This window comes from Amblyomma americanum, chromosome 4, assembly GCF_052857255.1.
Source record: "Amblyomma americanum isolate KBUSLIRL-KWMA chromosome 4, ASM5285725v1, whole genome shotgun sequence".
NCBI lineage: Eukaryota > Metazoa > Arthropoda > Arachnida > Ixodida > Ixodidae > Amblyomma > Amblyomma americanum.
The window spans coordinates 183,618,791-183,762,969 of record NC_135500.1 but is presented as its reverse complement, the minus strand read 5'-3'; positions in this window follow the sequence as shown (position 1 = coordinate 183,762,969).

The window sequence follows — 144,179 nt, the reverse complement described above, 5'->3', positions numbered from 1 at the left end:
GCAAGACTTGCAATGGTCGTCCAGGTGCCCGCCGCTTTTGTTACGGACCCTACGGCGGTGTTCAAACAATCTCTCGTTGAGACACCTGCCGGTTTGCCCAATATACACGCGTCCACACTTCAAGAGAATCTCGTAAATGACACAGGTTGCACAATGTGTGAGTGGTTCTACATGTCTAATAGGGCAAACCTTTTTCTTTTGCTTTGTCAGCAGTGTACACACTCGTGACAATTTGCACGGGGCTGAGAAGACAAGGTTTACGTTGTTTCTTTTTGCAACCTTCTTTAAATTGTGAGACAACTTGTGAAGATACGGGATGACGGCCAAAGGAGGTCGTTTGGCCTGTTCTAGTTTGCCTGCGTCTTTGCCTGGCACTTTCAATTTCTGGAGAAGAGTCTCTGAAACGCTACTCACTAGTGTTGGTGAGTAGCCAGCACTGTACAGACGTTGGACTTGGTTGTTAACACTGCTCTGCATCGTATGGGGACAGCTTTTTGTGAGCGCTGCCTGGATGGCAGAAGAAACAATGCCTCGCTTGATCAATTTCGAGTGAGCGCTGTCATGCGGAAGAAGACCTTTCTTAGAGCGAGGGTTGTACGTCCAACAGAGGTGGGTTTGTTCAAAACTAAAAAGTACGTCCAAAAACTGAACATCCTTGCCTCTCGGCGGTTCACAGGTAAAGTTCAGACCCCCAAAATGAGACTTGAAAAGGGCGACAATTTCAAGAATGACACGCTCCAACGAACCAGGTGGGCAACTTCTGAGGACGATCATAAAATCATCCACATACCGGAAGACCGAATGCACCACTTCACCCGGGAGAACCTGGCTAATGCGCTTATCGGCTGCCGCCAGGTAGATATCACACAGGACTGGCGCGATTGATGACCCGATGCATACGCCATTCTTTTGCACGAAGTACTGACCGCTGTACTGAACAACAGTAGATTCAAGGTAGAACTGAAGAAGGCGAAGGAAATTGTCGCTGCTCACACCCGAGCTGTTCTGGAAACGCACTTCACCCGACTGTTGGATCACGTCGCGCACCGCTGCGTATAGACCACCGTGCGGAACGGAATAAAACAAGTCTTCAACGTCAACTGTAAAGCCAGTCGTAGCGTCTGAACTGCCTTTGAATCGCTGTAACACCTCTGACGAGTTCCTTACCAGAAAAGGGTCATCTAAAGGTAGGCCATTCAAGTGGCGTTGTAGGCAGGCACCAACTTCAGCCTGCCACGTACCTTTTTCCGAGATGATGGTCCTCAGAGGGCAGTCAGGCTTATGGGTTTTGCCTGTGAAGAAGACTTCCAAGAAGCAGTCTCGGGCCTTTTCTGCCGATGATCTTATTCTGTCGAGCTGGAAACTTGTCAGTAGCTTCAAAGCCAAAGTTTTCTGTCTGCTGGGGCGGAATTGAACCTTCTTGAAATTCTTTTCGAGCGCTACCTCAACCTTCTCCTTGTACAAGTGGTCAGGGAGGATGACAAATCCGCCTTCTTTGTCGCTTTGCAGAGCCATAAGGTTACCCTCCTTGAGGCGTTTAGCAATGGACACGATGGGAGGCTTAGCATGCGTGAGCGAGGCCCCACAGCGACGTAGAACATCGACGCCATCCCCAATGACTCGTGCCTTGTCTTGCTCTGGTACTCGTTGTGCTAACTGCCGCACCATAGCCAGGAGCTGGTACTTGTTTGAAGGTGGTTGAAAGCTGAATTTGGGACCCTTCTGTAGGACCTTCAAGTCCTGAGACGAGATGCAAGCACCTCCGAGAACGGTGACGTTGGTCGTAGACGACTTCACTTCCTTCTTCCTTACTGGAAGGCGCAGACGGTACTGGTTCCATAGGAATTCAGCCGATTGTGCAGCGAGCCGATTGTGCACGCGCACGGTTGTCAGAGCACGGGCGCGGACAGAAAATGAAAGTTTCATCATTGAGGCAAGGATGATAGCCAAAGCTGGAGACAAGTGCGTCAGCACGCCTTCAATTTTACTTACAGACAAGGAGTCCAGTTTTCTAGGCCCACTATAAACACGTCTTTTTTATTCACGTCTGCTTTTAATTCTTGTTCTAGAGAACTTTCAACTTTTTTGACTCAGTTTGACTGTGAACGGTTGACTCAGCTTTTGCGTTGCGTTTTGCATTGTTTTGTTATGCGTTTGGCCCCGACCCTGCTTTTAGCTTCGACTTTTACTTATTGTTCGGTGACTATTTTGTTATTGTCGTCTTCGTTTTGCCTCGTGCTGCATTGGCGGCAAAGGTCGCTGACTGTTCATTTTCCATGCGTGCACCTTACGGTTCGTCGTGGTCCTCTCGGTTTTATCGGTTCTTGGCTGACTTTGCGTTACCCAGATATGTATCACTTTGATATTGTGTACTTCGTTTTGTTTTTTTTTGTATTAGATAGTTGAACGCGTTTGCTATTTTCTTGGTCACGTGGGTGTTGGACTGCGTTATAGAAGCTGCTCATCCTTCTGAATAAATGTGTTGGTAGTCAGCGCTCTGTCCTGTCCACTTCTGTTCGTCCTTGTTTTTTTCGCGCTGCATTCTTTTACCATGTTCTCTAATACATAACCCATCTGAAATGTTTGGAAACTTAAGACGCATTGATTACGTTTGAAGCAATTATTTAACGTGACGTACAGCCGATAGTTTCCGGCGAAGCCCTCATCATTTTCAGCGTCGCGCATGGAACTGTTCACCGCGACACGGATACTACTTTGTTCTGGAATCTGGCATGTTGTGAAGCCCGTGTACGCTGCTTGGAAGATGAAATGCTACCTCGATGGCATAAAATGTGGTGATTGCCGTTGACAGGGAGTTTTTTGAAGGTGAGTGCGCACGAGCCGAGCACGGGTCGCAACAAAACAAGAACGAGATAGCTCACTGAACCAGGAGTTTTAAACATAGGCATAATTAGGCTTAGAGAAGAGTCCTGAGGAATTCTAGTGCGAGTGTGGGCGGTCATCAGAAAGCGGGTGAATCAGGTTAATCAGCGTGCGGGATAACTAATTTCTAATAGTTGACTTCTTAACTATTACAGTTAGGTATAGTGTTACAATTAGGGATTTGTTGCTTGCGAACAGTAATAGCCATACCACTTTTTAGGGTTTCGAAGACGTGATCACCATCACCGCTGTGGCTGAACCAACTGGCCCCCCTTTAGGCTACTGCTTGACGCGCTTGCCACGTGTGTCCTGCCCGCGCCGCGGCGCTCACCGCTGCTCACTCGGTTAAGGTCACATCACACGTGAGCCACGGATTGAAGTGCACAGGTGGGCATTGCAGCGCGTGGAGCACGAAGTAGCAATATTGGGGACGCGCCATAAACGCTAAAAATTTTTTCACTAAGGCTTAGTAGGTAATCAACTTTCGAACTAATACAAATTATATGGCTGTTCTGTGCAGAAATCTCGAATTCCTATAATGCATCTAAATTTAATAGTTATAAAGGTAACTATGAGACACCCGTTAACTAGCGTACTAACAAAATTCGCCTGGCTACTGATGTTCGTCAACATTTGTACTAATATAGCACAGACGCATACATGTATCTCGAAAAGCCTTCTTTTTTAATTTTCCGGTTCACCTTTGATGAAACAGCCTGTATAACAAAAAAAGAACGAACTACGGATGGATCGGAGTACATTCCTAAAGGAGCCTGGTCTTTGACTTGGATTTTAGACACCCATGAGTTTGTGATCTTAAATCACAGCTGCAGAGAGACGGTCTAATGAAATTGGTCGAGTGAACATACCCCGAGCTAGAAATACTCAGAATAGAGCACTTAAACTGTTTATAGAGTTTTGGAATCAGAAGAAATCCTGCTGCCTGTAATCTAATTAGTGTTTAACATCGATTGATCAGGTTTTAAGTATGAATTGGTGGAAGACATATTTCAAGGCAGCTATGAGCGAGAGAAGTCCCGCTTGTAGCATACAGGTTCCACCTCCCAACATCAGGCTGTAGAGTCAAAAGAAGAGCTGCAATTTGCAAAAAATGCTCAAGTTATCAATACTCAATATTTCATTATTAAGTGATGTGGGATGTTCCGCAATATTCAGTTACCGGTCTTAGACAGGAAAATGTGCGAGCGAACAGGGTGCAATTTTGTTCATTCTCTTCTGAGCTCTCCCAAATGCTGTAAATAAGGCCTAATTTATGCAAGATTTATATGCCAAACATTTTGTTTCTAGTTCATGACTTCAAATAGGTTTTTTTCCCATAACACACTGAATACGAATCTTTTGTGATATGAGCATATCTTTGTCTTCCAAATTTGTCGTCAATTCTGATCTTTGTAGTTTGTCACGTGCCAATCATTCGTGAGCGGTGGCTTCCTTCTACGTTCCCCGGTCCCTCATTCTTTTGATGTTTAAACTCCTTTTGATGTCATGTTTATTGTTAATTTATTTTTGGCGTCGTAGTTCTTTTTTTTATAGGCTGGTTTCATTTCACGACGAGAAATGATAAGTCAATTGCTTTAAGCCATATAAGCAAAAAAAATTTTAAATTTCGGGCTCCTACTACCCCGAAAAAAATTAACTCTAATTTGCTAACTAACAGACGTTCAGACGCAAAAAGAAATGATTTTAACTCCTATCTTTAGTTCTTGTACAAAAGTAGCATAACTTTAAGACACAAATAAATAAGAAGCGAGAAACGGAAAGTGATAATGCATTTGATATTCTTCCTTGTTACACATACAGGCGACTGAGCACGAGCTTCGGGAAAAAGATACTGAAAAAAAGCTCTAACAAGTCCAGTTTCAGAATATTAAAAAAACAAGAGGCACTGTTTATATTTCATAACGTACGGCGCCTGCGAAATGCGATTTCGTTGTCTTCTGTCTGGAGCCATCGCAGGCAATTGTGCTCGGAGCAGTCGCCAACCGCGCTCTTTTTCTCCGCGTAGAAAGAAGCTGTGCAGAAAAGAGGTCTCCAAAAATTACTTCTGTTTTGTAAGGTCTGCGGTCCGTGTGCTGTCATCGCTCATGTTTTTTACGTGCAGTCATAGCTCGAGACAGAAAAGGCGCTCCCTAATGAATGCGCTCAAGTATTTTTATTTTATGCAAACGTTCTTTGCTTCTTCAGATTTTTTTCTAGATCTCACATTTTTTTTTAGATTTTCCCAAGGAGCCTTAGCGCCAAATCTCTGCCAACTGTCTGAACTCGGAGAAAATGAGAGTCCGGTTAGTTCGTTTTTCTCTCTCTCTCTCTTTAAAGTGTGCATCAGAAAGGAAGAAATGAGCCACGGGAAAACAAGGGAATATTTGATTTCTTTTTCGAAGATGCAGAATAGAGGGTGAAGCTCGGTTGTCTTGGCTTTGCATTGCTCTGGGCTCCTTTGATGAATTTTTGTTGAGTTATTTTGGGCAAAAAGCACAACAAAGCACAAGTCAGTGAGGCTGGCCTCTTTGTTGTCTTAAGCGTGAGTACGAATGTCAGCATAGCTTTGCTTTTGCTGCTAGATTATGCGTCGCTGAAATAATGCATTTCGCTGTTTCTATCTTTCTTTTCCCTTTCTTTATTTCTTTCCTGCTTTCTTTCCTTCTTTCTTTTCCTTTCTTTCTTTTCCTTTCTTTTTTTCATTCTTTCCCGCCATTATGCGCCCTGTATAGCCTTAATAGTTTCTTATATAATTCCTTAGGACGGGATGGGACGCCTCGCTACCATTTGTTTTGAGCTGTTTGAGGAAGCCCTACCCGCCAAATGAACGCTTTGCCTCGATGGCGTCACGCACGGTCATTACAGCTTCACGAGGAATAATTTATTCCTGTGCCTGGTCTGAGGCATTTTGCGAACGTGCGCTGCTGTGGAAGCAGAAAGTCAGTAGACAGCAGCAGCATGCAGCAAACCATAACTTGATCGGAAAAAAAGCGGAAGCCTCTGTAAGGAAACTGAAATTTAAAAACGCTGGCATCCTAACGGCGTACATTAGCAGATCTAGTGGCACCTATCTCCTATCATTTTTTTTATATTTTGTGTAATCTCTTTTAGCGTTGAAAGGTTTAAATATGTTCTGATTTTCAATGTTGAGTGTTCCTTATAATTCCACAGTTTTAGCGGGGAGCATACATTGTTTGTCTACTAGTCGTTCGACTTGTGACTTTGGTAAGCATTTGAGAGAAACGAAGCCGGAGAAATTTTAATGAACATATCGATATGGTAGAGGTTCTCTTTGCCTCGTGGCAGCTGGGTCCACGCGAATTGGCGCCAGAGCAGTTTAGAACAATCAGGACTAACCTAGAAAACACGTAAATATCTTGTGTCTTGGAATTCCGGTCAATTTTTCTGGATGTGAAACTTTTCTTACGTGTCCTATATACACGTTTTTAACAAGGTATATCGATGAGCAAAGGCCTCTTGTAGGTATCAGAAATTAAACTTTCACTAATTACAGGCCAATAATATTTGTTAATAGTCGCTCGACTGCGACACGATCATACACTATTCTTTTCGCCGATGACTGTGCCCTTACCACCGCACTAAAACAAAAAAAAAATGTTTCCTGCTTCCAAACAACCACAAAGTATCAAAAGATTCGTGCTGGTGATGGTAGATTAAGCGTGGCGTTTCTGTACAATTTTCTGGTTTTACTTTTGCAGATTTTCATTTTAAAAACCGTGATTGATATGTCGGCGCTGTGTAGTGAGCTAGACTGTAGAGCAAAGCGGACATTACGAACCTCGTTTAGTTAATAAAAAGATAAATTAACTAAAATTAATTCATACTCCTTTTATTTTTGATTTTATGGGCAAAGTTATATTTCTAAATTGATGGCTGGCAACATCGAAGGTGAGCTGTCTTTTTAAATTTTCTTAATCGGTAATGTAGTTCTAAATCAAAAAGTCAAAATAAACATTCGAAACCTTGCTGGCACATCTCCATTCATCCAGACATTGCAGTTTCTGTGTACGCAGACAAAGTAGTTTTTTCGCCTCAGCGAGAGACATTCATGTTCTTTACCAGTCTCTCGAGGCATATCTGAATGCCCTCAAAAACTGGTTGGACGACATTAATTTCTCCCTCATTGTCAGCAAATGCGTTGGGCTTGTGTTTCCCCCAGACACCCCTTGTGCATATCGCTTGCCTATCGCTCCGATCTAATTCCGCAGGTGGAGTAATATTTCCAGGCAGTAAGATCGGTAAGATATCTAGGCGTTACTTATTACTCAAATTCGGAATGGCGCCCGCATATCAAGAATAATGTACTTTAAGTTGAATGTTCGCTTGGTCAGTTAAAACGACTATGCAAAAAAAAATCGGCTTGCGTCACGGCACGTTAATCTTTCTCTATAAAGCCAATTTGGCCAATACTTGAATTTGGTTGCGTCTTATTCTCTGATACCGCAAACGATAAGCTTCAGTCCTTGGTCTAACTGAAAAGGCATGCTCTGCGCCTTTTCCTCATTCTCCCAAAATCAGTTTCAAACCCTGTGCTTTAACTGGGAGCCCGTGCCCCCAATCTCAGTTCCCACTTCCAACTTCTCATGGTGCGAACTTTCCTCACGTCCTTTGACCCAGCCACCGTCGTCTATACTTAGAATGGTATTTCCAACCTCCCCAGTTTTGGTGCACTAGCACTAAGACCTTTATTAGGGATTTCGCCAGTATCTGTCTGACAAACGGGATTTAGTGTGCCCATGCAAGGCTCACAAAGTGTCGGGATTTGAATGCGCGGGCTCCTTTACCAGGCCATGCACCCTAGAAAGCCGAGCACCACGCCGGGGAATGGCTTGTAACCGTTACGGCATGACTGGTGGGTAACCGGCGGCAGTGGGAGTCGAACCCACCACCTCCCGAAGCCGAGGCGGGTGCGCTATCACGAGGCCACGCGCCGCAAGGGAAGAGCAACCTGCGTCTCACAAGCCCCAGCGGTGGCGGCACCTGACACAGTAGGTTAATGGCGCATCTCTTAACCGCTGTACCACTTGGCTAGCAGTGGTGTGAGGTCTCCCAGTGGTCTGTGAATGCGAAGCAGAGAATGAACAAGTCCACATGTGTGGGCATTAGCCGATTTGTGCTATAGCATTTTATCTTTAAGGCGGAGCTTAAGTGACCGCTCTAGCCAATTGCGCTAGCTCCAAGGCCCCCAATTAACAATTTTGTCGATCATTGTACGAAGGAAGCTTGAGGTTGAAAACTGAGCCTCCAACCGAAATCAGAGCCAAAATGAGAACCGAAGTGCTTGCGCACCTTATTCGCATTTGGCCTAATCAGGCAGATTTATTAGTCATTTTTTTTGCTTATCGTCTTCGATATCATCACTCCACATGGATATTATTTTCTGTGTTTTTCTGTGCTGGAGACCTATGTACACATTATACAATGTTACGTTTTCCCTTAAAGTCTGTGTTTTCTTTGTAATAAGGCACACGTCGCAGACCAAAAACAACTCCAGGAGACGAAAAAACATAAGGCTTCGCGATGGTTACCTCAGCGCGCACGGACGCTCGACAAGCTCCTTTGCTTGGCCACCCGGCGGTTTTGCAAAGGCGGCGTCTAGGGTGAAGAAGCCATACGCAGTACGTACGCGCCATTTGCAGCCATGGGAACCGTGGGAAGGCTTTTGGCGCGCCGCAGTACAGCGTCACCAAGAACACATACACCGCGTGTAATGGCACCGAAATTTGTGCGAAAGCAAAGAGCGAACTGTTTATGCAGGGTGTTTCACCTTAAGACTTCACACAGCTTTTAAATGTAGGTTTTTGGTCTAGAAGAGCACTTTTTTTTGGCGTAGCATTGTCAGTGGTGTTGTATATCATAATACAACTGAGACGTGCTAACTTGCAGGATGGTTACAAATATTGAATAGTTAACTTTTTAACTAATTACCTTAGGCTACTTAGTTATTAAGAGGTGTGTAGCCCACTGCAAGTAATATCCATATACATTTTTGAAATTTCGAAAACGCCGTTAGCCTCGGCGCTGTGGCCCAGCAAATGTTTGCTATTTCGACGAATTACATGCACTGGAGAGGTTGCTTTGCCTGAAAGCTTTTCGATAGCGCATGTATTTTGGCGCGCTGTAGCCATAATTTTTTGGACCACAGCGCCGAGTGTAACCATGCTCCAGTAATACGAATTCAGAGTAGGTGATTGTTTGTAGAGCACAATGAGTCAGCACCTAGACTACATTGCTTTATTTGGTATGATTTCTGCATACAGAGAAGCCTAATTTTAGGCGAAACACATATGTGCATCTCCTAAATACTGTAATCAACAGATAGTTCTAAGTAATTAAATATAATAGGATATCCTATGTCTGCACTGCTTATGCTCAATATGAAGAAACCGGCTGTCTTGGTTGACTGAAAGAAAGACAGGTTCATTTTATCAGTTCATTGTTTGTTTGTTTTTTTAACACAGAAAGGACAATTGCGAATTGCTCCACACATTGATCGTAACGTTCCTAGGGTAGCCCCAGCCATTGGGTGGAAACGTATTGTGAATGTCACAAATGAAGAGAGAGAGAAGATATCAAAGAGAGAGAGAGAGAGTTGATATAAGCGCTGCCATCTCCTGACAGCAGCATGGGAAAACTATATCTATATGTTCAATTACACTGCTACACAGAGGTCGGTGTACCACTTTTCAATGTGCATTTACATTTACCGGTGCGCAAGAACTGTAAACTCGCCATTATCCCATTACCATTTGTGCTCACGACACCCAAGTTAGATAAATCGGTCAATACAAGCAGAGAGACTGCATTTGCTTTTTTATCGCTTTTATTACAACGTTAGCCATCTTCCTTTGTCCTAAAGCAAGCCTTTTTTCGTGTGTCCCAAAAAGAACTTGAAAAAAATTTAAGCAAATTGATTCAATACAATGTCTTCTTGAAGCTTCCCTTCCAAAAAAAAGAAAAGGAAAGAAGGGAAATGATGCAAGGAGGGGCTACTCCATTCAGGAGACACAAGAAAAACCAGCAGGTGTTCGCTCGAATTAATATGTCACTGCCACAAAGAAACACACACAACGTCTTCGCTTTTCTGGAGGCTATATTGGTGTTGCTGGCAGTTCCTCGGGGTTACGTCGGCATCGATACAGCGTTCAACTCTCGACACAGCAAGATGCTTTGACTAATATGTTTATGGGTGCAACTTGGGCTGAGCGATAAACTGTCACAGGTGCGTTGTTCCCAAAAGATGGTTCCGCTTACGAAGCCACACAACTCCTGCCCGGTCACCCAGAAGCGAATCATTTCATGCTCCCAACTCGGTAGGAAGCGTGGTTACGCGCCGCGGTCGACGCTGGAGAAAGATGCTCGGAGGAGGCCTGCGACGCGACAGCCAGCGAACTTGCTAGGGGGCGCCGCCTCGGTTTGTGTCGTTCAATTACGGCGTGCTACGCCTAATCGCGTTTGGCAACCGCCGAGGCATGCGTGGCAGGTGGCGCCACCGTTCTCACCGGCGACGCAGGCACGTTTCGTCCAGGCTCGCCTCCCAAAGAGAAGGGCCTGCGCCGGACTCAAATCCATCGCGGTCCTTAATCGGGGCTCGCAATCTGCGCCCTCCTAGCGGCGCCATTTGCGTCCTTCTCGGGGGAGAGCTCCCGAAAGAGAGTAAGAGAGGGAACAGAAGGAGCAGCGGAAGTCAACCGCTGTCGAAAGCGCTTAATTGTGTTAATCGACTGGAAGCAATGCCTTCATTTGTAACTTGCGCCATCGGATTCGGCCGTAGCCCGCACTTATCTCCGCCCTCCGCGCCTGTGTAACTCTCATGCGTGTCTGGGGCCTCAGTGAAGGCGTGGTAAGCGACAGCTGACCGTCGCCAATATTTTTCTCCTGAACAGAGCTGGTAAGGAGGACTGGGTAAAATGTGTTGATTGCCATATAAACTAACGAGGCTGAGTTTAAACTTTCATCACTTTACTGAACTGCGAGCAACGTCTAACAGTACTCCGAATCCTGCGCGTCTGGCGCACGCGCAATCACCCTGCGCTCTCTTTCAAGGCTGTTTTGGGGAAAAGTATACTGCTGCGCCGACTTGCGCACTCAGTCCCGTCGAGCGATAGCGGCCGATGTGCTGCGAATATGATGCGCCAGCTAACTCTGACTCGTCATTTGTCACGTCAAGTGGTCACCCTGGTAACACAGGCGCTAGAACGGCGAACATATCTTCACAATTTTACTCAGCCAACTGCATTTCGTCACCTCTTCGTGCCTCCTTGATTACAACTTTCGTAACTGGGCCGGTCTTTTCTCTATCTTTAACGTCGAGGCAATGACACCGACCTCCTTAATAAAGTGGAGTATTGCCCACATTATAAAAGTCTGCCAGTTTGGTGACACTAAGCTGCATCGGACTTTGATTTTGTGGACGCTGAAGGATTAAATCGCAAGGGCTATACGTACTTCTGGATTAATAACGTCAGAAGTAGCGCGTCGTACTGACCGTTTTAATAAGGAAGATAGGCTGCAAACCATCTTGTCTTTACTTGCAGCGTTCTATAGCATGGCGTGATGAGATAAATGGCGGGTGCATTCCTCCCACCTCGCCCCCAGCAGAAAGTTGGTCCATTTGTGTCGGCAGAAACGTTAGTTGGCTGATCTAGGCTCCCAGTTGCCTCTCTCAAAGAGCGATGATTGCAAGGGCATAGAAGTACCTGTAAAATTAAAATTTGCCTCCTGACCTCTCTATTGAATATATTTAATAGTTTGCTAAGTGCCTTAGGTAGCTCGTATGGCCTCTGGAGTAGTACGGCATATTGACAAAACGGTGATAATTTTAATTCATTGTTTTCATAAACATTCTTAGAATTGGACTTACTTCTGTATCTTTATCTTTTATAATGTGTCTCCTATTTCGTGACCATCACCCCCACCCCCCCGCCCCAAACCTTCGTTATGTAAATAAGTCTGTCCCACTAACGTATTTAAGTACATTCTGAAAAAAAAAAGAGTAAACCTATTTGTAAGTACATATATATAAGGCGACAAAACTTATAAACGTCCGTGTTGGCGCCACAATTGACGCATGCACCATTACCGGCTGCATAGAGGCACCCACGGGGTGTTTTCTTGCGATGACAAAGCCTCTTCAAGTTAATATGGAACGCTCCTCATTTGAGCCCATACCACAAGGAAGCAACTCAAAGCAAAATGCCTTGGACACTACCGTTCTCCGGCAATAGTGTTAAAAACGTCGGTAACCTTACTTTACGGTGTCTCTCTTTTTACCCGGATATAGGAACTGTCGAATAAAGTAAATTTCTCTTTGCAAGGAACATGAAGGAGGATTCTTGTTGCTGCTGTATTATGATCAGTAATATTTTCCGCGGCAATTCTACTGTATTGTATGGTTTATCAACTGATGGTAGGGAATAAGACGGAAAGAGACAGTTTCATGAAGACTAAAACTACGCGGCTAAGTCGAAGTAACGTGCTCTAAAGTACACTGCAGGCTTTATTTGTAAGCCCATTTGAAACAATTTTGCCTGACAACACGGCTCGTAGCGCATATGCGAAATGTATATAGAGAGTTTAACGTGTTTCTATGCTGCACAAAAATCTCCTGCCGCAAATCAGGGCTTCCGAAAACCTACCGGTGCTGCATCATGATGTCAAGGCAGATTTTCGCATTGCAGGAAAGAAGTGGAAAGAGGTCGAAAAGTGCCTGCAGGAAAGCCGATTCTTTCGACATGATAGTAGCATGTTTTTCCGGGTGTTCTTCGGCAACAAGAAATTTTGTCCATCTAGTTTATCGCTTGGCTTGCTCTGCTAAACAGAAGAAAAAGATAAAGTGAATAAGCCCATATAATTGAAGATCGAAGGAAAATACCAGCTTTCAAGTGCACATGCTTCATAATTGAAATCTTGCCCAGAACAAGAATAAATTGATGGACAACATAGATTATGTATTTTTTCCCACATATGCCCTCACGTGGGCAAGGAGACGGAATCTACGGAGTAACCTAACTGTCACAAGATTGTTTTCGAGCGAATGGTTAGCACATGGGCATTGCCGCATGTTTTCCCGTCAATGTGTGTGAGACGCTGTCGGGAAACTTAATGGCAAGCGTGTTCCTTGCAGTAGGCTGCCACTGTCCGTACGGAACGTGTAATAGAGAGAGAAAACGGTAGTCTCCCATATTTAGGCGGCACTTAAGCTCCGCATTGAAGGGAATGGCGCGAACGTTAATGGGTATCGTCAGCGGCTCTCTTGCCCACACCAACGCAGACACTGTTTCCATATTATGTGAAAGAACACACGACATACATGTAAAGCCCCGCGTTATCCAAGCTATACGAAGGTGCCTGCGTGTCAGAGTAGTAGTGTTTCTCACTCGCAACCCAGGATCAGGTGTTCGATTCAGGACTCATTACCGCAATTTTGCTTCCAGCGCAAATCATTCTCTTTCTATGCTTCCACGCCGTAACGACGTGTGAGTCATGTTGCGTCATTATCAGCACCAGTTTTCTCACGTTTTAATCACTTTTCATTCCACAGCTCTATATGTGACGTCAGGACCCTCTAGACCAATCCTGGTTTTCCGCACACACTGGGGATGACGGCAACCACGCCGGGTTTCCACTGAATAGGAGGCCCTTAACACGAACCCCGAGGAATGCAGGCCATTTGAAACAGCGTCGGAAATCGAGCCCTCATATCTGTCCCAGCAAACCCACATTTGTAATGACGGGACAGCCAAGAGCTGCCGTCGTTCGACGGCACTGAATTCGGAGCGAAGCTGTGCGACGCGTATGTCGGAGCACTCGGATCTTCACGCTGTCCTGTGGCCACAGGTCCTAAGTAACAAGGGGAGGGTGACAACAAAACGAGGAGGCGGGGAGGGAAGAATGCAACACGGGCGCCCCTGCATCGCTGTCCGGCGCCAGTAATTTGCGAATTTAGATACCGCGGAACACCACTTGATTGATGCATCGATCGACGCTGCAGGGCGGGATAATAATAAGGCGCGGGCGCGTGCCCTGAGTCAGGCCATCGAGGGGAGGATAGGGAGCACGGGGTCAGCGCCAGGTCCTGGAGGCTCTGCAGTGGCGTATGCGCTGTTCGTTCGGGGAGAATGAAAAAATAGCAGTATTCACTATATTAAACCTGCACCGCTGGCGCAATAGCAAGCCCGTGTAACAGGTGGCGCAGAAAGAGGAGAGAGAGGAAAAGCCGGAGGAAGGAGATTTGCAAGCGTGTTCTCATAAGGATCCCAACTCACTGGGAGACGAGGCGCCGGTTGGAGAGATTGGGACGAGCGATCGGCAAATGTACGAGAGGGATGTCGGAATAGCTTGCGGCGGTTGCGGAGGTTGACTGTAGTCTTGCATGCTTAGCGTGAGAAAGCGCCCAGGTGGGAGCCCCTCCGCAGCACGCCCGGCGTTGCGTGCTATGTGCCTCGTGCGCCACGCTCCTAAGTGAAGTCTCCACTCGCACATAAGCGACTCCTACACAGGCTGATAAAAACTAAATTTTACACCGTTCTTACAATTGGGCGCTGAGGAGTACGTGAAATCCACTTGTGGATTTAATCTATGGGGCCCGGAGGGCACACAGTGAGATGATAACTGTCACCACCAGGCACCTAATTAACTAAAATTATTATTAAGCTCTTTAGCCACTGCGGTTAGCGTTAATGTTCACATTAGAAACATAGAAGCGGCTGAAATGCTAGGCTATCCCATTTGGTAGAGTTAGAATAGAGCATGCCTGTTCCGAGATAATCTATCCCAGAATATCAATTGATTTCGCCTAATTATGCGTGCAAAGTGATCGCCGTTGACGCAAAATCCTTCCTAGCATGACACAGCTGTTGCGTCGAGCACTTCTTCCATTTCGATACCCGATACTGGAAGGGAAGCAGTTATGAGCTTTATCAGTCACTTTGCACTGTTATCAGAGGAAACGGCGCGGCACAGCGGGAGGAGTTTCGCGCCGGTCGTCAATACATCGCATACGCAATTACGTTTACCAGGGGGAAAGTTCCGAAGCTAATATCTGCTAACACACACCAGCTTGAAGAATTTCACCATATGGATTGGTGCTGGAATGAGACTGCCTCTAAGTTTTCAGCACAAATACGCCCGCTCACTGCACTCACTTGAACGTTCTTAAATCAGTTAAGATAATTAGGATCCTGGTGGTGGCACTTTTCATCTCAGTTTGTGTCCCCTTGGCCACATAACTTAAGGGCAGGGAATGATTTCAGTTAGCTGTCAGCGGCTGATTTTGAGAAAATAGCCAAACTTAATGTCGATCGTCTTCTATAATGGACAACGAGGTTGTTGGTGCGAGCCGGCGCACGGTGAATTGCTGTTACCCGCTGCTGCTCGCGAGCACCAGACGGAGCGAACGTACACGCGTAATGCTCTCCGGTGCAAGTTCGGCAAATCTTTGAGGATTCGGAGAAAGAACATTTACAAACCTAATGTTTATTGTCAATAAAAGAAAGCTTGCATGCCTAGTAGCAGAGTACTCACCTCGTACGCGAGAAATACCCAGTTAGAAGGCCAGTAGCGGCTGGGACATAACGTTTTTATAATGCGCACGAGCTTCGCCGAACAGATTCTTGGGTTTGGCTGGGCAAAGTGCTGGCGAAGGTTACCGCAAGACGGGGACTTAGATTGCATGACGGCCGAATGATTTACTGACCCTTCGACGCGAAGTTTAATAGAGCATGCGTAAACATACGGCAGTGATGCAAGAAGAAATCAGAGTTGAAACGTTTTTAAAACGATGGAAACGTGGCCTCTCTTTGGTATTTTCAGGCACCCCTTACAACATCTGTCCCGTACTCCAGGTTTTCTCTATGGCTCTAACATAGTTTTCATTTCTGTTTCTTTGGTTTCTGTCTTTTCTTCCCTTTTTATTCGAAGGGGGAGGGGGAGGAACTACGGGGAGCGATTTTACGTTTTCTGTCAATCGTTGAAGTCTGTATAGTTTTCTTTTCTTTTTTTCTCACTTTTGAAGAGAGGCTTAGAGGCTCCCTAGGTGCTTTGCTGCTAGGAAACATTAATGGCTCGATTGCGTGCACTATGTTCGTCGTGCTTAGCAGAAGCCAAGACTGTAATGGACCTTCATGAACTTCATGATCAAGAATATTTGCCCCTGGTAAGAAGTATGCATTCTTATAATCCTTCTCGAAGCTTCGGCCACTCGATTAAAGCAAATAATGAGAAACTCGGAAAAGTATCTTCTTCATTCAACAGGAACGGCAGCGGCATTCACCGAGTATCTCATCTTTTAATCGATTTTAAGGGATTTAGCTAAGCAAATCGAGGCTCCGAAAAGAGTCGTAAATTCAGATGCAATGACCTCAACGGGTGGAGCCGTATCAAAAAGTACCGTATTTCTTAAAGTTTGGGCGTTGCCTCTTACTCATACAAGGCGCTCGCAATTTGCGCTTTAATCTTCAATGACTCTGACTCACCGCGGTTAAAGATTATCCCATTGCTATCGCGAGGAGATGACTCTTCAAAACGCCGCCTCAGACGCTTTATATTTTTTACGTCATCAGGATGCTACGAGAGTTCCAGTGCTGTTAAAGAGAAGCTAGCTATAGAAATATTTTGTAATATTCAAAAGTAAGAAGTAATAGATATTCATTGACCTTAAATACAAGCGAAATGCCTCCTTTTAGATTCCTACTCTAACATGGCCGTGGTTTTAAACAATCCGTTTAAGCAAACTGATCACATTTTTGATGGCGGTTTTTGGAAGTAGGGCGCTAAATATTTGCCGTTCATCGAATTAAGCTTTTCTCAGAGCTCTCTTCCTATCTCATTCGCATCGTGCTTGTCTTTTACTTGTGATATCCCTCCACCTCCATGAAAGATCGGCCAACGGGCCGGGTGACGAATTTTATTTTCAGCACGAAGCGGACAGAAAAGACAACTATTACTGAGGGGGAGCAGAAACAATGAGCCCGCAAGTTTCCTCACTCTTTCATATGCCGCCCTCGCAACGTGACGCCTGATGAGGGAGCGCAGACTGAATACACTACATTGATTCTGGATAAGCGACTTCAGACCAAAGAATGAACTCCAAGCTATTTGGTATGTCTTTCTGTGACGAGTAATATGTCCCACAGAATAACGGACCCTATTAAACAGGTCTATTATACGTGATAAACACACAGCCGCCATATTAGCGTCCGCAGTGATGTACCTGCGGGGAGACTGAGGCATACTCTAGTAAGCTTAGCGGTTGGCAATGTTCGCAAACGTACCTCGTTGTTTCGCTCTCTGTGACTTTATTGCGGCCCGCAAGAGCTCTTTGGAAGATCACGGAAGATTAATCATGCTGACAGTGGTTTCCTGCGCGGTTGCTGTTTAGCTGGAGAGCGCACAACGATGCTCTAGGAGAATGATCATTTGATCTAAGTATTTTAAGGCCTAGGAAAGCGATGCGCAAGGCTCATCGTCCTGGTTTATGGTAAAGATTTAAATAACTTGTTTTTTTAAGACTAGATAAGCACCTTGTACTTGAAACCAGCAAGAATTTGCGCTATTGGAGTACATAATTGACACAGTGAGAGGAGACCCTACAGCTTGTATTAGAACTAAAATCATTAAAAATGCGTTTTTTCCTGAAGTGCATGGCTGTACTCTTACGACTCATGAATTTACTTCTAACGCTGCTTTTGTGCATATAGCTTTCCACTGTAAGCCAGTGAGTGCCGACCAATTCACGAGGTGGGCTCAGCAAAGTACGAATTTTTATTTCACAGCACTGAGGGAAAGTGCCAAACTGCAGCTCTCCGTATGGTCAGCAGGAATATCGTAGTCGTAAAGTACTGACATTCGAAAAGCCAGATACAGAATTGCGTAAGCGTAGATCATCAGTTGTGAACAAGTGCATGAATTGGGAAAAAGTGGCCACAGCAATTCTATAAAAGCCGACTACCATCGACTGAAAAGAACGACCAGGCACCCTGCCATTTGTCCCCTCCTGCTCAATCGTGTAAAAAGAAAGTGTGGTAGGCAACCCGGCATTGCTTTGCGTCCACGGCTCCCGCCCCGTGTCTAATGTGCAGCGCTCCCTCGACTGAGGCATAGCAGCGTGGCAGCTTGAAACGGGACTCCTTCCGATGGCGTTGAGTTTGCCAACGTCGGGCTATCTATCACGAACGTGCCTCCCCGTATCCCCACTTCTGAGGATTGCGTTCGCGCTCGGGAACGAGAACTTTCCCACAGTTCCCCGCCGCCCATTCTGCTCACCAGCCACCCCACCACAGCAACGACACTGGGAGACCCTCTTCTCCGCTTCATTCCTTCGCAGTCTCACCGCCCCTCCCCCAACCCCCACCCCCTTTTCCGTGTTTTTTTTCTTCATTGGTGTTTCTGTTGTTGGTATCCAAGTGTTCCTAGGTATGAATGTCTCCCGTATAGGGGAGTAAGTGAATTTCTATGGCTGGTGCTGTAGTTTTTTTTTCACTGGAGTCATAGCGGGGGTGTTCTCGTGTTCTAGCCTACGGAATGCTATCTTGAACGCCGGACTTGGCGCGCTTCGGAGCTAGGTCTCCCCCGCGACCATGGAATGTGCACACACAAATCCAATAACCGGAGATCCAATTAAGTGACTTACGCCAATAAAGTATGTACTGCACATGCGCTGCTCGCCGTTATTTAGAGAGGTGTACTTTTGAGCCTACGGCCATCGAGGCCACAATGAGCGATGTTATTGGCTCCGGTTGATAACCGAAGCCTTCCTCCGTAACCGCGAAATGCATTACCCAACGCGCAGATTGACGTCGGCTGGAATCATGTGTCGGCTCAAAGGATCATGTGTTTTCTGAGATTTTTCTCTATTTCATGCCACAGTGAGGGTATCGTGGGCGTTTAATGGCTAGGTCTGAGTAAATACGCATTTAAGTGCTGCGAGTGCTTGGCTAACAATATACACGCAATGCATGATAGTCAAACTGTAGACACAAGCATCGTCTTTGCCAAAAGTAACTAAGCTGCGGAGTTTGTTTCTCAACTGTATTGTGGACCACTTATCTCCTCCTGTAAGTTATACATTTGTCTGAGGTAAAAAGAACCCGTGACATCAGCTTTACGGATCCTTTGGTCCTTCAGGGCTGTCGTAAGAGCAGCGCTATATGGCTGAGACTCAAAAAAACATTGTCTGATTGCTATTGGCGAATACGGTAAGTAGCAGAGAAGATTGCGCATCGACTGCTATTAGCTGCGTTGCGCGCTAAAGTTAGCGCATGCTGACCTGGTTGATAATGAAACGATGAGGCCGTTCAGGGTCGGGTACGTCCAAACGCAGTACTTGGATACGTGTGGAACATTGCTGTGCACAGAATGGTTGCACCTGGCACACATTTGAAATTCGTTCAGACGCTGAGTTCCACCACAGAATTCAAGTATTGCTAAAATGCAGCAGCAAAGGCTTAGCGTGGCTGAAAAAAATTAGAATAAACACTCATCAAAGTCGTGAAATTCGAATAAACGAAGTGCGGTCATGTTCGTGCGTTGTAGCGCGCAAATATCAGTGAAGACTTTTGTGGCTGAAAGATTTGTGAACTACGGGTGAATAAGTTGTGCGTCGGCGTGCTAAGCCGTGTTTTATTTTGTGGTGCGTAATTGTCAAGTGGCGTTACTAGTGGTCCGAGGGAAGGCGTGATTTGGTTCTTACGTGGTAATAATACAGTACGAGGCAATACTTGCACTGTTTTGCTTTTTATTTTCGCTACATGCAGTATGTCTGTCACATTCCGTCATGATTAATACGAGGCTGAGTGTTTACGCACTGGCCCTAATCCAGCAACAATAGCCGATTATTTCTGCGGTGAAATGCACAGGGGACAAGGTGGAAGATCGCCAGCGTGCGCTGGGTGACAATGGTAGCAGCATGGATATATGAAGCATTGAAGCGGCGAGATGAGGGCGTGATGCACGTGCCTCCTCTTAATCCCCTCTGCCTCATCCCCAAAGTTAGGCGGAAGCAAAGAAGCTCTTCGCACTAACAATGAAGAGCCGGCAATGAAGGTCTTCACACGGTAGGCTGACGTGGCGCGCAGCGAATTCGACGTAATGACTGATCAACCTGTAAGATTGCTGTCAAAAATGGCGGGAGCAGGTTTGGCCCGCTGATAACCACACAGCCGTCATGCGAATTGTAATTGCCATACATTCGCTTTACGCGCCTCAGATTAATTATCTCCTTTTACTCAGCAATTAACCTACTGAAACCCTGAGTTCTGTGCGCGCTGAGTACCTGCAGCAAAGCGGCCACGACAAACTCATCTCTCACAGTTGTTGCGATTGAAGGAAAATGAAGAGCAAAATACACGGGCGTCTATAATAACTGACTCCTTCACAAAAGCTAACCTAGAAGCTTTAATGTCGCATCAGACATCAATGTCACTGGGCTGCTCGTGCTTTTCCAAATCTTACTGCAAACGCGCGCCAAATTACGCCGCCAAGAGCTGGCACAATCTTGAAAAACGATTTTGTTAAAAGTGACAGTTTTTGAATAAAATTATTGCCCATTGTGTTGCTGTTCATAGCGATAATATTAATAACACAAAGGGCAAGCAGAGCCTGTGAAGCCATCTTGATGCTATTACTTCAGTTCCGATTATTTGGATGATGCGTTTTTTTTTTCAGCGTTTTCTTCGGCTACAAGTCACCGTAGGTCCTGCGTTATGCACACCTTGAGCAAACAAGCAAACAATTTCGTAATAAGCTCTGAAAGCAGATCCCAGTGCGAAACGTGTACCAGTGCAAAAGTACACTGGCTGGTAATCAACGTGTTTTGGAAAATTTTCTAAAAAAATCTTGAAGTGAGAAGCCACGCGGGTAGTCGAAGAGAGCCCCATTGGGATGCAGGTTAGGAGTTTTGGGACGTTGGTTTGGAGATGCAGCTTTTTGGTAGCAAAACACAAAAGCAAAACACGCACCTCGCAAGTCAACGGTTTCTCAAACGATCTCAGGAGCTCTAGAGAACATTTCCCTTTAGTATTTTTTGCTCAAGAACCTCCCAGACAGTTACATGCATGACATTAGCCTTCTGCGTTTTAAATCGCTCTTCGTATTTGCGTCGGAAAAGTATATAACGCCAGCGCACTTGCTGAATACAGTGTCGACCTGTGGAAGGAATATTTTCCTGCAACCACCGTACTGGCGTCCGTGGCTGCTTCTGCTCCTCACTAGCGTGCTCGTTTGACGCCGGATGAAATGAAAAAGTAAGTCCGCGTGTCGCCGGAGCTACCTATTTCATAAAGCAACAGCGCGCGCTGGCAATACGGCACCGTCAGCGGGATTCCTCCGCCAGCCTTGCGAGTGCGGATAGCGACCTATATTCGACACGATGGGAGCGCGCCCCTTTTGACGTGGGCGTTTCGGTAGGCGCGTCACGCGTACTGGCGATTGCAGAAATTAGGCCTAGGCGAGCACTTTCCATCAAGACCGGAGCATTTCTCTTTCGGCCCCGCCTGCCGCTTACGCTAGAAAATATGCGCCGGCGACACCAGGAGCGTGTAGCTAAACGTGTAGAGGTCGCTGATCGCCTTCGCCTGGCGCTGACGCACGCGGGAAAGCAGAACTGCAAAAATAAATGAACTCCCGGCCAGTGCAGGTTTTCCTTTGCGCTTTTCCTCGGCTCCTCTCTTGGGAAGCGGGAACAAACGAGGCGATGGTGGCGCCGACGCGCGGAAAATTTATTTTTGCATGCGCAGTGTTTACTGTGAGTGTGGGCTTACTTCGGGGTTAATACGGCGCCTTATTCGGTGATCGAGCAGCAAATTCGGATCATTAAAGGGATATGCTGTGCGTGTTGACGCGCTTTACAAAAGTCTTTGCGACTCTTTTCTAGCATCGGGTGCCCTCTTTGCTTAGAAAGAGTCACGATAGTTCTTGAGTGCAGGCTGTAACCACTTTCAATACCAACTTCGGTGGTTGGACATACCTATACTAACCTGAATACAAGGGTCGCTTTGAAGAACGTAAAATGAAAGAGTGATAGCGATGACTTTCACAACCCTTCACCTCTTCTGATATCGAGTTCGATTAGCCCTGTTTGTTGCTTCAAGAAATTGCACCACTAGAAATATGGGAACGCGATGGCTTAATTCTTGTTGCGAGCGTTTTCATAACAAGTTACAAAAGTAGTCTTTTCGACAGTGAGCACCTAAAAATGAGTTGATGCCGAAGCATTGTCATGCGGATGCAGAGAAAAAAATAATAGGCGGCTAGCTTTGTATCCATCCATGCATTACTATAAATAAATAAAATATGGCACGCCTTTAGCTTAAGTCGCCGATGTCAACCTCAGCATTCTGCGCCTGGTGAAGGCCAAATGAAAGTTCTTTCCTGTTTTCTATCCAAAACTGCTTTGAAACCTGCACTGTCAGCATCGAACAAGCTTCAGGTCAGTGCCTGCGCAAAAGTTTTGTGCGTCCCGCTAATGCAACGCCCTTCGTTCATTAGAATCATTCTGTCACTCTTACCACTCGTGTTCAAAGATGCACCACGATCACGATCACCAACTGGTTTCAGCGATCTAATTGTAAGAATCGATGTTTGATGAATGTTTTTGTGGAGCAACAGTTGCATACCATTTATTGCGTTAATTTCGCCTCTGTGTAATCACTGTAACCCCTGGGGCTAGGGGCGTGGCAATGGTGGCAGCAAAACTGGCAGATGTTTCCACGACTTCTCCGAAGCCTTCAGTTCAAGCACTGTGACCCGTTGAGCTAGGAACAGCGCAAGTACGTAGACACGAAAGCGCTGTTTCTAATTCTTAAGGCGTCGACACTGTGCGACAGATTGCGACTGTAGCCCGGGTTGTCCTCACCCGATGTCTTTGCTCCTAACATCACTGCTCTTTTTTCTTCTGCCATTTTATGTCCCCCTTTATTTTTCCCATTTTAGGGTAGCCGACCGGAACACCCTTCCCGCTAATCTCCCTGCCTTATTCTTTCTGTCTCTCTCTGGAATTCAAGGCTTTGCGCTCTTCTTAACGAAGGGTGGGGGAACTATTTATCGTTTGACGGGCGTTTTATAAAAAGAGAATGTTGTTCAGAGCTATTCTGCTGCCGCTGCCGGTTCTTCATTAGCTGTAGATTGGTGTTTTTTTCATATTTATATTCGTAGTTTTTTGTAGAGCATTAATATTTATGAAGTAACAGCTCATTACGTTTTTTCAAGTGTCACAATTATGATGTTATGCATAAATATCTTCTTTCAGCTTTATTGCAATACAAAGTAGGCGTTCTTATGTTCTAAATTCTGCGCACAAAACGCGCACTATCAGCAATGACCTAGTATCGCAGTTGCAAGTAAGGGTTGAGGTCAATCCTTGTGTGGAGATGTCGTTACTACCACGTCACCAAGCGGCTTGCGCTTCCGTTTCGCGAGGTTTTAAAGAATGAGTGTTTTACTAAACATTGTCGCACTGCATGAGCCCCGCGTCCGGTTCGACTTCTCCCGCTAGCACCTACCCGTTAAAGCACGTGCCACCTAGTGCAATGCAAATCTAGTCCAAACTGGAGGCTAAGCGCAATCCAAACTTTTGATTCACTGGCTTAAACATGGTAACTAGCGCTAGGAAACAAAAAAAAAACAACGAAGTCCTGCCGGACACACGCCAACTAGACCGTCTTACTTTTTTAATCACACTCCAAGCTGGACGAGACGGATAGCGGGCAAGGGCGCCTGCCAGCAGGAGCGCTGTGCTTCAAAGCTGTGACGAAAACCGGCGGACGCGTAACAGATGCCTGCAGCGCAACCATCTCTTCGGCGCCCGCCACTCGGCACGGGTCTCCCGATCGACCTGGACAGCAGTGCTGGCGCGGCGGCAGAGGGCGCACCTGGGGGATGAATGAGGGGAAAGACGGGCCTGTCCTTCTCATTCGCGACAAAAGGAGGCGCCGCTGTTCGGCACCGAGCGGCCACTAATGGGGTCCATTGTGGCACCGGGTCCGGAGACCCTCTCCCATGGAAGCCTCTTCAGCTGCGGCTTCTCTATGCGATTACACGCGGAGAGATTGCGCCGGGAACTCTTCCGGCCTGGTATAGAACGATGCAGGTGCTGTTCCCTCTGGCTTACTGCCGGCAAAATAAGAAAACAACGGCAGCTTGAACCAGACTGCGCACGGTTAGTAGGACGGTGTGAATGGCATAAGAGCTACTTTGTCGTTCAATATAAGGAACCAATTTCTAGGAGAACGTTGCAATACGTGTGCTTAGGAGCCTGGCAACTGAAAGATGAACTTTTGCCCTTGTTTTTATAACTTCGCGAAGTCTTTTTATTTCTCTGGTAAAAGATTCCCCTGTGCCCTAGAAAAAAAAACTTTCTGTTAATCATCTTAATAACTTGCGCAGAGGCACCTACGGGCAGAACAGCAGACCAGACGAAGGCTCTGAACGCACCGTTCCAAACTGACATTATGAGCTGTCTAGATATTTCAGCACAAAATCAGGGGCACCTGCCGGCTGAAGCCCATCCCGGCACCGCGCTCGGCAGTTTCATATGACCAGTGGCACCTGGCAACTGCCGCACACCCTGCTGGGGCACTTGCCAACTCGGCCATGTCACGTGATCCCATAATGTGACACACCCCGCCGACCTCTGAGCGCTCGTCCATGTCGCGTGCTCTCGTGACGCCACACACCACGTCGATCAATCAGGCGAACTTTATGAAACCCGATGCAGTGTTTTTTCTTGTGTGAGGCTTTCATGCCAACGCATTAAACTGATTATAAATAAGCAAACATAAGGAAATACCGCCGATACACTTTCCGAGAATATGTACAGTCTTACTCAAAAATCTCCAGGCCAAATGCTTTCGCTTCAGCCGCATAATGAACCATTACTGCACTATTTAATACCGAAGGACCCTCAAATACTAGCCGAAGGTTTCTTCTTGCGGCAGAGAAACTTACTGCGTGACTTGTGTTTTGAATGATCCGCTACACGGATCATTCTAGGGACATTCATTTCGATGCTGTGTGAACGCCGTGGCGTTAGGACTTCTGCCGGGGGATATGCATTTGTTCACGGTGCGGTACTGCACCGAACAGAATGCAACGCTACGTCTGCTTACCGCCACCAGTATCCGTCACTTCAAAATTAATACCATGAAAAGTTCGGCTTAACTATTTCTTCTGGCACTGGGATCAAGATTACGGCGCAAACGTGCTAATGAAAGTCACTCGCGCGTCTTCAGGAAGTTAACGCGCAGGCGCAAAGAACATGTTCGCTGCTTATATTGATCACCCTCTAGTAACTTATGTTATGGTCGACATCATTTCGTCTCACGTCAGTCTTTCTTCATTATCATTTCCGCCTTTCACCTTGCAAGTTTATCAATTCACTTCTTTATTTGTATATGATACCTGCGACTCGATACAGCTGGGTCACCTTTCGCTCGTAGATTGGTTAGCTATCATCGTTATTCGAATTATCGACAACGATGCATCACTGCTGTCGCGAACACCACGGCAATGCATTTGACGGTGTTATTTCAACACCCTGCGCATGGTAGCATAACCATATAGGCAAGGCGACTAGCTGATTATTCCCAGTTCACCCAAATGTTCGCAACGCGCCTAGAAAGTCCAAAAACTAATGCCCCTTCCAAGGTTCTGAGACGAGCAAAACAAGACCCGAGTTTGCACGAGGCGCCGACCAAGGAAGAGGCAGCCAGGACTCCCTCGGTGGCACATGCACGGCTGCCCGCGGCGGAGGCGGCGTCCGTTCAGCGAGGAGATCGGTGGACGACCGAGCCGGCGGCTCCTGAACCAGCCTCCTTGACGTGCTCTCCACCGCCAGCGCCGTCGTATCGCCCCTGCTTCCGGCGGACGACGCATCCGAGGGGCTTCTTCTCCCCTCTCCTTCTCCTCCTTCTGCCTTCGCGCTTCCGTGCCTGTTTGTCTCGCTTCCTTCGGCTGGTGCACCTTCTCCCCCTCGTTCAAACATCCTCCTCACTCTCTCTCCCTCTCCCTGGATTTGGCGGGGCTTCCAACCTCCGGCGGCCCCGAAAGCGCTCTCCCTCTTCCGGTCGGATTGAACTGCTTTATCCGTCCTGGCAGCCTTCGCTTTATACGCCGAATTTGATGTCGGCTCGCATCAGGCCGGACAAAGCGAGATGACCTCCAAGAGAGAGGAGGAGCCAATGCGCCGCTTTTGAGCGCTGCCGCCGCCGCCACCACTTTGCCCTCGCTTTGTCTTTCCCGCCTATTCAACAGCACGTTTCTTGCCAGTGTGCTCTTTTTCATGCTGCTGTGCTGCCTCTCTCTCCACTTTCGCTTTCTATCGTTCTTTTTTTTTCTTTGTATTGCAGAAAACAACATTCGCAGTAGGTAATCGAAACAGAGGTTTTGCTTCTTTCGGTGTGGGCGCGTTTTTTGTGCCCTGTCTCCCTCTCGACTGTCCTGTTTCCTGTATGAGCGCACAGTGTTCGTTGCTGCAATAAAACGCGCATTAGAAGAGCAAGAAACAAAGTGATCGCCGTTCTTCAAAAGGCAATTAAACTGTTGAGACAGTCGGCTTCCAATAAATAAACCGGCATATTTTCTTGAACAGAATTGGCAAATGACATTATAAGAGGAGGGGCACTTTTTCGTTTTCAGGAAACATGGCGAGCCGTGGGAACTTAGTGCGAGCTGACTCGAGTACTGGGTCCTTTTCTCGGTATCCAATCTTGTTTCGTTTTAATGCGAAAGCATCATATGGCCCATTAGGCAAGAAACTTGCTGTCGGCAACCAGAAAGAGTGGTCGCAAAAACTCCCATTACGTCATCGAGACCTCATGACGGCAGAAGTACATCAGGAGATAGTTAACGGAAGTAATAGATAATGACAGTGATGTCTATGACGTTTAAGATAGTCATATTTAGTGGTGCCTTAAGACGTCATGGTGTAATGTTGACTTCATATAATATAAGATGACGTCAGAAAATAAGATGACGTCCTAGTGCACCATGGCGTCATAGAACATGTATGGCAAATGTGTAACATTACTTCATCAATTAAGTCAGATCGTATGGCTTGATCAACTACGTCACATCGCACAATGTGGCGTGATGTTACACACCACGTCACGTGATGTGGTTAAGGTAACAGTCTAGGGGGGGGGGGGGGGGGGGGGGGAGGAACGCCAGATGAAGTTAGAGGCGCAAAACTGGCCATAAATGATTTCGCCTTCACAGCACGCAAGCAGTCTTAAGTGCCATGTGCAAATTTTGTAGTGATCGATGCACGAGTACTTTCTACGCTGTAAATGCAGTGAGCCTGGTTACCGCGGCCAGTTGGTGTGTGTTGATGTTGATATTTGCTGGGGTCACGTGCTGGCCATTGTTGTACGGGAATCATGTTAGTCAAAATGCTGGTGCTCCCAACAAGTTATCCTTCAAGGTCCCATGAGAATAATAACGATAATGATAATGATGATAATGGCAATAATACTTATTGCACAAATCACATACAACTTCACAACGTAGCGGGCCCGTCAAAGTCACCGTCAGGCTCGTTGGACTTGGAGGTGACCTCGACGTGGACGCTCTCATAGGCGGCCCTAGAACTATCGCCCTCACTGCAAAGCCCTCTTAGTAAATATGAATAACTGCGCAAAAAGGACGGTTCAAGAGAGAAGAAGCACAGAAACACACAAGACAAGCGCAGTGTTTCTGTGCTTCTTCTCTCTTGTCCTGTCATTTTTGCGCAGTTATTCATATTTTCCATAATGTCGTACCAACTAGCCCCTCACCGCAATCTTCTAGATTCCCTCTTAGTAGCCCGACAATTGCACAACCTTTTTTTTCATTTCTCTCGCTGCCCCTGAAATAATTCTTGCACCGGGGTCGCCACCTTTTGAGCGCTTTGGCCACTACATGTGCTCGACGAGGGAGCTTGCTGCAAACGCTGTTGCTTTGGAGTCGTCTCGGTCGTTTTCTTCCCGTTTCAGCGCCTCCTGTATATTACAGTATAATTCATGTAAGAGTTGCTCCCCGAGGTTTCTTGTGTGCACTTCTTGTACAGAAATGTCAAAGAGTTTCCGTCTTTGAGCGCTTATAAAAAATAAAGCAAAAGCACATAGCTGGCGATAATTAATACAGCCATAAGCTTCATTATGTCGCTATTTACCATGTCGCTATTGAAAATTGTACCTTGAAAATTGCGTCATATAATTATATGAATTTGACGGCCTACTGACGACAAGGTAGCAGCCTACAATTTCTGAGCAGAAAATTTTCAAAATATTAGAAGCTGGAGCCGTCATAACAGAAAAAAAATGCACCAAGGTTCTTGTAACTGCTATTTGTGAAAGGTTGCGTGTTTTTCTGTCCAAACATGTGTACTCTAAGTCGCTAATTCATCACAATCGTCACTGTAGCCGTCATCATCAGCTGGCTGCGCCCAGTGCAGGATAAAAGCCTCTCCCATATCTTTTCTATTAAACCTCTCCTGTGCGAACTGCGGCCACCACCTCACCGCAAACTGTTTAATCTTATCCTCCAATCAAACGATCTGCCGGCCAACGCTACGCTTGCCTTCTCTTTGAATCCAGCCCTTTACCACTAAAGATCACCGGTTATCTTGCCTTCGCATTACATGCCCTTCCCAAGCCCATTTCTTCTTGATTCCAACCGGGATGTCATTACAGCGCGTTTGTTCCTTTACCCACTCTGCCCTCTGCCTGTCTCTTGTTGCATATTTTCCTTTCCATTGCTTACTGTGTTGTCCTCAGTTCAAGCTGAACTGTTTTCGTTAGTATTCGCGTTTCTGCCCGATAAGTGTGTGCCGATAAGATGCAGCTCCTATATAGTTTTTTTTCTTGAGGAATATTGGTAAACTCCCGTTCATGACCTGAGAATACCAGCCCAAATGCGCTACACCCCATTCTTATTCTTCTCGTTTCACTCTTGTGATCGAACCTGCGCTCTTTACCTGCATATAAATAGATGTATTCCCATACTACATCCAGTGCCTCGCTACCAATCATAAAGTTCTGCTTCCTTCCGATGCTTTTGAAAATTGTTTGTTTTCTGAATACTAATTTTTATACCCACCGTTCTTCTTTTGCCTAAGTCATTGATCATGCTTTGCAATTCATCTCCTGAGTGACATAGCAAGACAATGTCATCAGAGAATCGCAGATTACTCTGGTATTCCCACTAACTCATATCCCCAACTGCTCCCAATCTAGGATCTCGTCAAAAAAGCGGTTATTAGCATCAGAGACATCGTGTCTCTCTGCATGACACCCTTTCTTATTGGAATTTTATTGCTGAATTTTGGGGTACTAAGGTGGCTGCGCCACCGCTATAGATAGCTTTAAGTATTTTTACTTATGGCTCTTCTACACCCTAGTTCCTCAATGCCTGCGTCACTGCTGAAGTTTAGATTTAGTCCAATGATTTCTCATAATAGGGGTCTGTTCTATTCTTCATATTTCTCTTAATCTGATTGTGAATGTGGCCAATCGTCGAGTAACATTTACGAAAGCCTGCCTGGTCATTTGTTTGTTTGAAGTCTTAAATTTGTCCTGATTTTATTAGTAAAAACAAATTTAGAAACAAAACAAATTTAGTAATTGTGCGGTGTTTTCAAATATTAATAATGCCTGCTTCCGTTGAATTTAAACCTCCTATTTCTCTTAATTCGATCAGAAGCCTGGTACCGGAGTCATGAATAACTGAGATTTTAACTCAGGGGTAAAACAGTCCAAGAAGATGTTTTTTTTTTCTCACAATCTTTCACTTCATTCGTTCAGCCATTCGTTTCGCTTAATTTTGCTAAAAGCTTGGAAGTTATTTATGACTGGCGACCTCTGCCACTCCTCAACGCAAATACAAGTGTGAACGGTAGCCTGGAAGCGCAAAATTGCATTATCCGGAATTTTAACTCAATGAAGGTCTCTTTTCTTTTTCTTTCTATCGCTTGCACCCTGCCCAAGAAGAGAACAAAAAACGACTAACGGGGTTTTTGGTACCTATTTAATGTGGGCTATATTGAGTTCTTCTCCCTTACATGCTGATTTCTTAAGAGATGAACGAAGCCAAATCGAGTTTTTCGTATTCTACTATTAGCTCATTTAGCATATTCACTGCGCCGACGCGCCTAAACGAATTTGCATTTTGTCAAACGCCTTTCTTGAATCCGCGCACAAGATGGGCACCTTTTTAGAGACCAGTGTCGTGACGGAAGTGCCGCCTGGTGCCGTGCATTTGTTTTAAGCGGCGCTGAAAAAACAGACTGATTTTTGCGGGCATTGTTCGGCTATATGCCAGTACAGTTTCCCGTAATATCCTACAGACCTGCGACTTCCCCTGCCTTTTGTTCCCTAGTTCGCATGCGCACTGGGCCATTTCCTAGCTTTATCGCTTTAGATATCCTGAAATTGTGTTAAAAGCCCTGGCTTGAAACTGCCCCTTAAATCTAAAAAAAAGCAGAGAAAACCTATTACAGCTTATAATAAAGATTATTCACCATAAATCTAGCTTCATTCAAAATTCAAAACATAATACTTAACACTCAACTTGCGCAAATCCTTGTTGTTGAGTACAAAAGTCCAGCTTCTTCTATTATCAATATTTTTTTCTGGCAGAAATATGCAAGTAGCAGGAATGACTGCACGTCAATTTCACGTAAGGAGCTATGCTATGGATATCCTCATTGAGCATGTACGAAATATAAGCGCAGGTCATTTATTAGCTGAAAAAAGCGAAGCGCAATATGAAAGACACTGATATTAAAGTCGATTGCTGCTTTCTCTTGCCTGCCATTAGAAGCTTCGTCCCTGCTTGCTTGCTTTGCATTCCTGGGTTCCTTATTGACGCGACCGCGTTAAGGAGCTCGTGTCGCAGAAAAGCTGGTGTCGTCGGCGTCGGCCGTGAGCGAAAAATTCCTCCTACTCCTCGCAATGTACGCCACTGCCACAACAGATAGCGCGCGACCGCAGCGCAAGGAAAGCAAGGGACGCCCGTCATATGTTTCGGTGGACAACCCGGACCACGCCGAAAAGGTAATAGTAATTAGTTTTTGGGGAAAGGAAATGGCGCACAATCTGTCTCATATATCGTTGGGCACCTGAACCGCGCCGTAAGGGAAGGGATAAAGAAGGGAGCGAAAGAAGAAAGGAAGAAAGGGGTGCCGTAGTGGAGGGCTCCGGAATAATTTCCACCACCTGGGGATCTTTAACGTGCCCTGACATCGCACAGCACACGGGCGTCTTAGTGTTCTACCTCCACATAAACGCAGCAACCACGGTCGGGTTCGAACCCGGGAACTCCGGATCAGTAGTCGAGCGCCCTAACCACTGAGCCACCGCGGCGGGTACCGCCGCAAGGGAAGGAAAATGAAAATAAAATGTTTTAAGGAAAGAAAAGGACGCCTGTCTCACATATCTCGGTGGACACCCGAACCGGACCGTAAGGGAAGGAAAACATCTTCCCTTACGGCGCGGTTAAGGTGTCCACCGAGATACGCCATTTTTCGCTCACGGCCAAAGACGCCGACGACACCGGCTTTTCTGCGACACGAGCTCCTTAAAGCTCTCGCATTAAACATCTATATCACGCTGCAATGCCGAAGGCGGTAGTGCAGGGATGCTTTTATCTTGCTATTTTTCTCTTTCAATAAACTTTAAACCTTGACTCACTTATAAATCGCCTTAAAAGAGCGCTCACTGGCAATGGGGCCAGTAATTAAAACTTTCTTTCGAGTTCGATAATGACCTTCGGCTTCGCGAACTCCGCAGCCGCTTCAATTAAGCCGCTCCTGGCAATAATTTTGGGAATTCAGTCCCTCCTATACAGGCGGATCTTAAGGGGGGGGGGGGGGTTACCGCTGGCGTTAATCCTTTTAATCCAACTCATATTGTTCCGCGATCTATGCCAGGAGTACTTAATAAACAGAGCGAACAGGGTATACAAGGTTACGGCATAATCCGCTTAGCGATCCCCTATGCGACACACTTCACAAAGTTACCGGGCAGCGCTTCGCTTATTGAGAAGCACAGGACATTCATTGAGAAAACGGTCGTAATCTTCTCGCTAGGTGTGTTTTCTTAGCTATGTGCATGAAATTCGGTCGCAGTTCTACGCGCACAATGTTCGGCTATTTTCTAAACCTTTCAGCTCCCTGCTCATTTTGTCGTCGTGCCTCGCAGGTGCGCTTAATTCTGTGCCTTGCCTGCGAGCTCTAAGGGAGCTCTGCCCAACTATTCAGTTGAAGTGAAGGCTGGCTGATGTATCGGCGACATTGTTGGCTTCAAATTGGGAAAGGCGGAAGGCGTCGCGGCGGAGCACAACAGCGAAATGCTCAACCTTTCCGAAAAGTCTCGTTTGCCGTCGTATTTATGGGGAGAAAAAACTTCACTTTATTGTAGAGCTCGTTGGCATGCTTCCGGCAGTGCATTGGTTTTATTTTGTATTTAGTCCGTTCGGGTAGGTTCCGCTTACACTTAGCATAATCCTTTATGCATATAATTAAGGCCAGGAGGAGTTCTGCTGTCGACTGTTCACTCTAACTGCAGCACAGGAAAGCTTGATCAAACGAAAGAAAGACTGAAGACATTAGGTTCCAGTGGCTCTACTTATGTTCAAAGCACAACTAGCAGCCTCACAGCCGCCGTGGGCTAAACAGCGTCAAAAGCAACGCTGCGCAGACGGCCATTGTCTTTCGCAGCAGCCGTGGCGCTTGTCTCGTACTGCTGCTTTTGCTCCCGCCGTTGTCTGCCTTGTTCACACCGCGCTTTTCATGACAAAGGTCCCAGGGGCTCTGTTTTGTCGTCTCCTTCAGATTTATCGCGGCGGCCGAGTAGAGAGACTAGTGCCATTTCCGCGTTGTAATTGGCGCTGTCTTCTTATACGTCTTTCTTCACAGCCATTCGTTCTCTCGCTGCCAGTGCTTCTTGCTTCGCTTTCCTCCCAGCAGATGGGCCGACCCCCTTTGTTCGCTGCTCTCTCCTTTCATCTCTCGCGGAAAATGGGAAAATAACGGGCCACTCAGGGTTCGCCCCCGGCAGCCGCTCCCTTATGACGCCTTCTTCCCTAGCTCCTCTTTATTGTCCCCTGCTGCGAGAGCAGTTGGGCTTTTCTTCTTTCGGCGCTTGCTTTTTTTTTTCTCTCTCTCTTTGTGCTCTCCGCCTCCTCTGCCTTCTCTCCGCGTCGTCACCTCGACAGAAAGACTTGAATAGAAGGGGGAGGGCGACAGAGACGACCTTGGTGCGTGCGCCCCGGAGCTTACCGTCGCCCTTGCTCGCCACACTCGCGATGTTTTTCTTTTTCTTCCTTAGGCTTCTGAATATTTTTTGAAACAAGGGCTTTTAACGAAGCATACTTCATTGTCGAATGAGTGTCACGTATTTTATGCGAATAACGAAATGCATAATTATCCCTTCCCTTACGGCGCGGTTCAGGGGTGCAACGCTATATGAGACAGATACTGCGCCATTTCCTTTCCCCAAAAACCAATTATTATTATTATTATTATTATTATTATTATTATTATTATTATTATTATTATTATTATTATTATTATTATTATTATTATTATTATAAAACGCATAATACACTCTCGTTGGAGCTTTCGTTTGTTAGATTTTTTATGTTTTCAAATTTTAATCTGTTCTTTTCGTAGGCGTGTACCTGTGGGAAAGTAAATACACGCCTGCTCTGCACCTGTGATCATGCGTACTGTGCTCAGATCCACCTTTTCGGACGCCTGGCGTCGCAAAACGAGGAAAAGCCCCTTATTCAGTTAGCGCTGCATATTGCATTGGCTCCAGTCGGAGCCCTCTTTGACCTGTATGCAAGAGGAACACCCATGTGTCTACAAGAGTAATTGATGGCAGCCTCGAAGAACGCATGAAAATTACTGCAAGCTCTAAAGAGAAGTGCCTCAAGAAGATGGATTCCGCATAAACGAACACCCGACTGGTATTTCATGAAGTGGAGGTGTCCAGGCCTGGCGCAGATCGCCCTGCAGGCTGTTTACTATTAGCCTAAACATTATGCTTAAGTAAAGGTCCCACTGATGCGGCAAAACTTCATGAAAGGAGTTATTCACAGCTCTGAAGCGCACGCACCAAAAAGGCGGCCATTCGACAGTAGCAAGCACGTGAGCAGCCAAACGTCCATGTCAGAGCCACAAGAAGAAAGAGAAAAGTGCCAAAAAAATTAGTGAAGTAATCTTAAGGCTAGGCCATGACAACTCAAAACAACAGCTGCCCGTTTGTCTCGCTATCAACACGATAGGCTTGTTGGACGAGTACTTTTACTGTCATGTCACGTGATAATGGGCAATTCATTTCTTTTTTTTTATTTTGAGACTTCTCATTGCATTCTGTTTCTTCTCCCGCAGTCTCAGCATGTCAGCAACCGCACTTGCTGTGTTTGGCGGATGCAGTGAGTCGGAACGCCTCCTGACCTAGCGTTTGCACTTGGCGCCAGAAGACCCCTTCAGCAGTGATTGTGTAGAATAGGCTTCTCTTTTTCTCTGCCTCCTATGCATACTCTCCTTCTCAGTGTACGTTGTCTGGCTTTCCCTCTCAATATTATCATTGTCTGGCATTCGGTGTTAAGATTACGAAGTTTCTAGATAAGGCACCGCAATCGCCTAGTGTAATTTTGAATACTGCGGGAGTAGTTGCGCGAGGCTGCGATCATTCCAGATAAAGCTAGTTGCATATCGCGTCATAAACAAAGTGATAAATCAACGTGCATGCGGCTTTGTGCCTTAACAAACAAGGACTACAATGTTTCTTGTTTTTTGCTAACTGCTCATAACATCAGCATAAGGCAATCATAACATCAGATGTATATTTTGAAATTGACACAACAGTCCTCTTTCGCGTCATAAATTATCTAGAAAAATAGTATTTACCTTAGAGTTTGTTTATACCGAATAGTGGCGGTTTTCGCGCAGGTAAACGCAGGCTGTTTCCGTGTGTGCAGACGAGTTTGTTGAGTATTTCTCATTATATAAAATTTTCCTTGCGGGTGTCATAGATTTTGAGAACTCAAAAAAGAAAGCAAAAGAGATTGCTCAAGGATACCCCCCGATTCAGAGACAGCGTCTAACTGGCTCGCTTATGACCCTAGTATGCATACACTCGAACTCACATTTCGCGCTCTTATATTAGACAAAACTCGAACTGCAACCGAAATGCGAGCAGATGGTGCGGGTCTTGTGGGAAATGCAGCTTCAGCGACATGGCGCGTCAAGTCTGCAGGCTTCCGCTTGACGGGAGGGTGAACTCCGGTGGGCCCGTGCCGAAGTGTGATTTCCTCTGCCTGTCAGGGCGATGCTGCAGTCCGCGACGATGGCGCAGAAGCAGCAGCGGGTGCAAACAGGACACCCGACGAGGCCCGAACCGCGGACAATGCGGCCTGACGAGGCGTGAAAAGGGCGCAACATCCTTCGCGAGGCCGCAGCGGATCCTATTTTTTGCGTGGGCGGCTTTTTTTTTCCTTACCAGAAATAGTGCGTAGCTGAACATAGATAAAAACAGCATAACAGAAGAGGAAGAAAAAAAACACAACGTCTGTACGGGGAAATCGGCACCAGTCTGCGGTAGACTGTAGCCCGTACAGGGACTTTGGACAGAAATGTGCCTCAGAGAAAATTTAGGCTGTCACCAGGGTATTCGACTGGTAGAAATATTCCTTACTTGTTTCATTCGTAATATTGTTTACTTTTAGTATCCATTATCGGTGTTTTTTTCTACAGAGCATCGATCTCCATTGCAATAAGGGTCTTGGTGATATCTTTGAAGTGTACAGCGTGTTCTGCCGTGAATCTTCACGCAGGCTGGTTCACCGAAAAGTCGCACCTATTTTTTTTTTATTCATACACCTTATAAGTACCAAGACAATAACACTAAAATACGATACCATAATAATAAATTATTTATTGGAAGATTTAAATAAATAAAATAACATACAATATTTCCTTATTGGTATCTAGCTATCCTGACTAGACCAATCAACAGCAAGTTTCGCAATGCAAATATAACGTGACTTTACAGAATTTTATATTATGTTATATGAAGTGAGTTACGTTAAATAAAGAAGCTCTGATTTTGTGCTGACCACCGACTGACAGTTTTTGACCCACCATTGTGTACAAATATCGTAAACTTTTGTAAAGTTGAACAAGGACATAATTGTGAATATGCCACGAAAACGTCTATTGACACTGTTGGGCTAAGAACTGTTAAAAAGGGCTCCTATTGCTTTATTGTGCGTTTGTTAATAATTTTTCGCTTTCTTTTTTTAGAGAGAATGCAGCCTCTGCTTTATGAACGAATTGTAGCGCTAGTAGCATTCATAATTATTGCGCACAAGAATAGTCAGTGCCAAATCGCAACCAAAGAACGCAGCCTGCCTTCTTGCCAAAAATAGATCTGCGAAGAAAATGGCCACAAGCCACGGAAGACACGAGAATTCAATGCGCTTATTGATCGCATCGTGGTGTCCTACGCTGCACCAACTAAAGTGGACACATGGGGCACTCATGGCATCAAATTTATGGCGCTATCGGCACAGCACCGGTCTTCACCCAGAGTACGTGTTTCGATTTCGTTTCGGCCAGCAGTATATGGTCCTCGTTGCTTTCATGCTATGGTTGCCTCACAAAAACGACTGCGCCTCTTCTCGCTTAAGGCTTAAGTAAAATTTAACTGGGCATGTGCTATAATTTACGACAGAGTGAATAGCAGCAGGCTGTTCGGCGTTAGCAGTGGCAGGCTTGTGCGCCGTCTTGCAATATATTATACTGGCGTCGTCGCGCAAGGCTAGTGCTGCAGGCTGCGAAAGTTAAGCGTTTAAGCGTAACGAACAGCATGTGGAAGGATTTGTGATAATGCTTGTGCGGCCAAAACCTACGTTCCGTATTTGTGACGAGGACAGCAGTTATTATGGAAGTCTCAAGTGCATCAGGCGCGCTCATTATCTCCAAGCGAAGGATTCGAAATAGTATCTAAAGACAAACGTTTCGACAACGGCTGCGCCATTTGCGAGCGCCATCGATTCCGACGCGATGCTATACAGGCCTCCGAGAATAATGTAGCTGACCAGTGCGGAGATGGTGCAAACGAAACGTGCACCTCATTCACACGCCTTGTGCAGCTTTTTGTGGTTTATCGAACACGGCTGCACCATGTAGTGCATACATCGTTCCCAATACAGCTGGCTGGAAGACTTTGTGGTGTAGGTGTTCTGCTTATGACCGATTAGGATGGCACCAAGGCTGTCACTGTTATTTGGAAATTTGAAAAGGGACGAGAGTCGCGAGAAAGCAACGGCAGGAAGCACACAGGCGAAACCCAAAGCTTCGCTGGTCTGGTGGTCGAATCGGACATTTTTAAAGCCTCGCACAAGATGCGTGCAGTGTGAACTTTTACGAACGGATGCGCTTGTGTGAGCGCTACTGGCTGGTGTGCATTTCAGACCGGATGCTACGTGGCTTACAGGGATCTGCAAAGGACGAATGTTTCTTTTTTAAATATTTAGAACAGTGCATTTGTTGTTTATTAGTAAGATTATCAAATTTTAGTTTCCTCTATTAAGCTTTGAGAGACATCAAAAAGAACATAAAAATTTCATTTTAGAGCTAGTTGGAAAACAAGGGCACTCGTTAACAGCCGTAAAACTTGAAAGGAACTAAAACAGTTCGAACGAGGCCGACTACCGAGAAAGCGGCAGACGGAGCCTTATTGAATTCCTCTCTCATTACGGCCATAAAGATGGAGGTTTTGGTTTGAGGCGGTTTGAGGCAGGGAGCCATGCTCTCCATGCAAGCGTTCTCGGAGTCTGCTGTACCCCTCGCGGCCCGACGCATCGCTAAATGAGAGGAGGTCGGTTGAAATCTCACATTTGCAGCACTTGATAGTCAAGACATAAGTTCACTTGGTGTGGCAATTCAAGAGTGTTGAAATCTCCCGGTTGAAATCTTTATGCAAAAATGAATTCAGTTTTTTAACAATAAAGAAATAGATGGTGTCTTCTGCCGCTATTAACGTAAATTGCTTTGCGCCGTATGCGTCTAGGGGCTTTTGCTTTATCCAGCGTCGCCTGTCCTTCTCCTAGCTCCTACTTGTACCAGCCGATCCGGCTGCTGCAGAAATCAAGCATATCGCAATGATGTGGCCTCCCTGACAACTGAGCAGAAAAATGGCATCCAGTGAGCTGCAAAGCAACCGAGGATATGAAGTGAGGCTGCATGAGGTCTGCAGCGCGTAAAATAGCTTGCTTTAATCCCCAATCACCACTTGGCCTGACAAATGGACCGGCCTATTTCCCATGTTTGAAAAGGGTTTCAGGGGACGTTCTTGTCGCCTTGAGCTCTTTTGTTCGTAGTTTACCAATTAACCTACGTAACTGAGTTGGTTTTCAAATTTGGTCATGTGCGTACCTCAGAGGCACGTTACGCGCTTACCTGTCTTCGAGTATTACCAGTTAAAAATGCACGTTTATTTATTGCAGAAGAATGACAGATATTGACTGAATTGAATGCGTTCTTTAGTATACGCCGTTTATGTGCACTGTGCTGGACACATCAATGCGGGTGAATGGTATAAATCATTCTGGCTTGATTGTAACCGACTGCCCGAGTGGTCGACTAGTATCGTGAGGGTGCTGGAGGATATTAAAGATAAAAAATTAAGAACCACCTGGCCATGACCTGACGCCACAACACGCACAGGCTCGAGCTTGTTGCTTTCAGTGAGTTTCAAAGGACAGGCGGTTGGTTTAGTTTCTCCGTATCTTCTTCAATGCATCACTATGCGTTAAAAGCTGTGACATCATTTGCAGCGAGCAATTCCGTCATCAAAAGCGAGGCAAAGGGGCTTCAACTAGGAATTATCTGCAATAGGGGCCGAAAGAGGAGCTCAACGAGGTCAAAGCCTTTGGCGAAAACCGTCCGGCTCTTTAACTCTGATGATGGCGGCGGCGGCGGCCTTGTTATCGCGAGCGAAGACCTAAAGAAGACCTGAGCGATTATGTTGCCAGGCTGCTGACCCGAAAGACACAGGTTCAATCCCGGCCGCAGCAGTGGCATTTTTGATTAAGGTAAAATGCTAGAGACCTCTGTACTGTGCAATTTCAGTGCACATTAAACAACCCCAGATGACCGAAATTATTCAGGAGTCCTCCACTACGGCGTCCTCACAGCCTCAGTTGCTTTTAGGCGTTAAAGCCCATAAGTCAACCAAACCAAACCGAAGAGCTAAAGCTGCTGCTTTTGAGCAGACATGGCCGTTGCGATGCAGCGCCCAAGCAAGACCGATGTGCTTTTCTAAACAACTAGCAAGACGAGCAAATTCCCGTGCTCTTTGTTGTGCGAGGAAAAGTTTTGTAGCGTAAGCTACTCTGGCTGAGATTGAGCAGTTTCGCGTGGCTCCTGGAGAGCCATGCTGCGCATGCGCGAGGAGCAGTGACGTCACACGGCGCACAGCTGGCGCGCCTCGCCGGTCTGCACATCCTCTGTAAACCGAACCACGTGACCGACCACGTGATTGGTCACGTGACCAACCGCGTGACGAACCACGTGAGCAGTCACGGCGCCGCGCCGCCGGCAGCTGCTCCGCACCACGTGACCAACCACGTGGCCAACCAAAATACACTCCCGAGAACTTATGTACTTCCACTCTAATTATTTGACGGTCCTGAAAAGTTAACTTTGCATTTGTGCCAGTTACCTTAATCCTTGCCCCAAATATTACATAATTGGCTTTTCTACGTTAAAGGTTAGTTTGTTTAAAGATAACCATGCCTACAGAACACGAAGCCATACATTTGCCGTACTCATTACGTTGGCAAGATTGCGACCACTGAAGAATACATTTGTATCATCTGTGTACAAGATAATGTTAAGTGTCTGCGGTATCGCTACAATATCGTTTTTATATACAACGAATAGTAACGGGCCTAAAATTGAACCCTGTGGCACACCATATTTTATAACTTGCAAGCTTGACTTAACGTTATTGAGCCCTCCGTACTGGAGACGATTCTGTAAATAGCTTCTTACTAAACAGAGTGCATTGCCACGAATACCGCATCTTTCCAGTTTGTTGAAAAGAATGTCACGTTTTATGCAGTAAAAGGCCATTTTGAAGTCTATGAATATACCTACGGTGTAAAGTCTGCTTTCAATGATTGAAATTATTTTTTTTTGGTGCTTAACAAAGCAAGTTCAACCAATTTACATTTCTGGAACCGTATTGCTGGGGTTTGATGACGCCCTTGCTGGATACAAAGCCACTCAGTTTATTATTGATTGCATGCTCCGCTATCTTTGAAAACACTGGAAGTATGAATATAGGACGGTAGTTTCCGATAATGTTCTTGCCATCCCCCTTGTACACCTCGCAGAGGCGGGCAATTTTCATTTCATCAGGAAATAAACCATGCTGCATGATGCGGTTTGCAGATGTGCGAAAGAGGTAAGCTTAGAAGAAATACTCGTGCAGATCAACGTTCCACGCGCGAAGAGATGTTGCCCGATGCACACTTAAGCTCGCAGCCCTCTAGGCACCCACTACGTTAACACCGTTGCTCCGCGTTCCTCAGTGGCATAATGATGGATGCGGGTGGTCGGGGTTGCTCGCCCGCTGCGCTTGCCTTCTCTGTTCAGATACCTACGGTTGCCAGCTCGCAAACCGAAACCTGTCAGCCGTGCAACAGAAGCGCGAGTATGAGGGACGCCTAACGAGGCAGCGCAGTGAAATACGCTTCATGTTTTCTGTTTTTCGATCGCAACGATAACGCCATATATTAACCACAATGGCTTTGTAGCTCTAACACGCTGTAGGAAAAAAAGAAAGCAGAAAAACGTTATATATTTAGCTTTGATTGCTGGAATCTCTGGCAATCGAAATCCAGAAGTTTATACAGCTAAAAACCGCACCATTTCTTTTTGATTGTGAAAAGTGCTCATCTGCTGACTATAGGGTCCTTATGCACAATCACGTTTTCGTTCACAGGACTCTCTTGACTCCGTAAACAAAGTAAACGGCACAGATTGCTACCATCTATCAATTCGATGCATGAGGTAGGGGATGCAAAGAAAATTTCTAGCCAAGCTTGTTAGGGATAGCTATATATTTAAAAAAATTAAAAGAACACTGAGCATTGTAAACAAATAAACTACAGAGAAGTTATGGGAGCACTTTGGCAATCTAAAATTTGGCAAGGCGAAAGCCTTTGGCCTTGCCGACTGCGATTCTAGCTTCGTAAGTTCCCATACCAGTGGCACTCCCAAAGACTTCTACCTTGCCACACTTTCCACCTAGACGACGTTGTTGGCGCTTGCGGTCTGCCTTTGTTTCTGGCCTTCTTATTCTTTTCTTCTTCTCTGGTGGTAGCGCGCAAGGGGCGCCACCAGCGCGCTGGCCGTTACCATGAGGACTTCGGGTGTGACGTCATCCTCTTCCGTCGCTATATCGACGTCCGCGCTATATCGATGCATTTGGTTGTTTTCTTTGTTTTTTCGCTATAATTGGCTGGAATTAATTAACCAATCACTATATATCATCAAAGTTGGCTTGGGGGTTACATTTTGTCCCTCTATTTGATGCTACCATTCGTTTTCTGCTATCCTGATTAGTTGCCGCGTTATTCGTGGAAGACAGTGTTACACCGGACGCGCTAGTATGAGCCTTTAAAGCTCTCGCCTTAATAAAATTCCAGTGATATAAAACTTTACCAAACTGAAGGCATACCGCAACCACTCAGTATTTGCACGAATACGGGGTAGCAAGCAGTGTTAACCTTATCACTTTGTATCCTTTTCGGAAACTGGCTTAACGGATATTTAATTTACAGTTCCAAACGCAGCCGCTGTACTGATGCGGTCAGCAAAATGTGCGCTCTTTATTAGGTTATCAATTAAGCCTCTTACATGTCCGCGCCTAAAACATCCGTGATGTAAAAACATCCACTACCACGATCTCAAGGAAAGAACCCATGGTTACCCAGCTACATGGTAACATATTAAAGAACGTATTCACGCTGCCAAGTCAGAGGAAAGCCTCTTATGTGATCGAGAACGATGGTCGTGTGACGTGAACAGCACATGATAAAAACGACGAACGCAGTGCTCTCTGGTTCTGCCCCATGCACGTCCCGCAATTAATCTTAGGCTGACTAATCTGTCGTCTCCAAATTAAGCTGCGTTCATCGGCACCAATTCGGCGGCCGTGCCAGCCTTGAGGGGACATGTTCTAGGCCTCACCTGCTAATGATCCATGGCAAACGAAGGCAGTACGGGATATTACTCTTAATTTGGAATGACCACGCGCAAGCAATTAATTACTTCCCGGCGCTACAATTAATCCTGATCTTAAATCACATGGCCTGAACGACGCGTCTTAGATTAATCGCAGGAGTACAGACCTGAAAACACTGGCACGGGATTGCAAGCATTTTTTTCGAAAGAAGGGTTTCTTAGTTTGAAACAGGAAGGCCGGAAATGTTGCTGACGTGCTTCGTATTGTGCCACATGAACTAACTCCTTTCTCAGAGAAGTGGGACAGCTACAGCGCCATTTCCTTCACAAACCACTAATTACGGCGCGGTGGAGGTCTCCACCGAGATGTGAGACAGTTCTGGGCCATTTGCTTACCTCAAACACCACCAATTAACCACACTGCACTACTGCCACTGCGCTTAGTATTAATAGTTACTACTACTACAACCTGTTACTACACGTGCAATAAACCACTGCTGTACAACCACTATCCGCACTACTACTACAATAACTACCTACTATTCTACAACGAATTCTACTGCTACACTTACTGTTATAGTCACTACAACTGCTAACCTACTACTACTACGTGAAACCCGGTGATGAATACTAATAACTGTCGCGGTAAAAGCCCAGACGCTTCACTCGGCTTTTATCGGATAATGTGTAATGATCGCCTCCGACATTGCCTAATCACATGAACGGCTGCCAGTTGACGTGCGAAGAGTTACAAGACTGGTGACGCTGCACCGTCTGTGTGGACGGCTGCAATCACCACTGAGAGTGTAAGTACAATCTCGGAGCCTGAGTAAAACTTCATATCCATGGAAAAAAAAGCACTCCAGAGGTACCACGCATGAATCGCCAGACGAACTGAAGAAGCCAATGCGCAGCGGCAGGTCGTCATCTGGAGAAGGGCGACGCGCAACCTGGCGACTGCTTGCCGTGCTTCGCAGGTTCTTGTTGTTGAGAAGATTGACTCTGTGTGGAATTCCGGTGCCCTTCCAATCGCCTTTCGTTACGTATATGTACTCAGTCAAGCAGAGTTGTGTCGCAGTCCATCTACTGCCGGGGGAAAGGCGGAGAGGGAAAAGCGCACCCGTGTGTGGTCGGCGCGCACAGAAGCGCCCACGAAGAGATCAGACATCGGCAGTTGGCTGTTCTCAGTCGGGCCCCACGTATATCGCAAGCTTTATTGGAAATCTAAGGAACATGGAGCAGCGAGCCGAGATGAAGTGGCACCGCCGCGATTTTCGCAACACGGGGACACCATAGAAGAGCCGAGCTCGATCTCTGCACGGGAGAGAGAGCGGCCATGGCACAGAAGACGTTCAGCACCATAGGAATTGGATTGACATGGGATTTTGTGTTGGCTCGGTTTTTTTTTCCTTCGATTTCGCTGAGAGGAGGGGTCCAGGGGCTCAGTGTGCATTCCTCGCGGAGCCAGCACGCTTGGAAACTCTAGGTTGTGCTGCTGGTCTGGTGTAAAGTTTTCCAACTTTTATTAGTTTTTTTGTGGGTCGCGAATGGGGGATCGCCGAGAGGTTGGACACGAAAGGAAGACAACGATAAGCGCAGTACTACCGCGGCGCTGTGATGGTGCTTCACGACAAAGTACTTCGACTGCTAGATAAAAAAAATCCAGTCGGAAAGAGAAGCTGGCATTTACGCACCTAGAGGGTTAGGCATCGTGTGTGCTATCCATTGTGAATCGCAAAGAGCCAAGAATAGGTTGGGGGAGAAGTTTAACAATTCTGAATGGTGCTTCACATTCCGCGCTTCAGGAATGTGCGAGCCCTTATGAGTGTTCCCTTTGAACAGTCCGACACATTTGCTGCCTGAACATTGCCTGCATGTGGCAGCACTCTCACTGGGATATTGACCGCTGGCTAGAGGACCACTCGAGTTTGCATGTTGGTTGCATGTGTTGTTTTAACGGAGTTTCATCAGTGGCGAGAGGCGCACAGGCTTCTAAAGATTAGCCTGCGTATGGTGTAATTCACGCAATTGTTCTCCAGTTACCTGTAATTTCAAGCCGTATAGTCTTACGTTATTCTACTTATGCTAGTGGTACGCGCTGAAAAAAAAGGCTGTGGTTTAGCTCTGGTTAAACCTGGAGTGAAGCGATAGCTACAGCTGGCCGAGTGGAACTCGCTCAGTCGAATTAAAAAGTCACGCTTTCGCCGCTCTGTTGTTGGTGTTGTTTGCCTCAGTTTCGCTGGTATTCCTTCTTCATCTTCGCCCCTGGACGTGATTCACCGTCTCCCCCTCTACACTCCCCTCCTCTACACTCCCCAACCACGTGACCAGGCACCGCCACGCTTAAGGCTCGAAATGCTAGCGTAATGTAGATGTCGCTACAAAATTGTAACCGTGTAAAGGGGTGACAGCTCAATATATTATGTCTGTAGCTGATGGCCATTATCATCATCGCCAGCTCATAATATTTCCTTCGATGATTTCCCATGGCACGGCGCCACACTTGACTCATACCACAACACGAGGCACGAGCGTCCTCGCTCTTCTAAAGAATCGAAGATTGAGCGTCTGCTTGGCCTTATATTAAGTAATTATAAGACAATGAAAGGTGGGATATATATCTCAAACCGGGTGGACCTCTTGACCATGCCATGGCCGATTGGATTGTGGAGGACTCAGGAATAATTTCGACCGCATGCAGATATTTAATATCCGGGCGGGCTGAAGATCCCCACGTGGTCGAATTTATTCCGGAGTCCTCCACTACGGCACTTCTCTCTCTCTTCCCTGACGGTGCGGTTGAGGTTTAAGACCTAGGAGTGAAACAGTTACCTCGTCTTTCATTTCCTGATAATCATTGCAAAAGAGATTAAACGGAGCATATATTGTGGGGTTTCAATCGGGGAGAGATAAATACGTTTTCCACCATTTAACCGCGGCTGACATAGTTCAAAGCCGCTCGGACCCACCCCGTGGTCTCGTACGCTACCGAGCGCACGCCGTCCACGGCGGGCCTTGCTCTGAGGGAACAAAAGAACGACACACTGGCTGACACAAAGAGGTATTTATTGCTACAGCAAGAATAATGCCTGCTAGCAACAAAACACGCTGAGGAATCGATATCATGCAACTGACCATCAAGGTTACGAGCGAATGCTCGCCCACGCTAGGGCAAGGGATACTCCGAGGCCGGACGGGACGAGATACGGGAGCAAGTCTCCCCGCCACTTCCCCTCCCCGCTGGCGAAGAGCGGAGCCGCGAGCGACACGTCCATTCGCGCCGACCATCCCAGCCGTAGAGACTGATGCTGTTAGCGACGCCCCCCGTGTGCGCGCAAGCAGTCTCTGTGGCGCTCTCCCTTGTTAGGTAACTAACCAGGGAATGCTCCCCTCTCTTGAGGCGATGATGTTGCAGGCAGTGTGCATCGCGGGAAAGCCTACAGAATGACTGCAGGGCAGGTCCTCACAATATTAAAACAAATGACTAAGTTTGCGCTTGTTACAGCAATTGCAAAATTTAGCGCCATCTGTTATCAGTGAAAAGCGACAGCTGAGAGCTGATAGATGTTGGGCTTAAGAAATCGCAAGGAAGCACTACAAGCTGTCACTGAATTTCGTAACTCACGCAAAAAACTTTGGCAACGCTTAAGCTTCTCCTTTAAAAGTAGAACGCGATATCGTTGTCCGGCCGCCGCGAGTGGGGAGAGGGAGGGGGGGGTGCCGGTTCCACACGGTGACAGAGCATCTGCGCAAGGCCTCAGCCTCTGGGGCTTCTGAGATTTTTCCTGCACGAACGACGCGATGGAGCAGTGGCAGCCTTGGACTGTGGCGACGCCGACGGCGACTCCGATGACGCCGTGTTTTCCGCTTTACGAGCTCCTAAATGCTGTCGCTTTAGAAGCGTAGTCCCCGAAAAGGTTTTCAGAACGCTTTTTGTCATGAACGTGGATACGTTCATGTCACCTTTGACCGGAGCTGCTGCACTATGCTACGTCATAACTTCCGCAGTTAAACAGCGCGTGACGACGCTCGTGCAATGTGCAAATCGTAGGCCTTCCCAATCATGCCTGGACCGAAAAGTGGCAACAGAGAATTTCAACGACAACGGCAATGCCTGTAAGTTGTAGTTTTGGATTTGGCTTGCTAGTTTTGGGCCGAAAACGCGGATTCGATTTTAACAAGATGGCTTTTCTCCAGGTGAACCTCCAATAAACGTTTTGTTAACGTACATGCGAGCATCAAACATTTACTGGCGATATATTTGTTGACGAAGCAAATAACGCTCTATAAAAACGAATTCAACCTCCACGCAGTGAAGAGCGCTGCGACGACGGTGGCTGGACTTAGCCACCGTGTCGTAGCGCAGCCATGATTCTGCTGCGAAATCCACATTTCTGGTTCAATACTTGCCAGGCCTAATACGAAACGCACCCAGCAGGCATTGCAGCGGTGGATGAAGTGCCCTTAAAGAAAATTACGTAGGTGGTGCCGCTATTTTTCGCTCCATCCAAAGTTGAGAAAATCTGCTCTAGACTCTGCCCTAGGACTGCTCTAGAGTGAGCCTTGACAAAGACGGTTTCATTCTTGTGCTTAACCCTATATAGGCCTCCCAGCATCTATGACGTCAGAAAGATTCTTTAGCGCTTTTGTGGCCATATAAAAATTCATGCAAGCAGGTGTTTTCAGAATAATGCACTAATTTCGCAGTGTACTTGTCAAGTTGTCCGTTTTCTAACCCCTGGCGAGTGCTTAGAACAGAATGGGAAAGTATGGGAAGTCATTTCGAACCCGAAGTATTTTTGTGACACCATTAATGCGTGTTTGGATGCTGGGTCTATAGTCACCAATGCCGAGGAACACATATGTTCCTTAGATACACCGCAGCTGTTTATATGGACCTTCTTTTATGCGTGGCTTTCAGCATGTTTATTTAGAACCAACTGATCGAAGTATCTATTAATAGGGGTCTTTATTGCATGACCTTTTGTGCGTGGCTGTGTTCAAGTTCTAATACCTTGAATGAACAGCGACGCGTCGCAAGTCAATAAAAGGAGAAACATCCGGCACTACTGACAGTGCCGTTTGATTTATGGCCTTTCAGAAACTTCCTGGTTCCCTTTTCCCCACAAGGTGTCGCAAGTCTGCAAATGACCTTATTTCGCATAAAGCCAGTGGGACGTATGCGCTCGCTTTGATGTCGTTCTGGAGAAGTTTTCTGCAAACACGCGCCTGACCAACTCATCTGACCTGCCGTCGATATAGGCAGAGCGAGGGGTGACACAGCGTTTCGTTGCGACAGCCGTTTTACGAGCGACTTCTCCACTAGCGTTCCCAGAATTTGAGAGCAAACAAGTACTTGCTGCGCCCCTTGCGACGGCATCCAATGTTACGCGCTGGATATCGTGAAGCAGAATGCCTTCTTTCGCCACCGCCGCTGTCGCTGCTGCTGTCGCTGCTGTTCCTGCTTGCGGCAGCGCTGGCGTTTCCTCTCGCCTCGTAGATTTCCATAAAGACGAGTTCCGCACACATAAATTACAGACACAGGAAGAACACTGTGTCTGTCTTTTATGTGTGCGCAACTGGTCTTTAAGAACAGCCATGCACCATCTACTTCAACAAGAAGTTCTAATCGTAGATTTCCATCATGAAACGTCGTAAACTGGCGTCCCCAACCCGACCTTTACAACCGCGACGTCCGTGCGTCTTACCCTACTGCACTAAGAAGATTCAATTCACAGAACCGTGTGGAGGAGGCTGCGAGAGAGTTTGTCCGAGGCAGCCTGCAAGGATACGAGGAGAAAGTAAAAATAAGGAGGAAAATTGGGTTTTCTTGCCGCCGCTTCGCACTCCGGTTGTAGACCACTCGGTTCGCGCTGCAGCTCGTGTAATGAATTGTGCTGTGGCTGCTGAATTCAAGGAAAAGACAATTTATTGCCTCCAGAGCGCCCGGATTCCTATTTTATTAGTTTACTTGCGACGTAGCTCCTCAAGAAGGGTGTTTCCGGTGGGTGGAAGTTTATTGTATGTAAACAAGACTTACACGAATTTACTGGTGGCAGTTTGTACTCGTTTCCTAAAAAAAATTCTGTTTTGTGATATCTTTATGCTTCAAAGTGAAAGCTTCCACAAGAGCCATGTTTTAGGCTGGTTGATGTGCTGCAAGGTTTGTTGTTTCCCCCGACTAGCAAGTCGTAAGAATGCTACGCATCAAGAGAAACGTGCTACCGTCCTTCAAGAGGACATGTCCCTTTGTAAGCGCCATCATTACAGACGTGATACCTCTCACCGTTTCACTTCCTATATTGTAGCTATTTGAAGATACTAACGCGAATGCTTTATGACATTCGGAGTCGAATGAGGTGACTGCTGTCCACATTAACACTAATTATAGAAAACCAGTATTTTCACCTACATAAAAGTCAAATTTTCGGCTCAAGGAGAGCAACATTTGAAAGCCATCATATATTTAGCGCAGTTACAGCCCTCCTCATATTGCTGCTGGGAATCCGTGCCCAGAGCTGTAATATGAGAGTAAAAAGAAAGCGAATAGTGCGCTTACGTAGATGCCAATGAGTAACTTGCTCCCTTATCGTACACAGCAATTCGTGTAATTAAATAAAAAGTTACAGAAATACTCGTGAATCTAGAGAGAGTTACGACAATAGTAAATAATGCTGATGGGGTTGCCTAGTGTTTTCACAACTTGCACAACTTAAAACTGTATGCACATCGCTTAACCACCGCACCACTGCGGTGGTTATGAGGTTTCCAGGGATATATGAGTACTACTTCCAGGGATATATGAACGCAATGTAGAAAATGACCTTCATGAGAATTCACCCATTACCCTATCGCGTCACACTCTTATGTTGGAGCTTAAGTGTCCCCTCTAATTTTCTATTCGTGTTTCAGGTTTGTACTTGCCTTCCTCCTCCTACTCCCGGCACTTGGCGTCTCATCCCCGAGGCATCTTTATTCTACTATCCCGCTCTCTATAGGAAAGACAGAATGCGTTTCCGGGTCAGCGCCTATTCCTGGTCCAAGACTAAAGGAACACCCTTGTTTGCGGTGCAAGGGGCTCGCGGCACATGATTAATGCGCGGCGCGTCTTTGATGAAATGCACGAGCACATGGAATACTCGCTTTCGATGGAGTGACCGCCAAGGAAGACGTTACTCGGGGGTTGGGAGCGCTCCATTATCTCAGCGGCGGAAACCCTTCGACGTGGACGCGGACACGCCAGCTCACGTGGAGACGCTTGCGCCCTGGCCGGGGTCCCGTTCGCCGGCGCTCTTCAGCGGCTGCCTTTACACGGCGAATGACGCCGTTGGTTTCATTAAACATGGCAACACTTCCTCGAGTACGAGATAATCTTGCAAAAAATAAAAATGGCACATGTTCAATCCTGAAATCTTTCCTGCAGTACAACTTACAGACCTATATATTAAGCCACAATGGTAGTAACACGTTCGACATGATCAATGATGTTTATATCATGTCCATAACGAGAATTAGCGACCGGAATAGTGATGCTGTTCGCGTTCTCCTTGGGGCAATCGCTAAAGGGCGCAGATTATTGGCATCGTTATTTTTCATGAAAAACGGGAATATGAGTGCGAAAACCGTCTTACACATATTTGCTATAGGGGTCACTAGAATGTCGTGTTGTTTTTCAGGTGACATTTCCAGGCCTGCCGGCGGAATAAGTGGTCAACCATGTTCTTGTCAGCTCGCTGAAAATCCCCACCAGAGAGTGAAACTTTGAGAGACAGAGCAGTAAGTGTCAAATGTTTCCGTTTATACGAAGGAAGCCAACAACCACCGAAAAGAAGGATTATAGAGGAAAGCAGGAGATTGGATAGCCGCCGACGTAGCTCACTTGGTAGAGCACCGGATCCGAAATCCGGAGGTCTGGGGCTCAGGCCCTACAGGCGGCCTGTGGTTGCTTTTACTTGTGCTTTCTAATCAATTCTTGTTCACGGATAAAATATCTACAGTTAATTTATCATTGATTACAACCACATATAACAAAAATACAAACATTCCCCTATGCTTCTTGTTTTCGGGAACTGTTCGCTTCCTTCATATACATGGCGTTTCACCTAGGATTTTACGCAATTTTTAAAAATACGCTTTTTGATCTAGAAGAGCGGTTTTTCCGGCATAGCATTGTCAGCGGCGTAGTACGTCAGAATGCAGCGAAGACGTGCTAACTAGTACTAGGCTGGATAACTAATCTTGAATAGTTAACTTTCTAGCTATAACTGGTAGGCTCCATAATTATTGAGAGTCGTGTAGCCCACGGAAAGTAACATCCGTATGAGTTTTTAGAAATTTAAAACCGCTGTTAGCCTCGGCGCTGCAGCCCAACAAATTATGACTCCTTCACGCCAAAATACACTTAAGAGAAGCTTGCAGGCAAAGCAACCTCTCCGTCCACGTAACTCGCCAAAATAGGCAAAATTTTTTGGGCCACCCCGCCGAGAAAAACTGCGTTTTCGAAACTTTATAAATTGCAATGCATATTACTTACGATTTGCTACATGCCTCTCAGTACTTGAGGAGCATAACAGTAAAAGCTAAAAAGATATCTATTCAATATCAGTTAACCAGCCTGCTAGCTATAGCACATCTTACCTGTATTCTGACGCACTCCAAGGCTGACAATGCTACACCGTAAAAAGCGCTCTTCTAACTGAACAGCCAATTTTTAGAGATTGTGAAATGTCTTAGGCGAAACACACCGTATATGTCATAACAAACTTGAACATTAACTTGATTCAGGCTGTCATGTACAGAAAGAACATCTACACAGGTAGGGGACACTCAGAAAAGGGCTGAATTAGTCAGCTTGACTGCCCTCAGTCACTTATGGTGTAAGAAGCAAGGACGAAAAGAAAACAGCATGCAGTGCAATGCATGTTTCCCTTCGTTTCCCCTCCCTTTTCTGCTCAGTGGTTCTATTTTGGTAGAGATGCTGCGCTACCAATTTGTAGCCGTCTCGTAGAGAGAGGCTTCCATCTCCGCATAGTAGCTGCTACATTTAATTGCGCTGAACCCGCAGGCCTATCGACCCGTCACGTTTAACACAATGCACAGTGATACCTCTTGCTTAGTTATTCTGATTTCAAAATATTTTTTGAGCTAGAAGCTAAGTTCTTTCACGACACTTTCGAATTTTACACAAAGTAGGCGCTATCGGCGACTAAACATGAAGCGATGCTTTCATTCTGATTAGGCAGAATAACCGGCGCTCATTCGTGCGATGCACGTAGCCCCGATAAAGCCTTTCTCATGCGACAAGCGGCTCATTACAAGGCCTAGCTATAATTAGAGCCCGAACAAGCACACCGCTTGTCAAAGTTCGTCCAGTTTCTGAGTCAGCGTTCAATTCGCCCGCAGAGTAGTAAGAAGCCGGTATCTCGAAACAGGAGTAGGCGGCGCGTGCAAACAAGCAAAGAAAACGACGCTTAAGCCTCGAACAAGGAATACGATGAACTGCTGCCTCTTTACTCTGCCGGGACAGAAACAAACCCGGCTTCCTCCCACCTATAAGCCGAAACAACGATACACTTATCTGCGGAACAAGCAGACTGCGGGGTAATTAAACTCGGCTAATTGTTCCTAGCAGCCCCGTATTCCACGGCCATCCGTGCGCCGCCAGGGCGCACCACCTCTGCAGTTGCTCGTCGAGCGAACGCAGCGCTCCTCGCGAGGCATGGCCAACCCCGGTGAGCTGCTGGCGCACGCGAGTAGCTGGTGCCGCGCGGGTTATTGAAAGTGGATGCGTTGCGAGGGGCTAAATGAACATTTAGGCCTCGCTCTCTCTGTTCGCTTTTCCTGGAAGGGTTGTTTGCTTCGGGTGTGCCCCATGCACTACGGTTCTTGTTGCTCCCTCCGACTTAGCTCGCCGAATAGCCGGGGCCCCTATGGAAGGAGAAAGGCAAGTAGCTGCTGCAGGCTTCTTTGCAAAGCGGGGGCGCCGGAGAACGCGAGCAGTTTTCGGGAGAGTCACGCTAGTGTGCGACGCGTGACAAATTGCTCGGAAACTCGAACGTGACGCGAGTGGGGAAGGCGGCCTCCTTGTAGAGACTTGTTTTCCGGCGTGCGTGGCGAGCAGCTCGGCGATCCTTTGGTTCCGCCCGTTGAGCCCCCCTCTCCACCGGCCAGGTTCGCCTACTGGGCTGCTGCACATGCTCACCCCAATGCGTGCTGTGAGCGACGTGCCGCCACGGTCTTGCTTTTATTCTTTTTGCTCTGCTTGCAGTCCTGACTTGATGTCATTATTACTGGCGGCATTTTTTCCTTATCGTCCTTAACGAAGAATCGGCTTTCGAGTTCTCTAATTTTTTTTTTATTTAGCTCAGTCTTTGTTTATTCTATGTGAACGGAAGCTGGTGCTGCCCTCGATGTTTGCCGAGGTGATTCGAGGAGCAGTCTGTCCGAATGACATCATAAGGGAGCAAAAGCCGCTGTTGACAAGATAGAGCACGATTGTGTAACGGTTCGCCGAAGCCTAAAACTGATCGGCTCCTCCACGGAATCCGCTTTACAGGAATTTAATTACTGTAGTTATTTAATGAGAACACAGCTCGACTGAGATTCTGAAACGAGGATCCGACAAAAGGTCTGTACAGCAAAGTCAACGTGCCGCACAAAGTTTGTCAATTGCAATCGCGACAGCATGAAACATAGAATGGAAGTAGTATAGGGCTAAGTAGTACATGCATCATGACTAGCCAATCACTTTACGAAGAAATATCCCGTGGTTCGACATGCTCCAAGACTTGTACAAGTGCAGGTGCATCCGTCTACAGACGGCTTAGAGACCACTTGATGACGGTGGACCCGATGTTGTTCCAGGTAGGCGTCGTCAGCATGTTCCGTGAACGATCGGCAAGGTACTGCTGGCCTTCGCTGCTGCCGTGTCTGGAAGGCTGAGGCGACATCACTTATTGCCATAGATTGACGGGTTACTTGATAAGCAGGCGTTGTACAAAGCACTGCAGAATGACGTGATCTGACGTCATAAAAAATGACTCGCAAAGAGCTCTCTTTGCTCGTGTTTGCAGTCCTGCAGTTCTGGTCTCATTTTTCTCGACGGCGTGCAGCACGAGATCTCATGACCCTCCCCTCTCGAAGCACTTCACTCTGACTCTAGAGATAGACGCACCGGGCTGGAAAGCTTGACAGGGCCTCCCTGTCAGTGCGATGTCAGTGCACGTTAAAGATCCCCAGGTGGTCGAAATTATTCCCTCCTTTATCCCTTCCCTTACGGCGCGGTTCAGGTGTCCAACGATATATGAAACAGATACTGCGCCATTTCCATTCCACCAAAAACCAATTATTATTATTATTATTCCGGAGCCCTCTACTACGACACCTCTCTCTTCCTTTCTTCTTTCACTCTCTCCTTTGCCTTACCTTACGGCGCGGTTCAGGTGTCCAACGATATATGAGACAGATACTGCGCCATTTCCTTTCCTAAAAAACCAATTATTATTATTATTACTCCCTGTCAGTGCGATGTCAGTGCACGTTAAAGATCCCCAGCTGGTCGAAATTATTCCGGAGCCCTCCACTACGACACCTCTCTCTTCCTTTCTTCTTTCACTCTCTCCTTTATCCCTTCTCTTACGGCGCGGTTCAGGTGTCCAACGATATGTGAGGCAGATACTCGCCATTTCCTTTCCACAAAAAAAACCCTCCGTGTCTAAGTAGATCTCCACATAACAGCCAGTCGGAAAAATTTAAGATTTTAAGCAGTAAGGCAATGAACCAGCGTACGCAAACTTTCCTACTTCCTGTAAACAATGTTCTTATCATTTCCTCGAATCATTCTCGACAGGTTGTTGCTACGAATTGCGTAAGGTTGCCACATTCTCCGTCATTTAACCTGCATACTCAACTTCACTTTTAAACAAAGCAAGTGACTAAAATAAAATTTGCCGCACCAAGTGCGGATATGGCTGTAAGGCACCCCACAACCAGGTCATCTAGATATGTTCCCATGATTTGTTTGCATGAGATAGCAGAAAATAGGCTGACAGCAATGTGAAAAAAGGTATTAGAACAATGCATATCATTATTCTCACTTTTCACAAAGTAGAAATAATTTCACTGCCGTTTAGTATTCTCAAATGAAATTGTTCATATGCGACAGATGCGTAATAAACCATTAACTTTCAACTACGGGACACGTCAGACTACATGCGCTAATCAATATCTTATGCATGCAGTAGTTTTGCCAGCGTGCAAATGTCCGTTTCAACACATTTGTCAGCATAATCAGGCAGTGAGCCTCTATATTCGAATAAATTAAATCGTTGTAGTAGCCTTCACATCAATGACCAAAATATGCTGCGTAAAATTGTGCTTACCCAGTACCAATAATATGTTAGCAGGAAGGCTGCACCACTTTGCGTAGGTGTATCGGCGACGAAGAAGAAGCTTGCAAAGGTTGTCACAATAGTTTCCATAGCTCCGCACATTCGTCGAACGAGGCGTGCCATCATTGCCCGCCTGCATATGTTCTGTACCTGTTGAAGAAATACTGTGCTGGACTCAGCGATGGCTCTCAAGATGCTGCCTGGGTCTCTTTTGTGAGGAAGCTGAAATACTTAACGTTCTGTTATCAGATTCCTAAAAAGCCTCTTGGTTTAAGCTAGCAGAGAAAGTCACCTCTCTTTTTCTTGAAGCTGCGCAGTTATAAAACTCTAAACCTTGGTAAATTTACATTGAATGTTTCATTGCATTACTTACTGCTATTTGTAACTAATTTTGTCAAACGGGTGTTTTTCGCCATCTTTGGCCTGCCATTGCTCTTAGCGTCATCTCGAGACGAGCCAGTTGTGATCAGTTACGGCTTGCGATTTGCAGCGAATCAATCCGTCCCGAATCGCGTCCGGTTACGATGCATAGAAACCCGATGTTTCGATTCACAGCAAAAAAGATAACGCTAGAAAAGAGCCCGGATGCATATCGTGGAGTGAGCATGGACCACGCATTTACTGCTGCAGGTCACAGTGAGCACGGCGGTACAGATAACGCTTCTTTGAACTCGAGCACTTCCTACCTTGCACATCTGAAGTTCCCACTTTGTTCCAAATTAGAAATGCGATAGTAGCCGTGGAACCATCCTCAGCGGCAGGCGTCACCTTCTCTCGCACTGGCGATTCTTATGGCCAGATGCGTGAGAAAGTATTGCTGCTGGTATTTACCACGCGGCACACGAAGCTCCTCCGCCCAGGCCGACGCGCAGGAGCCTTGCGGCGTCATCGCACAGGGTTATGGCGTTCACTGGTGGAGGGCTTTTGCGAACCGAGGAAAAAGGACGCAGCACAAACCGGAACCGTCTTTAAAAATTCGGTGACCCGGGCCAATATGCTGGCTTCTCGAGGTTCAAGTGAGAGGCGCTGATAAAGTGCAAATGGAGTGCCCGCAAGCACGGCGGGGGGGAGGGCTTGGCCCATGGCGCGTTGCAGGCGCGGAAGCTGAACGGGAGGCCATGAGTCACTGCGGGGCAGCACGCATTTGCGCAAGAAAAATCTCGCGGTCTGGACGCAGGGCCTGAGCCCCCGGCTTCCGGTTGCTGCCGTCCTCCGGTGTTCTTTTCACGTCCAGGACGAAGAGCGGAGCTTAGTAACGGGCGCGCGAAGAGAGATGGAACGTGGACGGCGGCAGGCAACCGCGGGGGCGGCGTATTTTTGGCAATCGATGTTCGTAGGCGCTGCAGTTTCTGACCCGCCGGTGTCTTTGGAAGGCGCACTGAAGAATGACCCGGCATCCGAGAATGCTGTTCGCTCCGACAGGTTCTGGCCAAGGCGGCTGCTGTATGTCCTCTGCTAGTTTGCTTTACAGGCGGTTGAAAGCTGTTGGAACGCTTGATCTATGAGGTTTTCTCAGTCTGACTATGGCTGCGACGTCTTTCTCTCTGACAATGACCCGCGAAAGAAAACACTGTTTACGAACTACTGAAAAAGTTTCTTGAAATTTAACCTGAGACAGGATCTTCTCAATGATTTTTTTAAATTTTTTTTATCCTGCGTTCTGTGCATTAAGCGTAAATTTTTGTATGGTGATGTTGGCGTAGGTTGCAGTTTAAACCTACTGATATTCAGATTCTCTCCATTATTAGGGTAACTCAACGGGAGCATGCCTTCGCAAGAAATGAAGGCACCACTCGAACATGCTGCTATCAGAAAAGCCTACACGTTAATCATGCAGCAGGAGCTGCTGTCAGAGGAGCTGTTCTCGAAACGCCCCTTACTGGTATGGACACGTGAGGAGACTTAGTGAAGTGTCTCTTTCCACAGCATATTTGGTACTGAAGGCCGAGACCTGATGGGAGCAAGCTTGTTCATGCCTGCAGTCGACGTTTGATTCTCAAACTGGTTTGCTACCAGCTCTGCCGCAAGCGTTCAAATTTTATCTTTATTTACAGGCAAAATAACCTAACCCGAATGATACTATTTGTTTTGTATGCAATATTTCTGTCTATTTTCATCAAATAATTATGTAACTAAACATCGTACTGCCAAAGGTTAATAAGTTTAATCAGATTTCCCGAATATTAGTGACTTTCCGATATCCCAGGCAAGTTCCAGGTCGTTAACAACCGGCATAGATAACCTGAGTATGCTACAGCGCGTCAGCTTACAACCCCATATCATTATATTTCGCTCTAAAGGAACCACTACTAGGAATAAATTCGAAATTTGCGCTTAAAGGGCTGCCTGCAATCGCAGTGCTCATTTTATTGTAAAAATACTAGGGTTCCAGGCGAGGACCAAGAAAGAGAAGACGGTACGGAAGCTTTCTTCGCCGCTTTCCGAAGGGCCAGATTTCTTATAATAAGATGAGCCACGAAACAACGCAGCTTTCCGTCTTGACAACACACAGCCCCACTGACCTTAGCACGCAGAAGACCCGTGTAAACTACAGTGCTTCCTGAGAATTCTTCGTGCTGCATTTAGAGGACGCATTTCGAGCGACTAGAAGAGTGCCTCAGCGCTTGCCGGGAGGCACTGGTTTTGATATGCCAATGAATCTTCATAATGCGTGTTAAAAGTACAGAAGCACAGTAGTGATGTTAAAAACGAAACTGATTTTGTCCACGCCTGTAGTCTAACAACAGTGGCATAGTAAATTATATTTTTTTATTTAACACCATATCGGTGCGTATGCACAGGAAAGTAATGTCTCGGCTCGTAATGCTCGTCGATTTTACCGTCAAAGCCCTGAGCAATCAAATTGAAAATTTTCGGCATTTTTGTTAAGAAGGCACTATGAGTAAAAGTTACTTTGACCAGTTCAAGGACCCTCGCAGCTATTTTGATCTCCACACCTCAAGCGTCCAAAACAATGTGCAAAAACATGGCAAAAAGAATTAAAAAGTATTGAGACACTCGCATGATATTATCATTAAATACAGTAGTTAGCAGTGTGAAGAAAAAAACCTACTTATAGACGACAATTGTACTTATTTTCTGAGGGCGTCTTCAGATACCTCTCGTTATGGTTCAGAAATGTTGAAAATAACATTCATTTTGAAGAACCCTTACGTGAGTGACAACAAGCTCAAGGAGGCACTACTATCGTCTGATTTGGCCGAAGTGCCGGTTGTGATTAATAGATTTCTTCAACATGCCTCCTTAATTTTGCTACCGATCAACACAGGAGTAAGAGCGCGCTAAACAGGCAGTGCAAAAGCAATGCGCCAAAGCTCAGTAAAAAGTTTGAGCTAGCAAAATGAAATTGAAATCAAATTCATTTATTTCACCACATATATACATGGTAGGAGCTCTTGGGCAAAAAGCTGCTCGGGGCAGCTTGACGAAGCCCAAGAGACCATAACAAGGTAGAGCTCTGCAGATACATGGTTGCAATATGGCAGTGTTTTCTATTCCTTGAATGTTACATCGCGGCCTTAGAGCTGTAGCAGTGTTGCATAAGCTCGAGTCTTGCCTGGTGAGGAAATCCCGGAGCACCCGAATACCGGCTCCTTGCCTCTCTGTTATTCTTCAATGCGGCAAGAAAGTGCTCGCTGGAGACAAGCGTTCGCTTCGTTAACTAAGCAGCTACACGCTTCTAACAATTTCATTATCATTCTGCCACGATAAAACCACCCTATCTTCTTGTCACCTTGCTTCAGTGATGGAAAAATCTTTTTTCTTTTCTTAACTGTAACCCATTGCTCTTCATCTATCAACTTTTAATCCCCACAAGACATAAAAGTCGCTCATCAATATTGATATCCTTAACCGTTGTGCAACGTCGCTGAATAGTGAAATAAGCCGCCTTTATGAGAAATTGTTTCGATTGTTGTCCTACACAAATGACGAAAGATTAAATGGCTATACTCTATTACTGAATTGATTAAAGTTTTTGGACCTGTTTTCAGCGTTAATAAAACTATGACGCCGCAATAAAAGATTATTGATGTGTGAAAATTACCACTTTTTTCTTTTTCGGTAAATTTCACATGTTAAGATGACTTCTCACACGCGTGGATTCCACAGGATTGCCATCGGAAAGCAGAAGTTCAACGCCTCGCTATGTTATTATTTGGCCGCCATGTTCTTACGCTGTCTGTCTTACTTTTATTGTGCTTGTTCAGTACACCACGGAATCTATAGTGCTGAAGAATGTAGTAGAATACCAGCCTTGTGTTTTAATGTTCTTGTCGCTGTGTCACGCTGTGCGCTCTAAAACCAAAACACTAATTCGGTTGTTTGCAGAGCGAACGTAGCCGCTCAGGTTCCGGCGGAGGGAAGCCTACACTCTGGCGCCGAAACTACACGCGCCAACCACGCTGCTACACAGCGCATGCCAGTATCATTTCTCAGTTGTATTAGGGCGCTGCAAGGGCAATGTGAAGGATGCGGCGCAGCAGAGAGGGCTTCGGCCAGCTTGGTTATCTGGCTGTTAACAACAGAGTTTTTCTGTGGTCATGGAATCGCAGAGCTGGTTACAAACACAAGGATAAAACTGTGCTTGTAGCGGAGTTTGCCATTCAGTCAAATTCTTTATTCGAGGCTGGTGCCCCGATGATGATGAATTCTTAGTTCGGGTTGTCGTTTTGTTCATGAATACCTATGCATGTGGTCGCGTACACAGAAATGTTTAGGTTTATGGACGTTTAGCGTCCCAAAGCGACTCAGTCTATGAGGAACACTATAGTGAAGGGCTCCGGAAATTTCGACCACCTCAGGTTCTTCAACGTGCACTGACATCGCACAGTACACGGGCCTCTAGAATTTCGCCTCCATCGAAATTCGACCGCCGTGGCCGGGATCGAATCCTCGTCTTTCGAGTGAGCAGCCGAGTGCCATAACCACTGAGTCACCACGGCGGTGTACACACAAAGATAAGTTACTGTGAAAAATGCCGCAATGTAACGATTTTTAAGTTAAGGATTCTAATGTGGACAAAGCGCTTATTTGGCAGCAAAGGTTCTTAGTACGTGACAGAACTATAACACACCTCTCAGAGCCTGCTAAGCAAACGAGGATTCTTTGTAGTTTTTCTACGCCGCTGAAAAAATACTCAGACGCGACCGGTAGGGACAAAATAGTTTCCCGCCCTTTCCGACGCTATCCGACACACAACGATCAAAATTTTAATTCATAAAGACGGTGTGCCTCCTGTGACAGCGGCCCTCCTTTGTTGGCGGGTGTTTTGGTCTGAGATGTGCGGCTGAGGAACGTGACAAGCAGACGTTGAAGTTACATGGAGGACAAAGGCGGCCTGTATCAGTAGCGTCACTTTCTAACGAAAATGTTGTTAACTTCTCTGACAATGTCGTTTTATTAACTAGATCAGGCGAAATAATAAAATATATTGGTCTCCATCACTGGCAGACTTCTCAAGTGAACTGAGTACATCGACAAATTTTTTTGGGAGCGGATAACAAAGTCTAGGCTACGCCTCCACTCAATTCCCAATGGGGGTCTTTCGCGGTGTGGCGGTATTTTGGTTGGGGGTGGTCCTACACCCAACATTTTACGAAGAGAAATGTAACTTCCATGGTGTGGTGCCACACTAACTATAACACATATCACATGGACACGTTCCTAAAAACCCCACCATCTAAAGCCGCGTAATGCAGCCCTGAAGCTTTGGGAGGTGAAGCTGACCAGCGCACGCCTCGACGACCAGGCATCTCTCCTTCTCATCTCCAGAAGGCCGGCAGAAGCCTCCGGAGCATTGAACTGAGGGCCCACCCACATGCGCTCAGTTAAAGTTTACTCACTCACTCACTCACTCACTCACTCACTCACTCACTCACTCACTCACTCACTCACTCACTCACTCACTCACTCACTCACTCACTCACTCACTCACTCACTCACTCACTCACTCACTCACTCACTCACTCACTCACTCACTCACTCACTCACTCACTCACTCACTTGCGGTGTAGACATCACGATATTGAAACAGGCGGTAGGAAACCTGGCAAAGTATTTTTCTCACTAATAAATGCATGATCTTCTACCAGCCCAACATCAAACGTACCCAACACGAGCAATGGAATCGATTTTTTTTGTTCGATCCCCAGTGCCGTTGAGTACCCACCGGTGATACAATGGGTACAAGCTTTCCCCTGGTCTGATGCTCGGCTTCTTTAGGGTGAAATGCTTGGGAAATGGGTCTTTGACCCCACCTTCAGAAATGAAAAATACCTTGTGTCATGGCACTCTTTGGCCGTAGATGCCCTTGTGCCATAAAAATCCATAATCATCATCGGAATTGATTTCTATTCGGAACGAAAATTGCACGTTGTTGTACTCAGAATCCTTTCAATAAAACCAGCCACTAAAACACGCATGATCTAGGCAGTTTCTCCATCGGCCTAACGAACGGTTGCTCAGTTGATGAATTATGCAAGGATTGGAGGAAAACTATAACGGTTGCTGAAGCCGGGTGACGAGGCAAACATTGCTGTCAGCGTTTCTTTTGTTTTGTCAAACCCGTGTAGTGAGCTCGCCTTGCAGAACAAATACTCGGAGTATTCCTAAATGTCTAGAAAACTGAGCCGGTTCTTTATTTTAAAGTTGAGTTAGGGTAAATACCGTTTTAATGGTGATCTGGAAGAAAGAGATTCCTTCAATTTTTTTCTCTCATATTTCGGGAGTATACCTGCTCGCCAAACTACAGCTTTTATGAGAGCAATATTATATTAAGGATCACATAGTTGTTTCCCTCTCGTTACGAAAGCGTCTGCATTCCGATACTGCCCGACCAGACTGATGGCTCATGGTGCTGCTTGACATTTCTTCTTCCATTGGAATCTACTTATGGGACGGCTCCTCTTCGCTTTGATCTTTTGAAAGCATGACGCTGTTCTCAACAATGGCTACGTGCGCAATATACATTCAAACAACATTGACTAGAAAAATTAAGCTTTCACTAATGTAAAACAAAGTTCTCAAGAAAAGTCGCTAAAAGTAGACTCAGAATTCTCTAGCCAGCATTTAAGTTATTGCAAGACAACGTACAGAGAACTTCTGCTGCAACAAAAGTGAACGGAATGTGCTCATGTATCATTAAAGCGCTGTTGTCCAGTGCAACGTAAATGAATAGTCGCCCGCGTGCATCAGCGCAATCTCATCGCTCACTCCACCTCGAATGAACGGAGCACACATTGCGGAATTGGCAGGGTGAGTGCAGATAGGCTTACTTTAGTGTACTGCTGCTTTCAGCGTTCTTCGAGTGGCTAGAATGTTTACCACCCTTTCACGGCGAATAGATAAAGTGACAAATCCTTTTCAACCTTCTATCATCTGCTTGGGCTTATTGCGCTCAACCACTGCGGATGTGCAAATCGCTCAACGTGTGCTCCGAGGGTAATATAACTGCTGAGACAGTTTTGTCACGTTGAGCCAGATAACCGGATCGTGCTGTCCGTGGAATTGTCGCGCGGACTTCCAAGAAAGCACGGCTGTGGCGACCAAATCGATTGCCGCAGGCGCCGCATAGAGATGTGACACGTACAGCATAAGCAGACAAGGGCCACATTGCCGGACCGCGGGGTGCAGGTACCAGCGGCGCCTACGCCTCTGCACTACCCCCCCCCCCTCCCCCCCTCCCCGCCCTCCCCCTTCCCCCTTTTCCTTTTGTGTTAGCCGTCGTCCGAAGGCGCCGGATACAGTTTTGGATTCGCGTGATAGCGCTCACACCAGTGGTAACAGCATTCGTCACGTCTGCCCTTCGCAGATGCCTGTGCTCATTCCGGTATCTTGCGTACTCTTTCGCAAACGCAGTTTCTCAACACACAACGAGGGTCAGGAAATATCACTACTGGGTGCAACGTTTGCATGCTGTTTTGACCCCTTGCCCGTCATATGCATCTGTGTGCAGATGCAACTTCCACTCCACTACTGGATGGCCTTCCTGTGGCTCCCCGCTTTCTAGACTACACAACGTGGCAGATTCATTTCCCTAATTACACACGTTTTAACTACCCCTATCACTTTATTGGTATGACAGTTTACCATTCTTGAACATTATACAATTTGCTACTCAAGAGAAGGATGCTTTCAGGGCTCCATTAACACACTTGCGTACCCTCTGCAACTGGCCGGTAAAGTAGGGAATGCATGGTAGGTTCGAGATAGTGCAAAATTACATCCGCATTTTGTACCAACTTTTCTTGTTGAGCATTTTCGCAAGTCTTTTATCGATAATGAATTAATGATGGGCTACACCACATGGACCATATTTTCTCGGTATTGTACTATCTGTGCGTCATAAGGGTGATCTCGGTTGCAAGTTTCTGACGACGAAAAAATCGAACCTATTTGGTATTCGCAACAAGGTCTCTAGAAGGCATTAAGTTCGAATAAGTTGCAACAAGTAGCGCCGTTAGTACGCGGCGTGTGTGTTCCTTTCAGTTCCCTTAACTCTTCCGCGCAGTTTACCCTTTTCATACACTAAGTTGAGTAACTATGAATTGAGTTCGAGTTACCAGCTTTCAGTCTTGGACTACGCTTAAGATATTTTACTGTGCGCTGCGTAATTGTCCATGAGTTAAACATCGCGCGAAGCTTCTCGCTGGTCCTGCAGTTACTCTCCTCTATATTCACCTCAGGTTGGCAAGGAAGGAGAGGAATTTTCTCAATTTGCTGGTGCGAGATATTTCGAAGCAAAGAAGCCATATACCTGAACTTCCCCTTGACATCCCAAGTGCTACCCTGTGAAATTGGTCGGAGCACTCTTCCGTAGCTTCTATGTAGAGATTTGAAATTTCCAGAAATTTTGCATGGTGAAAGCAAATCAGGGAAAAAAAAGATTTTTTTTTAATTTTTGGAACAAGGTGAATATACTCGAAACAAGAATATTCAGATAATTCATATGCAGGTAGGTCCAAATTTTGACACCGAGAAGATTTTTCATGCATTGTTGTTCACATATATGCACTATTCCCTGGTGCTCTGGCTTCCCGAATACTGCTTCTCGGTGGCGTGTCTTAGCAATGGTGGATACTTTTCTATGCTTTTGGAGCCATGATGCGGCAATGAAGACGCATGGGGAGCAACACTGAAAGATGGGATAATTTGCCATGGGACGGCGTTTCGAGGATCTTGTCTAGTTATAGCCTACCCAGAAGCCAATACAGTTAACGTTTAACATCCTGGTTGTGAGCGTGCTGTGGAAGGCTCGCTGTACAAAGGAAAAGATGGAAGCTGACGGTCAAGCCGATCAATGTACTTTTTAGAGCGAGCATTTGAGGAAATTTCACCCGAGTGCCAAAGATGCTTGATGTGGCGCTGACACAACGATGTACAGCTGTGGGACAGCTTTGTTGATAACAACCGAAACTCGCTTGAAGCCTTCCAGCCTTGAAGACTCTCATTCGAGCTGCCGTCGTTTGTACTTCTAAGCGGCCAACTCCCGGGGGTTGAGCATGACAGGGTTATTGTTATACACAAATGTATACGTCGCAACTTTGGTAAGGGTGATAAGTGGAAGACGGGCACGGTAAAGTCAGCAGGCGGAGCTAGGAAGGTGACAGTGGAAGCGCCTGAGGGCCCCGTTCGGCGACACGTTGATCAAGTTTACACAAGGAAAGACCCAACGGCTACCCAAGACCACAGGGAAAGTGAAAGCTCGTCCATCTCGAGAACTCCGCAAGAAACTCCCGGAGCAGGGCCAAAGGCAAAAGCCGAAACGCGTGAAACGCCACCACCACAGCGTCAGTCATCACCCCAACCCCTGGACGCACAAGAGAGAAACGGTGAACCTACAGTGGCCACGGAACTCCGACGCTCAACACGAGAGCGCAGACCTGTGCAGCGTCTTCTGTATTATTGATGGATAACTGTAATAACTGCAGTTTTCTTCTTATCAGTTCTCATATGAAGTCGACAGCTACACGTGCCAATCTGGTGGCCTGTCTTAAGTTTTCGTTCTTTGTTTCCCTTCCCCTCCTTCCATAACCTGTCTATATTTTGACGTGCACTGCAAATAAACGCCCATTCTTCCAGCTTGTCAACTTGTGTCTGCCTCACCTGCGTCAAGCGCAGTGTCCGACCTACGATGTAACAGTTATGAGGCGAACAGTACAAAAAATCGTAAGAATAAAAAGTGCTCTTACGTAGTGTCAGCAACGTTTAAATGCAACGTTCAAATGAGTCGCGCTTCATTCTTTTATTAACAGCATGCTGCGCCCTTGTCGGCATTGATCTTGTTTTCCGAAACTGAGAAAGAAAAAGCGTTTTGTTGCTGCCAAAAGCATTTTTTTTTTGGCTGGTGAAGCAAATAGGCATAAACACATGGTAGCGAGGAAGCAGCGATTCATTAGGAAGTCTTGAGTTTAAAATTTTTACCACATGCAGCTGCATTCTCATCTATAATATATACACTCAGCATTTGTCGTTTAGGTTTTTGTTACGAAGAGAAAGGTAATTATGATGCACTGTCTCAACTGTGAATTATTTTCGAAGTGGAACATAAAAATGAAAGAAACGCATTTCTTCGCGTTTTTTTTTTATGCAAGCATCCACAATATTTTTTTATGTTCAGTGTAATCATTGCTCATTACCCCATTCACAGGTCCTTCTTGTTTTCGAATCCTCCTTGAAATATCGGGTAGAATTTTTGTCTGAAATCCTTGGTTTGTTTCCAAGTCCTTCCGTGACTACTCCCATAGCGAGCCGTTGAAAGCACAGGGCGATTGTGTCTGTTGTGCGATCACTGCTCACGGAACCGCGCAGTCGTACATAATGCTTGCTTTTGGAATCCGATCCGCGCGTTACCGGGAAGAAGTCCGTGCTTTGGTGGCGAAATCAAATTCGGTGACTGGCGCGGAGCATTTCCTAAGTTTTAACTGCTCCGCGAGTATCGGCTGGGAAACTGACACGGGCTGGTTTGGAGTCACGCACTAGGAGTATTTCGCTGATCGCGCACCTCCACAAGATGTTAACTGGGGTAGACAGAGAATCCGATAAGCATAACGGGCAAGAGAGATTAGCATCCTATCTTGGGACTTAAATGCAGTATTGACAGGGCGAACCTGTGCGTACACAAAATCGGCAGTGGCAGCGACTGGCGCACTTGGCAGACGTTGCTGTTAGAATGGTCGCGCCTCTCAGCCCATGTGCAATAACGTTTATCATATAAACTGTACGCTGCAACGCCTAGCCTGGTGAACGAAGGAAACAGTTTTGCACATGGCCTGCCTCGCATAATCGCATAGCTTGAAGCAGGAGCGCCCGCGATGCTCTAAACCCACTCACAGCCCGCGTCAGCATGACTCGTCCACGCTAGGCGCATATAGTGATACAAGGAACGCTATGCGCGCGTAACTTCCTTGCCTTTTCTCCTCCTCCTCCTCCTCCTCCTCCTGCTCCTCCTCCTCCTCCTATGCGCGCATCTGCAATCACCTCCCTCGTTTTCATCGCCACCTAAGCGACTGTGGCCGGCATCTTAAGCCACAGCAGCTAAGCGCCAATTACAGCCTTGGCAATGGAGGTTGCCTGACTAAAGGGTCAACAATAAGCTTCGAGGCATATCTCCTTAAGTCATGGTTGAGTACCACAGAGTAAAATGTACGTCTTTAATTACAAGCAGTAAGCCATTCTACATGCGCAAGTTGGCTCACTGATAGGCGGGCCACATTGTGAGGAGCTATTTATAATTCTTTGTTAGAGGCCAAATAGCGCACCACAGATTAGACTCTGTCTGATCCACTTGGTAGATTTTCTTTAGAAGTGTGAACAGAAGGAATGGTAGCTTGGAGAAATTCGACGTAACACCGCGCTTCAGCTCACAGGTAAAGCAAACACATCCGCTCACTTTCTGAAAGCAGTGCCGGCTAGTGCCAGCAGTGATTGGTCCATGGCTAAGCTGCAAGTAAATGCTCTCAAGAAGTGTTGCCCTGGTTGTGTACTTACTATCCATTCCGTTGCCTCGCCAATGGCTGCACGTCAAGCTCCTTGGCAAGAAAAACAAGTTTGCATGTTTGCTCAGCAATTACTGAGCTTCAGCGTACGCATTGTGCACCGTTGCAACGCGCAATCGCGCTTGAGTTACTCCCACTTTGCGCTGTGGATCTTGTCTGCCCGCACAATCAAATATTCGAGCCCGTAATTAGGTGCATGCAAATCAGAGAAGGCGCCCGCTCTTTTCTGCAAATCGCTCGTTCCTGTCGCTCTAATAAAGAAAAATAATTCGGAGCTCTCTTTCTCTTCGCGTTTGCACGCCAGCCGTATTCGAAGGCCGTCTTCTGTCTCTCGCGGTCTCTCGTGGGCCCGCGAGACCGCGCCGGCTGCTTGGAACCGGCGGTACGACATACATCGCATTCGTGTGCTGCTAAGGCAAACAGATGCCCGCCGACAAAATTATCCCATTTCTGGAAGCCCCGCTCGCCTGAATGAACTTTCTCATGCAAGGGTCGCCGCAGTCGCCCGACAACTGTGTCAGCCTGGGAGGAATGGCGCTGCACCATCACGCACGTGTAATAAGGAACGCGCAGCTTGTTTGCATATTGACGCGGCAGCTTCCGCAGCGAAATGAAACTACCATCAGCGGCCATAATAGGATGCAGCATACGAGTGGCGTTGTGTATCATTCTCAATTCTGCTGCTTGTTTTTTTATCAGTCGATGCTTTCGCTTTATGCATTTGCAGTCGGGAATTTTCTCGTTTCTTGTTATTCGCAATCTTCTTTTTCTTGTACCTTTTAGCTGACCCTCCAGTTTATGTGAATGTTTGCAGCTTAGAGTAAAAATGGATTCCCTGATAGACAGCCGTCTGTATTCTCTTTTTTCTCAGCTCGTCGGTTTCAAATTTTGCTAGTGCTTTTGAACTGTGGAGAGGAGTTGGAGTGGCAGAAACTCCTCAGAGAAATAAGCTACATAGAGGCGTTGGTTTGAACGTAGAATACGCTTCAGTGCCCGCGATGTCACAGAGATTGAATGGCATGTACAGTAACCAGATTTCTTTGTGACAACACAGTCGACACGAAGAGCCTTTCCAATGAAAGTTACCGCATTCGCTCGATCGGAACACAAGGCGTAAAACATTGATAAAAAGTGTGACATCATGAACTCCCCGCCTTTTCATTCTCTCTCAGGCTGAACTCACGTGAACAGGAAAAGTTGATTTACTCGTAAAAGGCGAGAAGTTGGCCAGATACGCTTTGCTTGGTCCGCCAAAGTTAAACGAGAGAGTTTAAAAGACAGGGTCAGTACAGTTGACAACGTGAACAGAGGAGCTGTGCTGATATATGCAAGCAGTATATACCGGGCTGATATATGGCCTGCAGTATTCTGAAATAATTAAATAGTTAAATAAATAAATAAATAAATAAATAAATAAATAAATAAATAAATAAATAAATAAATAAATAATGTCAAGTGGCCTTATCAAAGTAGAAGACAGATAGATGCTATAATCGAATTAAAAAAAACTTCGTGTCTTCTGAACCACATTCATAAAAAATAATATGCGATATGATTTTGAGGTTGGTCCAACCCGAACATTCCAAAGGACTCCCGAAATTTTGGAAGTAGATACGCTGGGGTGCACTTAGGCAGTTCTTGATGATGACGAACTTAAGGCCGTTCACAATGACTGGCGTGGGGAAAAAAAAGGCCAGCTATTTGTAAGGTCTTTGTAAGTTTTTTGTGCACGTAGGATCCAGTAACGGCTTCCTGCTGCCAAATTCCTCGTCTGGTGCTCATCATAACTTATCGACACACGGGCGAATCAGGGCGCATTCCTTCCAGTTTTTCACAATACGCGGCATCACTGGCCGTAACCAACCGTAAAATAAGCTTAGAAATCAAGAAAAAATGCCGCCACCACGTCCCCAACCACATATTTCCGCTACCGCTAGTGCTTGCGCCTGTGACGTCGTCCTCTGTGTTTCTTCTGTCCCTGTGCTTTAACGCGCTGTCAACAAGAATGGATCATTACCAACTAGCCCGGCAATTTGCCCTATTCAAGCGTTTCTGAGGCCGCGACAGAACTCCCGATCAAAGATGGATGTGCTTCGAACAAGTGCGCAGCCAGCGAGAAATGGAAGGTTGAGCTGGAAGAAAGTGCCCGCCCTCCCTGGAGCTATGCGCCCGCTCGTATGTTGCCTCCTACGTGCTCTGCCGCTGCACGTTTTCATATTCATTAGAGATTTTTTACGTCAGTTTCCTCTTAACCAGGAGATGGGAGCCATACACATTCCTATGTGATAGCTGTTACAGCTGTATGATACAGCTGATACAGACTGCCGAAGGTTTTTCGCTTTTTAGTTGTTTCCGCGCTTTCTTTATCAAAGTTTTTCCCCACGGGTCCTCAGAGCTGGCTTGCTCATTTCTTAGATCGCTCTGCGCTCTTCTTCCAGATTATCTGTTCTTTGCAGAGCCGCACTGCCCATCATGAACTAGCTGACAGTACTTGTTCTCTTCTTGATATGCAAGATTCCCAGGTGCCGGAGTCTTTTTTTCTCTCTTGTTTTTTGGCCAAATTAATTGCCTTAGTAGCGTGTCAGCGCTGTCCTAATGGCCATTCGCTGCAACCCGCGAAGATGTGCTCAGATGGCACATGGCGGTGGCCACACGTTGCTTTCCATGCAGACCCGAACTTCGATTACATTAGGCAGGAGAGAAACACCGAACGCATTATTCCAGACAACCGAGCGTGCTGCAACGATTCCGTAATGACTCCAGGGCAGCAGCAGAGAAAAAAGCCGGACTTATAAACGTAACAGGCGAAAAAACGACCGTTCTTCAAAAAGTTTCAGGCGAAAAACGGGCGGACGAGAAAACACTAACAAGAGATCCGGGCACTGCTGTGCTGAAGTTTGCTTATTACAGTCAGTGGTCCCGGTGTGCTTGTTTTCTTCTCGTCTTTTGCCATCATTGCTAAGCAATATTTCTTGTAAATTTTTTTATGTTGTGGGGGCAGTAGCGTGGCCCAGCGCTCTTCGCAAGCTCTCGGGAGCTCGCGTCACACGCTGCTGAACGATCTGCAACTGCAATGACGGCTATGTAATCATAAAGCAAGCCGACGGGTTAACGGAGGCGTACGCCCCTAATTCCGTGTCGCTAATGACGGATTGTGCGGTCGTTAATTTTAATTTACAAAAAGAAAAACCTTCAACACAAAATAGTGAATGAATTCTCTGTGTTCCACGCGCAAGTTTTATCAATTCTCCACTTTTGCGTGTCCACGATGGAATGCGCTAGTCGGACTCGTTGAAGCCAGCGGCGAAGAAACGAGGAGCCGCAGTGCACTCATGGAGTTTTGTGCAGCGCAGTGGAAAGTACGGATCAGTTTTTGCTGGCTTTCAGGGACTGAGATTAACTGAAGCTGCATTATTTTATTGATAACCTTAAATATAATTCTTCAGATTCTACGTTTTAAAGAGACGCAATTCCATTTGCCGAATCAAATACACTGTACTTGCTTTCCTTCTTGCCATGCCATCTAGTGCCTACTCATCCCCACTGCAAGACTTGTTTTACCCCGCACAGGACTTATGCTCCGCCAATTGCATGAGTGGTGGTGTTTTTTTTTCTTTGGGGGGCCATAGGTTTTTCAGAAGTTACTCAGCTTAAAATGAAATTGTTACACTTCCCTCCTTCACTTCATTTGGGATGAAGTATTCGCAACGGTAGCCTTACCATGCTGTGTTCCACACTTAGGTCACGTGAACGCATGTGACCCGCTGTCGCCTTTTCTCAAAACTGGCGTGTAACTTGCGAATCCAGCCCAGCTCACCGACTCTGCCTTCGGGGAGACATTGAAGTCAGGTTTTACCGCTTACAATATATGCGTCAGCATACCTGGAAAAAGTTCCTCGGACGGCTGTTCGACGCTATGTGCTTCAGTTCTGCGCCGATCGCTGGCTTGTGGGCCTTGCGTGTGATGAACTGCGCCTCTAGACTGAAGGATGCGGAGACGGAAGCACATGAAATAAGACGCCCTAGGAGCACACTACCATCTGTTAATTCGACCGAACAGAGCATGCATTTACACGCCTCAGAATTCAAGCGGCTTAACTAATCACCGCAATGCCAAGAACAGAAACAGCCGTGCAATAACATGCACACCCATGTGACAGCAAAACAAGACGCCGGTAGAACGACATGCACAAAAGCGAGCTTTTGTGCTTTTAACGCTTGAATGTATTCTCGGATTCGTCTAGAGTTGAGTAAAACGAAAATAAAAGCAGGCATAATAGAAAAAGTAGTGTCATACATCCGTGGCAAAGGAGTGTGAGAGCTTAAAAAGCGTAAAAAAAAAGATGTGCCAACAAAAAAATTCAACAGACAACAAAAAAAAGTTTCTAGAAACACCACAAACTTTAGAATTTGAGAACAAAATTTTCATGCAAAGAAACTCACGTCACAAGAAGTCACCAAGATCAGAAATGTAATTCTCACGGAGAGCTAAATAAGCATCACAAGCACAGTAGAAACCTCAGCAGCCACACAGCTGCATTACGAAACCGAGGTGTAGATGAGGCACATATGAAATTACTGAAAAATATCTATAGCAGCTGCACAGCCACCGCAGTACTTCATAACAAAATTTACCCAAATAGAAAGTGTGTCAGGCAGGAAGAATAAATCTCTCCAGCACTATACACCGCGTGTTTACAAGACATAATCAGAGATGTATATCGAGAAGAAGTAGGGATAAGAGTTGATGGAGAATAAAGTAGTAACCTGCGATTCACTGATCACGCTTCCTTGCGAAGTAAATTAGAGAATCAATTCCAAATCACTATCATGAACCTTGACATGCAAACCGAACGATGGGTCTAAAAATAAATATGCAGAAAACTAGAGTAATGTTCAACAGCCTCGGAGGGTAACAACAGTTTACAATTGGCCGCGAAGCATTGGAACAGGTAACGGAATGCATATACGTTGGGAAGGCAGTGAGTGCAGATAAGGACGACGAAAATGTGATCACCAGGCAAATGAGAATGGGGTGGTGCACATCTGCCAGGTACTCTCAAATCATGAATGGCAGCTTTCCTGTATCCCTGAAAAAGAAAGTATGTAACAACTGTATCTTATCGATACTCACGCACAGGGCATAAGCGTGTAGGCTAAAGAAAACGATAGCATTTAAATTAAGGCAAGTGCATCGGCCTATGGAAAAGGGAACGATAGGTGAAATGTTAAGAGACAAGAAGTGAGGAGAGCGGGCCTCAGAAGAAGCGGGACTAATGATATCGCTGTTGATGCGCAGTTCTGTTGATGCGCAGCTTTCCTCATGTATGCCTGATATACTCTTTTGCTTTTGTATAACTTTTTGTACATTTCCCCTTTTTTGTTACATGACGCATAGTTGTTTTTTACTTTTATCACTTTTTGTGAATTGCGATAACGTATCTGAACTCACCTGTTTTTTTTTGTTTTTGTTTTGCTGTACTTTACTATGTTTTTTCTATTTCTGACCTATTTCGCACAAACTTCTGTATTTGACCCCCCTTGCACAATGTATCTCCGGAGGCCTGTAAGGTATCTGTCTGAAAGTAAGTAAGAAACAAGAAGTGTGCGTGCATGTGGCATGTAATGCAATGGAACATATCCGTGGTGCCCCAGATGAACGGAGCGGATTCCAAGAGTGAGCAAGCATAGCTAATGGAGGCGCAGAGCCATGTGGGCGGATACGATTAGAACTCAGGGTAATTAACGATGAAGTAGCTGGCGCAGGACAGCTGGAGGGATATCGAAGCGGCCTTTGTCATACAGGTGATATAGTCGGGCTGATCACGATGATGCTGATGATACATACTTCTTTTTTTTTTTTACAGTGGCAGCTGCCAAAGCCACGTTTCCCGCTTACGCGGTGCCCCTGGTGGACTCGTAACGCGAAGGAGTGCGAGGAGAAAGGGCTGAGGGAAAGAAACAGCTGCTGCCTCACGCCACGCTAACTGGTCGCAACACTGTCGCGTATTGATATATTAGGCGGCTGTCCGGCGTGACAACGCTCAGCGAACTGTGACCGTGCGTGACCATGCGTTACCAACACTCCAACCCTCGTAGCGAAAGGCTTTCATTAAAGCTCACCCGTGACGCTAATGCGAGCGTAGCGCCATAAACACAAAAGATAACCTACAACCCTAGCGAGATTACTCACCACATTCAATGACATTGGCTTTTCGTACCATCAAAAGTCTTGCTGAAATTCGTACTGCCGCAACGATAAACATCCGGTGAATTTTTAGTGTCTGCCGGGAGTTTTTTATCGGGATTCTGTCATTAAATACTAGCTTTTTTTTCTGGTAAGTCCTTGAATATTGTCAAGGAGCAAGATCACCGGGCAACAACTTCAACTTGAATTTCGCTCCACCTTCAAGACAATTTCGTGACCATTGCTTGGGGCAGTCACATGTCACTTCTGTTTCCTAAAAAGTGAACGTATTTGCCTATCGAACAACCTTCTTCCAAATGTCAGGCCGTGCAGAATTACGCATCTTGCAGTCCTGCACGTTGCACGCCATGTGCACAGATTTACTCCTGCATAACTTGTTTATTAAGCTTCCACTTCCATTGGGCCACTGATTCATTTTTCTCCACTTAAGAGGCGTTTTCTGTCAACGGTAACCAAGCTGAGGTGTTGAAGCAGTTGATTGTTTTCATATGAGCAGGCATCTTGATTTTTTTTTAAATTAAAGGTAGTATCCATCATAGTTACTCCGGGTGACGGTGTACCGTATTCCTGGTAAATGGCCCAGGTTCTTCGGATGCCGACTCTGGAATGCGGTTTTACAAGGCCAGGGTGGGGAGTATCGCACGAAAATCGCGCTTGCGCTTCTCATCCTCCCCTCCCCTCTTTTTCTTTAAATTATTTTAGTGAATCTTCCCCGTTTTCTTTGTTCGCCGTTAAATTGGTCCGCAAACGAGTATGTAACGACACCCCTGGGTGCCGACTGCGGTTTGGACCCTGCACAGCAGCGCGTGATATCAGGTTCTTAGCAAGTTTGCGCCTACTTTTGTTTCGGGTTCCTAAAAATTGGGCATCAATTCGCTTAGTTCACGCCGGCCTTACTCCGACAGCCCGGAGTTATTTGCAGAGGCCCGTCGGGTCAGGACTTGCAGCTAAGCGTTTTTATAACCGCCTACGGCATTCGATTTACAGAGGCCCGCGAACTCAGTTCAAAGTCTGTTGCAGTTGGTGCACATTTTGTGCGGTGCCGTCGTTTTACGCAACAAAGTACAGAGATAGCGAACATTCAAAGCACTGCTGGTGAGGACGAGTAATCAGTGAAGCAGTTCTTAAATTTATAGCTCTTATATTTTCCCACTTGTCCATTCTCACATTCAACAATATAAGAGTGGAAAGATGTGCGTACTTGGTAAATATGCGCACACTGCAGAGCTAACAGTAAACAAGGGAAACAAGATATTGTTACCGGTCTCACATTGATCTGTGGGCAAACATATTTCAGAAAACATTTGCCTGCATAACTAAAAAGCAAGAACATAAAAGTCCAATTTCTAACGCAGTTTCTGCAGCTATGCGAGAGCAAGGAACTGCCAGATGTTTAGCCTCGCACTCTGCCGCTGTACTCAACCAGCCCAGCACACAACAGCTGCGTCTCGATCGCGCCCACTCCCCTCTTGATGTGGCCGCCCACAACTGTTGAGCGTGTCAGCTTCGGTTGCATCATGCGACGGCGGCATCGGCTGCCATGGGCAGAATATTCGACACTGCTGTTTCCCTAAAAAAATATTATTTTACTTCGCACTAGTCGCGAACGACCGCAATGCACAATGGGGCGCTCTCGGCGCTACGTTACGTTACTGCGTAACTTTGTGCCGCAATGTCCACATATTAAATACACAGTGATAATTGGAAGAAATCGTACGCAGTTCCCTCTTGCCTAAGGCTGTGCTTCTACCCTCAGAACATGGTCAAGTTGACAGTGATTATCGTGATGATGTCCTCAGGCTTAATGGCACATACCCACGGCAGATGATTGGTCAGGAGTTGACAGATCATGGTTCGCAGAAATTTTAGTTCTGGTTTTCATGCCGCTGAGACCGGCATACCAGCTCCCGCCCTATTAAATTATTTCTCTTTCTTCGAATTAACGGCAGCGCTGGAATACTTTTTTCAAGAAAAGTTCCGAAGCATTGCCTAGAAATTTCAACCGGCAAATGTTTGTTTTTCGTTGCTATGCAAAAAAAAAGAAAAAAAAATGTCAGACACTACGAGAGTCGGTTATGCAAAGCTGGAGCGCAGCTCTCCACACGCCACCTGCCACCGCTGGCGGGCAGCATGGTACGCTAGGCACGCTCTGGGAATTTCCTGTGGAAGCCACCTTTCAGGTGGCTTTCGGTCTGCTACTTATAACCGGATACGCCGACAATGCCTACGACAACGCTGACTGCCATGAGGTACGCAGGAACGGGCGTCTAACAGCTGCGCTCTAAAAAAAAACGTTTTTTTGTGGACAAATTATTCACATAAGTGAGATCAAACAACAATAATTGCTACATGGCGCAGTGAGAGAGCACCGAGGACTGGCAATGGTAATGCGCAGGTCAGTAACGGTATGTCATTGGCGAGACTTCGAACAGGTGTATTTTTATTTAAATTAGGTATTGCGCAACTGAGAGCTCTCATTTGTCTCGTTCAACAACGCACTGGCTTCAATTACAGCAGCGAGTTAACATCTACGTACGCTTTAATTATTACTAATGAAGGAAAAATTTCATACATTGTTAGATGGGTTTTCCATTGGACAAGTAGACGGCATATTGAGATGATGCGTTAAAGCGAAGTTAAACCTTTGCTCTCATAACAATATTAAAGAAAGCGTCTAACTATTTTCTACGAAATATTTTTCAAATAACAAGCATTCAACTGCAAGCTCTCCTAGCAAACTGCTGGGGAGGGGTTGCCGTAATCTTTGCCTGCGGACTTATTATGAAGGGGCGACATGCAGCAACCAACGTGCTAACAACATGCAGGTAACACGCAGCAACATACCAGAGTATCCCCAGCGTCTGTGGTCTCACGAGGAGTTCATTAGAGCCGGAAGACAGTGTGGTATCACTATTTCCGAGTTTGGCGTCGCCAATTAGTAAAGCTTCGGCTCCTCTCAGAGGCCGCGGTAGGGTTTCGGTTGTTCCTCGCGATCAGTACCGGCCTGCAGCTCGAGCGCATTCGTTCACCCTCGCGTATCGGTACTTCGTCGTGGACCTCAAAATGCTCGAAGCCTGCAACCCAAGACATGCATAACATGAAGCTACGAATTTGCACAAGTTCTCCGTGCAATTTCTCCGCACGGCGCACCCGCGCGGCGCAGTTGTGCCCCCTCTGTGGCGTCCTCTTCAGGAACTAATAATCTCCGGAAAGGCGATTACCGGACACCGAGAGAGCGGGCGTTTGTCGAGAGGGGGGGGGGGGGGGGGGGGAAGAGGGGAGCGCAGCTCCGAAACTGGACACCGGCGAGTAAACAGAGGCGCGAGTCAAGTTTTAACGAGGCATGGAATTAAAGAGCCCGGCTGGGAGCTTGTTTGGAAAAGCCGAAGATACAGCGTCCGGAGTTTCTGTGGGTGACTGAAAATTGAGTGTACTACTCCACGAGCACCAAGGCAGTCCAACTGTGCGCTTCGGCTTTGTGACGAATAAAGTAGGAGAGGAGGCGGAGGCCATCTAGTGGGAGGCATTTAAATATGACACTTAACAAAGTTGACTGGTCAGCATTGACTTGCGTTAAGTACCGACAGCGTCGTATATGGAAGTTTGACTGTCTGAAGTTTGCGGCTGTGATTCCAGTCAATATACCACTCTGCTCGTAACGCTTCCGATGTCGTTTTCGGCAGTGGAGCTTTTTGTTGAACTTGAAGAGTCCTGAAATTTTGCCCCTGGTCGTTACCGAATTATCGGATATTGAAGGCCCGGCTAATCCTTGCCTCTGCACACTGTAGATTGAATGCACCAGAAGCAAGGGCCCTAGAGCCTGCAAACGGTCGAGGATTTGCTTAAACTTCCATCTGAACAAAACACCCGTTGGTAATAATCTGGGAAAATCCGATACTCTGGCGTACCCTGGAAACGAGGCTAGAATCTTCGCTTCAGAAAAAAGGCTTTTATATTATGTTTCCAGCTTCGCGGCGTACATTTTACAATGCCGCAGGTTGTTTTCTCGCACGGCTGTTGTTCCAGCTATAGAGCAGATAATAGAAGAGTATGCACGTTAACGAGACTCAGCTCCAGTCCACTACCCTACATACAGGCAAGGGAGAGAGAGGCATAAAATAAGTAACAGATAATCAGGGAGAGAAAGCATAAAACATACAGAGTGCGCACATAGAAAGGTGCTCCGCGACTGAAGTTAACACAGACCAGGTAGCCCACATAATATAATAGCAGCGCAAAAGAAAGAAATAAAAGGATTAAGAAATATATCATAAAAATGGCTGTTGTTTAGCTCTGGTTAAACCTGGAGTGACGCGACAGCTGGCCGAGTGAAACTAGCTCAGTTGAATTGCGAAGCCAGTCTTTTGCCGCTCCGTTTCTCTGGGTGTTCCTTCTTCATATTCTTCCCATTTGACACAGCGCATGCGTGTACGTGACCGTGGCCGTGACGGCCAAGTGACCAGCCATGGGATAAGCCACGGTGCCGCACCGCCGGCAGCTGCTCCGCACCACGGGACTAACCCCGTGACAGCGTGGCGGCGCAGCCACAGGGTGGCGGCGCTGCCACGCTGAAGGCTCGAAATGCTACCGCAATGTAGCTGTCGCTACAAAACAAGTCACCATTACAAAGTCAGATTTATCAAGGCAATAATGATATAACTAACTTTATCTACATCTTGGAAACAAATGCACAATTCTGGAGGCCTGCTGAGAGCTAAGAGTCGGATGCGGTTAAAGCTGCAGGATCCATGCACTAGAAATTTGAAAGCGGTCGCAGCAAAACGTAGAAGAGTAGACAAGAAGATCAAGCTCTCAGATGATTATACTGGCATCAGTAATTGTTGAAAGACTGAAAAAAGCCGTAGTAATGCAGCGTTCAAATTCATTTTAAAAGTGCCGACATTGCAATGTAAATTGAAGTCAGTATATGGCAATAACTACGTCTCGAAAATACAAGGAACAAGGAAAGGACAATATACACAAACAACACTCACCGACACCACGCAATGAAAGATTAAAAGGTTACAGTTAGTTCAAGCGAAGATGCAAGTAAATTTTTGTTACAAAATTTTTTCGTCGCTAATAAAGTTGCTAATCTTTAAGAAATTCATATTCGAAGCTATGCTGTTTGTATCATTTATTGAAAAAACAACTATGGTGACTATTCTTCTGCATTTCTTTTCCGCTTCATCCAATAAGTGTCTGTTTTCTGTTTCTTAATTCTCAGCAGCTTAAATATTGAAGAGTTGCTTCTTGCCTTTGCTGTAACTGGCAAGGTGATATGGCATTGTTTTTTGACCTTGGTGGTACTGGTTCCACAGACATTAATCACAAGTGTTTTACGCAGATATTAGGCTGTGTGTGACAAAGCAATATTCAAAGATGTGGCTCATAATAAAGATTTTTTTTAAATACAATGACACTGCGTGGGAGTAAATCTACTGTCGGATATACTGGGTGTCCCAGCTAAAGGTAACAATTTTTTTGAAGTCGGCGTGTCTTAGCCGAGTGAAATCAAGAAAATATATGTTGAGAGCAGCGCGGACAAGTCTGCTGTAGGTTCTTCGTTCTGCAAGGTTCAATTAAATAGTTCGTACAGAATTATTAGCTAATTTTTTAAAATAACTGCTTCAGGGGGAAAGCGCCAGCTCAGGAGTCGTAGATCGTCTTGAAAAACAGCTGGCTAAAATGCGTGCATCAAAACACCATTTAGGTCGCTTTGTTTATTGGTCTTAAACGGAAGCCCGCAAAATGCAAAATCTACCACATCAAAGCTGCAGGCACATAAACCTAGCCCAATGCGCATGCAAAGCCCCTGCTGGGACAGTACTCCGATGAAATTCAGATTTTGTTCTCTGAGGCGCCTCTTGGGACGTTTAAGTAACACTGCTGTCACGTGGTAGCTTTTCTATCTTGCGTGCGTTCTTTTAAGGAAGGTAAACATATTTATAAATGATGGCCTGGTGTAACATTTCAGCCGGCTGTATTTCAAGGTGGCAGACAACTTCCGCATAGAAACCTTCTTCCTGACATCAGAATTTAAAAAGCTAGATAATTTTACCCAATAATTATTTACATTTAGAGAACGAAATAAACACCTCTTCTAGGTCATGCAACTCAACACCACTCATTTGGCATCGATCGAATAGCACACTCTTTCATTTTTTAAAATCTTGATTACTTATAGTTGAGACACCCGGTATAAGGGGCAAGTACTTCTGTGAGTTCAGTTCCGCGCTCTGTGCACGGCCTGACGCGATGCCACTGAAAGCCACCTAGAGGGTAGGGTTCGAAACTATGCTCTGGAGGATATTCGCCAATGTTTATCCGGCTTATAAGAGGATTGGCGCTTTAGCAGCAGTGATTAATTTGCTTAATTAATTTGCTTCGACGACTTAACATTCACTTTAGAAGATTAATTCGCTGCTCTTTCGTTTCCTTTCATTCAACGATCTATTCCTCTACCCGCGACAACTTTGTAATGTGACAGCTCCCTTATATTTATCTTTATAAGTACAGTACGCAGAATTTCTTTATTTTGAACGCTTAGTTCAGCTGAAAACCTGCCACGGCACCATCCGCTTCGCCACATGGCACTAAGTTCTGATTGGACATCCCGCATGTTGGAATGTCGTTTATAGATGAAACATGATAATGTGCACGCCTGGCCGGCGGCACATTTTGAGTCTTATAAACCGTAATTGCGTCGCTAGAGGGCCAAAATTATCGTGTGAACAGACTGTCGACCAGCGTCAGACAGCGTCGGAAACACCTACCGCGTGCTTGTGGGAACATGTTTTAATGCGACAGCGTTAAGGAGCTCGTGTCGCAGAAAAGCCGGTGCCATCGGCGTCTTTGGCCGTTAGCGAAAAATGGCGCATCTCGGTGGACACCTAAACCGCGCCGTAAGGGAAGGAATTTCCTTCCCTTACGGCGCGGCACGGGTGTCCAGTGATAATTGTGGGACAGGCGTCATTTTATTTCCTTAAAACTAATGTTAATTTCACTTTCCTTCCTTTACAACCCGGTTCAGGTGTCCAGCGAGATACGCGAGACAGGTATCCTTTGCTTAAAATATTTTATTTTCATTTTCCTTGCCTTACGGCGCTGTTTGGGTGTCCACCAAGATATGTTTCCTTTCCTTAAATTGTCCGGGCAAGGGGTTGCACCGAAGGACGATAGTGTTCCGTGGATTCCTTGGCAATGCTGCAACACGCAGTCGCGTCCTCCTCTTAAAGGCGAAGCTTAAGTGTCCTCCAAATTTTACTTGTGTCCTTTTCTTTTGTTCGTTGACTTCTGTATCCCACGTCCAATTGACCCGCTATTCTTTTAAAAGCGTTAGCACTCATCCAGTTTCGAGATTTCGTGGGATATGCTACCACCCTGAGATCAGAGCACCATCTGTGGAAGCAACTAGAAAACAGCATATCTCGCATGAAGAATTGTAGCGCCATCTACAGTAGCATTGCAGAAGCAACCACCTGCCGCGTGCCAATGATGAAGTCTGGGTGCAATATGGTGGATAGGGGTGGAATTATGTGAGAATGACATCAGGGGACGAAATGGCAGCACAATTTCCTCGAATCCAGGATGGCGGCCATTAAAATTGGTTGTGCTCTCTCATTCCTTTCCTCCTCACCCCCCAAAAATATCCTACAACGGGAGGAAAACTGTTCTGTTACGGGACCGCTATACGTGCACACATTCGTTCCGCTATATATACTCAGACAACAAGAGGCACCCATCCGGGGACAGTTGTGTACCGAATTTGGTAGGTAAATAAAACCCTATGGGTTGTGATACAAAAATAAAACCACAATTAAATAATAGTTAAACATTGTATACATGCAATCACTAATTGAAGCGCTACCGTATCGCGCCGCAAGCCGAATTCTAGGCCCAACTTGACCCCCCGAACGAAGCGAATTCCGTTCGGGACGTATCTTGAGGGTGTGTGACTGGACAACGGGCGCGTTCTTCTTCGCTTTCTTCGTCTAGTAAACCAAACAGCTAACGCTCGTTACTTCAACGTTTTCCAGACGGTGGCGGGTTTTTTCATAACATATCTATGAAAAGTGCATTGGAATGTGCTAAAAAATATGTAGCACTACACTGCAAACGCAAACGAAGTCTTAACAGCGATGCGAAGCAAAGAACTTATCTATCAACCTAAACGCGAGCGGCACCGAAAGCTTGACAATTCATCATGACATCACGATTCCTTCATATTGTTTTTATAACATGTGAATTAAACATGGAGAAGAAACAGCGGCGCAACAAACTTAACTGTGGTAAAATTGTGCATTCAGAGTAGTGTTGCTGGCCAAGCTGATAACAAGTAAAATGTGTTTTGTGAGTTTGAACACCCAACCGAAAAGAAACTCTTGTGGACATGTACTGACGTTTGTGTCACAGTTCATCGCCAGCAGATGTTGCTTATATCCCGACGTAAACACTGAGGAAACGGAAAAAGGGGGTCTCACCCTCGTTGACACGGCCAATCAGCGGCCGGTTCCCTTCTCGGATGTACTTTGGAAACTTGCCAACAGAGGTGGTCTTGTCGCTTCGCACACCAACTATTTAGTAAACCATGCTGGCATTCCAAGGTACCATCTGGCAGTAGAGATCGCTTTTACTTTCTTAAAGAGCGCTATTTCAACAAGGGATAATTTAAATGCACTACCTCGACTTATTGCTACGTTTCTTTTGAGTATTTCTCCTCGAATTCTTGAGTTTTTAAACTCCACTTATTAATTCATTCGCACAGTGATCTATTCGGCCTATTTCTGCCGCTGAAATATATGTGCGAAGAGAAAAAATGTCCATACGCAAGAAATACACAGGGTTAAATCTGCGCTGCATTACGCGAAGAGCAGCGCGAAACATATTGTTCAGCCACAAACAGTCAGGGCGCCGATCTCGAGCTGGACGCTGGCGCCGCTGGGGTTTAAATATAGGAGACCACCCGAGGATGGAGGACACTTTCCATCCCTTTATAAAAAGTTTTTTCCCCACCTCCATCTCTACCAACGCAGTGATGCGGCACAGTTACAAGCGTATTAGCTCTCAAAGGATGTGCCTGCCTGATGAACAGTTTCATGCGCATCGATAGCTCTATTTGTAAATGCTGCTGTTGAGATGTAACTCCGTCAAATCGCTATGTCTCAACTGTAACCTGCCATTAGTAATGACGCTAAAAAGGCACCGCTTTTCTCGATGGAGGTGGCTTTTTAAGTTTCGTGGATTTAAGTCGGCTCACACAATTCTCGCACTTTACTTGTTAAATGGTTGAAACGAAACAATTTGCTCCGGTGAGTTCAATTCGCAAAAAAAGCGTAGATCGCTGCCTGTTTCTACACGCGCCCTGTGTGGACAATAAAGAATCACGAACAGAGCAGCAAATCTTGCTTTTGTGCCACCGGTACAAGAGGCACTGAGCTGGATGCTCTCAAAGCTGTGTTTGCGGCTGAGCCGTCCGTTTTTGCCCTTTTGCACTCTACGTTACGGCTTATCCTCGGATACCAAAGAGAGAGCTGAACGAGAGAAACTCGTCTCGGCTCGCTGGCTGGGGACGATGCCAAGCGAGTCCAATTAAACATCCATCAGCTTGTAATTATTTGTCACTCTCGTGCGTTCGTGTGCATCCCGCTTTCAAGAAGGCAAAAGCCAGCCTTCGCTAAGGTTGTTTCTTTGAGCCTTTCGTGATTCATTTAAAGCACTGATTGCTTTGAGAGATATGGTTTGTTTTGTTTGCTTACCAAAATGAAGCAGCTGAAGCGAAAAATAGCCTGCATATTAACACAGTTTTGCCTCAGGTAATATTTTTGTCAACTCAGAAATGGCATGTCTTCAAACGATTGCTGGCTAGTGATTATGGTAGCGCAAGCACAGAAAACAAGTATGTAATTTTTTTTCTATTGTGGGGCTCTAAAGATACGTGGCCACTGAAATGACTCTTCAATCTTTCACATTCTTTTCTAGGATGCACTCGGCTTTCGATCACGAAAGGATGATCTCATAAGTTCCTTTTGAATTCAGGAAACAACTTTAAAAAGTTTTGTTTGCATATATTTCCATGGGGCGCAAGCCATGTTTTTACCCCCAGAAGGCGCAGCCACCGACAGCAGCACCACTACATCGTGCTTACGTCAAATATAAGTATTAGAATATAGATTTGAGAAAAAATCAATATTGAGGCTTATTGCACTGACGCAGGTCAAATTATATTTATTTTCGAATTTATTTTAATGTTCAATCTGCACATAGCGTGTTGGAATGAAATATAGCGCATCGTTCTTGAAGTCCGGCAAGACGAGTCTATCGAAGTCCGGTTGTTGAGAGAAAGCAATGTTAGAATAAAGTACTTGTTGCTGCAACCATGCTCAACGTCAGTGCACGTTAAGGAACCCCAAGGAGTCCACCTTAATTGATTTCGATGTTGGTTAAAACTAGAGGCTCGTGTACTGTGCGATGTCAGCGCACGTTAAAGAACACCAGGTGGTCGAAATTATCCGGAGCCCTCCTCTACGGCATTCCTTATAGCCTGAGTCGCTTTGGGAAGTTAAACCCCATAAACCATATGCCATTCTGCAAAGTGGCATGACTCAGCATTTTAATGGTTTCATATTCTCATACGTGAGCAGTCTTAGCCTATGCCGAATTATTGTCCAATTCTTTCTGTACAATCCACTCAGTTCAATTCAATAAGCACAATTCAGTCCATTTCAATTGCTTCAGTGCCATCCGGTATATTTAGTTCAGTATACCGAGATCAGTTCCCTCTAATCTCGTCTGTCTCCAGACTAGTTATGTGAGATCGTTAAGTTCTTTCCAGTACAGTAAGTTCAATAAGTCAGTTAAGTCAATTACAGTTCAGTGGGATCAGTCAGCTCTGTCCAGCCCAGCCATACCAATAAGTTTAGCCCTGCATATTCAGTTATTCAAGGTCGGCCAGTCCAATAAGTTCACTCCAGTCAATGAAATGAATTAAGTCCAGTCAGTGCGTCTAGTTCTGTGAGGTCATTCAGTTCAGTCCAGTCCAGCAAGGTGAAAAGGTTCTGTCAGTCAATTCAATCAGTCCAATCTAGTCTATCCAGGGAGTCCAGCCAAGTTCAGTGAGATAAGTCAGTTCAGTCTAGCCCGGTCAGAACCGTCCAGACGGCATGCCAGTGTATTGCAGCCTCAGTCCAGTCCAGTTCAGGCAATACAGTCCTGCCAATTAAGACAGCTCGCTACATTGTGTTGAGTCCAGTGCACTCTATTCACTTCAATCCAGTCCAGTCTCGTAAGTTCTTTCAGCAAGTCAGCAGGTCAAATCTAGTTAGACGGTCGGTCAGCCACAAGATCAATGCACTCCAGTCCAGTACAGTCCTGTGACTCAGTTCAGTCAGTCCCCATAATCATTAAGTTAGTCAGGTAGCCAACCAATCAATGAACCATAAATCATTTAGCTGTATTGTGATTAAAATACCCTAGCATGCTCGGTTGATATAAAACAGCCAGCTCTTTTACAAACACACTGATAAAATCTCTCCCACATCAAAACTTTCCCGGGCTCTATGAGCTTTAAAGGGGCTGTGAAGGGGGCTCTAATAAAGTTGCGGCATGTCTGTGATATTGAAGCACGCCGCTTCTCGAATAGTGTCCAGCAAGGATTTTTTAAATGCGCTTTGTAGAAGCTGAGTTATCTGTAGTTAAAATTTGAATATCAGCGTCTTCGCGCCTTTCCCTCTCCTCTCGTCACTTCTTGCACGCTGGAAGGTAGGCGCTCCTTCGCCGACCCCCCTCTGGGAGCGGAGCTTCCCGACCCGTCGGTGATAGGCGGCTTATTGGCCGCGGCCACGGTAGCTACCTGACGTCTGAAAGAACCTAACCAGTGGCCACCTCTCACCTTGTCTACGCAGATGCGGGGGACGGAAGAAGGTTGCGAGGATGAAAAAGTAGCCGGGAAGGACTCGCCAACTTTGACGCGTGATTGTGGGTCGTCTGCTGCGTGTAGAAGAGCCGCAGCCTACTTGGCCCTGGTTTTCATGGCAGCATAGTGCAGTGATTAAGTGAGTTAATGTGCTCTCCTCGAAAGGCTTTTCAGAGCCCCTTTAAGAGATCAACCCCCGTTGTTTGGGTGAATTTTCTGGTTTTGGCATCTTCGTCAGCAGCGTTTGCTACGAGTGAATCTTGGTGTAGACGGTTCAATCGTGAATGTACCTTCTGGTTAGAAGAACGAGAAAAAGATGACAACCTACCCTGCGAGAGAAGGATTTAAAATCCAACTGATATCATCATTTTCAAGGAAATTAAAAAGCTCAGGCGGGTGGATAGACGAATCATGACTGAGCTCTGTCATGCTAATTTGGCCTTTTTTGCTCTGCCCCTTTTTACACCTTTTCCTTCAGTCGGTGCCGACACAGCTTCCTGACATGCTGCTATTGGAGTAAGTTCTCCTTAATGGTGGCTAGGACAGCCTGTAATGTGAACTGCGTTATTGCATGCCATGTCAGCGCTGTAGAGTGTCACTTTCAACTGCACATCCGTCAGTGTACTGCTGACTTGCGCCACCCTCTGGACTTGCTTTTCGGACTCTCTACAGTACGTTCACCCTACCAGAGAGACTCCTGTCTGCTTAGTTTCACTATGTGTGTACGATGTTTGTTTTACACCGGTTAAATAGTGTAGCTCACTTCACTTACCACTCTGCTTCTACACTACATCTTGATGCTCCAGGCTGAATACAGCAAAATTTTTCAGCGCACCGCACTTTTCCTTTCCCGCACCACTGACGTGACTTCCACCAAATCGTCTGATGGGCTCCGCAAATATAAGCCGGGCCCCGAAGGGCGCAGCGTGTGGAAGCCACCAAATACTTCAATCCACCGGCGCCGTAACGATCTCCGCTTGGCGTGTGTAGCCCCAGGAGTGCCACCGACTAATGGTTTTCCCTCGTGTCCGTGAGGCGATTTGATGCGAGCGCCACGGCAGCATCATTCGGAGGGGGATTCTCCACGACGAAGCTTTGCTTGCCCTCTTGAAATAAATGGATTTGCAGGCGGCCTCTGGCAAACGCCATTTCCTTTCTTTACCACTTATACCTCCTGGACTAACGGGAAAGCAGTGATGGACTTCCAAAGATATTATCTCTACGTGCGCCAACTCGAGCACGCCACTAACGCAGTGGCCTGAGAGTGTTACCTTCCTGCAGCAGATAACTCAGAATGAACCTGCTCAAAAAGGAGGTGCCATATTTTCGCGGTAGCAGCGCTAATCATTTCTTGAAGTTTTAGCAGGTTGTTTTCATGAGTTTGTTTTGACGCAATTTCATACATAAAGTTTAAAACAACACCTGCAAGAACCACAGGATTGAGGGAAACACTAGGGAATAGTCTTCTCGAGCAAGTCAACTGGTATGACAAGAACGATGTGCTAGATTGCATTTCGCCTCACAGGTGCAAGCGAAGTTGATATATTCCTAACCCTTTCTTCAAATCTAGGGAGCAAACTACTGAGCTGATACTTCATTCGTCATTGTGGTTCATGTATTCATTAATTGGTAGGGAATTGAAAGTCAGTTCCTTCCTAAAGGAACTGACTTCTGTTCTCATCGGAGGTAGTATAAAGAAATATCGCTGCGCTTTTGTGCCTGTTTTTCTCACTTTCCCTTTGCAGAAAGAACGTTCCACATTCTTTGCGAATCATCTTAGTGTCAACTGGTAACAGGACGGACAAAATAGGAATGCTATACGGGTGGCCTCTGTTCATTTATGGGGTGAGACGCGCACCTATTTCTCGCGTATACATCCAGGTCAGGCGCAGCTTCAGCAGGCGTGGCAGCTTCGGACTTCCCGCCGACTACCTCTTCTACGCTGGCGGCGACGCCCTTTCTCAACTTCAGTGTTTCATATCTGCGTCAAATCTCGGCGATCGCGCAAGTTGCGAAGAGAAACCCCGCAGTGGAGCTAGTTCCGGGGTGCCAAACTGCGGCGCTTCATCCCATTTCGCTTCGCTACCTCTGCATGGGTCCCTTCGTCTTTTTGTTCGCCGCCTACGCGCCAGATTAAAGTTCATCGACTCTGTTTGTTCTTGGACAGGGTGTTTGCAAAACTGCTGCCGCTGAGGGGGCGAAAGTCAACACCGGTCGTAACGAGCCACGTCGCGGTTGCTCTTCTGCCGCTGGCTCCAGTTTGTCCTGCCTGGCTGCAAGCGCGCTCTGCCTCAGCAAGGAGGAGGGGAAGGAGATTCGAAGAGCGTCGCTAGGAGGACAGCCTGGCTGTCGGCTTCAGCGCCGAACCTGTCCGGCGAATGAAGCCCTGATGGTAGCGACGTGTGTCACGTGCGCTGTCCGCTCCCAGTAATTAAGCGCCGCTGCAGCGGCGTCTGCTGCTAGGGGCGGCGATTTTTACTTTTCTTGGCTCCCGACTTCGCGCCTTTTTCGAGCGAGGGATGCGGGTGCAATGGCGAGCGGCCAGCAACTGGGGAAAGCCCCGCGCGCACGTCGACGCATGCGTGCACCATTAGTCAGCGAGTCGTTGCGGTACACTGCGCGTTTATGATGCCAGATTTAGTAGACTTCGTGTGTACTCTGCCCTTTGCTTCCTATGTTAAGACACGTGAAGAAACAAACTTATGAAACACCAACTCTGTCAATGAAGCGCATTCTCGGAAGTCGAAGATTCTTGCGCGAGTAGCCTGATGCACTGACGGAGAACTGTGAACGTTTGCTGTCGCAACGGTCACTACACATCGAGCCCACTATCAATAAGAACTTTATTCTTAGTAGTTGCAAGTCTTATGATCCCGATGACTTAAAAAATGTTTTAAAGTACACTTTTTAATCGCTGTATGAATGAATCGACGACTTGATTTCGCAGCTTTTAAATCCTGCTGATAATAATTTAGCTCTCAGCTTAGTGCCCCATTCTTTGCTCACTGGGGGTTAGTTTTTGAGTGGCAAGTTGGGCTACTTGGTTGATGTTCATCTTGTAAAACGGGTGCTGCGCTAACAAACAAGGACAACAGAGGAAGACAGACAGGACGCGCGCAGGGTTTGCTAGACAGGGGATGCCTTGCATGAGAGCTTTACAATTTATTTAATCAAATGAGCGTTTAATTAGTTTCATTATCAAAGGCTAAGGCCGTCTGACAAGGGGCATCATTTCAGCTATCGTATCAATAGGTAAGCGTGTCTATATCATGTGATTTAACCGCATATTAGTATATTAACGTGATTTTTGTGATTAAAGAACTACAAATTAACGCCCCGTATTTGTTTTTCATAAACTGACGCAATGTTTGCTGTAAAAGAGTAAAAATACACATGACGATTTCTTTTTTTGTGTGAATAATTAGGGCACAACGGAAAGACAGAGTGAAACGCATCGTCCGATTGCGAGCCAACTGGCCGTCATAGTGCTGTCTGACGCTGAACGAAGCCTGCTTTCTAGAGCCCTACAAGAACGTCAGCAATAGTTATAAGCCTCTGTTTCTGCACTCAAACGTGCCGAGCCGTGAGCATATACGTTCGCTATCGCTCAAGTTTATTATCGTTATTAGAAAGAAACGTTTAGAAGCAGGTAATAAATATTAGATAAGCTGTTTATAGGTTGTGTGCTAACAACCTATCGCGGGTGAAATGCGCGTGTTGGAGCTCTATCCTCAGCTTCTTACGGATTCCGTGAAATTTATGCACTGGTGCCGTTTTACCCCCGTTGCTTTGCTCATCTCTTCGAGTTAAGGCTCATTTGTCCAACTTTACCGTTGGTAGTAGGCAAACACAGCGTTTTTTTTTTTTTTTTGGGGGGGGGGGGGGTAACGGGCGAGATTTATTGACGCCAAAGTCGTTTATAGCAGAGAAATGCCCACATGCAGATAAAGCTGGGAAATTTGGACCTCCATTTCGTTGTCTGCGGCTTCTTAAAGCTTATACGTAGCACTTTCTCTACAACTGACCGTGATCTTTTTCGTCATTACTCTTACGGCCATTCTGAATAAGGTTGAACACGCTCCACTACACTGAACAGGGTATGCTGAATTAAGTAGGAACACAAATACTACACTAATGGCATTTCATCACGGACCATGCAGCCTTAGCATCATTCTAAGAGCGTAGAGGAAAGAAAACTTTTCAAGTAGGAAGGCTGATCACCCTTTAATTTCTTTTAATGAAATAAGGAGGTGGAGCTCCACAGACATGGCACTGTTCGTTCATGTGCGTGTGTATCTTACACTCGAATTTCTTTTAGCTGTGCGATTACCAAACGAATTAATTTTATAGTTCCTCTTCCTAACAGCTTGTGTCTGTTTTTTTCATGTCGAATAGCCACATTTTACTTAAGTTGTGCATGTTCTGAAACCTTTAAATTGTATGTCCTTTACTCTGCCACGGATTGTGAAGCATTTGTTGTTTTGCGATCATCTGATTGTACCTATGCGCATCTATCCAGGCTTCTGGGATTAAGCTCTGCTTGCATGGCTTAAAACCGTTCCACTCCTCCTGCGGAAAAAGCAGCAAGGAGCATTATTTCAAAGGAAGAAAATCTCCAAAAAAGCATACAAATATAATAATTGAGTGAAACTTTCCAGCTTTAGTAAACAAAGAACAAAATCGAAGGCGTTAATCACAACTGATACGAGAATTCTTACCGTTACAGCTTTTTCTAATGTCTAACTCCACTCTGAAAGCAGCTGCTGATTTTGTGCGCGCGTTATTCATGTCCTTCCAGTTCTTAGATAAACATAAAAAAGGCATTTCCTATTGTTTAAACGCCTACAACTACGAACGTTATCGCGGACAAGCTCCTAAGTTGCGCGAAACAACAAATCTTTTCTTCGTGTTTGGTGAGATTTTGAATCATTGCTTTCACCGTCGCCTCCAAAGCAAGAACATAGGAACCATGAGAACAATTTCGCTGCTATGTTTCTCGGGTAGATTAATGCAATCCTTCGAGGAGGCAATTTTGCTTGAGTGCGAAGTGCCTTGTACGCGCAGAAAGGAGTTTCTTCTTTTTTCTTGTGCTCGCCCTTTCTTTAGAACTTAATTTCTACCTTTGGGACCTTTTTATTTTTTCTTACTGCCCCCCCCCCTCCCCCGCCTCTCCTTTTTTCCGCCTGTACACCTGAAAAATTCCAGCTTCAAAAGAAAGAAGCAGGACTCAAAGATAAACCTACGTTTCCAACATGAAAAGCTGCAGCAGTAAAAAAATAATGTGGTGATAAATGGCATACTTGAATTTTTCCAGTGTTTTACTACACTAAAACCGGAAACGAGCACTACTCATTAAAAATAGCAAGGAGAGCAAAAAACGGGCATGCCCGTGTCACAACCAAGAAGCACGCGCGAAACCGGCAGACGAACCAGCGGCCGGAATAGCAGGCGCCCGGCGGCAGTCCTCTGCTCCACAGCCGCCGCTGCGTGGCCGGGGTGGCGCCGAGATTTATTATGCATGTTACCTCCGAAGCCTGTTTCCATTACAGAATTCCGCGAGGCAGAATGAGTCTTGATTCGGTGCCGCGGTGCTAACTCGCTCGCGCACTTCCGGCGCTGGCCAGGGTGCGGCTCTTTTGCATCCCAAGTACGAAGCGCCCTCCCTTGAGCGCTCCTGACTGTTGTCGCTCTTTTGCCCCTCCTGATTACCTTCCTTTGCTGTCCTCGCGTTTCTCACCTCTGCCGTGTCTGGCGACGTGCTGTCCGTTTGATGCGTACAGCCTCGGACTAGCGCCGACGCCAATGTAGGTATTCAACAATGGCCCCGCTTGTTTCTACATCGTTTCGATGGCTGCTCTTGGCACTCGGTGGAATCCTGTGTTATGGTTAGGATGTGCTCATGCATCCTCATGGAGGACCTTGTGGGCAAACTTTGTTCATGGTACAACCTTGATCAGAAGTTAAGAAACCCAAGAAATTTGCTTCAATGCAGTGTAGTGGGGCTATTGAAGCATTAGTTACAAACGATGCACGTCCAGCTCAACACCTTCGCTAAGGCTCTATCATGCGCCGGACCGAGAGGCATATCCGACTACGGCCTGGCGAGGTCGTATAATGCAAATGATGCTAAACCGAAGGAATCAGAATAAAGTGAGATGAAATTTGAATGGTTCTGTTTGATTCCTGTTGGACCTGTTAACTGACGCACGAATGGCTCCCAAAAGGTTGGTTGTATCCGGAAGGGCGGTGGTGTTCTCGAAAACTAATGCTGCGAACGAATTTTAAGCATCATATCAAACGCATTGGTAGATGCTGCTTTAAAGCCGCTGTTTTCGTACTTCTTGCAGAGCTTGGAGCTCTGCTGTCGTTTCTTTCTTTCTTTTTTCAGAAAGTAAGCTGTACAAGTGTGCTAACTGGACAGCCCTAGATGAACAAAACGCAGTACAGTAAATATATACCTATGCTTTTTTTCTGAGCACGGCGTTGTGTTGAGCATAGTGGCTCGACATACTGGTAGGAAGTACACTACAAAGATAAGCTCTAACGGGACGACAAAGGGAAAGCGGGATACAAACACGGCCGACTAGCGAGGTTCATGAACTGACGCAAAGAAAAAAAATGCGAACATTAATCGAAATATCTGCAAATCGGTGCATCTTCCTCTGAAAAAGTATAAAATGTCCGCACGTAAATCGTGCTGTATGTTTCTTGGTCGTTTCAACCTTTTTTGTTTGTAGAAGGCCAGCGTAATTTCATCCGATGATGTATAGCCTCTATAATTCTCATTTCTGTGGGAAATGCACCAACGAAAATTGAAGGAAACACTTAAGTTCCGCCTTAAGAGCTTGGCGAGATAGCACAATGGATCAATTCCCATACATGCAGGCCTTAAAGAGGTCCTGAAAGGGGCGCTAATAAAGTTGCTGTATGACGGGGATGCTAAAGCACGCTGCTTCACGAATATTGTCCACCAAGAATTTCTCTTAATGCGCTTTCTAGAGGCTGAGTTATCTTTAGTCAAAATTTGAATTTCAGCGGATTCGCGCCTTTTCCTCTCCTCTCGTCACGTTTTGCACGCTTGAAGGTCGGCGGTCCTCTGCCGGCCTCACCTCCGGGAGCGCAACCTCCTCACCCGCCGGAGCTACGCGCATTATTAGGCGCGGCCGTGGCAGCTGTCTGAAGTCTGAAAGAATCTAACCAATAACCACCTCTCAACATGCATACGTTGTTGCGAGCGATGGAGGAGGATGCGAGCATGAAAAAGTCGCCTGGAGGGGCTCGCCAACTGTCGCGCTTGATTGTGGGACCTCGGCAGCGTGTAGAGGTGTATTATTTGGCTCAGGTTTTCATGACAACACAGTGCAGTGATTTAGCAAGTTGATGTGCTGTCCTCGGAAGGTGTTTCCGAGCCCCTGTGATCTACTTTACATTCATAAATCCCTGGGAGTCCTTATAGCCCTTCTTACGCAGTGGTGCCGGGGTTAAGCCACGCGTCAATGCCCTGCGATGGCAGATGCTCCTAGCGGTGGGCCTTGTGCGATCCACGTTATTCTTTCCGAGGGACCAATCATTAGTTTAACTGCCACCTGCCAAAGTGGGCAGTTTTCTCACAATCCGGTGAGCAGGTTTTGATGGAGCCGTAAGGTCACGTGACCTAGGCCGCCTACCTACCTCGTAGGTTGCTCTCTGGGCAGCACCTGCCAAAGCCATGTTCGTTATTTTTCTCTGACAACGTCGACGCCTACAACGCCAACGTTGGATTTTCTAGGTAAGGGAGCCTTGAAGGCTGTTGCGTTAACATTTCTCTTCTCTGCTTGATTAAACCTTGAGCGGTTAGAAGTGTTTGTGAATTTTGTGTAGCGTGCCCACTTTACAACCAAGCGTCGTCAGGATTTCTGATCTGAAAGTTATTTTGCAAAGGCCTTTTTGCTCTGCTAGCCATGAGGTCCAAGCCTTCACTCGGCTTCACGATGAGTCTTGAAGGCTACGTCTTGACTGCGTACCTGGCTTATGCGACAAATGCTGCACTTCGCGCTGTTCTTTAAAAGCATTAGCTCCGCTTTCCGCTAATTCAGACGAACATCGCCCAGAAACTTCGGCAAGCCTGACACCGAACACGAGGCCGAACGTGTTGCTATACCCGAGGCGGAACATTTATAAGGTCGAACTTACACTAACAGTTCCGAACTATTCTATTAGAATGGTATTCAACAGTAAAAACTAGCCTAAAATAGGATCCGAAACACTAGTGGCCCGAACTGAGCAGCATTGTTTCCCGATTCCTTATACCACACCGCCATCGCCGCCGCCTGGCGCGTTTTGTGTTCTAACTGGTTGCTTCTCGCGCTACTGCTTTCTTTCGTTCCTTTCGGCACTTTTCATCCGGTTGGTTTGCGTTTCGAAACGTCAGCGCCAACGGCGCGCTCTCAGCTGGAAAAGAAACCACTGATGGCGGCGGTTCTTCAAGCCTCGGAAGCAACCAGGGAGGCTATGCACACTGCCCGAGTCGAAGAAGAAAACAGAAGCGGGAAACAACGGCTGCCCATCCAGCAAACAAATGACCCGGTCAATTCCTGAACTCCGTTACCTCCATCTATGAGGCATCCTAGAATGGTCTTCGTCTTTCATGCAGTGCATTTTATTCTTCTACCTTGGCGGTGAGGCAAGCGACGTTTTATTATATCCCAGCTATATCAATTGAGGTCAAGCTCATAAGGCGCTTGTGTGCTGGGTGATGCCAGTGCACGGTCTGTCTGTCTGCTGCTGCCAGGAAGAAAAAAAGGAAAGTGCACAGGCCTGCCCACTGGCTCAAGCTGAGCCACAATCGCTACAACGTGCAGATAGAAGGACAGTTGAAAGATGGGATAGAAAGACAGGATAGTAAATACGCGCTAAAGACAAGGCCGATTCCAGAGGCAGTGAGTACCGGGCCAACCGGTGACGGGAGAGAAGCATCCTTCAAAATCTCCGCCACATTTACAAAAATAAGTCCAACTTGGACCCGTAACAGATACTCTACGGGGTCCGGATATTCGCGCCAGTGCACGGTAAAGAACCCAGGCGGTCGAAATTAGAAGACCAGAAAGCTGGGCGAGTTAGTCGTCGTCCTTTTTCCGCTGTTTAATGTGGTCGAAATTATTCCGGAGCCCTTCACTGCAGCCCCTCTTTCTCTCTTTTTTCCTTCACTTCCTCCATTGCCGCTTTCCGCAAGGTGCGGTTGAGCTGCCTACCGAGATGTGGAACAATTACTGCGCATTACCTCTCCTGATAACTTCTCATTTCTTCAGTTCTTTACAGTGTCTTTCCTTGTTACCCGCCGTGGTGGCTCAGTGGTTAGTTAGTCTGCTGAGCCAGAGTACTCAGGTTCGAAATCGGCCGCGGAGGCCGCGTTTCGATGGAGGCGGAACGCAAAAGGCGCCCGTGTGCTGTGTGATGTCAATGCACGTTAAAGATCCCCAGGTGGTAGAAATCATTCTGGAGACCTCCACTACGACACCTATATCTTCCTTTCTTCTTTCACTTACTCCTTTATCGCATGTCTTACGGCGCGGCTCGGGTGTTCACCGAGATATGTGAGTCAGTTACTGCGTAATTTCGTTTCCTCAAAAAACCAATATTCAATATTATTTTCTTATTCATCTTACTGCACATACCATCAGCCTAATGGGAACAACTACCGCCAGCCTCAATTGGTAATTAATTGTTGCCTTACTTTTAAGCTTACGCATGGGATGTGCCCCACATATACGTCATCGTGACAACCACCTGCTGTTTGCTTCTCACTTCGGTCTTTGATTTCTGTTTTGTACAGCTTAATCACTTCCTATCAATAACATAAGTAGCTACATTAAGTTAAAGGTAAGAAGCTTTCTATGTAAACCAAAATAATCCATTTTAAGCTCTTGTCGTGAGATTAGCGCAACAAACGGCATTTCAGTCTGAACACTTCTTATTTGGGTGAGTTAATAGAACGTCTTTTTCAGGAAAGGCACCAACAGCTAAACTGCATGAAGTGAAGAGGTGCACATAAACAAATGAAAAAGCAAAAAAAAATTATGTCAACGCATTTGAGTCGACGTTCTATTTGCCATAAAAACGTCGCACCTCTTCTTTAGCTGGCTGGAGCTTTACCCGCGCCATAGGGAACGCGAACAAACCAAATAAATTGGCTTCACTGCATCAACTGTTTTTTATATTACCCGGTTGCCATGTCTAAAATCATTTCAGTTTGTATTCCATTGCCTGAACAATGTCTGCAAACCGCCATTCTACCTAGCAGATCGCACCCGCCTAGCAATAAGCGCAGTTTTTCTTCAGAGCTGCGAAGGAGCTCTCGGAAGAGATCTTGGTTATTTTTCTTCATTCTTTGTCGCCAGATTTGAGTTCCAGCAGCTCACATTCTTTTCTGGCAGGGTTGCTTCAGGAGCGGTGACCGTGCCAGGACAGAGTGCAAGCGTGCGGATCGGTTCGTGCAAATAAGGTAAGTCTGTGTCGCTCGGCCACTGCGAAGTAAGGAGACAGAGACAGAGAGAAGGGGCAGGGCGCTAATTGAAAACTTTGTACGTGGCATTTCCTTAGCTGCAACAGGAACACAGAGAGTCTTGCTCATCTGAATATGCTAACGAGCCCAGCACTCCCGCGTTCCTTCTTCTTAGTCCGTACTAAAGCGCACCTAAGCTGTGCGTCCAAAGGTGGGCCCACCTTGAGGGTTTTCTCGCCTTGGGTTCCCAAATTACATGCCGCGCGATGTTGGTGCAGCAGCCGGAGTAGCCGGTCAGCCGTGGCGGGGAGTTCATATGCGAAAACTTTGAACTCAGCTTCCAGATTTTCCACTCAAACTTGAAATGGAACCTCTTGCCCCTCGTTTTCCTGCAACTCTGTTGACTCTCGTTCCTGCCATTAACCCAAAGCTGCCATCGCGGGATTTTCTTTATGTCGCTCGGAGAGGCGTCGATACGCTTGCAGCCAGTTCTGCCATTTCCATGCGCAAGCGTTTGTGATGAAAACTTATCGGCAGTCCTATTGTTGATGTGTGTGATGCCTGATTATTTATTTGTTGATAATTGATATTTATTGACTTACATCGCTACCAATGCTGAAGCAGCTGAAAAACAAGAAAATGGCCGAACAAACCAGGCTACGGCTCAGCGGTGACGCTTCGCGGACACTTTCAGTGCTGCACGACCTTCTTAGAACGAACCTTTTCCAAGGTGGCACTTCAAGGTCCGCCTCCTTCTGCAACAATGTCATGGCCTGTGAGCGTGCGTGCGTGTTTGTGTGTGTGTGTGTGTGTGTGTGTGTGTGTTTTCACGTGCGTGTGTGCTTGTGTGCGTGTGTGCGTGCGCGTGTGTGTGTGTGTCAAGTCTGATACCGATCCACCAGGCAAGAGGTGGGGGCGGGTGAAGGTGGGTGAGTGAAAGGAGGTCGATTGGTGGTGGGTGATGGCGTCTGCAAAATTCTACCACTTTGCAAAGACCTCAGTTACACGATGTGTTAGAGTGGTCTCCATATGACGGCTCTCGCCGTACAAAAAAAGTCAAATCAAGAGACCACCCTCTCAAGAAAACAAAGACAGCAGCGTTTAACGCTTTGTATAAATATCTTAAGCATCTCCGAGCCGGTTTCTCTTTTGTATCCTGTTTTTCATTTCGTTTTCTTGTGCTAGAGGGAGCATGCGCATTAAAGAGGCCCTGCAGCACTATTCAGTAGATTTACTGTACGCCGGGAATGCTAAGCGACGCCACGTCACGAATATCTTCGCCCCAAAATTTTGTGAAAGCGTTTTGTCGAAGCGGAGTTATCTGCACCCAACATTTGAACTTGAGACGCTTCGCATTTTTTCTTTGTTTATTCTTTTTTTGCTCGCGCTTCAAGGCCAGCTCTCTATTATCTTGCGCTCCCACCCGAACCCCACCTTTGGGCTGCCTAAGCCTGCGGAAATTCGTCGAGTGGGGGAGTTGCGGAACCTCCTGAGTGCAGCCAGGGTGCCTCTATGACATCCGGAAGGACCTGACCTACAGCTGCTTATAAACTTGCATGCACGAATACGTACACAAACAAAAGTGGGAGTTCGAAAAATATCGCAGGTGAGAACTCGCCAACTTCTGAACGTCACTGTTCGTCCTCTGGTGTGCGTAGAAATATATTATTTGTCTCAGCTATCCATGAAAGCACAATCTATTGACACATTGAGATTTTGTACTAGTCTTTTGTTCTGTTTTGCATTGTATGTGTATTTATTTTGACTCAAAAAAATGGTGTAGGTTGAGGTTCCTTAGAGGCACCTATGGAAAGGCAAGCTAGCACTCTGCTTTATTCACTTGTGTGTCCCTGTTATTAAACATCGCAGAAGCTTTTAACGTGTTAGAAAGGAACAGTAAAAACGTACAAGGGCTCCTTCTCTGCTACGCCATCAAAGATGCTGCTTGGACGTTGCTCGTCGCGAGTATGCCACGTGCGAGAGGGAATCACGCCAGGCCTGTGTATCTACTGTCCGGAGTATGGCAGTTGGTTCAATACCGCTTTAAAAATCCGTTGGTTATATTTACATTTTTGTAGCCCCGGTGCTCGCATCCTGCAATATGGCGACCTAAGTTCTGCGTCGAGGTACCCTGGACCAAAATCAATGCACTATTGTCTATTAGCTCACTCTCCCATGATGGGTACTGATTGAATTGGCTCTGAATTAGCAGTTATTCTTGCAAGTTTAGCTCACTTCTATTTAGATCAGGCTGGGATAGATGTTATTGCATAGCGAATACCTCGCTTTAGTGCCCTTTTAAGGCTTTGAATGAAATTCATTTTGCCTGGCTAGAAACTGGAAAACGTCAAGACAGCTTTCTTGATCATTCTTTTTACTTCGGTGCCTAGTCACTATTATTCCTACTATTTCAGGCGCCAGCGGAATCTGATGAAGGTCAGGGACGGTCAGCGCCTTTCTGGCCGCGCAAATCAATAGTACACGTCAATGCAGGTGGCCAGAGCTCCTTTGCAATCTGTTCGTACGACACGTGGCTGGCATTGAACGCCGCTTCGAGTATACCTAATGATGACCTGAAATAAAAACGTAATAAAGGGGATTTGCGCTAAGCTTTAAAGAAAGCAATTATCGACTTTCTTGTTCATCTCTTAATACAACAATCACCAAACGGTAACTGAGCTTCGGGAGCCTGTTTTTTTTAACGCAAAAGCAAAGTTTGCTCTCTTATTGCCTCTTCATCTTTAGATTGGGCAAAGGCAAACTGTCTGGTCTTTTGTGGGCGTTAACCGCATTCCAGAATCCTGTGCATATCGCAGCATCTTAAATAAAGATCCCGCGAGCCATCAGAAGAGATGATGAAACTGAAACATCTTGCAAGAAAAGGTTAGCATCTTTCTTGAACATTTTGGCAGACTTTAGTGCACGCCTGAGGGCGGTAACTGCGCTGGGGGACGCAGACGAAAATCAATAGCAGACGGGACGCACTAGTGAAATACGTTTTAACTGGCATCGCAAGTCAGCTGCATTAATGGAGACCCATTTATGCTTGCAGAGAAATTTTTCTTGAGGCCTACCTAGAAAAACGTTTCTTTAATGAGATGCGAAAGGTGCGCCATGAACGCGAAAACTGTGTGGCGTTGGCATCTGTGTGAAGCCTTCCTGTTTTAAATAAGGCAGGTGATTGGTGGTAGATGGTGTCTAGGGGGCTTCCCTTTAGACTTGTAGGCAGAGGAGAAACAAGCCGGAGTAAGAATGATTGTTGAAAAATGAAAATGACTAAGAACAACTCTCCGCAAATGAATAATAGAAGAGATTACGAATAGAAATGGAATACGAATAGAATCGAAATTGTGATTTAACAGAGTTGCCATGAAATGAGTATTGAAAACGAATACAGATTGGAATACAATCAGAATTGGTATATATGAGAGGCTGAATTAGAAATGCTATCGCATTTCCTTTAATCAAACTGACCATCCATGTTTTTTTTTCTTCCCAAACAGGCATGCACTTGTATCCCAAGTTTTGATATGGGAGTAATATTTGCGGCTTCTTGAATTCATAAGAGGAATACTAGTTATGGTTTGTTACACTGGCTTCTCCACCGCTTTAAAGGCTTTCTCCGATATGTGCAAGCATGCGAAAGAGATCGCTCAGCAGTTTTAGCTTTTATGAGACAACGGGACACATGCGTCCCGCTTCCGAATTCAGTGTTTGCTTATGTAATGCCAGCTCGACTTGTACGTTACCTTCCCAGGTCCTCATAGTGTCCTCACTTTCTTGTGTTTATTCCTTAGATTTCATCGCCGGTTTTAAAAACAAAGCCGGTCATTCTAACGTACCGGAATACAAGAACACTTGTCTTCTACATCATCGTATTGTTGTGCCTGAGCCCTTTTAGCAGATGCGAAGTTCTGTGCAACGTTTGCAGAGGACACAGATGTGCAAAAGAAAAAGTTCACTTATTTGTAAGTTGCTTTCAGTGGTTCTATGGCTGTGGATATTCTGGACCTCCGAGCGGAAAGGAGTATCTTGTCGGAGGAAATGAGAAAGAAAGGAGAGAGGGAGATGACGAAAGGGGAGGCACGAGGGGTTCTTCGCCGAATGCGGCCATTTGAATTCAGCCAACGTGCCTCGGGGCGCCTCTGGACAAATAACGCGGTATAATATGCAAATTAACGACACGCCTCTCCGTTTTACTGCGATGTGTCGCGTAGGAAGCCTGCACGGTCGTTCGCCCAAGCGGGAGCCGCTTTCGTCGGGTCGACCCGCTTGTCGCCGGTTGGGATTCGGGTCGCGTTCGACTCTGCTCGAGCGCCTGCTCAAATGACTCGACTGCAATAAATTAGGAATCGCCGTCCGTTCTGACGCCTGGGAGAGACTGTTCCGGCCTCGCCCTGCCCCCCCCCTCCCCTTAAACCCCCCCTGCCCTGCCCTTTATGTTGCTTGTTCTTGCCTCCCATTTTCCTTACCTGCGTATTTCTTCTTTAGACGTATTTTGCTTATTGTTTCTTCCTTTATTCTCACGGCTATTTCTAATTATTTCTCATATTGCAAAAAAAAAAAACTTCAGCTGAGTTAACACCCGACGTTCTTAATTTCAGCACATATGCAAAATTAGATCGTTCTGTATTTAGCGTATGCCTATATATAAAAGGGTCACCTTGAAAAACACATCACGGTGGAAAGCTGCTCTCCCCTTCAGTGCACTTCGAGCTCTAGTTTCCTTTACCATCCTCCACTTCTTTTGCAATGCCGTGGGCTCATAATTTAAAGTGGCACTCCTGAGACAGCATCCAAGGATTACATCGATTTCAAACGTTTCGGTAATCGTACTGCAAAGCCTGCTGTGACGAAGTGGTGAGGCCCGTCGATGGAGAAAATACTGCAGGGATATTCTCGGTACCAGCACGATTCGGATGAATGCAGTGCCATGCGTTTATTGAAAAGCAGCTCGTTTAAAGAACTCTCAAGACTTTAGGGTGAACAACAGACAGACAGAAAAACTTTATTCAGCAAGTGAGTTTTAGACCCAGCTGGGTCCCTGGGCCACTGCGTGGTCCTGCACTGTATCAAATAGGTCATGCCGGGACATGACGTCGGCAGCCCGAGTCACCGCAGCAAGCTGCGGTGTCGGGTCTGCAGACATAAGCAGGACCTCCCAGTCCTCCCAGCTCGAGATGGCGTGCTGTCCCCGCGGGGGAGTGTCAGCAGGGCAGCCGAAAAGGATATGGGAGAGTGTGGCGTGGGGTTCACCGCATAGGGAGCATGCAGGGGATGTGCGGCAATAGTGGGATAAAAGCTGAGGGGATGACAGAGAGCGGGTCTGGAGGCGTCTGAAGAGGATCTGTTGGGAGTGCGTAAGAGAGGGGTGGGGAGGAGGGTAAGTCCGACGGTCCAAACGGGGTATTTGCGTGAGCTCCGCAAAGGTGTGCGCCCGCTCCCTCGAGAATCCTGGATCGAGACTGTCCTGAGCCCGGCAAATCAGACCTCGGGCCAATTTATCGGCAGCCTCGTTTCCAGGGTTCCCAGAGTGAGCCGACACCCACTGAAGCTCTACCCTGCGCGGTAAATTTTGAGTTGGGGTGTTCAACAATTGCCAGGCAGGGGCGTGAATCCTGCCCCTGGCAAAGTTGGACAGAGCCGTTTTGGAGTCGCTGAAGATGTATTGGGCGTCCGAATGTGCAAGGGCTAGGGCGATGGCGGTCTCCTCTGCCTCCTCAGGCGTAGAGCCCGAGGGAAGACGGTGAGTTAGGGGGTGAGGTAGGGTTGGATTGTAGGCAACTGCTACCGCTTCATGCGCTGTACATGCGGCATCTACCCAAACGGCATCGTGGGCTTGCCCATAATACTTATGGAGGGCATTAGCGCGAGCTACGTGGCGGGGGATGTGATACTGGGGATGGACGTTTCGAGGAAGAGGTTTCACAACGAGAGGTGTATGGATGTGTCGAGGGATGGCTATCAGGGTTGTCAGGTTAGCGGGTATGTTGATGCGAAGGGAGGAGAGTATATGGCGGGCAGTGGCGCTCGTGGCAAGTCTAAGGTACTGTGTCTGAAGGTGCGCGTCAACTAGTTCCTGAATGGTGTTATGCATGCCTAGTGCAAGAAGTTTGGCTGTGCTAGTGCTACGAGGTAGGTTTAGGGCTGCCTTAGTCGCAAGGCGGATCATTGCGTTCACGCGTTCGGTTTCCGTGCGGTTCAATTTGAAATATGGGGTTGCGCATAGAATGCGGCTAAGCGTAAATGCGTGCTCTATTTTCATGTTGTCCGCTTCGTCTAAACCCTTGTTAAGGGAGGACACTCGGCGTAGAAGGTGAAACACAGATTGCGTGGAGGCCTTGAGCCTTTTAAGGGTATGTTCATTTCGTCCAGAATCCTGCAAGTGGAGGCCAAGGATGCGGAGGGCGGGTGTGATGGGGATAGGGGATCCTTTTAAATTGATTTGGATGGGCGAGTTAGCGCTAGATTTTGGCCTAATTAGGAAGAGCGCGGACTTAGATGGGGAACATTCGAGCCCGATGGATGACGCGGGAGAGGAGATGGTGTCTGCTGCTAACTGAAGAGTTTCCTTAATTTCCCCGTCAGAGCCATGAGTGGTCCATGTGGTAATATCATCAGCATACAGGGTATGCTTTAGGTGTGGGATTAGAGCCAGTTTGTGAGCTAGTGGGATGAGAGCAACGTTAAAGAAAAGGGGAGGAATAGGATGAACAAGTAAAAAGTTATGGTTGTATATTTTTCTGCTCATCCTATAGAGACCGCAATGCAAGATGCACGCGGTTGATTCCATCAGAGTAACATTCTTATTCCTTAACAGGTTGACGCCAGGATTTTAGGGTGGCGACAGGATAACCTTTGCATTTCTGGTAAGAGTTGTTAAAAGTTGAATAGGCGAGTTGGTGCTTTGCAACGATCCGCCTAGGAAACTATCACTGAAATATCTTCTTTAACCTCCTGCACCGGTTCCTGCATGGACTGGTTCGATGGGGCAAGAGAAGGGCATTCTTATTGCAAAAGGGTAGAAAATTGGGAAAGGGTGGATTATCTGGCTCGAGCAATGTAATCATGAATTAAACTGCGCATGTCATGTGCTTTTTTATTATTTTTTCTTTTGTATACATTAAGTCTACCAACCAATTTTTGTCAGTTGATAGTGAGCACTTGTTCTGTCTTTCTGCGTCTCCGTCCTCGTCCTTGTTGTGCCTCAGTAACATGGATCGGTATTTGTATCTAGACCCATCCTTCCTCTAGCCAGCGCCTGTGCGCATGGCCCAGACATCACCACCTGCGGCTCTCAGTGCAGGGTTCCCACGGTGCCAGGTTATGCAGCAAACTCACCGTTCCCAATCAATAAACGTTTATCGACTCCACTCGGCTCACTACCTGAGTGCACTAGCGCAACGTTCTCATTGACCTGCAGCTGAACGCGGTGGTCTTCGTTGCCACACACATAACGGGCGCTGATGAAATCGACAAGGGACGGCGAAAACCTCTGAGGACGCTCTTCAAGCAGTTAACGCTTGAGAAGCTCTTCCCCCTACCCTCGCCCATTACGAAAGCGCCTATTCTGAGGCCCACTTGAGTTGGCGATGCCTTGATCGCATGGCGATACGACAGGGCACATTCTGGACAAGTTTTTCGGTTACCACACACAATCGCTGGTGATGCCTTCTGTGCACCACTGACGACAATAGCACGGTGGCAGGGAAAGCAGAAGCAAAAAACAAGGCGTCACAAATTGAAACGAAACCCCGAGAGAGAAGCATTGTACACCGCAGCACTGCCGATGCTCATCAAGTACGGGGCCAGGGAAAGACACCGGGCGTCCATCGCTGCTGCAGAAAGTGGCTGATGCATAATTCGTCCGTATTGAGCTGCTTGTGAAAATGAGCTTTCGTTCCCCTCCTCCTTTGGCATTACCCCAATGCGACCTACTTCGGGACCGCATGCACCACGTGTATTGATTGATCTAGAGGCCACTGAGATGGCATCGGACGTTGCGAATTCAAATAAGCGATCGCTGCACATGTCATCGATCCGTAAACCATGCGGCGGCCTGATATCGCAAACCCCTTGAACTACCTTTAAGGCAGGTGCATCTCTCAGAGTAGGAGGATGACTAAATATTGGTACTGCTAGAATCAATTTAAGCCTTCTTATCGTTTTGTGTACACGTTACCCTGAACTGAATACTTCTGCTTTTAGGCCTGGGACCTAGTCCTCTCCCTCGCAGTTTAATTCCGTCGTGTGCTTATTGCAATGGCAGATTTTGTACCTCTTTAAAAGTACTGCATTTTTATTATCATTGTTACGGGTACTTCTGCCCACCGTTGTACCAATTCAGAAAATTTATTCGGGAATATGTGATTGTGTCTTCCCTGTAAATAGACAAACGTTAGTTTCTAGTCTCTCTAATTCACTTGCACAGAGGGCACCATACCATAGGACACCCCACAGAGGCGCAAAATATCCCTGCCGACGACCCAGCAAAGTGAAACATTGAGAAACCGACAGAGCTGCGCTTAAATTTCGCATTAGGAAGATTCGTAATTGGGCTAAGAATTTTTCTTTTTCAGGCTGAGAAACTCAAGTGGGAAGTTTCTGCATGCAACCTAGTCACAGATTTATCTATCGCACAAAATAGCATTTTCATCAACGCCAAGGTGTAAAACAAATATATTGACCGCTGATTTGCGTAGTTTATTTTAATTTTGTTTCCTAAGAGTAGTGTAAGCCATTTACGCGCGGTTACAGGGTACAAAAAAATACAGAAGGGCACCTTCCTTGAAGGTATTGGTGAGCGCTACCAAAATACGTAAAGGGACGAACATACAGGACAAGGGCTTTACGTATTTTGGTAGCGCTCACCAATACCTTCAAGGATGCATTTCCAACTAGCCCCAGTTGTAGCTCTTTTGACTTTAAAGGCACCTTATACAGAAGAAAGGCAAATGATACCGAATAAATGCACATTAGAACAAGATGCACAGCTACTTCCTACTCGAAATATTCAGCCTTATCGGTGTCTTAAAAAACTTGCAGATAGAGATCATTAAATATTCAAGAAATGGTTTTCGTGACGAGCGAGTATTTGAAGAGGTCAACTCTAGATGTGTAGAGGTCAACTCTAGATGTGTACGGCATAATGGTGAATGGATGGTCAGTACGGGGAGATAATATGCCTGGTGGTCAGATAGACAGAGTAGAAACTAAATTAAACTAATTTTCACAGAGAATGTAAGAAATTTGAGCGGGCTATTTTGCTACGTGTGACTAGTTCGGGAAGGTGAACTTAGATACGTAGAGTTGACGCTGACTGTGCTTTGCGTAAAGCTTAATTAAATATTAATCTTACACCTATCCTTTGCACTTTACAATTGGTATGGTATTGACAGTGTGTGTCTCACATTATGCTTGCGTACTTTAACTTTGGTCTCACTTTACTCCAATATGCTTGAAACTGTACATCTGGTGCTGCATGTCTCAGTTTGCGTTTTCGAAAGCCGAGTTTTTATTTAGCTAATCCGCATATATGATAAATGTGTTCACCAGAATGCAAAATTCCAGTAATCGTTACACCTAAGTATTGTAGTGTGCTACACCTCTGGATGGAAATGTTGTTAATACCGTAAGAGAAAATTAGCAGTAATTTTTTAGTAGTTACACTGATGTCATGAGATTTACTTGGACTAATTTGCATGTCCATTTTATCCAAAAAATATAGACATTTTTTAAACACTAATTTAGCAACACTTGATCGTCAACATTTCTCGCGACAGAGATTCGAACCGAAGACAAAACCTACGAGCAAAAAAATGCAAGGCCATTGACGGGAGATCTGCGGATATGCTCCTTCTTGTAGTGAAGTCTTGCAATATATGAAAAAAAAACTGCGTTTATTAACTCTTTCCCGTTTAAAAATGCTTTTGTCCAGAATTGATGGGTATGATTGGACGTGTCAGTCACTGCGCTCAAAGCACTGCGTTTACAAGTCTCGTTAACGATTTATTTTCCATAAACAAATCTGAAGGCGCGCGCATCCTCTTCTCTAATGACACATTGAAAGACTGCCTCTCTGGAGTGGCAAACACAAGTAACCTGAAAGACAGAATCTATAAGATGCAGCCATCTCTTAACACGTCCAGAAATACTTTTTTTCCGACTCTGCGAGCAAGACTGCTTTTATACTCACTGCGTAATATAGGATAGGATACACTTTATTGCTGTAACAAAGTCTTTCGGTCAGACAGAGGACTTCATCTTCAAGGAGGTGTCTCCCTCCGTCTAGCAGAGGTCGGCGCCCTTATTCCAGGGCTCGCTGGGCATGGACGACCAATCCTCTTTGGAGGATTAGGTTGCCACTGGAGAGCACACTCTCCCACAACTCCGCACTCAGATTTTCTGAGCCATGGAATGCTTTATTTCTGTCACATTCCCAAGTAATATGGTATAGGGTGGGTGTTGCACCGCATCATGGGCAGATGTCCCTGTATTGGTTCGGGAACATTTTGCTAAGGATGTGTAAATTGGGGGTTTGCAGCTTCCTCCAGTAAACTGCTTCATGTTGATTTAATTTGTTGTGGGGAGGAGGATACTTCAGTCTCGTCCATCTCTAATAATTTAGAATGTCGGAGTACGTCGGGATTACCCTCAAGAAGTCCTCCGGGTCTTCGTTCAAGAGTGCTCGGTTAGTGTACTCGCGAGCGACTCTATCGACCCTTTGGTTGTCTTCTATCTCGGTACGTCCTGGTATCCAGGAAATGGTGTGTCTAATGTTATCTTTGGGTAGACCTGCGCGGAGGAGGATTTGGAGCGCTTTATGACCTATTCTGCCGTTAATGTAGTTACGGCATGCCTCTTTCGAATCTGTGAGGACTGCTAAGGACTTATTCCCCCGATAACCCTCCGCGGCCGCTAGAGCAACAGCCATTCCCTCTCCCTCAGTTACAGTGCAGTCCAGTGCCGACGCGCAAGTGATCTCTTTACAGCCTGAGCCTATTACTGTCGCGACGACATTTTGCTCCGTTGTTCCCCGTCTCCGGGGGTACATCACGGCGTCCGTGAAGACCGTGTTCGCCTTGACTGCGTAACTCATTGCGTAACCCTCAAATGACCTTAGGAAATGCGCCCAACAGCTGGCTTTCATCAACCATAAATGAACGTAAATTTTCACTGCGCTGCACTGCAAGAACTGGTGTAAATATCTGTTTGTGAGAAATGCAGAGAAAAAGAGCACAAAAGCGAATTGAAATTTTTTTTTTTTTTGGGGGGGGAGGAAATGGCGCAGTATCTGTCTCACATCTCGGCGGACACCTGAACCGCGCCGTATAGGAAGGAATAAAGGAGGGACTGGGGGAAGAAAGGAAGAAAGAGCTGCCGTAATGGAGGGCTCCGGGATAATTTCGACCACCTGGGGATATTTTACGTGCACTGACATCGCACAGCACACGGGCGTTTTTGCGTTTCGCCTCCATCGAAACACGGCCGTCGTGGTCGGGTTCGAACCCGGGTACACTGCACCAGTAGCCGAGCGCAGTAACCACTGAGCCTTTTGTGTGAAAGAAGCAAACAACAAACAAGAAGAAAGAGTCACGCAACGAAAGCAAAGAAAAGACAAAGAGCCCTGCCGTCACTATTGAGGCTCATTTGAGATTCACGTCTAAATTAGCCGCTCCTCAATGCGGCAAAAAGGTTCCACGGAATGAACAGACGAAGAAAAAAGTGGTGGCGATAGGATCGCGGAGGAGAGGAATAGGCGCAGCGGGTATTACAGGCGACGAACTCCGAATCAAAACAGAGTACCGAGTACATGTATGCCAAAAAAAGTAGCAAAGAAAACCCACACGATGACCTATGCGTCAGGCAGTGGTGAGAGCGGAAGAAAATAAGAATAGCAGTGGTGTGGGCAAGGCGGGAGGGGGGAGGGAAAGGCCCCAACAGGGCAAAGGAAGCATGCAAGGGTGGAGGCTTGCACGAGTAGGAACAAGCCACCCCCGAAAAGCGCGGCGTCACGTAAACGACCGACGATTGTGTTGCTGCAGCGGCAGCTCCTACCGACGAGGTGGAAAGGAAGAGAAAGAGAAGAGGAGGCGGGGAAGGGGGGTGCCACTGGCACCGCGGCTCCGAGAGCATGTACTGTACTGCTTGCCCTGATCGATAGGTGGGCCTGACGTTGGCTCTCCCGGAGTCTCCTTCCTAAACCGTCGACGCGGGAGGACGTGGAGGAGGCTTGCCATAATGCGCCTTGTTTTTCCTTCTACCACTTTTCACGCACCCCTGACACACAAGTTATCGCAACGAAGCCAAATACCAGGGCTACTGATAACGGCCACGCGTGCTTTGCTGGACCCCACAAAAACCGAGACAGACACAGGGACGGAGTGAACAAAAACGCAGACGAACACTCTGTTTCGATTCGAGACGTGACGAGTGAAAAACGTCACACTTTGGAAAGGGTTAAAATGCTGAGGTGTGCGTGTGCCTGGGTACATAGAGCCTCTCCCTCTTGTAGGCGCGCTTCTGGCAAAGGCAGGCGGCGGACCTGATGAGAGCCGTTGGCGTTTCGTGTTTGTTGCTTTCTGTTTCTCGTTTTGCTTAGCTTAAAGCTGCGTTTTCGCTTGCTCTTTCTTTCAGCGCTGTGTTTCGTTTCTTTTCTTTCGCTCTCTGCACGTCGGCAAAGCGCAATCTTTTCGCCGGTGTCGCGGCGCGTTACCGAGCTCTTAATTGAGTTGTAACAGTCACCATCAGGCGAAATGACTGCAGGGACGATTCCCTCCTCCCTCTCGGCGACCCTTCGCCAGTCGACCGAGGGACGTGCAGGGTCATCCGGGACGGCATCTCTCCAGACTGGCGTTGTGTCGCGCACGTCTGGAATGTGCATACATTCGTTACGCTACAAATGCAATCTATGAAAGCGGGTGCGTCTCTATTCTTTCAAGCCAATGAGGGGAAAGGCTCAGTTTCTACGGCTCTGGGTGGTGAGGGTCTATTCATTTGTTCTCGTTGAGAGCACATGTTCAAGAAATCTAACCGTCAAACATGACTTCGAGATTAGCATTGTGTAGAACTGCCTCGTATGTTTTCCGCATTTTTTAAAGAATCGACCAAGAAATAAAATGAAAACAAGAGTAATTCACATCACAAAGATCGCAAGGTGATTCACAGAGTACCGTATCATGTTGGGTTAATGTTCAAATTTTGCTCGTCATTCTGTTTGTGGGACTCGGCCTATCTGTTCATTATTTCGAGCCAAAGACGACGCGCTGCGTGATGCATAAGTGGCATTTATTGATGCAGAATTGCATCTGGCGGCTGCTTCGAAAGTCTCGCGTCCATTTATTTTCTAGTTCCGTCCATCCGACCCTTCTTGCACTTTCACTAGGAAACTGTCGAAAATAAAATAGTCAATTAATATTTCGCATTTACGTGGGGTTTCAACCCACATCGTTTGGGCCCAAACCGAGGCCTCGAGTCACAGGCTATTGCGGCATTTTTTTGTTTCTGTAAGCAACTACCCCCTATTGTTTGTTCTTGACTTGGATAATTGGTATTGTACATAAACCTTCAGCAGTCCAGCGAATGTTCTACATTCCTGTGAAAAGTGTTAGCTATCTTTGATTATAATCTCCGCAATCTCCATTACGTCTGTCGGAGCAAAAGAAAAAGCCATTTCTCATCACCCAGTTTAGGAGCTTTACAAAATGCTTATTAGATGGCGCCACAGTGTCCTTTCGTCGCTTTAGCAACGACGACCGTTTACACTATATATGCCGAGGCATGGATCTTTGGATGGCGCACGCGGCAATGGAATGTATTCTTGCCGTCAGTTCTCCCGTACATAACGTGAAATTCTTATGCTAAAAAAGAAAATTCACGCAAATTTAGGCGTCCCCTGGGCGAACAGGGACGAGGACACTTGTGCCACCCAAACCGAGATACATGAGAGCACCCTCTAAATTACTTAGTGACCATCACGGTATGCAGCCGCTTTTCTTCGCATATTTTGTCTCGATGGCTTAACTGGCAGTTAAGTTTAAAGAGCTGTACAAAAAATCCATTTCCTGCTGTGTAAATTCTCTGCCTCTCAGTATAAAAAAGTTGAATTTGTGGAGCGCTTGCTTTCACCTCTCTGTCAGTATCATGCATGTATTTCCTGCTGCGGCCTTGCGTGGTCACTGTACTTGATATTATGGATTTTCTTAAACTTCAGCACCGCCCTGTTATTTATTTCTTGTTTTCTAATAAACGTACTTATTTCTGTGTGTTCTAATATAGTAGTAAACTGTAGGGTTTAACTTGCCGAAGTGAGGTTTGGTTTCAGTATTGCACCAATAAAAACAAGAAAAGAATGCAATTTGCCGCTCCCAGGAAAAGAAAATTTAACCAAGGTGGTGCACCGCAGCAGGGTGTTTCGTAGCGCGAGTAATTCCTCTCTGGTACCGCAGTTGCAGTGCTTCCAATATGTTCTGCAGCCCTGCGCTGCGCTCAAAATTCTCCACAGCGGCGCTGATGGAAGGCAAACAACGTACGCCTGGATTGGATGGAGATTACGGCTCACTCAATACCTAATCACGAGCTGCGCTGAAGGAAAATCAAGCACTTTTAGGCGGCAGTGATGCTCACTGCAGGCTGTGCAGGCTCTGCGTACTTTTACAAGAAAAGAAGAGAAACCAGGCAAGACGTTCGACACGGTTAGGCGCACGGTTAGTTTCGGCAGTGACTTTGCCGAACATTTTCGGCGGTCACCAAGACGCTCAGCATCCTGAAGGTTCATTACCCATGGCAACACCATGAAAAGTTCGTCAGAAAGAAGAAAAGCAAAAGAGAGTTTTTCGGTGCTTGCGTTTGCGTGCTATGAACGCATATAGACGCTTTTTTTGGTGGTGGTGGGGGGGGGGGGGGGGGGGGGGGTGGCATGCTTGCAGCACTTAGATGCGTGTTCATTTGTCGAAACTAAACACTACCTCCCGTTATTCTGCCCTTCTTTCACGTAATGCGTACAATGAATTTTATTTCGAGATTTACAAGGGCATCCGGGAGCGGCACGTGGCGTGACAGCTTTTGTTTCAAGCTAAACAGCCTTTACTAAAGCCGACGATTGTGCAAGCAGGCACCAGTTCGAGCAGCTTGTATTCGGAACATTTTTCTTGTTGCGCTGCGTTACGAGACAAATCAAGGTTCACGAAGGTAATAGCTTTCAGTGCGAGTCTGTTAATTTGCTATCCTTCCGGGTTTCAAGCGGGCGCGTCGGAAAACCGAGCCAAGAGAAAAGCACCCTCCTCTTTGTCGTTTCCAAACTAACGGTGTTCCGCACAAGTAGTTCTGAAGAGTGGCTTAGGCATTCATTGTTTAACTGCGCTGCGTGAGCTTTGTATATCTGTTGTATCTCATACGGTAGATAGAAGGCAGGATTATGGGATTCTAAACAAAATGAACAAGGGCTCTGTATCTTAACAGTTTTTAGGACGGCGGGACGCATCTTGCCCCATGCTGCAATAACGCAAAATGGGCAATGGTGCGCCTACGTACCATGCTTTTTCGCGCTGTACACTACCGAAGTGTTAAAATAAGCTTGGAGGACGCTTAGGCTCCGCCTTTAAGAGTAGAACACCAGAGCGTTATCAATGGCTGCTGCCGCTAATTGGAAGCTGCTATCTGTAGCCGCGCGAGGCACATAGCAATTACGTGCGTCGTCAAAGCATCATAAACTAAATCAACAAATATTCACATTGCGAAGTCAGTACTTATTAAATTATTTCATACCTTTCTGAGGCAGCATTTGTTTCACAGAACTGTAGTACGCGAGTAGGAACGTTCTCATTAAACGCAAGACGATTACATTGAACCCATCGTATTGTTTCGGTGCCCTGGATGCCATCGTTGTCATGCTTTCCCGCTCCAGGTGAAATCTCAACGGACAGCTCTGCGAGGGTAACCCCGCGGGTAGCCCTATCTCCCGCGAGCTCGCTGATGCGTTCGACCAGCCGAACAGATGTCGAGCTTATCTCGGGTGCCATTCGGAACCGAACCACGTACGCGGAGACTCACTCACACATATTGGTCGACCGCATATGTCTTCCCCCTCTCTCCGAGCGCCGACAGCGGAAGGCATGGACCGCGGCGGGACGCCGCTGTTAATCCCTGCGCACGCCAGCTGATACCGGACCCATCCTCGCGACAGGTATATCGTCGCGTGGCGCCAGAGTTATCGTGCGCTCGTGCGAGTGGGCGGAAGATGAGATCCTCAGCGTCGCCACCGCCTCGATGCCGGTTCGCCTCGGCCACCTGGCGAAAGAGGTGCCTCTGTGACCGCGGAACGCTCATCTGGCTATGTGCACGTTGTATCCGAGGCAGCCTTCTGCTGTTCATGCCTTGGCCAAGGCCTCATAAACTGTGGTCTTGTGGTGACACACAAAAATAACGCTTTCGTTGGTTCCTACCTATGCCTTTGTATTTCATTTGCATGTATACACATGCGAGGAAAACCGCCGCGGTGGCTGAGTAGTGATGGCGCTCGGATGCTGGCCCGAAAGACGCGGGTTCGATGCCGGCCGCGGCGGTCGAATTTCGATGGAGGCGAAATTCAAGAGGCCTGTGTACTGTGAGATGTCAGTGCACGTTAAAGAACCCCAGGTGGTCGAAATTTCCGGAGCCTTCCTCTACGGTGTCCCTCATAGCCTGAGTCGCTTTGGGACGTTAAACCTCCATAAACCAGAACAAACATGTGAGGAAAGACTGATGCATAACTGAGACGCTGGCGCCTCTCTTTTCCCTAGAGGACGAAATCGCCCTTCAACTTACAGCATAATGCGCAACAAAACATAGTAGCAGCATATAATGCACAAGCCATAAACGCTATCAGTAAATTACAAATCAACAATAAACACAGTAAAATAGCAATAAACAACCAGCAAGGAAAAGACGCAGCAATAAGATCTGAAGCACATATATATGCAGATAATGCGACGAATCTATGCGTTCGTTACAATACTGGTATTGCTTTTGCGAAACGTTAGTGTGCCCTGATAAAAAAGGGGGAGGCTAAAAAAAGCTGCTTAACATTCACCCCAGTGCAGCCATGCTGAACCAGAAGTTAGGTTGATGGACTTCTGTGTCGTTGTTTTGCTTGAGGCTTATAATTTGTCACAACTTTATGATTTGTAACTTTTGTTTTCGCACATTACTCATGAAGAATTGGTGAGACGCGGCCTGATGCAAACCTGCGCCTAATACGCTGTATGTAATTCCGGTTTTCTATACTGCATCGCGCCTATTTATAAATCTTGGCTTTCTCGATACCATAGCGACGCTGTTCGAAACAAATGTTTGCTTTCAAAATTTTACTGTGATAATTGGAGTGTAGTTGAGTTGCACCGTGGGCACGCCATGGGCGTCTGCGGTTCCCTGGTGTTTTGGGTCAAAACGGTTTCTTCGCTGAGGAAGAGAAGCCATTGAGCACTTTTATGTCGCGACAGTCTAATCTTAGCAGAGATGTCAAGAAACACATCTGGAGGACTGAACACTGTTGTGGCATGACGAGGACTTTGAGTGGGAAGCGTCAAAGGTCCCTTTAAACCCGCCGTATCCATTTCAAGACATTAGTGCAACTGAAAGTTTGAACTCACTCCTCCGGAAGATTACACCAGAAAACTAGCCATTACTTCTTCGCTCATTCGCCGCAATAGACATTTTTAATCATAGAGTTCGTATATTGCTATCCAGAACGAGAAAGCTCAAGACACGAGAGTTTTGTTCACTTCGGCCTTCGAGCAGTAATGTAAGTGATTTAGTGTATCGAATCAGCGACCTCGTTCTGAGCCTCAAAAGCGTGCAGCTGCTGAGCTCTTATTCCGTCACCGTAGCTATTCCATGCTGATAAAACGACGGAAGAGTGAAAACCTCCCTAAACGCAGCTGGGCCGCTCAGGAAATGAGGTGAATGAGCACTTTTGCAAATTTTTTCGTTACCTTGCTTGCGGCTCTTAACAAGATTTGTTCGACTAACTTTCTGGTTTTACTCGACGAGCTCCTGCGCGGAAAGATTATATTTTGCAAGCGCTAACTAAACAAGGCGTATATATCTCATTCGGGTTCGTTATTCTTTTTTTTTTTAGGATTGGAAGTTTTTGTTCTGCTGCGCTCAATACTTTCCCCATTTCATTGCATAGTTTTCGCTACTTCGCCCTTGTCGCAATCCTTCCTTTAACGCGCGAAGTTAAAGGAAGGATTACGACAAGGGCGAAGTAGCATAAAGTATGCCATGAAACGTGCGAATGTCCACACCCCGTAGAGTTACGGGTCCAATTGGACTTATTTTTGGAAATGTGGCGGAGAGTTTGAAGGATGCTTCACTCCCGCCACCGGTTGGCCCGGCATTGCACTACCTCCGGGATCGGCCTTGTCTTTAGCGTGTCTTTACTATCCTGTCTTTCTATCCCATCTTTCAACTCTCCTACTATCTCCACGTGGTAGCGATTGTGGCTCGGCTAGAGCCAGTGAGCAGGCCTGTGCACTTTCTTTTTCTTTCTTCCTGGCAACAACAGACAGACAACAGACAGATCCTTCCTTTAAATATGTTCTGTGCTTTTTTTATATTTTCTTATGCGCAGCTGAAGCTTTATGGAGCGACGTGCATGGTGGGAAAAGCGTATCATTACTGGTAAGGTTTAAACTCTTATTATTCTTGCATTTTATCAATGGCTCAATGATTTTCTTATATTTCCTCGCTCCACAATTAATTAGATGCCCTGAGAGTACACATAGTCGTGTGCTGCTTCTTTTTAGCGTAAATGGCATTAATCCATCGCGCGATGTATTCGACTCGCCACACGTGCGGTGTTGTGCGGCGCACTGAGTTGGGAGCAGGTCTATAGCCGTGATCGGGGCTCGTTAGAGATGTGGCCTCGTTAAACTTTGGTAAAGTTAGAACCGGGGGCTTTGTGTCGCGGGGCTTGTTTCAGTGCGCCTCTTTTTCGCCGGCGTCGAGAGCGACGTCGAAAGCCGGACCGAGTCAACGCTCGTCACATGTTAGCCGTGCTAGAGGAGACCGCGTCGGTACAGCTGCCTTGCTTTTGCGCTCTCAACACTGCCCTGGCAGACTACCCGGAACTCATTAGCGACGCTGAATGGCTGCAGCCGCTCGTCGCGTAATGACCGAGTTTCCGCACCGCACCTGGATGCGGCCCGGAAGACGCGCCAAAAGAAACTCGATAGCACGCGCAGTGGCTGTCGAAAGGAGGCTAGAGTCACTGAAAAGTACCACGTTCCTCTGACTAACGCAAGATGATTTGGAATGTATACAGCTTCCGCTGCCTGAAATTCCCAGGGTAGCAGTCCCCTTTGCGGTGCCCTGTGTATCTCCCTTCGCAACGCCCTTAAACTTATTAATAATTTAACACCCTGCATAGTTAGGAGACGGGAGATGGTTAGGTGGCCGGATGAGATTAAGAAGTTTGCGGGGATACAGTGGCTACAGCTGGAAAAAGACAGGGTTAAATGGAGACACATGGGAGAGGCCTTTGTCCTGCAATGGGCTTAGTCGGGATAGTGACGACGATAATGATGATGTCGACGACACCTGCGCACCGGTCACAAGCTCACCTGGCCTCGGTGGCAGGTGAACGATAAACAATGCAAAACAATGGCCGCACACAGCTAGCTCACCTAATTCGTAATTGGCTTACCTACAAAAATCGGCCGTCATTTTTTTATTGAGCAGCTGAGTTGAACTGAAGAATGGTCACTGAAATTTGGGCCAAAAATCAAGGATTGGCAGCTCTTTCACGGATTTAACATCCGAAAGTTCTGGACAAAAGTATTTTTGAAAAAAACGGCAAAAAGTTTATGCACACAATTTTTTGTATATTGTAAGATTGTAAACAATAAATGTATCCACAGATCTTCCCTCGGCATGCTTTCATTTTTTTTTCTTGCTATTAACGCCTTTGCTATCGTCCAAAGCATTCCCTATTGGTTTGCCATTGCAGTCTTCACTGCTCGATGCGAGCGATGGAAACGCTAGAAAAGGTAGCTTTTGCTACATATCAGAAGAATGGACCGCTGCCTTCAATCCAAAACTAGCGGTCTTGACCTAGCTTCCTCGACCTTCAATCCCAAACTAAGGAACTAAGGACGAGGTCCCAAACCAGGGACATAGACCTAGTGCTTGTAAGGACCGGTTCCTAACGGGCTGATCCAAGCATACCTCCTGTCTCCTGTATATCCAATATTTCCACCACCACTACCTACAGGAACGTTGTTTTCCAACTGCCTGAGGCGAAGGAAAAGTAGCCCTTAGAACGCTGGAATGCTACCGTGCAGCGCAACACGGCGGAAAGACGCAGTGCAGGCAGACGCGGAAAGGGGGACATGAGAACAGCGCGCAGAGAGGATGGCGCCGGAAAAAGGTGTTGCGCGCGACGTAAGCCCCAGACGACACACGAGTAGAGACACCGGACCTCCGAACGTCATCAACGCGACCCGCGAGAAAAAGCGAGGGCTGTTAGGCTACCGCTGCGGGCGCCGCTCTAGGGACGGGGCCTGGGGGACAATATTTCCGTGTATAGCGGAACCCGGAACCCCCACACATAAATAACTCAAAGCGGGCCACCGATTCGGGAAAAGGGGGACGCTGCAGCAGAGGCAGGCCGGTGGAGGGAAGGAGGGATGCTGTCGACGGGGGGGGGGGGGGGGGGGGGGCGGGACTGCAAATGAGAGAGTGCCCCATGAGTCACGGTGAAAAAAGCACGGACTCGGGTGTCCCGTGTAGGGTGACGAGACAATGGCATGGCCAACGGTGGACTATATGTACTGTTGCCGGGTTGGCGCAGTGGCGTGATTAGCCTTATCCAGGCCTCACTCCTTTTTCCCCGCAGCATCTATCGATGCGGCGTTGTCCGTGCACCCATCACTTTTTCTTCCCCTATTCGGGACTATTTGCGCTGCTAAAACGAATGCTGGGAACCCCGGTTCTAGAGAGACATAACTCAGCCGACCGTAAACAGTTGTTCAGTACGCATGGCGTGACATGAGGCTTGACCACTACGGCTAATTCCGATGCTTCACAAGGCGCTTCCTTACTGCTGCTTTTGGCCTTCATTACGTCTTAAGCTACATAGGAAAGAATGCCGGAAACTAAAAATGCTCATTTTCGCTTGCGTGTACGCACTGCGAATTTTCAAGCACTACCCAAATCTTGTTCTCAACTGAGTTGTGCTTCTTGCCTAAATGCAAACCTTTTTGTTTAATCATGCAACATGTACTTCTTACCTTTGAGTCTGGAAAGACTCATACTCACTTGTCATGTATGCGCTGAAATTGTCGCAACTGTGCCCGAGAATTGGATAGAAACAACCAAGGCGTTTGGATGTGTAACTCGTGTTTTACGGTTAAAGAGTGTAACTTTCAGTTCCCGATTTGAGCCGACGGAAGGAGATAAAGATTCATAGGAGCACACATGAAACAAGGATGATGTAGCGGCAAAGATAATGTTTCATCTTATTGTCATTTTTTGTTATTTCGTTGATTAAGCGGATAGCTCTCCAAAAAAAAAAGGGGGCGCCTGCCATTTGTGAAATAGGGTGCTCTGCTTCAGGAAGATTGTGACTGAGCTTGACTAGAGATTGTCCAAAGCGAAATCATCCCAGTAGAGGAAACCTCTCCAGAACGTAATGGTTTGGGCGTCCGCCCAACAAGTGAAAGAAAGTCTATATTTTCAGTTCATAACCACCCAAACTCGGCGTCTAAATGGATCACTGAAGAAAATATCAGTTCGCAAAAGTTTGGCCATTAACTCTTCGACGTCTGCAAGTGACACAAGGTGCTTCATGTCTCCCACTCACTGCAGATTTCACGTCCTTACCAACAAGTTTTCATCGAAGTCACGCCGAGCATCAAAAGCAAGACAAGCGTTGCCCTTAACGGGATTGCACGTGTTTTTGTTCCTTTTGCTATTCCATGAAGTAGTCCAAGCGGTATAAGTATATAAGAGTGGCAAAATAGTTTAAGCCTAACTTTCTGGATATAAAAGACGAGAAAATCAGTTGTGGCGTATGCAATTAATTACCTAACGTGGCTATCCTTAACCAGAGCAGCCGCTCAGGCGCGCAACAAAATGTGGCTGATCTTTTTAATAGGAAGTAAAACGTCTCCATTAGCTCACGCAGCGAAAAGGATGCCACGTCTGCCCCTAGCGTGCTACTGTTGGGCTAATTAGGTGTAGAAAGGGGGGCGCATGAGAAGTGCGGCTGCCGGCCGCTTTCACGTTTCGGCTTTCGCGCGCTTCTTTTTTCTCGACGATATTTGAGGGAAGGTTGCAGCTCTTCAGGCCCACCACTCACATCGATGTTCGACCCAATATGCTTGCTTGGTACAACCTGAGGTTGCGGGAATGGCGAGAATTGACGCTCGGGTCATCAATAAACGCGTTTAAAATGATTTAGAGGCCAATTCGAGAGTATTATCTGTGTCTGTGCTTTAATTTCATTTCTTTATCTAAAATGGTGATGACGCACGATCACGTAAAACAGCTTGAATTCTGCCCTATAGCGCACGTTTCTCCACCTGTGCTGCTTACGTCTTGTAAACTAAAAGTAATGTGAGCGATGCTGAAACGGCGATGCGGTTAATTACCAAAAAATCTCGCATTTTACTGCGATAGCACTAGATGCTTCAGCGAAAAAGCTGTCTTTTCTGCAGGTGAAGCCTCGCAGTAATTCGAGTAAGGAGACCAAGCGGATTCATGCGGACCGCAAGGCCTCCTAATCACCTACAGCTTGCACTACGACCCACCTACACTTTTTCGTTATCAAAGCAGCTCGTTACTGAAACAGTCTTCCAAGTGCCATCTTTCATACAAGCCCGGATCATTTTAAGAAGGCCATCACGCCTATATTTTATTAACACCATTTGTAAGCCCATCTCTCATGTAAAGTCCTCGCTCGAGGGCCCTTGCGCTGTCTGAAGTTAATAAATGAAGCCCTAAGGAGCGTCGCGCCTCCTGACGCCAATGGGAGGAGGACGTCGCGCCAGCTGCAGCCGAATGGAGAGAGGATGCGAAGATGAAGGGCGACAAACGCGGATGAGTGCACATGCAGATGCCAGGAAGAAGAGGTGAATGAGGAAGTCGCCGGAGAAACGTGCAATGCACCCAACGCTGAATCATGGATGAAGCCGGTCTTTTGACAGGCTCCGAAGTCGAACGGCGTGCCCTGTGATTTGAACAGGAAAGCAAAAAAAGCGATCTCCAAAGTGAACCAGGCGATCCAGTGGATGCAACAATGCGGAAAACGGAAGCAGAGCGGCGAAGACAGTATAACCTTGCCAAACGGGATACAGAAGGAGATGAAGAGCGGGAAGTGCGAAGATGAGGGAGCAAGAAGAGGCGAATGATGAAGTATATGAAAAATCATCCAGCAGAGAGGCGTCTAAAGTGGCTTCAGAGACCGCCGAACATAAGGAATGGCGACTCGAATGAGTAGCTCAGGCGGGCTTTCGCAAGACGAAACCTCAGAATAGACTGCAAAAACATTTGGGCGCAACTCTAATTTTCAAACTTATAAAGATATAAACGAGGGTAAAGAACGCTCAACAAAGGCAAACTTGCTAGCGCACCTAAGACGTATTTTACTTAACCAAATACGTCAGAAGCCTTTTTTTTTCGAAGCAGAACGGTTGTCACGGTTGCACTCCCTGAAGACATTTGCGCAAAGCAAACGATGGCTTAACAAGCTTAAAGCTTTTTGATAACGGCAGGAACTTTGCGCAGCAGCTTGTGTGTGGAAGGAGGGGGAAGTCAGTAGAAAAGGGTGTGTTATCCATCTACCGTTACCGGACGATGTGTCAGAGAATAAAGGCGCCTTGGGCATCAGCTGCGCAGCTATAGCGTGCTGAGCTGCAACTGTGAGAAGCGAAAAATTACTGATATCGCTAGGTACTTTATTTTGGTGGACTGCCTCTCCAGCGACACTCAACGGCTACGCAACGCATGAGTGAAAGTTATCAGCCATCCTCGGAGGCCGTCGAGGGTGGAATGAAAATACGAGCGCGGATATATTTCCGGAAGTAGCGAGGAGGTCACATTGCGACCAGAGCCTCCCTGTAGCACGCATTCTGGACATAACTGCCGGGGAGGTCGCGACTTCTTTTAATGGCTAGGATAAGGAGTGCTCCGTGCTGGAAAAATGCACCACGGGCCGAGGAAGGAGGAAGAAAAAAAGGCGAAGCCGCCACTCTCCCCGCCGCCGCCACTGCTGCGCGCTCTGCACAGTGCGCTGATGCGATTACGTGGCGTGGGCCACGTCCGGAAGTCCATTTCGCTAAGCGCCCACTTCTCGCAGGCTGCTTTCTTTCGCATTATTCGCGCGCGACGCGCCGAATGATAGAAATTCACTTCGTATTGAATGAGGGCTTCTTGAGAGAAAATGTTGATCAGCATTTTCATTCCACTTTCTCAAACGATAAAATTAAGCAGGTGGTATTGCTGGGCAACTTAGTTTTACATACTGAAATATGCAGCGGTGGCAGACGAGGGACGAAGAGAGGACGAGACACACAGTCAGCGCAGCTATGTGTCTCGTCCTCTCTTCGTCCGTCGTCTACCAGCGCTGCTTATTTGAGATAAAACTGAAACAAGCACAAATTGTGAGTCACAGCTAAAAGCCCTGCAGTGGTCGGGAGTTTATTAAACGCTTCTTCTGCCTTGTAATATTTTCCTCTAAACCTTTATAACGCATGCAGCGTTGCGCCAGGTAGTAGCTGGCCGAATGCACTGATTCTTGGTTCCACTGCAGGCGCCGGTCCCAACCAACGCAGTTGCGCTTTCGCTCTTTCCTATGGAATTACCGATGATATCAATGAAACTTTCGCCTAACTCTCGCGAAATTATCGCTTTACAACCATGCTATCTGTTCTTGTAGTAAAAGTAATAGTACCTTGGTATTAGCGGCGCAGGGGCGCTCAAGCTGCAGTGTGCCAGGCACGCAGTGGTATGAGTTAGCTAACGTTAGTGAATGTTCAGGTGAAAGATAGCCGTTTAAGAAATGTGATGATATATTAACCGTTGCTTAAAATATAACTGAATTCACTGAAGTTGTTACTTTCTCCGAAAAAAATTGAAACTTCGCTTTATGACATAACTGGCTTCTTGTCCAGTACAGATGCTGGATGAAATTTGACGTGTTTTCTGTTGGCATTTTTTTTTCTTGTAGGCACTGAACGGTAGACTCAAAAGAAAACTGTCATGGATGTGTGACCAGCTAGACATCAACTTACAAAAAACATGATCTTGCAGACTTGTTAAAACAAAATCTTCGAAGCTCACCTCATCCTGAAAATTGTAAATGCAGATACCGTATTAGCCAAAAGAATGCAGGCAACAGGCTTCGCTTCTCTATGGCTAGTGGAGCAATAGCCATACAGCACCTCTAAATGCCAAAAGGTCTCCAAGATGAGAACAAGGGTTATCCTTAACCAACCCAGATTTAAAGCGCAAGGGGTGCCTTAAGTGCCGAGCTACAGGGCTAAGAAACAACTCTCGTTCTTTAATTACTTTTTGGAAAAGACGGCATGCGGCTTCAAATAAATAGCATCGAAGTTATCTCCAAGAAACTGGCATTACAATAATTCGCGTGTGCCGAGCTGACTGCCTGGCGTTACACAGCAACAATCCGAGGTGCGCACGATGCGCTACGACACAAGATTCGCCACTGACGGTGTTTTACATTCCCGCAAGGTATGTGGAAAGTTAAAGGGTAGATATGGGTTCCTCACTTGTTCAAAGCGAAATAAAAGCACGCTCACCAGTCGAAATTTTTGTGCGTGCTAAAGAACTCCCCGTGTTCGATACTAAACCGAGGCTCTACACCACGACGTGCCGCACAACTCGTGCGTCGGTCTTTCATGTGACAATGTTCATAATTATGGCCCTACTTCTTCGCCTGTCTACCGTGCCCAGGTTGGGCAGTAGGTTGAGTTCACTCCGTTTGGGCTCCTTGATTAGGATATCTGGGTTGATATGCCGATGCGACGAAAACTTTTCTCATTAGAGTAATTCCCAGTATGAAGTACTCCTCCATTAAATATTAACTTCCAGGTTGCACTGTACCTCGGCACCCTCAGATGTGCATTAATGGACTGATTATATCCTGCAAAGCACTCCCCGTGTCGTTTCCCCCATCAGTTTCTCCTTCACCTTTATATCCATTCATGCGTTCCGCTTGTAATTAATTAATAATTGGTTTTGGGGGAAAGGAAATGGCGCAGTTTCTGTCTCATATATCGTTGGACACCTGAACCGCGCCGCAAGGGAAGGAGTAAGGGAGGGAGTGAAAGAAGAAAGGAAGAAGGAGGTGCCGTAGTGGAGGGCTCCGGAATAATTTAGACCACCTGGGGATCTTTAACGTGCACTGACATCGCACAGCACACGGGCGCCTTAGCGTTTTTCCTCCATAAAAACGCAGCCGCCGCGGTCGGGTTCGAACCCGGGAACTCCGGATCAGTAGTCGAGCGCCTTAACCACTGAGCCACCGCGGCGGGTGATTCCGCTGGTGCTGGATAGAGAACGGGCCTTTCGAACAGCGACAGGTGCGCTGCCTACCCGCAGTAGCATGTGCGTTCATTTTAATGTTTCTCGTTTCGCTACAAGGCGATAGCGCATTCTAAGTTGTCCGGCCTGGGCGAAGAGAACACATTTGATCAATAATTGTGGTACTATAAATTCATTCATAATCTCCTGCCACAGGCATGAGACCCGAATAAGACGACATAATCATCTCGTAGCAGGCGGAATCTATAACAGTTTCTTTACGATGGCAGTTATCTAAGCGCATGCAAGGTTAACTTTACGTTATAAAGGCTAGAGTGTGCTCTAACGATAATTAAAAATAAATTAAAGACTTTTAGAAAAAGGTGACGCTATAAATTAGGAATAATGGGGCGCCAACGCACAGGTGCAGGGCAAGAATCCACCTCAGTTTATTGTTCTGCGCATGCGCACTGGCACCTCACTATTTCTCTATCCCAATAACTGATAGGGCCCCCTATTCTAAACGTCTGTATTAAAAACTGTAAAAAAAAAATTACGGGTTGGCTTCGCTACGCGCCTGCTAGACAAACAGAAAGCACGCTTCAGGGGCACGTTCGTTAACTGAGTATACATAAATTGCAGGTGGATATCTGGGCCTGCAGCTCTTCGTTTCGTCTGGAGTACTCTATATACTCTAACGTTGTAAATCTATTCTATTAAGTTGGTCACGTTTTATTTTACAGTGAGTCAAGATTTTAAAACAACTGGTTACTACATCTTGTAAGTGCGGTGTGCCTCGTAGCCTTACGCTACCAACAATCGGTTCGTCCGATGGCCATGCCCTCCGCAGAGTATACAGCCGGGCGCCTTTTTTTTTTCCAGCTCCAGCTGCTCCTATTCGGACTCATTCCGCTTTTCAGGCACTGTTTGAGAAGGGGCGATAACCTTGCTGATTTATGAGCGGAGGCATTGTCGACATGCGCGTTGGCTGCAGCCTATTCGCTACTGTTTCTTTTTTTTTCCACACCCCACTCGTACAATCCTTGTTACTATTCCTTTCCGCCTGCTCTCGGTATGTCTGCCGCACCCGGGCAGCCTTTGGTTCTTTGAAAAGATAGCACTGCAGCGGAGCGCTTGGCGCCGCCGTTGGCGCGAACGCGATTTCACGCTTCCGGGCGCCGCATTGGTTTAGTACGCGGCTCCGGTCTCTGCTGCACGCTGCATCCCTCGCTGCCGGGGGATGCGGCTTCGTCCACGGCTAATTTCATAATGGGTTTTTGTTCAGGCCTTCCCTTTCCGGGCGTTGGGTGGCATTGATCGGCGGACCGATACTAAAATGGCAACCCCGCTTCTAGTCCGATCCGAGCGCGCTGCCGGTTTGCATCTGTCCAGCGGATAAAGACGGTTGTACTCGCGCGGCGGTGTTTCCCGTGTTCGAAACAACACTCTTTGTAATCCGCTAAGAGGCTTACCGCCGAAGCGTTCTCTCGTTTTTACAGCCCCAACCTTTTCCGCAAAATGTAGGGGCACTTTCAGGCTTCGTACAATGGCGTGTTCGTGCCGCCCCGTTGTTGCGAGGCTTTAAAGCGCCATCCCTAGTACACAGCCAGGCGCAGTTCATCGGGACTGCTGAGCCTACTTTGACGAAGCTTCTTTTATTGCATTTTGGCCCCATTATACCCTCAGTCTTGAAGGTTTATTATGGCAGAACCCAGAAAATAATGTTACTAATTGTAGTCGAATACATAACTATTTATAATCTTTTCTCAGCTTTGGTGATGAATGTCATATGAAGATCACAACAATATCACCCGCGCTTCCTGCTAAGCGCTGTTGTTATAGCCCACGTCATAAATCTTTTCTGAGCAAATTGCTAACATTTCGTCGAGTCCGGGAAGAGTCTCTATGGGTACTCTTTCGTCTCATTTCGGCGAAAATTACAGACAGTCACCGCTACCAGCCAAACACAACAAGTGCACTAATCATAGTAACTTCTATAAACGCCGCAAAACAAGCAAAGGGTTTCGGTCTGCTCACAGCGTCAGCATGGAGCGCTTCATTGTAAGTATCTAGAAAGGCCTCTAGTCGACGCGGATTATAGGATGAAGAGACCCTGCTGCGGCGCTTTTATGATACATTCAAAAGATTGGCAATAATCTTCATTTATGGCGACCTTTATTGCCCACGAATGCATGCCATCCCCGCCAATATATTTTCATGCATGACGAAGGCTTTTTCCGCGGAGTGAGAAGCCGGGGCATGTCACTGAGAGGTACCAGGTGCCGGCCATTGATTCCCTTCAGGGCTGTCGCCGCATGTTGACGCGCAAACAGGGAGGACGCGACGGGCGAATATTAACGAGTAATTTACAAAAAGCCCGACACACCACTCCAGTGGCGGGCGCTATCTTGTGGCTTGGCACTCCCTGCCACGTATGCATGCAGTTTGCAGCGCATATCAAAGCAGATGTAGGCAGTGCCACCCTAGTCGCGGCACAGCTGGCATAAGCCCCAGCTCGGGCAAGCTGACCACGTCCACTGGGCAGCTGTGAGGGGTTTACGCTTGGACAGCGCTAGACTCGTCTCTCTTCACTTATCTCCTCCTATATTCGGCGTGTTTCGCAATCTTTCTGCCTTCCCATGAGCTACAAAAAAAAATATTTTCTTGTTATCCTGAAAAAAAGCGCTCTTTAGCCTTAAACTTTATCTTGGAGAATGTTTTATCTCTGGGAAAACCAAAAACATACAACTTGGACTTACTTGCTTTAGCAAAGCCGCCTTTAGCCACATGTACGTTAGATATGAGCAGTGACTTTACATAGCGTGCTAAGTATGAGTTATGTGCTACCAACCGTAGAAGAAAATAATGACTGTATATCCTAAAGGCCAGCGCTCTTTAGCTTTAAACTTCATCTTAGCGGCTGCTTCCTTTCCGAAAAAAAAAAACGCACACAACTTAAGCTTACTGATTTTACTAAAACTGTCTGTAGCCGCTGTTACGTTTGATATGATCACATTCAATCTGCATACCATGCTATTGTGAACAGCTTTCACTGTTCGATCACCAAGCTCGCGGCCGTAAGTATGAGGTAGAAGGACGTCAGCTACAGACAATAGTGGAAAAGAACCGCTCCTATTACTCTATTCGTTCGTCAGTTCCGAGTGCGCGAATTTGTCCTTGACAGGCTGGTTTCGTTGATGGACTCAAACAGGCCTCGATGCAGAGGGTCGTGTATCCTCATGCATATGTGTGCAGTGGGCGACTTGGGTGGTAGCCTTGGCTGCGTCGATCGTCGTTCGCGCGCAGCCAGAAGATCAAGGCAAGTCCTAGAAGAAAATAATTCAGCGTTGCCTTCGTGGCGGGAGCAAAACAGTTGTTCACTGTAATGGGACGGTGATGGTATGAACAGGCATACTAGTAGCAATGTCCTTTCTTCTTCATATTTTGCTGAAACGAGCAGCCGTAAAAATCTCAGAGATGTTTTCAATACCCTTAGTAAGTATTCATATTTCCTTTCTGTGTGACCGTCTTTCCACGGCTGCTTATTGTAATTATAAACTTTATTTTCTCCTAATGGCTTCCTGTTTCCATCTACCTATTGAATAAAAAGATCCTTAAGTCTAATTTGCGCCTTCCCACACTAGCAGGGACGGTCGATAGCGCATTACCAAAATTTCTTAGAGGAACTGGAACCAAGCAGCAAGCGTATGGTCGGATATGACATATAGTATGCAGACTGTCAGTACGCCGTCATGCTAAACTTTAGATTCATCAAGTTGATGTTGCCCAGTTTTATATGACGCAGTGTAAATCAAAAAGGTTTTCGCACTAAGGCTACCACTGCAAAATCAGGTCTTGTAGGATCTTCTTGACGTAGTGCATATTTCCTTAGTCCATATTTCTTTAGTCTTATTCTGCGTTCTTGTTTTTTGCGCTTTTACGTTAAGAATGGAAAACCAACTCGCCCAAACGCGGCCATTATTGAATTATTTTGAAGACGCAGTGAATTTATGGGAAACTCTTGCTTACCGTGGTGGGAAGGAATGGGGGATTGTTTCTATATATGACATCAATTTTTTTAGACTTCAGTTGCAGGAGATAATAGAAAACACTATGGTTTCCTAATATAATATTTATCCTCAACGGTTGAAGGCATCTCCTCCTCTCCGGATCGGCTGCTGCAAGGAACAATTTATTTAGTCAGAATTTAAAAAAATATGCCTGCTTGGTCCAACAGACCAAGCTCTAATTAGCCCAGAATAGTTCTCTTTAGGCCCAAAACGTGCAGCAGTTAGCTATAAACCAATGGGTTACTCTGCAAGTGACATCGAGCGTTTCACTCATCGGTGTTGTGGTGAGCAACAAATGTTCGTTATTCTTAGTTCTTGTTTCTTATAAGGGATAATTAATATCTAAAATATTTAATGTGTTTGACAAAGACGTTCTCGCCACTTCTCACCAAAAGGTGTCAGGTAAAAGAAAAAAAAAGACTGACACGAGCGCTTTCAGCTTTTTTTTTTTCTATACACGTTCAGTCACTTCGGCTGGATCGTCATCAGCAAGTAGAGTGATGCTGAGGGCCATACGAAGGCTGACACTCTAAAATAAACTTAAGTATTATAGATTGCTCGAGAGTATAGTAAAAAAACCATTCAACAAATGGCAAAGGTTAATAGCGTTCAGTACTTGGGAACGATATTTCCTCCCAGGCTCCCGTGGCGAAAGTTAGCTCATGACTGATTAAAAAACCAACTGCCTTTCAAAATGGCGATGAACAGAGGAGCGGAGTGAAGAACGAAAAGATGAACAAAAAGAGGAAAAAAGACACCAATAAGAGATCTACAAAGAAAAAGAAAGCGAACGAAAGTAGTCGCGGTGCGAGGGGAAACTGTGGCGGAAAAATGTACAGTGCATGTGCAGCTGTAAGTACTTGCTCGTGTTTTAGCGGCCGGTATTTGCTTCTTCAACTGGCGCCCTCTTTTTTCTCCACCAATCAATCGAACCCGTAGTAAATGCTTGAATTTACCAATTTATGGGCTACAACAGTGAAAACATGACTCGGACACTGAAGCGAGATGGAATAATAGAAATGTACTAATATAAAAATAAAGTGTCAAAAATAATAAAGACCATTTCACCAATAATATTTATAATGACTAACAATAATAACAAACATTTTACGAATAATAAAGACCAAAAGGAAACAAAGCTGCGCAATATTCCGATCTATGAGGTGCAGAAAGGGTTCTGTCTGTGTACCTTTTAATCGCGTTACAGAGGCACAAAGGAATGTTTTGCAGGGACTTGAAGCTTTCATCATACCATCAGCTATTACATATTTTGTTTCAGCACTGAAAATGATACGTTTGGGCTTGGAGTAAGGTGGCTGTTCGATTAGGAAACTAGATGCAATGTTAAAAACCTGCATGTAGCTAAAGCATGTTACAGAAGTCATTATTACCAGGGATCTGGAACACTGTCTCACCAGCTGTAATCCCCTTACCATACTGCGCTGAAATGACGCGCGTAGGGTGTTGCCAACTGCAGCGAAAAAAACAAGCAGTTTGAAAAAACCAGCTGTTTGCAGCTATTTAGATCTGAGATAACATGACAAGAAGAAAATAAGAAAATAAAACATGATACCAGTGGAAACCGAGCCCACGATCTTCGTAGGTTGTAGGACGTTCTTTGCAGTCTGAGATACCGCAGCAGCTGCATCCCTTTCTCCATCCCAAGCTGTTTTTCATTTATTTACTCTTGACTGGTGTTAACAGTGCTTGCAAGTGTTACATCCAATCCTAGCAGTGGTTGTGGAACGTGAGCCTATCGAAGGTGGAAAGAAACATTTGTGCGAAGTCTCGGTTGTGCTGCCAACGAAATCAAGAGCACCAGAATCGAGGCGTTGGCTATGCTTTGAGTGCACATGGAATATGAGGTGTTCGTATCATTAATTACACAAGAGAACAAGAGTCATTGAAGCAAATGAAAGTCCGTCAAATATTTGCTGCACATAATGGGAGCTACAAGAAAGCACTGAAAATTTGCGCAAGATTTTCAAGCGTCACCAGTAGATAGCGTCATGGCGCAGTTGACACCTCGGCCAAGGATAACGTACATATGAAACAGCTGACCAAAGTTATGCCCAAACTCAATCCCCAAAACAGAAAAGTTTATAAGAGACGGTACTAGAACCCCCAACGACCACACTCGAGCATGCGTGTGTCCTTTGTGGGACACTGGATTCTTTGTGTTTCGATGCATTTGACGATGCCGATGCAGAATAGCGGTCAGCAGAAATCTTTTTTTACTGGGCTAAAACAGTTTTTTTTATAATTTATTCAGAAGGCAAGCAAAACTGAGAACAAGAGAAGTGTAGAAACGTCACGGGCTGGAAACACAAAGAGCTGCGTAATTTAAAAATAGGCGGGCAGGGCTATGCACCGTTATTTCTGGTACACAGGCAATGAAGTAAAGGTGCTTAAAAGTTGAAATTTTGCGGTTTTTTCAATATATACAGGTGCAGACTATAAAACAGGTTATTTTTTTCAATATTGGCGACTATAACATTGTATTCCCAACGCTTTTAGAATTATGAAGTTTTTCGATACTTGTGCCCTGCTTGAACCTAATTTCTTATGCTCTAGTGCACAGCTTGCTCTGCGGGCTATTCATAGGGTGCGGGTTGTATACCGACAATTATGGTACTTAGACAATTAGGAAAAGCTTTTTTATACATAGACGTGCGGTACGGTAGCAAAATGTCGCATATACTTTGGCAACATGGTTTAAAAACAAAATGCAGAAAAACAGTGTGAGGCTGCGGCGAGTGCACGGACGCGATCCTTCTGCTTGGCGCTAAGCTCTCCGCTCGGAGGCGTCAGGAACTGAGGCGGTCCACAACCATGGAGCCGTACAATAAAGTTTAACGCACAAACCAATGAAACACATGCCTGAAAGAAACCTTACCTTCGTCCTTGTAAAACGCCTTGTAAAACGTGCCGCTAATTTTCATTTTCAGGCTAACAAAAATACAAATCGCAATCCGCAGCGTACTGAAAGTGCTGGTTTGCCTGCAAAGCAGCCGCAGTTTGCCATTTTAAGCGCGGAAGTGCTCCCTTGCTCTATAAGAACATCTAAAACTCTAAGCTATTGCAAGCAGCCAGCGCATCCTGCCTGTGTTGCTCTTAGTGTGGCTATTCGTTTCCATCCACAAGCTTGGCCAACGAACCAGCTGCCGACTCCTATCAGGATGTTTTCCTTTTAGTTTTTATTCCTCTACCGTAGTCTAGTGCACAAAATCTCGAGCGAGGCCGATTTATTCCGGTACTTCCATGTTTTTTTTTTCTTGACTTCACTTTTTATTTTTTCGAAAGTCTGTTGGCAGCACAGAGCTAGAGGCCTGGTGATTTATGGCCCTCACGTATTTTCGTGGTGAGGCAGCAAAGGCAGTGCAGCCAGCTCGGCCATTCGCGAACTTTTCTTTATCTCTGCCGCCCCCTCAGCTGCCTTGCGCAGCCCTTCAGAGTAGCAGCGGCGGCAACGCGCGTAGGCAAGACCGCTCCCCAAGATTGATTCACTGAATGACCACTTCAGCGGAGCTCTTCCAACGAGCGCAGAGCGCGCAGCCTCTACCCCCGTTTGGCACTACCGGGAACATTTCTGAAAGCTCGCTCAAATTTACCGCTTGAGGCCGGTTTCCCTCTATGCTCTTGGTGCTGTTTATCTAACCCGGTCTATCGCTCATCTTTATGTTGTGCGTGCAAGTGTGCGCATCTGATGGCGGGAATGCCTAATGAGTGAGTGAGTGAGTGAGTGAGTGAGTGAGTGAGTGAGTGAGTGAGTGAGTGAGTGAGTGAGTGAGTGAGTGAGTGAGTGAGTGAGTGAGTTAGTGAGGTGCTGACTGAAAGGGTGGGTGAGTGGCTGAGCGAGAGAGGCTGAGTGAGTGAGTGTCCGAGTGATCGAGTGGCGTTTTGGTGAGTAAGTGGCCGATGAGTTCTTCAGTAACTGAGTGAGTTACTGAGTGGATGGCTGAGCGAGTTAGCGGCAGAGTGAGTGAGTGAGTGACTCAGTGGGTGGCTGTGTGGCCAGCTGGCTGAGGAATAAACAGGCGAATGCACCATCACCGGAAGTTCACTTGGGTCATTCTCAAAGGCAGGCGCAGGTAAAAGGTAAAAGCGTCAAAGATTTATTTATATTTGATTTAAAGTCCATGACGGTGGAACTTCTCAGTGCAGGTAATTTAGAGCTTGGCTTATATCTTTGCATAATTTTTTTTCAGGAAAGACAAATATCAGCTATTTGTTTCAAACACTGCTTCTTTACGGCGCTTTTCTAAAGGCTCCTGTTGGCGACAGATACATGCCCCTCTTCTTTTCCTTTTATCGCGAAGTTTACCACTGCAGCAAACAGAGCAAAATCGCGAGCACCACACTAAAGAAACAAGTCCCTAACTCGTGTAGAGTTGATTTTATTTCGTTGTTACCAGCATAAAGCGCTTGAAAGTAAACGCTTTTGGTGTTGTATTCTTTGATATCCGGTACTTGTCGTGTTTTTGCGCTTTCATTTTTCCGCATTCGTTACCACTATGAATTACGTCGGAGAAGGTTTTTGCAGTTCACCTTTGGCGTCTTTCGAAGTTTTTCCTCCTCACTTTCGAAAAGCACTGTTTAATGGTATAAACGCTCGTCCTCCCCACGTGATTATACTTACTCCAAGTATAGTTCACCGAAGCACCGCGATAACTGTAGCGCGGGAAAACTGCTGCCCGCTTCCGTTTTGTCCACTCCGTTCTTCGCGTGCCGACTGTCGCCGCTGAACAAATGGCGTTCTTTTGTTTGCAAGCGCGTGAATTCTCGAAAGTGGTTTCCGTACACGAGCAGGGAACTTCACGTGCCCCTTCGGTAATTTATCAGTCGGGCTAATTATTCGGCTCGCCACTCTCGGAGACGAGGACATGTGTGGGTACGGCCGCCTGTTATCTGCGTGCACCGCGCAGTCGGCAAAACCCGTCCTCACAACCTTTTATCTCGTTCTCGAAATACGCGCTCCTTAGGCTGCGTCCATTGTGTGCCGTGATATGCACGCTTTTGTTATGGGGAGAGGAACAACGCCAGCTTTAAGATTTCCTAGATAATTATTCGCAGTTCCCGCTCTTAACGCGGGCAATATACACTGCGAACACGAAGTTGCGCGCCTCCCGCTTCGGCGACTCATTCTACGCAACGATAGTTAGAACCCTTTTGATACACAAGGAAGGGGCTATTCGCAATCGCGACTGTGGTGCGTGAAAGCACTTACATTCCCGCTCCTCTGGAAGCTACGCAATATAACTCTAATACAAAGGAGGTAAATATATCGCATGATGTAGTCCCTGTCCGTCTATAAAATGGTCCTAAGATCCCAGCAGGCTACAGGCTGCGCTAGGATTGGTAAAGTTGGCGACGCGTTCTTTGATTGAGCAAAACACATATTTTGCAGCATTTTTGCGATATGCAAAGAAATATTTTTGCATTTCCCTCGACAACAGCCCTCAGCGCTAATCTTTGCGTTGTCACTTTTCGGCTACCTCGGTTGTCCCGTCAAAGTGAAAATATGGTCGACTTCACGCGTCAAAGCAACCCCTCCAAACACATAGCACCTTAACATGGCAATTTTCTTTTTTGATGCTTTGTTTTTGCTCCGTCATTTTGTTGGCATTTATCGCCAAGTTTTCTTTTTCTCTTTGCAAAGACGTGGTACTTTAACTCGTGCTCTCAGAATGAAAGGGTTCCGAATGCGACGTCTTGCAATTGCGAAAAAAAACGAAATATGAAAGGAAGGACAGTCCCGGAGGCGAGACAGAAGCAATACAGAGTGTCGAACTTTTTTGTGGCGCTGGAAAAACAACCAGCCGCCAAATTCCTTTCTTTTTATTTATTACAAAAACCAGCAAAGAGGACTGGGCGTTTAATTCCGCGCTGATGGAACTGTGAAGCGTTAAAAGCCAACAGGTGGCGCCAGTGCGCAACAATAACATGTGTGCTGTCGACCTGCCAGACTTTCTGCTTGGCTTATACTGCACGCGAACGCGGCAAAACTCTTTAGATTTACTGATATTGGCTTGAACTTTCGGCACGCAGTTATAAAAAAAAAAGATCTCTGCGCATACTAGTTCTGACAAAGTTTTCCGGAAATGAAACTGAACACAAGTTTTTACGTTAGCCTCTGGCTCAAATCAAATCTGAGATTGCAAAGTGCCCTACTACAAGCAAGAAACATTTGCCCAGAAAAAAAAAACATGGAAAGCCGTCTTGTCAGGAAATCTAAGCGCAGTGTTGGACCAAATGCGAGCGCCGCAATTTTTCTCAGCGGGCCGAGTTAGCTCTGAGTGTGTTCGCTTTCTGTTTTCATATTTCGTTCACCACAATTTTATTACCAGCACAGAGAAAACGACGATTGATTTGCATAGTTAAGTCAGATAAAAATAACGGGTGCAAGCGCTCAACGCGGATATTGTTTTCCATTGTTTACCGTCCACCTGCCGCTTAGGTCACGTGACTTTGTGATGTAACACACACGCATGCGCGCCCGCACACACACACACACACACACACACACACACACACACAAACACACACACACACACACACACACACACACACACACACACACACACACACACACACACACACACACACACACACACACACACACACACACACACACACACACACACACACACACACACACACACACACAAACACACACACACACACACACACACACACACACACACACACACACACACACACACACACACACACACACACACACACACACACACACACACACACACACACACACACACACACACACACACACACACACACACACACACACACACACACACACACACACACACACACACACACACACACACACACACACACACACACACACACACACACACACACACACACACACACACACACACACACACACACACACACACACACACACACACACACACACACACACACACACACACACACACACACACACACACACACACACACACACACACACACACACACACACACACACACACACACACACACACACACACACACACACACACACACACACACACACACGAACGCACACAGACACGCACACAAACGCGCACAAGAGTGTTAACACGGGTTGGTTTATGAGCCCGAGCTTTTAGTCGGTTGCGTAGGGAACCCTTCAGTTCAAGTGCGTGGAGTAGGTTAGCTTTTTTACACGTTAGTTGCGCTCCTTGCTTAGAGGAGCTTTGCAGATTAGAACCCTTACAGGGCCACAATAGCTCACTTAATTGAATCTGCAGCGCCCGTCACCAAAGAGACTACATCTTCAGGTTACTCCATCAGGTGTGGCAAGAATGGAAATTTCGCTACGTATCGACCATAAGACTGTCTGCACCAAACACAATTATATAGGCCGAACAAAGTATAATTGCGCGACAGCTGCATTGTAGATTAATCGCCTGTTGGCTGATGAAGACTCTGGATGCAATATCCTGTAGTTAAGAGAGAGGGAAATTAAGGTATGAAATGGTAGCCTTCGCTATGCTAAAATTTACCCTTGAGTAAAAGTGTCTTGTCGAAAACAGTATACAGTACTGCTTCTCTAGCGCTGCGGTGTTCTTGTGCGCTGCATATACAGTCGCGTGCACTTATAACGAACCTGAAGGTCACGCGGATCTCATTTGTTGTATCCGAAGTTCGTAGCAGGTGAACTTGCGCTATTGCAGCCGAAACCTACAGTCAGACAAGGGTAGTGTTCTAAGCTCTCCAGCACAGTCATGTGCTTCAAGACGGAGGCCCATGTTGCTGACGGGCCGCTTTAGGGACGCGGTAATACCGATAGCGATTGAGGCGTTCACAGCAACTGGTGGTAGGTCGGCATCCTTCCCTTCAGTCCTCGACAAAGTTTTAAGGAAGCAGCGCTGTAACGACCACGGCACATGTGCTCAGTGCACTGCTTTCCACGTACAGTATTCGGCACCCTTGTGTAAAACGCTCGAGCAGCGCATTGGACTCCAGGTAAAGCGACACCACGCCACAGTTTCTAGCTTCTTGAAACAATCTTTTCGCTGAGTTAGAGCCACATACACCTATTGACTAGCTGGAAACCAGCGCTTTGCCCGGAAAGCATCGGGTGTTGTCTGCTTTCAGTTTGATTTATTGGCGCGGACTGGTCGACCACTCTCCACAAAGGCGGCGCTGACTGGTTGCCGTCTGCGTGTTTTCCTGCACGCAACATCAGCGCAGAAGACGGTTATTCGACTAGGTAGGTGACATACGCCACGTGACCAGATGGGCCAGGAGGCGTAACTCGCGACAGCTATTCTAACTTCTGATACTGCTGTCACTGGTTGATCATCCGCCGTGTGCAACAATTTCGCTTTCAGCGCTGACCCTGTCACACTCTTACCACACTTCAGATTCCACTTTAACAATTCGGCAAGCCGACAGGCCCACACACACCGATTGACCTTCAGCGTGTCTGGGCGCGTGGCCGACGGTTGACGGCAGTTTCAATAACGTCTTTTCTTTTTACTGTTCTTCTTTTATCAGGCAGGGCGAGGGGGGGGGGGGGTCGACACTTTCTTTGACGAAGATCACGGGGGCTCAGAAATTCTCTTTGGCCAGCGCGCTGGCGGAAAGCGCGCGCTTTTCGACTTCATAGGCGAGTTTACTGCGCCCCCTCGTTCGCTGTACTGAATAGTGCAGTCGGGGTAGTTAATTTTATCTGACGTACAGTGCCATCGCCAAAATACATATTTTCATGGTAACACCACCCTCGTTCGTAATAAGCCACTGTTCGTTATAGCTGCGGCAACTATAAATAGGCACGACTGTAACATTAACTGCGTAAGGTCCAAGGCCAGAAAATATCTGTTGCGTGAAGCCAGTGTCGACTCTTTCCTTTCACTTGAGTGGCTCCAACGGCTGCGACCAAGCGGTGAGGGGGCATTTCTTCCGGCATGCAGCGCATGTGGCCCTAGCCATTGCTTGGGGTGATTCGTGCCCGTACCACGGACAGCAGTGTCGTTGTACTTTGAATTTATAAAACAAGTAGGTCTGTCTGCGCGCTGAGGAGGCTGACGCAGTGACAAACAATCCGCTGTTTTTCTCGCCTTCCGCAAACGGGAAGACCCAGACTCAGGGCTGCGAGCGACGAAAATCACTTGTTGTAAGATTTAGGTCAAGAACACTGTATTAGCTTTAATCGTACTCTTGTTTCTGATACCCTGACTCAGGGTTCAGGCTTGAAACGCAAGGACCGAGTTGCTCCTTGACAGACAGCAAGGCTACAGAAGTATCAGGCAGGGTGTCTCAGCAAGGCGTGATATCGCCTGTTTACCCTTCTCTACAGTCTCTTTGTATTTCACATATATTTAGTGTGGCTCTTCTAGTTCGCGTGGCGCTCGAGTGTTGCCCTTTATGCTTTGGCTCAAAAACAACCTGTTCATTGGGTAATGCTACAAAGACTGCCCTTTTGGCAAATAGTCAGAAAAGCTGCACATGTATTCCAGATCAGGATATATGCACTGCAATATATCGCAACTTCAAATATCATAAGAGGCACATACATTAAGTTAACAGCCAAACATTAATGACCAAACAATAATTTCACTGCTACCTGACACGGTGCCTATTTTGCGCACAATGCGGTGGCCAAGTAGCGATTACGTCTCGAGGTCACGTAACCTATGTGGCACGTAGCCCAACTGTTTTTTTACTCGCAACGCTGGCGCCGCCGGTTACGCCTTGATTTTCCGCAGAATGGGAGCCTTAACGCTCACAGGTTAAAAACAACACTTACGAGGCTGCATTTTCCAAGCCTTGTCGTAATAGCATAACCAAATTCCAGTCTTGGTTAAATTCGTGGCGAAGCGCATAAGCTGTTTGTTTTATATTTAAACAATGCTCATTTTCCCCGAGCCTCGATCGAATAAAATTTTTAGAGAAAAATACAAAGGAACAAGTTCGATAACACTTTTTGTTAAAACAACGAAATATATTCAGGAAGCGCAGCACTTCTGACCTCACGCTTTCCTCTTCCTCTGCCAAAGTTGTTTTCGGGAAGGGGGGGGGGGGAGGAATTTACGAGACCTTTTTTCTCTCTTTTTGCTACCCACTCTGTCTAAGTGGTTTCCAACGCGCTGCTTAGAGCCCCGTGGACAACTGCGTGAACTGGGGGACAAAAGGATGGGCGCAAAGGACACCCCTCCCCATCCTTCCCTTCTCTGCCCTTCCGCTTCTTTTTCGACCTCCGCCCATCCCCAAAGAGGACCGTGAAGGGCGGAGGGGTGCGTGAGATGCACGGCGGCGTCACAAACTTTCAATAGAAAAGATTGAAGAGGCCATTCCTGCCGCCCTTTGGTGTCCACGTGACTGCGGGTGGGGCTAAATAATGTTTGCCGAGGGAGTGCAGTGAGAGAAGGGCGGTGCCGAAGCGCGGCAGGGACGCGTTATTGCGGGAGCACGAGGGTGGTGGATATGCTCAGTGAGGCAGGATTTCTGGATAACAAATTGTTGTCTATGTGGCACTCCGGAGAGATTAGGCGATCCCGATATCGGCGGCGGCACACTTCCGTCGGGGAGGTAAATTACGGCGGGAGGCAGAAATTCCCGACGTGGGGGCTCTGCTGATCTGGTTCCCGAATTTTCGGGACAATGTACCCCACTTTTGAAACCTTCTTTACGCTCTTTCTTTCTCTCTCCCTCTCTTCATATCTAGTGAAGCAGAAGCAACGAAAAGAAAAGAGCGTGAAAGAGGCCTGGTGTAGGGAAGAAAAAGCTCTTCTTCATTTGCGGCAGTCAAAACTGCCTATGAGTCAGATGGCTATAACTGAGGAAACGCGGCATATGGCGCCTTATAAGGAAACTTTATTCACCTCCCTTTTCTTTTTCAGGGAGTGTGCCCTCGCCGCATGCATGCTCATTCTTTCAGCGAGACACAACATCGGCGCGGTTTACGATCAATGGCGCACCATTTTAGCGCGCCCCGTCGTTGCGCGTTTGAACTGCGCCCGCGGCTACAGCAGCGGAGGCGAGGAGGTGAAAAGGAAGCCCCCGTGTTTCCGCCGCGTTTCTCTCCTGACGTTGGCGTGAGGCATTCCATTAATGGGCAGCCGAGGGACCATCAATTACAACGCGAACAGTCGAGGGGCGAAATGAGGGGAAGGAAAAAACGCTGGCGGCGGAAGGGGTGATGTTAACAGGGGCTGTCCTCAAGATGTGCTGTTCCCAATGAAGAACAAACTCGTTTCGACTCGCAATACCCGCAGGCTATGACGGTGACACGGGCTGCAATCTTTTTGGGGTTGAAGGACGCGAGTGCCAACGTGACAAAAAGGAACGCTCTAGAGGAGAACTGCAACAGTTAGTAAAGCGCTGCTTTTAGCCTTATTTATTACTCCAGATGGTATACAGCACGTGTGGAAAGCCCCCTTATTTTTTTTATTTTATGCGTGCGCTTGCTGAAGTATGTTTCCACAAATATCTCAAAATCAGGCAGTACGGGTCCGGCATAGTTTCTCTTTTGCTGAACATCAATGCCCCACGAGTGCAGGTTTCTCCTATTATATTATTTTCCGGACTCTGCTTTGAAGCGCGAAACGGACTGAACCTTGCCATCAGTAGTTAGTTTCTTCCCTTCAAACCTTGTCTCAAACACCCACGTTTCCAAGAGAGCCCTCTCATAAGCCTTTTTCGCTCTTTAAGCGGTCAGGCGATCAAAAAATACCGAAAACTGTGAATGCCCAACAAGTATTTGAGGCTCATAAAAAGTGAGGCGTAGTGTAGAAGACATTTATTCGAACAAAACGCTCTGTGGCGCATATAAATGCAGCAGATATTTAATCGTAGTAAACACTCCAGTGCACATACAAATTTTTAGTGGTATCCAATAGCCGTAAGGAACATCTTCTGACACATTTAGATCAACTTCTTTTTGGCTTCTATGCTTCTTTGGTCTAATGCGCCAAGAATATCTGGGCGCAACTTACTGTTTATTGAAAGCGCACCAAAAAATCTTCTCAGAGAATGCGAAATATATAGCGTGCCCGCTGCCAAACGCACTGAATTAGTTTTTAATTGACTTTAGTCGAGCTCTACATATTGTGAGCACTGTATGAGGCTTTAACATTTTCACGCGCCTACAGCCTTCATCATCGCTTCGCGCCGTTCTCTCCCGCGTGCGGCTCCTCCTTCGGGTTGGTATAAACCGGCCCAGGTTGAGTCTTGCTAGACAATACCATGGCTGATTTGACTTGCATTAGCTCCCCCATTAGTAACATGGGGTTTTTTATGACCCCTCCCTGCAAAACGTTTGAATATGCTATATTTAGCATGCATAAACACTGAAGAAACTGGTTAAGTGAGTGAATATTTATTGAAAAGAAGCTAAAACCATCGCAGTTAAAGCAACCGGTCGTTAAAGAACTGAAATAAACCCTGACGAAAATGTGTTCAACATACTCAATGTCCTCTCTGACTGACATGTTCGATTTAAGACGGTATCAAACATTATTCTAGGTAACATGTCCTGTTCTGGGATGGTGAACATATGCAACGCAATGTTATAAGTAATAAAAAATGAAAACTGAAATGGCAGAAAGTATTTCCGCACTATATGAGTGCAGTTGTGCATGAAAACTGCATAAAAAAGAGTTAGCCTAAAATATTTGCAATAATTTATCGATATCATCAGCCTGACTACGTCCACTGCACGACAAGGAACTTTCCCACATCTCTCCGATTAACCCTGTCCTGTGCCAGCTGCGGCCACCCTATCTCCGCGAACTTCTTAATCTGATCCGCCCACCTAACTATCTGATGATCCATACTACGGTTGCTTTTTCTTGGAATCAATCCGTTAACCTTAACAACGTTTGGTTACCTTACCTATGAATTACATGCCCTTCCGAAAGTCATTTCTTCCTCTTGATTTCTACAAGGATGTCATTTACCCGTGTTTGTTTCCTGACCAACAATAGTCTCTTCCTGTCTCTTAAAGATACACCAACCATTCCCCTCCACATCTCGTTGCGTTGTCTTCAGTTTAAGAATAACCCTTTTAGTCACTCTCTGCGTTTCTGCCCCATGATTTATACCTCCGTGTAATTTATATGCTCGGTTATATGCTGCCACCTGGCTGAGATGACAGCGCGGACAAAGAAAAAAGGCTGGTCTACAATTAAAGCTCCTAATTGGGGTGAGTTTCGTCAGCAAAGAACTGAACAACTCGGCGACCACGACAATGAGAGCGAGTGCGCATGGCGGTCGAGGAAGAACAGGATCACTGCTGCTCTCGGTAGCGCTGAGTTTGAAGCTGATGATGAACTTCCGATACAAGGCGCTGAAAGCGCCTACGACATTCTCAAGCAACATAGAATCAGTTCCGTATGGCTTCAAACACTCCACATAAATGTCGTTGCATCTCACGCCACAAAGTGACAGAGCCGCGTGCGAGCTGCAATGAGCATGGGCAAACAAATTTTACAAAGCTTTGTGGCAGTACTCATGCCGTAAAAATATATCAACCCAGCGGATTCGGCTTGTGAAAACGTATTTATTTTTGAAATAATTGATTGTAAAAACATCGCACCGGGTTTTCTTCAGACTCTTCAAAATTATTTAATCTCTCTAATGACAGATTAAAATCAAAGCAAATTTGTTTCTAAACCATTCGAGGCATAGCTCATTCTAGCATTACTTTTCACTTTTTTTTATTGCTGTTCACTTCCAATGCCGCTCAGAGTTTGTAATAGGTACTGAAGATTATTCGTGGGTAGAACCGATTACGTCAGGAGCATCGCGAGGATCAACTTCATGATCATTTTTTTCGTGCATTACACTGATCAGATTCTTAACACTCAGGAAAGAGCTAAACACTTCCTGGAGTTAGGTTAGAGCGGGTTTTTTTTGCCGAAAAGTTGTTTATTGATATCGTAGCCACAACTAACGACGACTTTGCTTTAACGTTAACTTTAACTTTAATGTTGGGTGTAACTATTGTGCTCTGTCAGCGGTAAACAAAGAAGACGTAAAAGCAAACAAAAACTTTTCTGTGGCATTGCTGCGAGAGCGCGCCAACGTTTTTGTTTTTGTACATTCTTAAGGACAAATATGTAAAGCTTTTTCCGTCAATAATTCTTTTCCTTGGAAACTCACAGCAGGCGAAGTAAACCAAAGTTAGTTTCAACAAAGCGAGCCACCTGTCTAGTGACACGTCCCGTAACTTCGCATACTGAGTTGGTGTTTCACAAACACAAAGTTCTGAGCACTAATTCAGTTTATAAGTGAAAGCTACATGCACCTTCCCAAGTTTGAGTTACTCAATTATGATGATTTGCGAACTAGGTTAACAAAACTGAAAAAAAAACGCAACGACAGAGAATGAAAGTAAACCCGAATCATAGAACGTTAACAGAGAATCAAGTTTCTGCTGACTACTTATGCTTAGCGCCTTCTTCAGTACGGAAAACGGCAGTTTGACAAGCCTAACAAAATAAATATCCACGCAATACTTTACAAGTATGAAAAAGTACCCATAAGAGATTTTGCGTCCTTTACATGATCACTCCTTTCTGGTCGCCTTATCTCAAGATGCTGTTTTTTAAGCTCAGAATTGTTGATTTGTGCTGAGTTCTGTTTATATGCTGGTAGTCATTTGTATAGCCATGCCATTCGGTTTTCGCCGCAATGCATGCATTTCGCTATGCATGTGAGGCGGCTAGGATCATTCGAGACTTACCAGCAGCTCTTTTCTTTTCTTACTATTCACGAAAACTTCTTCTTGGGGCCAAAAAAAAGTTTGGTGAGTCATAATAACGTAACAATTGTATCCATTTAATTTATAGATAAGTTGACTAATGAAATGCCGTAAAAACTCACAAGAACGAGGCTATCCTAATGCCATTCGGCAGCCTCTTATCTCGAATAGCCAAACTAAAACAACGCCGGGATTGTTCGCATTTTCATTGCGCTTTATATTGTGCCTGGTTGCAACCCGACCGCAAAGCAACCACATCCATATAGCAGTTAATTGCCTATCTGGGTTATATCAAGGCAATGTGGCAATATGCAGAAAATATCCGCGGCGATTCGGTAACCCGTACTGGAATCGCCACAGGAAACCACAAGATGGCTGGGAGAGCGGCGACGACCGCGGAGACCTTCGAATATAGGGTTTCCATGATTAAATCCGGTGCCCACGGCCAAGGCCGAAGAGAGCACGAAACGCCCCGAGGAACTGGTTCCCCTGTCACCACCATTAGGCGTGCGTGGCGCAGGCAGAGCGGATAGCGGGGAACGGCAGGAGTGAGTCACCTGAAAATGGCCGCTTTAGTCTGACCTGATTGGAGCAGAAGCCGATGACGTGTTTCAGCTCGTCCCGCCGTGGGCTCTTGGACATCTTGATTGAATTGGACGTGGACGGGCGGCTATGTTGTCGCTGCTTTTATTGACTGGGAAAGCTTTACGCTTTGCTACTGTGGCGTCTGGCTGGCAGGCTGGCACACTCGTTTCCAGTGCCGCAGGCGCTCCGCAAGATCTGTAGCGCGTCCTCCCTGTCAGCTGCGGTACGCCGAGAATGCACCCGTTCCGGTGCATTCTCGACGCCTCCCGAGGCGTCGAGTTGCCTCTCCGGGCTGCTTTCGCAGAAATTGCACTTCACCGAGCTCTAAATTTAATTGTGTCTGGATGCGATAGAGCTTTTCTCAACTGCAGTGGCGAGTAGAATCTTGTTACGGCAAGGAAGCGATTTCGGAGCTCTGACAGCAGTGAGTTGTTACCTGGCTTCCTTTTGTGTTGTATTTTTCATGCGTTACGAGCCACGATTAACTTTGGGCGGATCGCTACTTTATTGGCTTGTTTAAGAAATCTCTGAACTGCTTTTATCACTCGTTGTTTGATGCAGCACCTGTAATCGACAACAGAGCTTCAGTATTTGGAAGCAATGGCTTTTCTTTGCTTCGCCTCTGGGAATCGCTGTAACGTGGTTGATTCGAAACCGCGTAGACGCGCAGACAAAACATAAAGACCACGCATCGTACAGACTCCATGCAATAAAATTACCATTTGTTCCCGGAAGAATGTTACTACTTGAGACACGCTGTGTGTGTGAGTTGCAGGACGCCCTGATGAAGTAGATTGTAAAAGGAAAAGAAAGTCTTAGGCCTTCACTTGTGTATTTTTTCCCGAGGTCGACACAAGAACAGTGGTTTCTTGCATTTTGTCTTTCCGTCTCTTTCTTTTTGGTCTTCTATCATGGCTGACGTAGTGTTTAAGCCCTGTGTACACAGAGAAGGTTGGCGGTTGCAAGACACGCTGCTACAATGCAGTCATCTGTCTAAGCGTGTAATGTAAGCCTTGGAACTGTGGCTTTATGAACATTTCTGAGTTCAGAAATTTCCTCCTAAAATGAGTACTTGTGTTCAAATTTGAAATTTGTTAATTAGGCAAGCTCTAAGCACACGGAAATGCCAGGTACAAGAAAAAAAATCTGCCTCTTAGCAAAACTTTCCCTTTTCTTAACCCTCATTGTCAAGAGAGCTAGTGTGCATTCTATGCTTGTTCACTAACTTGGATCTCTGAAGCCTGCAAATCACCTCCGGAGGTCGATTACATGCACAATTTCGCCGCAATACTTTGTCGTTGGTACCGTCATCCCAGAATTTATGGCCGGAACGACCTCCCCGCGTTAGCTGCCGTCAGTAACTTTCATCGCACCCGCATCCGCGTTGGAATCAGTACTTACATATCACCCAGAGCTGAAGACTGGTTAGACCTCTTCAATCTGTCAAAGCTTTTCCCGAGCACTCCGGATAGCGTTTTCGCTCTTCTCTCAAGGAGCTCCACCACAAATAGCCTGCAGAGTAACTCATGCCTGTAAATAATCAGGCCTAATCAAGTGTTGTTATTGCTGAGTTCTCGTGCACCTGGAAGTCATAACTGAGCACCGCTTGCACGACGTCCGATCAAGCAGCTATCGTGCATGAGATGAGTTTAATGAATACCGCCACAAAACATTTTGCTGCGTAAGCAGTAAGTGCCATTGAGCGAACATGCTTCCGTGTGTCTGTGTGTGGCCGCAGAGTGAAGACTTTGGTGCGCGCAGCGAGCCGAGAGCCAGAGCCGCCTCCAAGGCGAAAGGCGAGAAGGATAAGCTGCTGCTGCGGAGGCGGGCGCAGCTGCGCCCCTGCGAGCGACAAGTGCAGATAGAGGAAAAGAGGCGCCGAAAGAGAGCGCGTGTCATCGGCTGAACCAAGACGATGTGCCTAGAGAGGCGATCTGTGTATAATGAAACAAACCTAAAGGCATAAAAAACCATTAGCGACCGTAAAACAGAGCGAAATTAAAGCGAAGTGTAAATTCAGCAAGTCTAAAAGAATATACTACTAGCGTGCTATAAAATCCAGCCAAATTAAAGCGAAATAATTGGAGCAGCTTTCAGGCACTAGAATGAGGCAAGAGGGGAAGGATCAAGCAGAAAAATGTTCTCCTAAAAGAGCGTTCTGCTTATGCAGTTCATCGCAGCAGGCAATCTGAGCGGCTTAAAATTTACTTGAATAAGGCAATGTTCAGTGGGTATTGGTGGCGTGATTATAATTCGCTGATTTCTAGCGCTTTCTTGCACGCGAAGTTATTTCTTGCTGCAGTTTTTCACTAACTTGTTCGAATAAGCGGGCCGAGTGGGACGTTTTTTTTTTCAAACACTGACTTGACTGGTTCACTATGTCAGTGATGAATCGTGGTTAGCTTGTTGAACAAAATAAAATTAAAATTCAGTTTTAAATGTGCGCAAACTTACAGATTGTGCGTGCTGTTTTCTTTGGTTTCTTCATACCACAGAACAGTTTTTCCAATAAAATGAATGTAACTTGTTGACGTAAAGCGAAAAAAAATTGATTTGGAACTCGCTTTTTATAGCGCTCTCTATGACGTGGTGTGTCAGGCGTAAATACCGTCGCCCTATGCATCGTAGCTGAGGGGCTGCCGTGACCGACAACCCCGCCGCTTCCGTGCTGGCAAAAAGCGCAAATGGGCCCAAGCCTTGATCAGCATGTGGCGTTGGGGACAGCGATCGAAATGGAGAATATGCGTCCAGTCTTGCCGGTTAAGCTTGAGGGGCTTGGATGGTGAGGACTCGTGAGCAACGGGGATTTCCCAGCCGCTACAGGCTATCAGTTCTTCACCCACCTGTCACGGTAGGCAGGTGGAGGCATCACACAAACGAACCTGGTCTGATGACGTGCTTATAAACGTTGTGCTTGTAATTTTTCAGCACGTCCGTATAGCCTCGCCTGCCGCATTCAGCCAGAAAAGTGCGTGCGCACGTCCACGCTCCTCTTAGGCGCAGCGTCTGGGCCCCGTGAAAGCGACCCCGGATAAGCCCCCTGGAGTGCCACGGTGCTAGCGGTAACGAACTTCAGGCGCAGAAACCAAGCGCAGTGCTGTGTGCGTGCACGGC